Source organism: Parasteatoda tepidariorum, chromosome 5, assembly GCF_982258835.1.
Source record: "Parasteatoda tepidariorum strain Cologne lab strain chromosome 5, Ptep-v5.0, whole genome shotgun sequence".
NCBI lineage: Eukaryota > Metazoa > Arthropoda > Arachnida > Araneae > Theridiidae > Parasteatoda > Parasteatoda tepidariorum.
In genome coordinates this window covers 115,572,889-115,694,784 of record NC_141759.1, presented here as the reverse complement: position 1 = coordinate 115,694,784, position 121,896 = coordinate 115,572,889, and the positions used below count along the sequence as shown (strand labels likewise).

Genomic DNA, 121,896 nt, shown 5'->3' with positions numbered 1-121,896 from the left:
CAGTACAATATGTTATTTTTGAATTTTGGTAATATTTCAATTTTTTTTTATACATATTTTTATTCTTAAATTTTTTTTGAAGTGATGCTACACAATGGATTAAATTTCTATTAAGTCACAAACAGAGGAAGTATTAGCAATCTGGAAATGTATATAATTTGATTTATTGCATATTATTTGACTGATTTCATTGTATTTTATAATTTTTTTTTTGAACTTTTCCTTAGGTTAAATCAATTTTTCTTTCATTACACCATAATGTGCACTTTCAAGGACCGTTCGTAACTATCTCGCTTTTATAAAATATAAGGCACAGCAGTAAAATATTCTATACAATGCACTTCTATAAATCACAATTTTTCATCAACCCTTTAAATCTCTAAAGCACACCAAAATTGATAAATTTGTTATTATTGATTTTATTTCTATTGCTCAGAACAATTTGAATTTTTTTTCTCAATATTTGAGTGAATATATTTTGGGATTTTAAGTATTTGTATTCAATTATTTTAAAATCATAAATATTATTCTGATCCAGATATATATATTGCCATGTGAGTTGATATGTTAGAATCTACACTATCTTGCCAAAAGTATGGGGATACTGAGTGGTATGGATTCAGAGGCAAATATTAGTATGATGTTGTTCGCCGCTTTTATATCGATGACAGCATTCTGACTTTACACCTGTTTTTGAATAGGACTTCCATCACAGCTTGCAGTGAGCCCCGTGGCTGAATCCTAGCGGCATGACGACATTGACAAAGAACGTTACAGAGTTCTTGCAGGAAGACTTTTCTTTTGAAAAGTAAAAAAAAAAAAAAAAAAAAAAATTGAAAAGTTTCTTTTGCATAGAAATTAACACGTAATATTTTAATCATACATTTAGATGATCACTTTCGAACGCTCTCAATTGACGATAGTATCGTAAAGCGATGTAATGTTTCGATTGTATTTCCGGCAGTTATTGATATTGATTTTCACGGGATTTTTAAATATCTCAATATATTTTTAACACTATGGAAAATTCGAATCATGCATTTGAGTATTTACTTTTTATGGGAATGATTCTATCGAATTTTTTAGAAGTTATTGCTATTAATTTCTCTGTAGATTTTAAATCCGATATTATTTATTACAACTAAGCCTGTTTCGCGTGATTTCGTCATCAATCTTTTTTTTTTCGGCGACAGACTTCACGATTTAAATTTTTTTCTTCTGATTATTATTTGCAAAATGTGACGAAGGAAATAATTACTGCGTCCCCCCCCCCAAAAAAAATGCGAGAGAATGCACCCATAATATTAGAATAAAAAATTATTACACGTTCAATTAAAAAAAACTATAATTTTTTTTGGAAACATATAACTTTTGTTATTTTAAATGAGTAACATATATGTTTGTTATTATTAAAAGTATCTTGCAGAAAGATATATTAGTGCACAGGAGTTTAGTCGCTGGTAGCTTGAAAAATTTTTGCTACAGGGTCGTCTACTACTTAGGACATTTTTACTTAAACTATTAACACTCAACATACTGCAGTACTGGCAATAGTACTATCTGTTGAGGAATAAGAGAAGTATTTTTGCCATCAGCGGATATTTTATCACTAAAATTTTTTTAAATAAATTTCTTCAATAAATACGGAGATATTTCAGGATATATGGGTAAATAGGAGATAATTGTAAAATACAGGAGTCTTTGTTTAAAAAAAGGAGACTTGGCAGATATGCAAAGGTGGTTCTATGGGATTAAGATCGGAGAAAGCCAGTCCAGTATTTGAACACCCATTTCATTAAACCACATCTGTGCAAGCCTTGATGTGTGGATGGAAGAGGAATAGGCCCGAAATATTGTTGTATAGTAGGGGGTGCAGCATTGTTCAATTACATCTCAGAGTTTATGTTTCCAACCACAAAAACCAACATACCCAGACCAAATCACGAGAAACACCCCCATACCTTTATGCTTCCACCACCCTAACAACCAGGTGTCCGGATACTTTTGGCCATATAGTGTATAAAACACAAAATTCCATACGATGCAAAGTACAGGGTAAAATTATACGCTACAAGCCACAGGGCAACAAAATATAACAAGTGGCGATTAAAAAATTATACACCAGTCGCCATTCATTTTTTTCTTCGAAAATACAGACCGTGTGCATTTTATTATCATTATTAATATTCGTGGTATTATGAATATTTTATAATCTGAAATTTACTTTTTTCCACGCTTGTTTCTTAAGAATTTTTCATTATAGAAATTATCACTATAATGTTTAACAAATTTTTAGAAATGCTTCATAAGAAATGCCTTATATTATTTATAACAGTATTTTTTTTTAATCGTTTAAAAGTGGCCCCATGTTTTATTAAGTGACCACTTTATAAAACATAGGGCCACTTTTTCCACTGTCAAAAATACTACAACTGGGCAGTAGAGAAATTTCCTAATTTTGCCCTATAATGCAAAGCTATGAAGATCTTCTGCAGTCGTGAGAAAGAACACAGCATAAACAAAAAATTCTTTCAATAGGTTAACAAAACAGATAATATTTATAGTAACAAGGAACAAAAAACATTGCAATCCATTAAAAAACTTTAAGATAAGCAATGATCGGGACAAGGTGCTTGGAACAATCCCTTTTGATGACTTCCTGGAATAGAAAATCACAATTGTAATAAATGTATAAAAATATATGCTTACATTTTAAGCTAAAAAATACAAAATGACATGCATACATTATTTGAAAAAGAAAATTCTCAAAAGGTACATTTTATTTAAACTTTAAACATCAACACAATGAGGAAGGATTCAATGTGTCATATCTTGAGCATGTAATCACTAGTTGCATGGTGCATAGCGTTTTTGAAAAATGCTTAAAGGTGCTTATTTTCGATTTTTAAAAGCCCTTAAAGGTGCTTTTTTCATCAAGTGCTTTTAAAAAGTGCTAAATTTTTCCTTTTCAAAAATGAGATTACTTTGCCATGTCTATTTTCGACACGTATTATCCGAAAGCGTGCTTTTCCAATTGTTCTATTCAACGTTTCCAGAATTCATTCAGCCACTGGCTATTTTGGCGCACCGTAGGACCATAGCATATGAAAGCGCCAATTCGCTTAAGGTTCTACTGAGCTGGGATCAATGAGATTATTGCACTCTCATGTGCAACCCTGCTGCATTTTGCAAGATATTCCCAATTTCAGGCTTCATTTTCCACCCCCTTTTTATGGTGGCTAATATAATCAAGAAAAATAGTACGTTGTCAGAAGCTAGTTATTTTATCATGATCATGTCAAGTCTTTCAAAATTATTTTGCATTTTGTTAATGTATATAGTGCTTAAAAATACTTTTTGAGTGCTTAAAAAGTGCTTATTTTTTTTTGAAAGATTTCACTAAGTTATTGGTCCTCCCACACCAGCAACTAGTGATCATTATTTTATGAGGGATCAAGTCAAATTGAGTGGTAATGTACCAAGAGTCCATTGTGAGTACTGTACACACATGTATAATTTTAAAAGTAAAATTATTTAAATAAATTGCTTTAATCAAAAAATAAATATTGAGAAACTATTTACAAAAAGAAAATGCAATTTCAACTCATTACAAGAAAGGAGGAAAACAAATATAATTTTCAAGAATTACTTTGCAGAGTCACGTGTGGAGGAATGAAATTCTGCTCCCATTCGTCACTGCCATCACAACAATCACACACTCCATCGTTTACTTTGTAAGATACTACAGATGACAGACGATTGGATTGGTGATTGCAATAAAATCTAAAAAGAATATTCTCGTCAGTTTGGTATATATGAAATCAGTTCTTTTTATTGAAGGAACATGAAGAAATTTTTTTTTTTTTTTAAATAGGAATGTTTTTTTTTCAACTTAAGCATTTATTTTTAATCAAATTCTACATTGCATTTTAATAATTTAAAAAAAACGCATCCTCATTGACTACATCTAAAAAAATTATGTGCATAGCTGCCAACACGGATAGGAAATAATCCGGTAGATTTTAAAAAACAATATAAATTTCACGATAATTGTTACAAAATATACTCAATATTTTATACATTTTATTTTAGGGATTTTTGTAGTCATCAAAATAGGAAAACTGCAATGTTTTCCAGTAATGATTTCGCATGAAATGATCTTGAAATGTTATGTATTATGTTTATTCATAATTCTGAAATTTAATAGGCATTTAATTCATCAAAGATAGTAGTAGTTCATTTACGTGGCACTAGGGCTGCACAATGAGCTATTGGCGACGGTCTGGGAAGCATCCCTGAGGATGATCCAAAGGCATGCTATCACAATTTTGATCCTATGCAGAGGGGATGGCACCCCTGCTTTCAGTAGCCCGATGACCTGCACGCGAGGTCGAGCACTTTACGGTAGAACAGTTAAACGAGGACCAATGCCACACACACACCCTCGGCCCCTATGCAGAGTGATCCAAGTGGTCACCCACCCGCACACTGACCGCAGCCAGTGATGCTTGACTTCGGTGATCTGCTGGGATCTGTGTCACTGCGGGACTCATTGAAGATAGAGATAACTGAATTTTATAAATGAGGCTCGCTTCCTTATCTTTAGTGGCACTTACTTAAATATTTAAGCAAGCAATAATCTGCACAAAAATTCTATTTCAATAGGGATTTTTTTTTTTAAAAAAACTTACTCAATTTTAGGGAATTTTCTAAAATGTTCAAAAACCAGGAGAACTTTTATTAAACCAGTAAAGGAGAAACTGGTAAAATCTAGTAGTCTATTGGAAAATCCAGTGGAGTTTGCAGCTATGAATGTGCTTATTTGTTTATCTAACTGTCAATTAGTGTATAAATGGTGAAGTTTAACGATAGAAAATTTAAAATGCTGGTGGATATCAAACCTAAATTTCTGCAATTCAAAATCAGTTTTAGAGCTTCAAACATTTCCGTAGTATTAACATTAGCATAGATGTTAATGCTATAAGAATATCAACATTATTGTATTGGAACTTCAAATTTTTAAATTTTTTCAAAGGTTATGGAATTAAAGTACACAAATGTGCTTCACAAAATTTTTTTATCACATTTACTATTCAAATAAGAAACACATTATACTAATTATTCTAACATTATTTTACTCCATTTAAAATAGTTAAAGCGAGGTTTACAGTTGAAATGACAGTTTGCAATTCATAATTTTTCTAATAAAAATTAGAGAATGGGCATTATTTTACTATTTTTTTAGGGAGGAGGAATTTGAATTAAAATGCACAATGCCTAAATATGTATGTATTTTTTTTTTTTTGCAATAACATTTATTGGTTACATTAAATAATAAAAACAAAATGTAAAAATTCTTTTTACATTTTTATGCTAATATTCAGAGCAGTTGGCGTAAGATATTTTTTGATATTATAATAAATTACAATTAATTTACTCTTTGAAGACATTTGATAATGAATCTTCACATACATTCTTTCCTTCTTCAAAAACCATTTTGCTATACATTACATTTTATTAAGTTTTTAATCAGATAGGATAAAAAAAAAAACATCTATTTGAACCCTTGAGTATAAAAGGCATTAAAACATAAATTCAAGTTTGTAAAAAAATTTTTTTTACTATCCATACGCGGCATATGTTTTTTTTTCAATCAGCTTTTATTTTTAGGAAAAGATCCTGTATATATATGATGCCAAAATAATGTTCTTTAATTCTGATAGGAATATGGCTGCACATTGTAAGAAAATTTTTTAAATCGAAAAACTAAAAAAATTGACAGTGATGCAAACACACCAAATAAGAATGAAGAAATGAAACAATTAACACATTTGTTTACTATATTTAGCACAAATAAGTTTTACGATTAAAAAAAATCCCAAATAAGTTTAAAATGACGTTACAAGCTGTATTATACTTTTTATACTAAATTGAGAAATAAATAGACCAAAAATCATGAAGTGATACTATAAAATTTTAACTAATCGTTAAGTGATGCCATATGATTTAAATATTGATTTAATGTTGAAAAGATTTATGATTTTATTTCATTTCATTTTATAATCGTCGTTGAACAGCCGACCCAATTTTATGGGTTTACGACAACTAATGTTCAACTCCGTAGCCTTGTCATTTTGAACCCAATCCAGAAGACAAGGTAACTCCTGGATCGAGTATTGGGAGAAATTTGCCTTCGTGGAGAACTTTTTGATGGAACTAACCCGCATTTGCGTTACATGGAGAGGAAAACCTCCTACGGTTAACAAGGGGACTCTAACCCCTGATCCACCTACCACTGAGGATATTTCACGTCAGCACTGTGGTCGATGCAAGCCGGATGCGGAATTCGTATCGACTGGGATTCGAATCCGGTTCGCCGCATTGGAAGGCGAACGCTCTATCCCCTGAGCTATCGCAGCTGTTTATGATTATTAAGCTAAGAAATCTTTAAATGTATGAAATTTAAGATCATCTTGAGCGATACATACCTTCCATAGTTACATGCTGATGTACTAGGCTCATCACTAAAATCTGAGCAGTCACAAAAGTTATCGTTCACAAAAGAGAAACTGATTTCCTCTCTGCTATTTAAGCACACAAAAGTATTCTTATTGGAAGGCTGATAGAATTTCTGTTTTTCTGGCAAAACACCTCGCACAAATTTTACTCTTTTAGCTTGAATTGCAGCAGTCTGTTTTTCTTCAATGGGGATTATTTCTCTCTGGATGGGAGCTTCTGCTTTTTCATAACTTCTAAAATTTTTTTGAAGCCTGGGTTTTCTCTTAGAAAGTTCATAACTCAATTGCTTCACTGACATGAACTGATACAAAAGAAAAATCACAACTACAAATGCAGTTACAAATAGGTAGCGCCTGGATAGAAAGAAATACCGACATCGGAGCCGCCCAAACATCACTTCTTAGAATGTCCAAAGACCTGAAATGAAAGAAAAAATAATAACATTTTCAAGGATCAAGAAACATATCTCTCTTCGTTTGAAAAGCAATCTCTAGAGCAAACCTCATTCAAAAGTAGATTGAAAATAATGATTGGTAGTGACTTAAAAAACACACACATCCCAGATAGCAAAATAAAGCTTATTTTCAGTAAGCAAAAACCTTTTAATGTAAACCTAAAAAGGTTTGTAATGAGGTTTACGTGTAAACCTTCTAACCTTAAAACGAGATCTGTGAACATCTGCTCTATTCTACTCACAACACCCTAATAAAAAAACCTTGGAAAACAATCTTCTATATAAAAACCTTAAAGCGAGATTGACTTTGGATTTTCAAGCGTGAAAAAAAAAAACCTTTGCTAAAGCTAGTCTCAAGGTGAAAATAATATTAAATCTAGGTCATTACAAGGTTTCTTTTCGCAAAGTCTTGTATGCTCAGCAAATATCCACCTTGTCACGAGATTTTAATGAACAATGTAATTTGTTATCGCTACTGTGACGTCACCTGAAACGTCATGATGAACCTAAGTGACACTACTTTATAAAAAAAGCTTTAAAAAATAATTTTTAATCCTTTTAGTATGAAAGGTTTGAAACTGCACTATTTCTGCTTCATTGAAAAAAGGTTTTTAGTACAAACATTTTAGTGGCACTAAAAAAAAAAAAAATTCCGTCACAAGCTTTCTGGTATTAATTATTATTACTCATAAACTCTTATAAATAAATACGAATAATATTTCTTATAAAAACAACTGAAAATCTGACAAATATTACGGAGAGTGTCAGGTGTAGACTAAAAATCATTTAAATTATGACCTCAGACTAGCAAAACTGTGTTACACTATCATAAGTAGTTGCAAGACAAAGAGCCATATTTTTTAGTAGTGAATTAAAAATCGATGGAAAAGTAACTTTTTAATTTTTGCTTCAATTGTACCTATTTTTATTCATCATTTTTAACAATATGTTATGAATGAGGTACATATTTTAATCTGCCTTTCTTTAATCAATGAATGATGACACACCTGGCGACTAGTGTGGTCACGAAGTGGCTGTCAATATTATTAAAAATTCAAAAGAGAAAGTAAATTCAAGTTAGCAGAATTTTCTTTTTTGAATTATCATTTTGAAGTCTGGTTAAGGTAAAGTTTGCATACATCTTTTACTAAATAGTACAATAACAGAGGTAATAACAAATGATTGGTGTTGGTCACCCATTCGTTATTACCAACTGATAACATCCTGAGTAAGCTTACGATGATAAAGATGTGAGTTAATTCATTACTTGTAAAATATTCTTCACACTATTTTTCCAACGGTATAATTCTGAAACTCAATTATTTCTTGAGATTTTCAGAGTTTTTCTTAAGAAAGTTCAAAACATAGATTATACATATGGAATTTTTTAACGCTCTGTTGTTGTAGTTACGTCGCACTAGAGCAGCACAACGGGCTATTAGCGACGATCTGGGATACATCCCCGAGGATGATCCGAAGACATGCCATCACAATTTTTATCCTCTGCAGAGGGGATGGCACCCCGCTTCGGTAGCGCGATGACCAGCACGCGACGTCGAGCACTTTACGGCAAAACAGTTTAACAAGGACCCATACCGCACACCCTCAGTCCCTACGCAAACTAATTCAGGTGGTCACCCACCTGCACACTGACCGCAGCCAATTTTAATGCTCTATAGCTGTTGTGAAATGGAAACATCTGAAATTCTATGAATGGCTCTCAGCTGACTTTCAATATTCATTTGCCAAACTACTTTATAAAATAAACTAATTTCAATTTAATTACTCAATTTTAAGAAAATATTTTTTCGATTAAATAATTATGAAAAATTATACTTCTAAAAGTGACTTGTCAATAAAAGTTTTTTCTTTTTTGCAGAATTGGAATATATTTCAGTTATAAATTGATTTTTATAAACCCAAAGAATTACAGATTTTCAAAATATTTAAAGTGGTTATATAATAAAAATTAAGGTAAGCAAAGTTTGTGTAACTTTGTTAATGCTTAAAATTTTCACTACACTATTATCAGGTCTTATATATTTGTTTAAACTGCACTGGCAAAAACAATTAAAGGGGATTTTTTTGTAATAAAAAATCTGTTAAAGCAAATAAAACCAAAAACGTGGCCAAATCCTCTGATATAAGACCCAATATATCGAAAAACACAAATGGTCACAACCTGTATCCTAAGTAAGAAAACTGGTCATTTACCTAGCACAGCAGCTGACTGATATTCTGCCAGTCAGATAAAAACATGTCTAATAGGATGTATGATCACCTCTAACACTTACACAACTCTCACATTGGCATTTCATACTGTTTACCAGGTAGGTTCCTTATCAGTCCCCACTTTTGAGCTTATCAATGGTCGCTGAAGCTAGTCTTCGAGCTGCAATTGAACGTCTCATATGTGTTTCATGATATTAAGGTCAGGGGACATCACAGGCCACTCTAATCGCTGTATATCCTCCAATTGGAGGTATTTGTCCCCCAACCGAGCCATATGTGGGCAGTTATTAGTCCATATGCTCCGCGTAATAGTCCCACATAGGGTTCAAGGATCTCTTCATTGTACCACTGACCTGTCAGAATACCTCTATCGAACACAAGAAGCCTGTTTATCCCTCCCTCATGATGCCTCCGAAACCCCCTCGACCGTAGTGGACCTGCAATAATTCTTGAGGGCCGATATAGACGGCCAGATTCCAGATGAGAATATGCCTCGAGTTGCTATCCAAACGACATCAGCCCAAGACAGCTGCTCTCAGTACCATGCTAAGCGGTCCTTTTTGTGGTTCAAGGAGATTTTTCTCTTTCATTATACAAGTCTAGAGATAGCTGTGTCGCTGTTCCTGTCTCTGTGAATTGTTTCCACAGAGAGGACCCCACATTTCTCGAAACTCAAAGATCCTTATGACAGGTATCCTTTGATTGGCCCGCTTTGAGTCTCCCAACTATCTGCCATCTTGGGGCATCATCATCTGCAGTGTTTCCCAAATTAGTCCATATGGACCCCCAGGGGTCCGTGGTACCATTCCGGGGGTCCGTGAAAAATAAAAACTGATTTAGGGGTCTCTGAACAACGTCAGGGGGTCCGCGTGAGGTTTAATATAAAATAATAAAATTTTGATTGGTTTTTATTATTATGGAAATTAAGATAAATAAAATAGTAGACATTTTTACGCCCTAAGTAAACTATAAATAAAGGTGGGTGCTTATAATTATTAACAGTGGTTTGTTACAAATTAAACAGTTGATTTACAAATTTTCTTATATCTTTTGTTCCCTTTTTAAGACATATCAGTATGAATGAGTCGAAGAAAAAACGCCGAAAATACAGTGTTGAATATTTGAAGTATGTCTTTATTTCTTCACCAGGAAATAGTACTTAACCTATGTGTCTTCTATGTCAGTGGCGCGCAAACTAGGGGTCGCGACCCCTGTGGGGGTCGCCAGAAGTTTTTTGGGGGTCGCCAAATTTTTATGAAATGCATTATCCCTGCATGCTGCATACTATACAGTGTACATATAAAGAGTGAAGCGCCGCCACTAACTGTTTAATTGCAATTTCATGCTGTCCACTCTTTCTTTGACCGTAATGCGTAATGTATTCTCTATCTGGCTATCCGTGGAAAAACAATATCCCGTTTTATGCAAGAATGCCATCAGAGTGTTAATACAATTTGCATCAATGTATGTATGTGAAACTGGATTTAGCAAACTAGTTTCAATAAAAACTAAATACCGCTCGCGTTTAAACCCTGAAGATGGTATGCGAATTGCAATTAGTAACATATATCCAAACATCGATGAGATAATTAGAAACTTGCAGTCACATACATCTCATTAAAGGGCAATTACTGATTTTTGAGTTATACAAAAAGTATTTTCTTAAAATTATAAAAGAAATTAATATGAGTTAAATATGATGATGTTTTTATTCGATAAAACGAAAGAAATGCGCGAAATATACATCATATTTGTGAACATTTATCTCTAGGGGTCGCCGAAAATTTTCTCTCTACAAAAGGGGTCGCAGTCGAAAAAAGTTTGCGCACCACTGTTCTATGTAATAAAACTATAACAAGTGATTCAATGAAACATTCCAAGCTTAACGAACAATTGATAAAAATCCATAGTGACAAAAAAGATAAAGATTTAACTATTTTTGAAACAGTCAAAGAAAAATATCTGAAAACGCTGTCACTGCAACAACTTATAGGGACAACATCTAAGCGAGGTGACGATGGATTGCATGTTTCTCATAATTTCGCATGTTTCTATATATTACAGGATTGCAAGCCTCACACTATTGAAGGACTTATTTTACTAGCTGTAAGTGAGATAATACTCACCGGGTTGCATAAACCAGCTTTAAACATTGTAAAAAGAATTCCACGGAGTAATAATAATGTACAAAGAAGGATTGACAAAATATCTCAGTGCCTAGAAAATTCTTTATGTGAGTACTTAAAAATATCAGAATTTTCTTTACATCTTGACGAGTCCACTTATCCAGGAAACGAAGATTTTACTTTTAGCTTATGTAAGATTTGTAAAAGAATAAAAATTTTACCAAGAATTGTTATTTGCTAAATGTTTGGAAAGCAATACGAAAGGTGAAACGCTATTGACAGAATTAAAAGCTATTCCCTTGACTAATATAATTTCTGTAGCTACTGATGATGCTCCGGCAATGGTAGGAAGATACCGAGGTTTTCTGGCTAACTTAAAACAAGCTGCAGCGAATGTATTTTCAGTACATTTGCCAAACTTAACGAAACTAATTTGAAACTACAAGATGAACAATTAAATTTAATCAAAACTAAAACCGTAAAACTGCCTTTGTGGCAAAACTTTTTCTGTATAAACAAAACTTGGGAAGAGGTCATTGTTCTCTCAATTTCAGTGCCGTAATGAACCTCATCACAAAAAAAATAAAATAATAATAAATAAATTATTTGAAATTAGTGCTCACAAACATTGAGCCGGACATAAATACACTCTTAAAATCCCATCACGTTCATCCAAGTCATAAATTTTTTTATTTTATTTTAAACAAAAGATATAATTTCAATAAATTGTTCCTCAACAAAATTGTTTTTTTGTTTTTTATTTTAAAATTTGTAATTTTTATACCGTACAATATATGCAGTTTTTCACTTGGGGGTCCGTGGGCAAGTTTTGACTATAAAAAGGGGTCCAAGGGTCAAAAAAGTTTGGGAACCACAGATCTAAAGCAGTATTTCCCAAACTTATGACTTTTGTGTACCCTTTCTAAATTTTTCGTAATGCTGTGTACCACTAATAAAAAAAATTAATGTATTTTTAAAAAAATATCTTTTTTTTTTTAATACAAGTTTTGTTAATATGTTTATTTGCATCAGTGAGAAGGTTTGATGAAGGATGATATTGTTTTTGCTGTGATAAAAAAAATTGCATAAAAATCACAACTAGATGTTGACACCACTAACTATTAACTCTTCAAAAAATAGCCAATAGAACAATACGTAATCGTAGATTTTCATGGCTAGTTTTGCTTTTAAATAAAATGTTCTGAAATTTTCGTTTGTTGCAAGATATTTCACATAGAACACGTACCCCTGCTAAACTGTTCTCGTACCCCTGGCGGTATGCGTATCACACTTTGGGAAACACTGATCTACAGAATCACACCTTAACTGGTTCATTCTGACCATACTAGTGATGGGTAAACAAAGAAATTCAAAAAACAAGAATCGGTATCAGATACAATGTTTCAAGATGTCTTTGCACTATAAGCTTTGGCAAGCAAATGAGGCAACTATACACAAACACGATCACTGCACCACTGACGAACGAGGTCATTGCAAGATTTTTTTTTTTTTAATAAGCCCTTTCTCCCGCTAATTGTTTTAATCAGTGTACATACTGTGATGCTTAAACTCACTTATTTTAAATCAGCTACATTAAATAATAATAAAAAATGATAAAATACGATAATCCATATATTCCATTACTTTATTATTTAAGAAAAAAGCACCCATCAAGCAGAGCAAAGTTTAGTTCATATTTATCTTTTAAGCTTCATTATTAACTAAAATAAACCCTGTAAAGATTATTTACTCAAGACAACATTTTTAGATTAAAAATAGTCCCATTTTAATTTTACTTTCTTTTTGACATATAACAATTGATCAAATAATTGACTTTTTGACTTGTCCTCACTACATCCGTGATATTGGGGCTAGTTTGTATATAAAAAAAGACTATCATAAAAATATACATCCAAATTAACTTTTTTAACATTCAAAATGAAGAATTAATAAAAAATTCAAGATACGTAAATTAGTGAGCTTTTAGGGAAAATTCATAAAAGTTGTCTACCCTAGCCCCTTTTCTCCACTGTTTTCTTTTTTTTTCGTCTTCTCAACTTATAATCTTCCATTAAATTTTTCTTTTAAAATCTTAATAATGAAGTTAACTTCTTAAAGCATCATTATTTCAAATAAGAAACAAATATATTTTCAATAAAAAACCGCAAAATTTTAAAAACAGGCAGTTACACTAAAATAGTACTTTGAAAAGTTAACATTGAAGCATTAAATATTTGACTTATTGTAAGTCAAAATAAAGAATAGTGCACCATGAATAGTTTTCAATCAAATGATCGGATAACTGCAAGGGTAACATCCGATCATTTGGTGAAAAAGTTTTGGGTATCAAGTGGTATAATTTAAGGGTTTTTGTGAAAAGGCTCAATTTTTTGTTTAGTTGTAAAAAATTTATCCCTAACTTTTAAATTTCTGCAAAAAAAGATCTTGATTTTGTGAAAAATCACGAAAACTAGTGGTTGTATTGAAACTTTTCATGAAAGGTGCATTTGGGGGGGGGGGGGAATAATTGCAAAAATGAGAGGTGTAAAGAAACTTTTTGTGAGTGGTAAATTTTTGCAACTTTATGAAAAATCACAAAAATCAATGGCCTCTAACTTTTTTATTGCAAAAAATTTACTCATATGTTAATGATACTAAAATTTCGAGTAATTCAGTTTTTTCTTTTCTAATAGAGACAGAATGCAATAAAAGGTATTTTGAAAAGAAACAAAAATTTGTCTTTCAAAGAGTTGTAGTTTTAAAAACATGAATGAAAGAAGTCACTTGTTCCATTGAAGTTCGTTGTCTGAAGAATGGTGACCTGCGGACGTGATAAGAATTTGCTAACATTGATCGATAGTCCACATTAAACAGTTGATTTGCTTAAAAATATACTGCTCAGAGTAAAAAATATATATATCAGGTGAAGTAAATAAGTCTCTCAGCCAATAAACAATATTGAAGGGAGAAAAAAAATTAGGAAAATGCTATAAAAAAAAATGAAGAAAAAAAATCTGGTGAAGTAAATGAAATTCTCCTAGTCAATAAACAAAAATTGAAGAAAAAAAAAATGAGCGGAATGATATGAAAAAAATTAAGAAAAAAAATAAGGAGCAAATATGATATTAAAAAAAATCAGCATAAATCAACTAGTGGTACTCGTTCATCAAATTCTATCACAGATAAAATTCTGGGAATGTGGCATAACTACCACTACAAATATTAAATACTTAATCACTAGTATATAAGACATGTTACCTTGATTCCATTAAGAGGTACCTTTTGATAAATGAAGGTCGATATAGTCGATAAACATCACTCTTCAAATCCATTAAAACAATTCAATTTTTCTTAAATTGTGACGCAGACTTCAAGATTGAAAGGTATCACCGAAAATATGGCAATAAGATCCAAGATTTTTATTAACTAATAATTTTTGAAGATAGATAAAAGAGTAAACAAAATATATAACACATCACTATATTAGTGAAATAATAAACATCATTTTCAAACAAACAAGTTCTTAAGCAAATAAATAAAAATATTTGAATTTTTTAAGAGATTTTTTATTAATATAAGAGTTCTTATTTATAAAAAACAGATTTTAGAATGAAGTTCAATTACAAACATTAAATTAATGGGGAGGGGGGGGATGCATACGCTGTCTTTCTGAATGCTTCAAAAAGCTTCATTATGAAATGCTATTTTATCTTAAATTTTAGACTAACATGCTGATGTAAAAATTAGTTTGTAAAGATAGATTGCTTGTTTTAGTTCAAATATAGTCTATCCTGTCTATGAACTCCCGTTTGTTAGTGCAGTGACGGTGTCCATGGCTACAAGGGTTAACTACAGCAGAGTTGGGTTATTATTTAAAACAGATTTTAACTCTGGTTAGTGAGAGAAAGAGAATCAGGGGAGAGAGAAGCTCTCCTCTTTGAAACAAGGTTATATAATCTGATGTCATGGATTATAAATATCATGGACATTATTAAATATTTCAATGGATCGATGAGTTTAAAAAGAAATAGCACAATTCAGCAATTTTTTTTTTTGAAAAAGAATTAGCATTAGAATAGATTTACTTTGCAAGTTGTACAAAACAGGATCTTTGGTCGTATCATGAAAACAGCCGCAGAACATTAAAAGTCCCAAACGTAGGAAGATAACGATAAATGTTTACATAGGAAAAAATATAACAACTTTATCGAAAATATAAATATTTTTATAACAATAAATGTTTTAATATTGTTGGAGATCTAATGGATATATTCATTTTTCCATTGAAATAATCAAGTTTGTTTATTTACTTGATACACTCTCGGTTACTCGTTTCTGTGCTATGTTAACCCCAGAGAAACTGCTAAAAGCGTTGTCTGAATCTGTATTTATCTATGCAAGCTATAAGCAACATTTATTTTACAACATAAACGTATAACATTCTCCTTCAAAACAAAACACCCAAATTGCCTAAATTATTGCGCTAAAATTTTAAAAAGAAGTAATTTTCCTTCAAAATATTAAAATTCCTGACGGCTTGAGTTTTCATAATGCAAACACTATAATTTATACTAAAAAGTAAAGTCGAATGATGAACGTTATAACAATATCTAAGATTATGCATCATTTAAAAATTTTAAATCTGTATGCTGCGGTAAAAAGTTACAGACATAACAGTTATGACCATACACTACTATCGAATCAGAACTCAATTTTGTTATCAGAATCTCGGAATATTTATGAAAATTTGGCATTAGAGGACTGGTTGTATAAAAACTTAGATTTTAAATCTAAAGATGCGTTTATCCTTTTGTTGTGGTATAATGCACCTTCTGTCGTAATTGGCCGACATCAGAATCCCTGGGTGGAGTGTTCTCTCGATTTTTGTAAAGCAAGTGGTATAAGTATTGCCAGACGAAATAGTGGCGGTGGTACTGTCTACCATGATTATGGGAATGTTAACTTTTCTTTTTATGCATCTAGAAAATATTACAATCGTAAAAATAATCTAAATCTTATTGTAAATTCTATTTTAAGTAAGTGGCCTATAAAGCTGAGTGTTTCTGGCAGAGATGACATTCTCTGTGATGAAAAATACAAAGTATCCTTTTTCTTAAAAAAGAAATTCATTTTCATTAAAAATATATCTTACTGATGGAATTCATAATTTAGATACCAATATGATAAGTCACCCTCAATATTTATAAAACTGTAAAATTCTGTCTAATATTTCAGATAAATAAAGCTCACATGAATCATTATCAATTTAAATTTAGTTAAGTATAAAATAAATATGAAATTTAAAAACAATTCTAGCTGATATTAATATGAATCAGATATTTTTTTTATGCATGTGCAATTTAAAGAGCTGCGATAATTTTATCATCTACAAAAATTTCATGCTAAAGATACCCATGGATTTGATATTCAGGTAATTTCCTAATTTATAAGTAGGATTCACTGCATTATGGCATCAATTGTTGCCAAATGTTATACAAATGTCTCTGAAATCATATGCATAAGCATCAAATTTGTCGCCTAGAAATATGATTGAAATTTTCAAAATATTAACGAAAAAAGTTTTTTTTTAGTCCATTAAATTTGATGCATTAAAAATTTTTTTTGTTGCACTTATTTTATTATGGTATAAAATTCAAATGGAATAACTGGAAGTGTCTGGTATAAAAATTCATTAATTTAAATGTTGCAATTTCAAATTTAATCAGAGTTGGCAAAGTTTAGGACAGAATGGATTAGTCCACGGTTTCATCCGTATTGTCCAAAATCCCTTTTTCTTAAAACCTTTTTCTCAAATTATGTCATAATTTAAAAAAAAAAAAATATTAATTTTTAAACAAGAAACAAAATGAAGACAATTTTTTGTTTTATTAAAAAAGTTAATTATTATTTTTAATATTGCATTATTTATCCTTATGCGAAAACATAATTTATCAGTATTAAAAGCATATATATATTCATATTTAAAGGATTAGGTATTCACTTTTGTTGTTCAAATGTGGAGCTTCGAAAGTTTATAAATCTTTTTCTATTATATTATTTTCTTTTAATAAGTTTAAGCAAATTGTATATGAAGTATCAAATATATATTATTATATGTAATTATTATGTGTCACACATATGGAAATTTCACCTTTTACTAATGCTCAAGTTTTTGGACAGTTTTAGTCAGTTTAGGACAATTTAAGACAGTGAAACCCATGTGCTCTGTCCAAAACCAGTTTAGGACGTCCAAAACCCCAACCTTAATTATTGTGCTGTGCTTTGCATTCATGGGAAGATAAAAAAAATACTGTGACTAATCGGATAAATGAATAAAGCATGTTGAGATGGTCAACCAAAATTTAGATTACTGTAAATATATATTACAATGTTTCAATTTCATTATTAAAAACAATAAGTAACTTTATTGAAAAAAGTTTGTAAATTTCTTTTGTTTCTTGTTCTCTTGTAATTGTTTAAAATGTTCAGTTGTGTCTGAAATAATATGACCTTAAATAGTTTGATGACACAGAAACTATTTGAATTCTGTACAATAATGTAATTTATAACATTTAAATTCTGTCATTTAGAATTAAGTGCTTTTAAACAATTTGAAAATTTGTATACTTTTATTTTATCATTTTTTTTTGTATTTATCTTAGTATAAGATAACTTGATTTGTGATAATCCAATGATTAGTACAAAAGTGATATAATTTTTTTATTCTGCGAACTATATATGTTTAACCGTAAGGATATAAAATAATTATGTTTTTTATTCTAAAAAGAATTAATTGTATAGTTTCTATCTAGAAATAGTAACCAAACTATTATCTAATCCAATTGTCTAAAATTTGGTTGAGGAAGACTTTCTTCTTGTGTGAGTCTCATGAAAATCTCATCATTAGATCAAACGTGGAGTTCCATTTTATTATTTTGCGCACTCTGCATTATGTTAAATCTTGCATTTTACAAGAATCACTGTTAAAGAAAAGTAAAAAACATTGTTCGAATTCATGTGATGTGTATGTGCTTCCTTGACATTGTGCGTTATGTTTCAGGCACTGCTTCCAAGGTTGGCAAATTTGCTACTTATCATCATTGCACTGTACTGGTTGATGTGGATGTAATCAAATTGCATCAAGCGCTTCACAGAGATCTAGAAAGTTTTGCTCTTTCTTAATGGTTTTTAATAATTTTTAAACTTTTTTTAGGACTTATTTTATTTTATGTTTTTATTTTACAGAACTGCATTAAGAGTAAAGCCACAGCCAGTACTAAAGCTGAGGTAATTAATTTAAAAACAGTGTGCAGAGACATTAATGTTGGAGATGTCATTAAAACTGTTGCAGACAACTATAAATTAACTTATCATGTAAGTGTGATGCCTAGGTCAGACATAAGCTTTGTGCAATATTCTAAAATTAAAACAGTTCCAGTCAGAGTTGGCAATGTTTATTAATATCTGGTGCATGTCATTTTTTTAAGTCACAATAAAAGTTTTTGAATGTGTTGATTATCAGTCAAACAAATATTTGTATAATATAGATTAAAAATATATTTTGTATAGAAAATTAATTAAAATTTATGATGGTATTATAAATTTTATTTAGGATCAATGAATACAAGTCAATAAGATAGTTGTATAATTGTGAAATTCAAATCATTTGTAAATTTTTTGAACAAAATTTAAATCAGGAAATTTTTACATTTTTTTTGTTTTTGAAATTGAGTGGGAGCGATATATGTTTGTTTTTTCCCACAAATTTGTTACAGTTCTTTATTTTACAAATTCATACAAATGGAAAGGGAAGTTTCAGTAGTAGAATGAAACTGCTAAAGTCTGTTTAGTAGTTGAACTAAAAAAATAGTTACAAATGGTGTCTGAAGCTTCTAACAATGTCACATGATTTGGAAGAACCCATCAATCATCTTTGTAGCTATCATCATCAGCTATTTCATTAGCAATGTTTGCCTTTTGTCATCACTAAGATCGACATTTCAATCTTCTTCAACCTCGTTGATTTGATCACTACACTCGCAGGGTGCATAGCGTTTTAAAAAAGTGCTTATTTTTGATTTACATTTTTTAAAAGCTCTTAAATGCGCTTTTTTTATTTTGCTTTTGTAAAAAGTGCTTCATTTTCTATCTTTTAAAAAGAGAGTTTTTCTTTGCAGTGTCGATTGTCGTTCTAAATTACAAAAAATGCATAATTTTCCCAATTTTCTCTGCAATATTTATCAGAAACAAGTTATTTTATCATGAATATCATGAATTTATGTTCATAAATTAAAAACTTTAAACGATAGAAATTTCAAATCAACTTCATAAAGATAGATGTAATATGGACACTCTTACAATACTTATTGCTATATGATTTTTAGTTTCTTCCATTTTATCTAGTGTCCTAGAAGAAATCGGTTTCTTTTATGAGAAATACCATTCCTGATAAAAAAGTTAAAATATTATGAACCAAAAGAGATGCCAAATAGTGATTTGAATGATTGTTTGCAGGTGAAGGAGGTTCTAAGCGTGTATCCAACGGAAGAACGTTTTCCTGGTTTAAATAAAATACAAGAGAATCTGATGAGCTGGAGTTGGTGCTTTGGTCACACACCATCCTTTACCGTCACCAAATCTTTCCCCATATGTCCCTCCTTTTCCATGTGGAATAGTCAGAATTTACCCACATCTTTTGAAATAAATCTTGTGTGTAACAAAGGGACTATAGAATGTATTAATATTGTACCACAATTATTAGACATTCAAACATTTAATAGATTGAGCCAGTATATAATGGGTTTCAAATTTTCTGACAAAATAATTGATCCACTGGAAATGTGGGTTATGGATTCAAAAAGCAAAATACTATGTAATTATGTCAAATGCTGTATAACACAAATGATTTTTGATGTTCATAAATGATAATTTAATTAAAAACTATGTATTTACATCAATGTGGGCATTGATTCTTTTTTGAAGTTTGACATTGAAAACATAAATGTTCAAAAGGGCATGCTGCAAAAGGGAAAATGTTTTGTTGGTATCTTAAGTCAGTTAAGAGTTTTCAAAAAGTGGTGTTTTGAATATTTCTGATGTTTTCTTGTGAAAAAATAAATATTTAATTTATTTTGAGAGAACGTGCTTTTCTTTTTAATCGAGTATCATCCGAGTATAAATATACTATTTTCATTTGTCGACTTTTACAGGGAGATATACGATATCTAAAATTTTCAATGGAGTTAATGATTTCCTTAATAAAATACTTTAAAGTAGACACACACAGAGATTAGTACTTCGACTTATACTCAGAGGTATACGATATCTAAAATTTTCAATCGAGTCAATGATTTCCTTAATAAAATACTTCAAAGTATGGTTTCAATAATACTGAAACAAAAAATACAGTGAAGATAAGCTTGAAAGTAATTTTCTTGGTGATTTATGAAAACTAAGAGACAACAGCCAAATTTAAAACTAAAAGAAAGTTTTTGATAAAAAAGTATAGTTTTTTTTTATTTTTTAGTTGATTTGATTAGTCACCAAATCTAACTTGATACCTACACTAAATACTATACTATAAGATGTGGTAATTAAAAAGACATTATTACTTTCTGATAGCGAAATACATTGGTTACCACTTTTTATTTATATGAAAAACATGCATGGCAAGTCTCAACATCTAATGGGTTAAGAACTACATAGTTTTTATTAAAAAAATTGGATGTTCTGAACACGTATACAGGTCAGAAATATTAGGACAAAAGAAATTTTATGACAACTACAAACTCTGAAATTATTAAATTTAAAGCTCTATTATGTTAAAATAAATGAAAAAAGTAGTTTATACTGCATTTATTATTAAACTATTAGTACTAAAACTTACTTTTACTATTTTTTATAAATCCATGACATTTTTGTACATTTTCATTTCCTAATTTTCAAGTATCTTTTTAATTATTATTATACTTACATATATACAACATATTGCCTTAAAATTTGTATTGATTCAATAGATTAAAAGAACAAGAAATGTATGTTTCATAAAACTTAGTTAAAACTAATATTATAATTTGTACACAGCTAAATAATGATATTTATTAAATAATGCTGAAATATAGAATTATATTATATTACAGGAACAGATAAGAAAGGAGATGAGGAATCACTCTTAATTAATAACTAAAATAAATTATAAATGTTGAGTGATTATTTTGCATGTAAAAGTGGAGTAATATGAAAGCATTCGGCTCTCCTTATTTTATTATGTAAGAATATTTAATGTACAGAAGTTGATATTTTGAATTGTATATTGAATGCATTAATAGTTAAATACTCTGAAATACTTTAAAATGGTTTGGTTAATTTCAAATAAGAGCTTTAAGTATTAGTAGATACTCTTTTTTTTTTACATGGTCAAAACCAAAAAGCCTGGTTTAAACCAGAAAACTGTTGTTTTTTATCACGCCTGCACCTAGTACTTGAAATACAAATGTCATGTTTTTTTTTTATTTTTATACAAAAGTGATTCAAAGTTACATTTCTGCCTGGTAACAAAGAAAATAGTGAATTGAATAATTTCTTAAAACCTTTTTTTTAAATCTAAAATTCAGTCGCTGTATTGGAATGAATGGTTCAGTGCAAACATTTTAATCAACATTGCATCAATAAAATAGCAAATGGGACTTAATGCATCAGTTGTTATGATGGAAGAGAAAAATGTAATGGGATATCTTAACAATAAAAAAACCATTAAGCGATACATAAATAATCCATTATAACTTCTATTTCCAGTGTGCAAGTAATCTTTTCAAACACCCAATTATAAAAATCAGAGGGTCCACTCACACGTTATTTGTTGATCGTGAAATATCAATGTTTTTTAAAGAATCAGACAATTATGAAGAATCTCATATTTTCTTTTTAATATGCTACACATAATTAATTTTGCATTTTCTCTCATATTTTCTTTACTTATAAGTTTCTTTTTTAAGTAGAAATAATACTTTAAATTACATTCAGAAAAAAATAAGAAAAGATAAAAATACTGAAACTTTTGAATAAATTAACTTTTAAAAATTCTGTAGACTTAATAATTTCTTTATAAATATTTTAATTTTAGAAATTTTCATATTATATTTGTTTTTTTCAGCGGTGAACTTAATACAACAGACATAACAGAAATTTGCTATCTCGTATTAAAAAGCTTTAAAGGATCGACTTGTACACAGGAATATATGGTAGTTTTATGACAGCCAAAAATCTTTGTAAAATAAGGATCCTATCATGATTTTTCTGTCTAAAAAGAATGCTCTGACAGGTTTTAGACCACTAAACACTATCTGTTTTTAGAAACATTGAAATAACTATATATTTCACATTATCTTAGTTTAGGTGGTTAGATACATACGGAGATTTTTAAACTGGTAATTTACTGAGGAGGGAAAAGGGGATGAAACTTCCAGAAAATTTATACCAGCCATCTTTTACAATCCATAATTTCTAGAGGTAGCCAATTTTATCCTTTAATATATTACTCTGGATTCGAAAAGTTTGACTTAAAATTATTTTGAAAAACCATAACATAAAGAATTAAAAAAACATATTAAGGAACCCTGAAAATTAACTGAATAAATTAAATTAGGAAAAAAAAACTGACAAAATTTTAAAAAATTGCTATAACTGTATTTAAATGCTTATAGTTTTACACTGTAATCACACTTTTTTTATAATGCTTTTACACTGTAATCCAACTACAACTATGAAAAATCTGTGATGGAAATCGTCATTCTGTTCTATTATATTTGAATAAAAAATTCAAAATTGCTAATTTATTGCTAAAAAAAAGTCAACCTATAAAAAAAAAAACAACAGTAAAAACAAGGAAAAAAAGCAGAACATTTAGAAAAATAACTTTATTTATATTTAAATAAATTATGGATTAATATTTCATTTTTAACAGAAATGAAAATAATTGTGTCTTTGGATATTAAAACATGTCAAATCCATCAAAATGTATTTTCAGAATCTTCTGTACATCCCTGTTGCTGATGACTTTTATTTGAAGCTCCATCTTTTTTTAAAACTTATTCTAAAACTTTTCCAATATGGATTTACCAAGTTTTAATACACTCCAACCATTAAAGTTAAAAAAAAAAAAAAAAAAAAACTCCTCACATTTTATATTTTTTTAAAGCTTGTGTATGGAAATTTAAAATGATATATGTATTCTATCAACTTTGGAGCATCCATTGTTTATGAATGTGAGACAACGAATGAGCCGCTCGTTCACTGATGTTCAGCGCAGGATGAACTAAAGGTGGTAAGTTCTTGTTGAACAGTAATATTCCACTGATGCTTAGATAGGTATGAAGCATATCTGAAAACAAATTTTAAATCATTATTATTTATATTTCCACAACACTTTCATACAAAGTCAATTCTTATTTCTTAACTTAGAGACCACAAACACTCAGAAAAAAAATTTCCCTTTTAATTATTAATATATTTAGTTCTGCCTGATTAATTTATATGAAATATATAATAAAATACCTTTATAGTGTGGCTTAGAGGAGAACTCTTCCAGGCTAAATAAAAGTCTGGGGCTGTCTGCTACTATGGTAACAAGCGAGACCACGTTTCTATTGGGGGTGAAATGGAGGAAAGAAGGTCTCAATTGGTTTACTTACGACAACCTATGCCAAGATTAAGGCAAAATTATTCACCCCACACCCCTAATCAAAGTGCCTTTTCCTTCATGGTGGCTACTTAAATCAGGTTTTACATTTCCCTGATTTTTCCAGGTAAAAATCTTAAAATTTCCAGGTTAGCGTGTTTTTTTCTTCACAAAGTATGGGATGGATACAATAAAAGTACAAAAATTGTAGAGTATTTTATGTAAAATGATATTTTTTTAATATATAATATTGAAAAAACAATTAAAGTACATTTATTTTAACTTAGCAAGATATTTTTTATTATTATTTTTTTGAATTTTTAACATTTTGGTACAAGCTGGATGTGGAGAAAATAATATGTTTAGCATGTAAAATATATTGTTTTGATTGAATAAAAAAAGTTTAACGTGAATATATTTTTTGCACAAAGTGCACTGAATAGCAAATACAGAGAGACTAAAAAAAAAAAAAAACTTTGACAAGTATTGTTAGTATATTTTCATTAGGGCTGTAATTTGGCAGAATTGCTGAATACCGAATAGTCGGCCAAACAAATTGTCTGAATACCAAATATTTGGTAGCCGAATAGTAGCATTTTTCTTAAAAAAAAAAAATCATTAATGTATATTTTTTTATATATAAATAAGTTTATTCATTTTTTTAAAATTAATCAAAACTTAGCTATATTAGTGTGGGGTAAGAAGAAAAAATTATAAAAGCTATATTAGTGTGGGGTAAGGAGAAAAAATTATAAAAGCTATATTAGTGTGGGGTAAGGAGAAAAAATTATAAAAGTTATCTATTAGAAATATTTAAGATAAATAAAAACTAACTAATAGCTACAAAAAGGAAACTGAAGTTGTAAAGTTGAATAAAAAAGAAACAGAGAAATAACAAAAAATATTCTCTTAATTTTTAAGACAAAACTTTAATACTGAAAATAGTATTTTCTGAAAAAAAAGTAAACACAAAACTTTAAAAGAAAAAAAGTTATCAGAAGAGCTTTTAAAAATGCCCACAAAAAATTATACACAAAAGAGAAACATAAAAAATAAAAATCTATCATAATTAAACTAAACTGATGGAATATCATATTTTAAACTGAACATCTCTTTTCCAATTATACTGTATTTTTTTAACATTTTAAAATAAGGGTAGAAAAAAGAAATAATTCTGATAGAAACTCTCTAAATTGCTCCATAATAAAACTCTTGATAAAAACCGAAGTTTTTTTTTTTAAAAAAAAAGCTAAATAGAAACGAAAAAAAAAATTCTTAATTTTTAAAAGAAAATTTAAAGCTTTTTCAAGTTGTGGAGATCAAAAATAACGTTCTTCAGAAACACTCTTTAAAAAATGCTGTATCATAATAAAAACTTTGATAAAAAGTTAATAAAAAAAAGGCAAAAAAGAGACAAAAAAAAGCATTCTAATTTCTTAAAATATAACCTTAAGGTTTAAAATCACAGCATTTTTTTCTGTTACCAGCTATCTGTCTTACCGTACTAGAAAAAAGTAAAAATAAAATCTATCATAAAATGCTCAGTTAAAATGCTGTGATATAATTAAAACAGAAAAGAAAACAATCTAGATTCTTAAAACAGAAATTTTGCTCTTCCACAACATAATTTTGTAAGCACATGAATATTAAAACTTAACAAAGATGTGTAAAGACTATATCTGATAATGCATAACAAAAATACTATTTTAGTTAACTCTATTTAATCTATAAAAACTTTGTCAAAAAATACTTGGCCGAATAGTAATCGAATATTTGTTGCATCCCTAATTTTCATTAAACAAAAAAATAATTAATAAAAAACAATAATTTCAGGCGATTACGCATTAATAACTTTTTATATTTATTTATATTTTATTTAATCCAAACAGTACTCTTTGTGAAGTTCATTGATCATATTTTCTTTAAACCAATATCTGTCAATACCAATATCTAGTCAAATGTTTAAACAATGTTGTTTTCAAGAACGATAAGCAGTACTAAAAAATTAATGTCACAAAGGCAAAATTGTCAACTTTCTTATTACATATCTCATAGAAAAAAACTGGATAAATTTTTTATTTTTATTCTTTTCTAATTTGAAATTAAAATATTTAAAGAATTCCTATCTAACTAAATGATTTTTTAGCTTAGATTAGTTAATTTTTTTTGTTTGCTTTTACAACTAGAAACACGCACAGTGCAGAACAAAAAAACAGTTTCATTCTCCTTCCCAATAATCACATATGAATAAAAAAACTGATATCCTCTATTTATACAACATTTAACATGTTTCCCATACATTCCCTTATTTTTACGATTTTCTTAAGGTAAAAGGAGAAACAGTTTAGGAAATATCATCTCTGGAAAAAGAGTAACATTAAGAAACTTTCGACATTGTTATTACTACACAATGTCAAATTTTGAATTAAAAATCAAATATTTACCAACAAAATGTTAATATAACTATGTTAACATATGGTTGATCTTTAAAACAGTGGTTCTTAACCTTTTTAAGCCGCGACCCAAATTTGTGAAATATGTTCATGTCGCGACCCAAAAAAAAGTCACAATTTTTTCATTGCTTCATTTTAGATCATATTTTTAAAAAATCTTCAATCCTACGATGATAATTTTTCTTAACTTGCAATTTTTTTATTTATTTTTTTAAAAATAAAGATAAACAAAAGTACTTTTTGATCCAAGGAAAATTTAATTAATAATCAAGTGTTTTTAATAATTTTTATTGACCAAATTAAAATATATTTATAACTTTTTGAAAATAATTGACATTTTAACTTATTCCTTAAAAAAAAAAAAAAAAGAAATATCAATACATATTTTAAGTCTTTTAAATTTTAAATGCAAGTCATACAGTTTTAATGAGAACCTTGTGCTTGAATACATTTTGAAAGATCTTCAAACCTCGGTTGAATGCTTGTCAAGGAGCACCTTATATCTATTTCAGGATTTAACTTGTTCCGGTAATTGTTTTTGATTACACACAGAGCCGAAAAACCAGCCTCACACATATATGTTGTTGAAAAGGGCAATAATACTTTTAGGGCTTCTTTAACAATTATTGGCTTTTCGGTTTTTAATTTTAACCAGAAAGCACATAAAGATTCAGTGTTTTAGTAGAAATTGTATCGAAGTGCTTGGTCACTTTGTACAGTAGAGAACCATTTATCCGGTATCCAGATAACTGGGAAACCAGAAAACGGTGAAAATTTTTGATCGGTTTTCCCGCCATCGTTTTTTTCAGTTAATTCAATAATAGTACGATTACGTCCTTGCATAGACGTATTTAGATTATTTATTTCAAATAAAATATCTGACAAATAAGCAACTTGAGTAATCCACTTCAACTCGGAGAATTTAGATGCTAATAGGTGTTTCTTTTCTCTCAAAAATAATTCAACTTCTGTCCGTAATGATAATACTCTTTGAACAACTTTGCCCTGGGACAGCCATCTAACTTCTGAATAATATAATAAATGTTCGCATTCTGCACCAGATTCGAAACACAGTTCGCGGAAAATTCTACAGTTAAGAGCAAATTTGATTTGATTGACAGTTAAGAGCAGAGAAGATTTGATAAAATTGACTACCGCAACAATTTCATCCAAAACGATACATAATTCGGATGATAATTTTTTTGAAGCAAGATTTTGTCTATGTAACAAACAAAGAATCGATATAATTTGTGGATTCATTTGTTTTGCTCTTGTTGAAAATCCCTTTTGAGATGCTGTCATGGCAGCTGCACCGTCGATGCAAATACTGAAACACTGATTCCAATTTAATCCTTCTTCTTTAAAAAACGAATCGACCATAAGAAAAATATCTTCACGTCTAGTTGCTGTTGACATTGGTTTGCAAAATAAAATGTCCTCCTGTATATCTGTTAAACCTGGATACCACACGTAAACCATGAGTTGAGCATCTTTACTTACATCTGTCGTTTCATCCAGTTGAATACTAAATAAACCAGCAATTTTTATAGCAGAAATAAGTTGATTCTTAATATCAAATGACATATCATTAATTTGTAAATGAATTGTATCATTTGATAATGGTATCTTTTGTAATTTCTTTGAACTTTCATCTCCGCATATGATACGTGCCATGTCAATGGCAGCAGGTTTTATAAGTTTTTCAGCAATATTATGGGGTTTCTTTTGTCTTGCAATATGCCAAGCCACATGAGCTTGTTTGGCAGAATTTATAAAACCACTACTACTTGGTGCATCCAAACGCTGTTGGTATTACTTATTATTTGGTGTATTACTAACTTTTTTGGTTCGACTCAGTGCAAACCAAGAAATATGCTTCGCGACCCAATTTTGGGTCGCGACCCATAGGTTAAGAACCACTGCTTTAAAAGAATCTTTTTTTTTAAAAAATTAAAATATGTTGTTAAAGGTTAAAATGAAATCGAGAAAATTAGCATTAAAAATTGTATGATTTGTTGACAAACATTGCTGTTAGTGATTGTAAGAAAATATGTGATTTGATTGGCTTTGTTGAGAAAAAATAATTCACAGATGTGAATGGGTGTACAAAAGCTTTTAGAAAAAGAGTATAACATATAATCTATTAAATTATGACCAACCAATTTGTGGTGAATTTTATGAAATTAAAAATACTAAAACATTCTTAACCAATTAGTCAGAAGAAAGAAAAAAACTTAAAGCATCGAAACAAACGATAAATGGATTCAATCCACAGTTTAGAAGTGAAACAAATGCTACTTTTATAAACAGAAGCAAATATCTTAACTCCTTCTTCAACCTCCACCACAATCTTTGCCTTTCCTAAACTGTCTCCAAAAAGGTTTCTCCATTAATTTAGCAATTATGGGTTTTATGTGGCATTCTAGTTTTATAGGGATTAATGGAGTAAATTTTGACGCATGCAAAATATTGCTAAGTTGATATTTCAACTGCTTCGCGAAAAATTTCCATTTAAAAAAAGTCGGTATAACGGATCATAAAATAATTTAAATTAAGAAAATCTATAAAAAAAATCCAGCTTTTCTTTAAAATTCCCTGATTTTTTCAGGTTTTTATCTAAATTTTCCAGTTCCCTGATAATTCCAGGTTTTCAAGGTTTTCCAGGTGGGGGACCACCCTGTTTCTTGTAACCATAGTACCAGCCACGACGCGAGCCGGGTGTCTGAAGGAGTCTGAAAGCCGCACTATACTATATAAAGTTGAAAATAAACAATTATTTTTCAAAATTAACTACACAAACATATTAAGTAAAAAGACTCTGGCAGATAGTATTTCAGATATGATGCACACATTTTATTTTATGCTGCTGTTTATGATAGGTCAAACTTAATTGTAAGGATAACTTTTAGTATAAGGTTAACATTGGCCATCAATTAACACACCTTAATACAATTCACCAAATTTCAACAAAATCTGAGGTTATGGGTATAAAAATTTTTTCCCCTGGTGTTTTTGACATGGTATATTATAACCAGTGTTACCAGATTAGGGGTTTTCCCCATAAATTTAGGGGGATTTTTTATCTTCAGTGGGTATTTTAGGGGAATTTGTTTTTAGGGGTTTGTTTTAGGGTTATTTGTGAATTTTTCTAGTTTCATTTTGGATACGTTCTAATATCAAATTTTATAAATGAATGTGTGAGATGGTAATATGAAAATCAATATGTTAAACCAAGACAAAAAGATTTAGATTTAATTTTAGAATTTAACCCCTTTGTTGAATGTAGTAAGTTATTTCTTAGTTCGATTCTCGACTTAAATTTACTTAGTACTCGACTTAAGTTTACTTCGCTGGACTCTTGTTTTAGCTTTATTAAGTATTCCATTTTCAAACTCCATATTAAATATTAAAGACAAATTGAGAAAAAAATGTCTATAACTTCAGCTAATGCTATTTTGCGCGTTCCATATGAACTTTCTAATGGTTGTCAAAATTTTGTACCTACTTCTTCCATGTTAAAAATGTTTAACAGTGAAAAGATATACAAATCAGAAAGCATTTACGAAAATATGTTGGATATTTTATCAGAAATATAAGCAAAATGTTAGGATTAAAAAATTAAATCGTTGATAATAAAATATTTATGAAAAAATGTGCGTGTCAAAAAGCATTGAAAAAAATATCTTAAATATTTTAGTAGAAATTAAAGATAATGTAACGACTGAATTGTAAAAACGACTAATTTGCTGATAATAAAATATTAAAAAGTATTAAAGCAACGTTTTTTATACATTATTTAACTTTTGTACTATTTTTTAATATTTATACATTAAGTTAAAAATTTTGGGGTTTCTTCAAAAATTTTAGGGGATTTTACAACGCCATCTGGGGGTGAACGGTTATCGGCACCTGGCAACACTGATTATAACTAGGTTTATGCTAAAATACTGCCATAATTTTTGTATATACTCAAATGAAATCCACACATTTTTCTTACTTTGGTGTAAATGAAGTCATTACTAAACATTTTTTACTTCATTTTCTTGCATTATAGCCTATATTCTTAATAATTTTAGCAGATTGGTTTTAAACAAGAAACTTCTGACCCTGTGCTTGCCTTTACATCGTAACTAAGGTTTATGCTAAGATAATATGCAATTTAAAGAGAGAGAGAGTTACCGGGAGAGTCGTCAATCCATTTAGACATTCCACCCACAATGCTATCCTGAGTTGAAAGAACAAACTTTAAAACTTCAGGAACATTCACAAACTCATAAGAATCTAAAATCTATAAATAAAAAAGACACATTAGTAAATGAAAAAATATATAATACAAAATAATATACTGCACATTATACAGTCAAACCCCCGGATACAGTGAACAAAATGTTCGCCCCGTTGCCTTGCTACCCACGTATGTTATTTTTTATGGATATAGTGAACCAAAAAAAAAAGAAGTTGAATATTATGAACTTTTTTCTGTCTTCCACTGATTTATTTTCTTCATTTATAATATATATAAAATACAATACTTCAAAATAAATACTTATACCAATTTTTTAAACCACCAATAGCATGGAATGTAGCAATAAGCATTTTTTCTTCTTTGCTTCATTATTGAATTCAGGGTGCGTAGCCAAATCTTTGAATCAAAAATAAGCACTTTTTAAAAACTTTTCAAGCACTTTACAAAAATTTTCAAGCACTCAAAAAATTCATATTCAATCAATGATATTATTGAAAAATAAAGAGTTTTAGGGTTAAAAAAAACCCAAAAAGAAACGGACGTAAATCAAAACAATCAGTACTTTCCCACATCACCGAGTGAATTCAACTTGACCCTGAACTCAGAACAAAAGTACCCTTACCCCCTAAGTCTAAAAAGTGTTAGAAGTAAAATAAAATAAACAAGAATAAAATAAAATTAAATTAAAAAGAAAAACATTTCATAAGGATCTGATATTCTCTATCCGAATTGGAGCACTCGGGTTTCGGTTTTAAGTGTGCGCGCATACGCAAGTCATAACGTGTGGGTACGACATGAAGTCCGCGCGAATGATTACGTAGCAAACACCCCATTTTACGTGAAATGCATGGGATCCACCAGATATCACTGAAGAAACAAAAATTATTTGTGGAAAAAAAGCACTTTTTAAAAACACCAGCTGAAAAAAGCACATTTAAAAGCTTTTAAAAACGAAATCCCCAAAAAAGCACCTTTAAGTACTTTTCACAAACGCTACGCACCCTGGAATTGATTCAGCATTTTAAGAAGCCACAATGCTTCAAGTCAAAGCCGATGAATTTGCTAAACGATTTGTTAAGACTACTTTTGTGTGCTCGAATGGATGGGTTTAAAAAGCGGAATAACATGAATTCAGGAAAAATTATCCGAGAGTCGGGGAGTGTTTCCATATCTGACATTGAGGATTGCTCATCAGTTAAAGATTAAAAATTTTTTTTGTACACAAGACGAAAAGTAATAAAAGTTAACACATTTTGTTGCTATGTATTATTTTTCAGTCATTTATTTAAATAATGTGCTATAAAAGGGGGTGTTAGGAACCATTCATAAATATTGTTTGCTGAACGGATATAGAGAAGTGAACCGAAATTTCGGTCCCTTGAAGGTTCACTATAGCAAGGTTCGACTGTATAAAAAAAGAAACAACAACACCACTCAAGCACAGCAGTTTAAGACAATTCGAGACATGATTTGCTAATTTTTTCTGGAAGGATGAAGAAGGGTTCAATGCTTATGTAATATTTTAACTGCATTAAAAGCTGTTCAAATTCCATATTTTCCAAATTTCCTTTAAAATACAAAAATACATTTGAAAAATTTCAAATTTAGAAATAAACTCAGGGAAAAAATCCAAGAGTCAAAAGTTTTGACCACAAATGTAAAACACAAAAGATTCACAAAATTTATGGCAAAAATAATGATAAAAATACAGACACTATTATTATTTATCTCAGAAATATGCTATTAAAAAAATTTCTAACAATTTTGAACATTATTGTAATTTTGTGCTAAAAATATTAGTTTAATTATGATCAAGTTAATAATTTCCTTCTTATATTGGCATAGGCAGAATTGGCATTTGAATTAAAATGTATTTTTAATTTTAAAGTAAGTGCTATTTCAAAGTTTGATTACATAAAGTCTATGCTAAGTATTCTACAAAGGTAATAACTTATGCAACTCATGACTTTGAAGTTATCAATTCAGATTCCTGATCCACAAGGCATAGAAGGATTGGGCAACAATTTGAAAAATATAATCTAAAAAAAAAAAAGCCAGGAGAGAAGTCTTAAATTTAAGCTTAAAAATTTCACAAAATATAAACTTGCTTTTTCACACTAACAAATCAGAATATAAACAATACACACATTTCCCTTTAAAATATTTACATAATACAGTGAAAACTGTTAAGAACATTATTATATCCTTTTTATGATGGCCACCTCTTTTAGTTGATTTTAAATGATCAAACTGGCAAATTTCTGCCTTTTAGAATTGACCACCTGTCTCACAAGTGGTCAATTGCTCAGGTTTCACTGCATTACTAAATTAATTTTTTTACAGGGTTGCCACTCAAAACTGGAGGGAAATAAATTCCCTGTATATATTATACAACATATTAAGAGGAAACACTTCCATTACTGTGCTCTTGGGTGAGCTGTAACTATACAAGGTTTAATTCCTGAAAAAAACTTGTAGAGAAAAAAAAGGAACAGCTGAATAATGAAATAGTTTAGTATAGCTGAAATATCATCCTTAAATATTCCATAAATTACGCTTTGGGTGGTCACCATTTTTTAAAAGACGAAAATAAGAAACAAAATTCCCTGAATTTTCCCATTTTGTAAAGAACAGGGTGCATAGTCAAATTTTTCAACCAGACATAAGCACTTTTCAAGCACTCAAAAACTAGTTTAAGCACTTTAAAAAAGTATCATAATTAGACAGGGTTGGCAAGTTTTTGACAATTGCCAAAAACCCAAAATTTTGGCATAATGATAATTATTAGCAATAATAAATATGAAGTATTTATTAAATATGAAGTATTTATAATTAACATACATGTGAAATTACAAGTTTTCCATCAATATTATGTCCGTGAATTATCTTAAATTGCATTCTTTTTGTTTTGAAAATTACTGCCAAAACCCCAAGTTTGGTGCAGAAAAAAATTAAATAATTATAAATAAAAATGCATATTATAATATACATAAAAATATAAATGTGTATTACATTATAGTATTGTAAATATATAATTGCAAATAAAAATATCAAATTGCAATTTATCCAATCCCCTTATTTGTTTAACTATTAAAAAAACATTAAAAAGCAATTATCCTTAAAAAAAATTAACAATCATCTTATTCTTTGTATGTAAAATCAATTTTCATTTTATTCCATTTTCACCCCTCTTTTCCCCAAAGCAAGCGATAAAGAAAAAAAAGTTTTGAAGTCCTTATGACTCTAAGTTCCTTTTTCAGTTTTGTATGAATAAGAACGGAATTCGAAACCGTTCTTTCAATCGATGTTCAGCTGTATAGACTAGAATGTTGACCTACTTAACTATTATAACATATAATTAGGAAATTTATTCTAATAACTGTACCAAATATTGCTGGAAACTTAAAAAAAATCCTTGAATTGAAAAAATTATTAACTCATTTAAAAAAAACATTTATATTTTTTATAAATTATAATTAGTTTACTTATCAGGGAATATATTATATTTATCGTCAATATTTATGTATGCAGGAGAAATCTCAGTCCGTAATATTTCCTTAAAACAGTTTTTTTTAATCAAAATTTTCCCAAAAATTTTAACATTTTTCTTTCAGTAAAATAACTTTTTAAAACTATATTTGGAAAGTAAAGTTTAAATAGAAATTTGTTTGAAAGAATAGGAATTGTAGAATAGAAATTTGTTTTATTTTACATAATTCTTGAATAAGCTAGCCTTTGTTAAAAATCAAAATATGTTAAAATAGTAGTAATTTAAGGTCCCACTCATAAACTTAAGGAATTCAAACTAATAAATACACAAATTGACACTTTATGTTTTTTAACAAGGTAAAATTTTCAAAGCGAGATATTTTTTTAAGAATAAAATATTTTGCAGGAATATTTTTAGATAGAAAATTTTTCTTTGGCTGCCTGAATTTCCCACAGAACCTCGTTATCATGATTAGACATATACTGCTAACCTGGACATAAGTAATAATAACAAACATTAAGAATAAAAAAAAAAATTTTTTTTATAAGTTGAGATCAGACAGTTATTGGCAACCACTTAAGTTTCACTTAATCTAAAAAATCTGCCTAAATTTAGGCATAAAATAATTAAAATCAATATTTAGATTGATAATAATTAACAACTCAAAGATTTTACTTCTAATATATTAAAAGTACCATGTTTTCAGAAAAAAGTAATTAATAATTTATGGATTTTGGCCATATTTTATATAAATGATACATTAATATAATTTTCAATTATAGTTTATAATGCAAGTATTTTTCACGATTTAATGTCTAATAAAATGACCCAAATGAAACTTGTCACAAGTTTTTGAGTTATATCAAATTTCAAAAATTTTTGACGTTTCAAGTCTAAAACCAGTTTTTGACATCAAAATCCCAATCCTATAATAAAGATATATATGTGTACTAATAAGAAAATTTTCCTTCATCCTATTGTTGAAAGTTCTTCATAAATACATTAACAAAATGCAAAATAATATCCTAAGACTTTACATGATCATGATAAATTATCTAGTTTCTGAGAAAGAACTCTTTTCTTGATTATATTAGCCACCAGAAAAACAATTTATACACAATTTTAAAGATATTCAATATTAAGTAGCTCATTCTATTTTTAAATTAATAATTACATAATTATGTTATTTAATTACGTGAAACTTTTTTTATTCAAAATTATAATTAATTTAACTATTATTTAAAAAGGTTATTGAGAGTATTTTTTAGATTTAAATAAGAGTTATTTATAAAAGCATATTCAATAACACATTAAAAAGATAAACATTATTGATCATATCGAATTTATAAAGATATGTAAAGAATTAAGGGGTCACAGTAACCTTGCAAATTTTTTTTTAAATAAAGGTATAATCATTCATTTTGTGGATGCTTTACATGCTCATTTAATTTATAATCAATAATTTATCTTCAAAAAATAATTAAACTGCTTAATTTTTTTTTAAACTTTAAAAAATTCAAAATCCTTAAGGCTTTTTTATTTTGCACATATTTTCAAATTTTTTTTTTAATTTCCTAGTGCTTACAATATTTATCTTAACAATTTCATGCATTTATTTGTTGATATATCAATTAGAAAATTTTGTATTGATTATTTTGTAAAAAAGTGGAAAAAAAAGGTTAAAAATTCCTGTTAGGTATACATAACATGCTGTAAAAATTGTAATACCTCATAAAATGCTTGTTCCATGCACAGTTTAAATAAGTGTATTATACTTAAGATAAAAAAGTTTACTTCAAAGTTTCATCTTAAATCGAAAATTTTTTTTAAGGATTTAATTAAGATTAAAACACAAAATTATCATCTATGAGTAAAAGCACTTTAAAGTCTGTCTGCTGATCAAGTTTCTGCTTTAGGGCAATCTAAAACCATTTATAACTTTTTTAAAAATGTAGATAGAGATGATTTTTTTCCAGTGCATTTGAAATAGCTTGAAGTTTTATTATAAGCAATTAAAAAAATATTGATATTTTGGTCATTTTTTGGGGTACTGTTACCTCTTAAGCAGACTAAAAAAAAAACTCTAATAAATTCATATTAGGTAAATGTAAATTAATGAATGGCCCCTAAAGGAATGTTTTTTATTATTATTTGTTACTTGGTTCAGTATTTAAATTTCGTTAATGAAATGTTTAAATAATTTTGAGATGTAAATACAATGAGTATTGAAGCTAGACATTCTTACCCAACAATCTTAATATTTAATAAATCTGTGATAATAAAATTTTTTATTTCAATTGTTTTTAATCATTAAGAAATTAATTAAAGTTTTTTGGAATGACAAATCTTAATCTTTTCACTACTAACCATAAGATTTTTTGCTGCATTTAAAATTTTAAAAAAGCCCCTCACTTCATACTTTTTTAAAAGCTTGGCTCTAAAGATTATTGATCTCTCATAAACATGCCCCGACTTAGCTTAATTGAGGCCCGGGACAAAAACTTCTTTGGGGGCCCCTCCTCTGCTTCACTATTTTAGTAATGAAGAACCGAAATGTATGGAGGTATTTAAATTTTTCACCTCATTCTAGATATATAACAAGAAAAATGACTAGAACCTAAAATAGCTATAAATGCCCCCCCCCCCAAATGGGCAGACGAAATATTATTCCGTCCATTTCATTGATTTTCTGACATTTCTATGACCATCATGCCGAATGCAATTTTCTGATTGTTAACTTTGTTATCTAGCTGCAAAAAATTCATATCCTTGCTGACATGAGGGCGGAATTCAGCTAAATTTACGAAATTACGATGGCTCATTAAGTGAATCAGAAGCCTGTATTTTTGTAAACATATCACATTTTGTGATATAAAAAAAAAAAAAAATAAATAAAAAAAAAATAATAAAAAAAGCTTTTGATTGGTCGAATTTGTCCATCGTAATTGCAAAAATTTAGCTGAATTCGCACTAAAAAGCAATAGATTTATGAAACATAGATTTTTTGCATTCATGCAATAGATTAATGAAAAAGCTAACATAAAACTGATGGGTTTTACACTGTACTGATATTTTGTTCATTAAGGAAGGAAGCCTAAAATAAACCTTCTATTCGATTTAGGGGGCCTGGGGCAACTGCTCTGTATGCCCCTGCCTTAGTCAGGCTCTACTCATAAAACAAATTAATACTAAAAATTTTAAAAGTAAATTAATAAAAAGAAATAAGCAAAAAAAAAAAAAAAGCAATGAAGTACAACAAATGTTTACAAAATTTTTAGACAGTTGGTGGATGATCTCCTCAAGTAACAACATTAAGCTAAAAATTCTCAATTAATTCTTAAATTTAATGAATAAAAGGGGGATGGAAATTTTGAGGTGATGAAGCTTTCATATTTTTTACTGCTCTGGGGACCCACGTGAAAATACGTAATTAATGAATGATCCCAAAGTCAAGTTCAAATATTATGGAACTGTTCTATAAATAGAATATCCCGAAAATGCCATTAGCTTGCCAGTGACAAACACAAGGACGTGTCACTAGCGATAAAACTAAGAAGAGATATAAAATTTTCTATCGCTATTGGGGGGAAGGGGAGGAATTGACAATGTTTATTTGGTTCCCAAAATGAGCAAAAATTCGAGAGATTTTTCGATTCGATTTCAAAGGGCGGAAATTGAATTCTGAAATTGAGAATCTCTTGCAAAATGCAGCAGAGTTGCACATGAGTCGAGAAAAATCCTTCCCACTGAATCCAGCTTAGTATAAGCACATGCTGACCCGCAAGCATTTCATGAAATATATAAAACGATTAGCGTTTTCATACGCAACGGACTGACGGTACGCAGAATTAAATTGGGGTTGAATTAATTGTGAAAACATTGAATAGAACCTCTTTCTGGATAATTTGTGGCAAAAATTAACATGGTAAAGAAAAAAATATCTTATTTTGGAAAAGGGAAAATTAAGCACTTTTTAAAAACACCCAATGAAAAAAAGCACCTTTAAGGACTTTTAAAAACCGAAAATTGAAAATAAGCACCTTTTTAAAAACGCCAAGCACCCTGAAGAAAAACTCAAAATTTCCTGCATTTTCCCAGTTAATTTTAGATGATTTTTAGATTCCCTGTATTCCCATTCTCCCTATGGAGTAGCAACCCTGTCTTAAGGCAGAAAAAAAAGGGTAAAACAGAAATGAGACAGAATTATTTTACATAACAGTTACATTGTATAAACAAAATTTCAGGATTCATGTTAATATTTTTTTTAATTTAAAATAGAAATGAGGTTTGTTTACTTTGAGAATGGCTCCAATCCAGAAAGTGTAGCATGTATCTTCTGGTTTATTGGGTCGCCCTTGAAATCCTTGATTTTGACGGAAAACGAGCCACCGCCTCAGAGCATTCATTTCTGTGAGTGAAAACGCCTTCTCCAATTCTCCCATCAAATAAAGAGATGCAACAGCACAGAAGGTAGAACCTCCTATAAATGAAGCATTTCTATCACTCAAGGTAAATATAACACACAGTAAAGTGTCACCAGATGTTGCTATGCTTTGCCCAAAGCCAGATAAAGGGTGGGTAAATTTGAATTTAAAAAATAAATGCTTTGCCTGAAGCCATATTAAGGGTGGGTAAATTTGAATGAACATATAAACTTCCAGTATATTAAATCACACAGTTTTTTCAATAGTGGACGATAGAAAATTCTTTCCCAGAAAACTGTAATGTTTTAAACAATATGAATCAGAGAAGATGGATTCCTATAACGAAGAACACTTCTAAAGATTTAATATCAATAGCATAATAGGTTGAAGGTAATTGTGATACGCAATATAAAATTATTAATAAAAATATTTTTGCATTTTATAATAAAAATTACCAAATGCCATAAAAATGATAAAAAATGGGGAAGGGAAAATATCTAAAGAATTTAAACAATGCTCCAAAACTAAAAAAGAATTCCTGAAAAATCTGAAGAAAAAAAAAAACCCTCTAAAAGAGACAAAAATGCAAATGTCATTAAAATAGTCATAAGTTTCATGGTCATTCAAATGATGACTTTGGAAGCAAGAAAATCTGGATAAAAAGGAAAAGGTTGTGTCGAAATCAAAAATGAATTACTAAAAACTCATCTAAGGTTTTTTTTTAAATTTTCAAGTTGCAAAAGGCATAATCTTGAAGAGTGAATAGATTCATAGATAATTGATTAAGAAATTTTGCAAAATGAGGCGAATTTTATTTAACATTGATTGTTTAGTACTATTTTATTCAAGGGGCACATGAAACAATTATTAAAATATTGATTTGAATCGTATTAAGAGAGTTTATTTAAAAGATGCATAAAAAAAACTTTTTTTTTTTTAAATTCTATATTGGATTAAAGATTTTGCATTTTTATAACACCTTTGAAAGGTAATATTATTTTCACTGCAAATATTCTGAATATGAAGGTAATATTTCTATTACATAAAGTTCAACCAGATAAATTTTTTTTTTTTTTGATAACTCAAAGATAGACTCTGAACATAAAACTCACCAGTAGGTTTAATAATTTCTTGTATATAAAATGCTTCTCAGATTTAAAAAACTTCATTCAGTTCAGAACATTCTAAATACTATATCTATTTAATTTTAACAGTTTAGAAACTAACATGTAATACAGCACAGAATACTATACAATAACAGAATACTGCAGCATTATTAAATAATTTGCAGGAAAAAATCAACATTTGATGAATGAGTCCCTTAAAAAATTTTATTAGCAAAAAATATACACTATAATAAAATAATAAATTTTTTTTATTCTGGTTGCATTTTTTCTAAAATAGCTGTAGTGATATATCGTGAAGGAGTTTCATCAAAAACAGCTTTTATTAAAAAATCCAATGCAATCTGACTGAGGATTGCAAAACAGTATTTAATTGGAAAACTGAATGTTTTCATATTTTGATAATTTATTATTGAAAATAGAAATAATTATTTTATTATAGAAAATTATTTTTTGTACTGTTTGGTGCAATTGCAGTTCCTTCTTCAGGAACTGAATTTAAGATGAATCCTCAGTCAAACTGTTTTTCTAACAGGGTTGCCATTCAAATCTGGAAGGAAAAAAATTCCCTGTGTTTTCCCTGTACATATTTACTATACATAATATATCAAGAGGAAACACAACAATTACTTGCTCTTGTATGAGCTATATTACGCTAACCATACTATTTTTAATTGCTGGAAAAACTTAGAGAAAAAAAGGAACAGATGAACATTCTTAAATAATATTATAGTAAATGAAATAGTTTAGTATAGCTGAAATATCATCCTTAAATATCCCATAAATTACGCTTTGAGTGGACACCCTTTTTTAAAAGACAAAAGGGGGAAACAAAATTCTTGTTATTTTTAGCAGTTTGTGAAGAAAAAAAATCAAAATTCTCCGTTATTTTATGAACTTCTCCTTTATTTTAAATTCCCTGTATTTTCCAGGTTTTCCTTATTCTCCTTGTGGAGTGGCAACCCTATTGAATAAATCACAGCCTGAAAGCATTTTTAGTGGCTTAATTTATGATTCATTACTAAGCATAGTGTTCTAAGAACATTTTTAATGACAAAATATACATTAAGGAAGGTCATTACAGAATACTTTATATTCCACAGCAGAAATATCAAAAGTGACGGAATGACTGCTACCTTTTTTGTTTGGCAAACTCTTTAGAAACTATCTGAAGAAACATTAGGCTAAGCAAAGTCAAATTTCAAAAATATTGCAAAGGTGATGAATTTTGTGCAGGAATACGTCTTTCAATTATGCCAGCAATAACATTTCTTTTTATTCAAATTTTCAGTCTAAACATTGAATTTGAATGCATGTAATAAAATTTATTTCTTTTTTAGTTCTGAGAAATTTAAGTTTTCAAATTTAAGAATTATTGGCATAGTTTAGGATTATTTTCTATTGCTTTGTTTTTTCTTCAGTATAATTTGGCACAAATGGATTAGCTAAATCACCTTCAGCCACAAAGAAGTTTTTATTTAAAAAAGAGAGAGAGAGAGAGAGAGAGAGAGAGAAGGAAATATAGCTTATTTCTATTCAATTTATTTAAAAACAATTGCCTAATTAAGTTTCGATTTTTAATAATTAACAAAATTACTTTTATTCAAAACATTTATTATCCATTTACTATACAAGTAAAAGATTTTATCACGAAATCATACACATGGGTGCCATACTGAAAACATTGTAAGACTCCTGAACTTAGTTTTTGACCAATTAACACTGTCTAGTATTGTTTACAAGAATTTACAGAAATGTACTGCTCACTGACTTCAAAAAATACCTTCCCTTAATGCATATTATAATTATATCAGATTAGATTGTTTTTTTCTAAAAGAAAAAAATGAATACATATACAATTATTTACATTTTTCTTAATTTATTCCTTACAGCATACAAAACAAAGATAACAGCTAACCTTGTACATCTTTTAACACCAATCTTTGAATAATAAACCACTATTTTTTGGAGCCATTTATATCTATTTTTTTTCATTTTATCATCAATATTTTGCCCTAGCCCTATAAATATCATTTTTAAAAAATAATCTTAACATAACTTTGCCCAGCATTTCAAAGTACGAAGGGGTAAAAAATGCTACCTCAAGCAGAATCAGTTATAAATTCTATTTGCATAAACAGATGTCAGTCACTCTCACACTTTCAGTACATTTTCTGTGACATTATAATTTGATAATTTTGCAATAATTATGCAAAATAACAATGTTTTCATTAAAAACTAATTTTTATTGATATATTTTAATAGAAGATACATTATATTTTTTAAGAACAAAAATGAGGAAAATTTTACTTACTGAAAAATTAAAAAAACATTTAAAATAGAAATTATATATATAGAAATGCAATTTTGAAATAATTATGTAAAATAACAATCTTTTCATTAAAAACTTATTTTTATTGATATATTTTTATGAAGATACGTTATATTTTAAGAACAAAAATGTGAAAAATTTAATTTATTGAAAAATAGAAATTATATATGGCAAAACAGATGCAAATAAATAGAAGCAAAAATAGAAATTATATAGAAATAATATAATTTTGAAATAATTATGTAAAATAACAATATTTTCAATAAAAACTAATTTTTATTTATACATTTTAGTAGAAGATACGTAATATTTTTCAAGAACAAAAATTTGGAAAATTTTATGACCTTTCTTTAAAGACTGATTTCAGCCTCAGGACAGAAGAGTAGCACCCATGTAATACACTAACGATGAAAATTTCACTTACAAAGGTGTATGTGAAGTGAGAAAGACCTAGATTAAAGGCAGCTTATAAAGTCACAAAAAAGTAAACATTCACAATAACTAGGCTGAGACAGTAAAACTCATAAACTTTGTACCTTCTCAAAGTGTCGCATATAGTAATTGCCTAACGGCAGCAATCCCTTTGATATACTTACCATGTGATTCTAAACCAGGCCCTTGTCCTATTCCTCCATCGTAATTCTAGAAAAAAAGAAAGAAAAAGATTTGAAGTCACATGCATGAATTTTTAAAATATTAGTTCAAACTTAATGTTTTGCATAAAAAAAAAGTTTACTTATAAAATATTAGGTTAAATTATAACTGATTTCTGACATTTATTTAATTCACAGTTTACTACACAGATCTAAAATATGCGTTCAAAAAAACATGAAGCAAATTTATTTTCATCAAGCAGTAATTATAAATGAATTAAACTGAAGTTTTTTTCTCTCTCAAAAATTTATTTTAGAAACTTGTTTTTTTATAAATTAAGCTCAATGTAATTTTTATGTAAATAAATGAATTATTATATGATTGTCTCTGCCGGCTCATACAGTTAAATTGAAGGTGGTGCACTTAGCGGATCATTTGTAATAAGTTGACTACCTTTTTTTAAGTTTAAAATGGTGGATTTTGTGCACAGAGCGAAAAAGAAAAAAAAAAGGACCTTCTTGAGTAACTTTTGATCTGATGATAGGATCTTCACGATCTAGGACTCAATCTTAATGGAAGGACGTCAAATATGCTACAATATTTTAAGTTACAAAATCAGACACAAACACATACTTTTTCTGAATAAACATACCTTTTTTTATGATGGATTTGCGAACTTTGAGCGAAATTGGTCAAATAGTTCCTGAGAACTCAAATCTTTAATAAATGACTTATGGTCCTTTTTTTGTGTGCACCATACATTTAAGTTCACAAATTTTTTATAGTTATTATGTATTAGATATAGCATAATTTAGGAATGTTATGAACACAAGCTGTCATTTGCAGGGATTATTTAAAATTAATCATTTAGGATGGATTTTTAACTCAATGATTTCTTGAATCCTAAAATATGAGCCAAATGAATGAAACAAGCTTTATACATATTTTTTTTTTAAAAAAAACAGTCTTTTGACTGATGTGTAATAAAAATGAAACTTACCCTACTCTTTTTGATGTATTGTACTGTTTTTTGTACATCTATATGAGACCAATCTTGCAGGATGTAACAAATACATGAAGCACAATAGACATACCTCATATCATTTTCACATTCAAGATTCATGGGTCGGAAGCTATAATGAGAGGAAGTCATGTATATAGTACATCTTCCAAAAATTCAAATTACAGAAATTAGCGAAATATTTTATTGAGTAGTAAAATTGTATATTGAGTAGTAAAGTTGAATATTTTCAGAATTTTGATACCAACAATTTAAGTTCCACTCTGAGAGTCTGGAAAGCTTTAACAGAATTTTTAAATTATTCACATGCTCTGGTGGGAAAAATAAATTTAAATCACATGTACTAAATTATAAAATAACATTCGCTACCACTAAAAAAAATTCTCACAGAGCAGAGGAACGCTGGCATCTTTGCACACATGTAAGAAAATTGAAATTGTCAAATAACAGGGTTGCCACTGAAATTTGGAGGGAAAAAAATACTGTACATTAATATATTAAGAGGAAAATTGCAATCACTGTGCACTTGTATGAGATGTATTGGGTTAACTATACTAGTTGGAATTGCTGGAAAAACTTAAGGAATAGCTGAACATACTTAAAACAAATAATGCTATAGTAAATAAAATAGTTTAATACAGGTGAAATAACATCCTTAAATATAAATTGAATGGTTACTATTTTTTTTAAAAAAACACGAAAATAAGAAACGAAATTCCCTGCATTTTCTAGTTTCTAAAGAAAAACTCAAAATTCCCTGCATTTTCTCTGTTATCTTAAGTGATTTTTAAATTCCCTGTATATTCCAGGTTTCCCTGTGGAGTGGCAACGCTGTACTTCTAACATTTCTTTTACCAGATCAAGATTTTTAGACAGGGTTCCCACTCAATCTTTGAAAAAAAATTCAAGGATTTTTCAATGACTTCCAAGGACCTAAAATCAAATTTTTCAAGGACCGATTCGATATTATTGTTATACGCTAAAGCACATGTCAACCAGATTTTACAATTACGTAGAAGCAGAAATTGTATATTTTTAAATCATAATGCTTATTTGACAACAACAGAAAATTATTTATTAAATTTATCAGCTAATAATACGAATGGTTGATAGTTACATTGCTGTTTCAAATTACTTTAAAAAATTCCAATTGATCAAAAAAAAAAAAAAACTCCAATTGACACAGGATACTAGCCAACATTTAAAACTAGCATCAGTGAAACTTTTCATGACAAATGAATTAGAATTAATGAAACTGAATGAATGAGTAATGCATATTACATTACACAAGCATAGTAAATAATTGATAAAGTTTGTGTAATTGCACGGTTTTTAAAATATAAATACTTTTTTTAATATGTTAGATCAAATTTTAGGTTACAGGAAATGTATATACTTAGATAAATTATCAAAATATATCTATTTAACATATCTGTTTTAATTTCAATATCAAATTTTCTATGTTCTTACTTAAGTATATCAGTAATGTATTTTGAACATAATAAAATCTATTGTAGAACAGTATTTTAGAGATTACTAAGACTTACCAAGCTTTATTTTCAATAAAATATATCTATAAAATGTAAATTTTGTGAATAAGCCTAATTTTCACAAATTACAATTTGTGTTTCGAAAGGTGCTTAATATAGGACAGATATGTGTGATTCTAAAATCATTTTGATGAGAATTGTGGGTGGTAATTCTCAAATCTCTCTTTTGTGAATCGCAATGCGTGATTTGTAAACTACTAGAATAAGAATCGTGAGGCATGATTGATAAATAACTTTAATGTGAATCATGATGTGATTTATAAAATACCTTAATACAAATCCTGATGAGTAATTTGCAAATCACTTTAAAGTAATATTCGATATGTGATTCATTGATCACTTTCAGTTAAACCACAATTCGTAGAACATTTTATGTGAATTTCTGATCCATAAATCAAGAATCAGTTTAATGTGAATCACGATGTTTATTCATAATCAATGAAACCTGTAGGACTAAACTTTATTTATTAGCAGTAAAAACTGAATGTAAAAATTTGATTGTTAATGATACAAAATTAATTATCCTTCTTACATAAATTAAAAGAACAAATAGGACAACAATATTAACCTGTCGTAATAATGAAGTCAACACATTAAACATGTTTCTAAATCAATTAAACCCTATATATCATTCACAAAACTATGACTAAGAAACCTAAAATATGCTAGAAATTTCAGCTTTTAAAACATCAGAGATATGAACAACAATCTGGTCTGAAAAATCTAGGAGAGAAAAGTTTTGCATCTTCTTTAACCCCTTTTCACTTCAAGCATTAAAAATTGCATAATTAGAATTTCTATAATTTTCCTTTGAATTTATTTTTTTTTTCATTACTTTTTTGCAAGAAAAATTAGTAGTATTTTAATTTCTAAAAAATCAAGTACTTTTCAAGTATCCTATGGCAGAATTCAAGGACTTTCTGGGGCCCTGATTTTTTTCAACCAAATTCAAGGACTTTCAAGGTTTTTGAAGTACCATGGGAACCCTGTTAGAGTTTTTAATTATATTCATCAACTCACAAACAGTAACATTGCTCTTCACATAATTCCACTAAATCATTTTTTGTCTCTTTTTTTTCGAATTTAGAAAAAGAAGTGTCCGGATATAAGAGATAGAAAATAACCTTTCATGGCAAAAATAACTGCCCGGATTATGGAAGTGTCTGCTTTGTGGAGAATGTACATAATGGTTTATTCATAGAAGACTCCCGCGGAATTAAAAATATGTCCGTATTAAGAGGCATCTGTTTTGCAGGAGTGTCCATATGAGGAAGTTTCACTATATGTATGTTGTGTGTGTATATATAGATATATATATATATACAGGGATCTGTCAAGGCTGAATTTGCTACCGTTTAGCGGTACCTTCACAAATTCAATTTTAGGTAAAACGGTAGTTTCACAAATTAAACTTTAGAAAGAACGGTAGTTTCACTAAATACTTTTTCTTAAATTTTTTTTTTGTATCCCTTAAGAAAAGATAAATCTAAATTTTTCGCAAATTATATCTAAATTTTCACAAAATAGTCACCTTTCACAAAAACCTAGACAGGCCCCTGATATATATATATATATACACACAATATATACACACACACACACACATATATATATATATATATATATATATATATATATATATATATATATATATATATATATATATATATATATATATATATATATATATACATACAATATACATATATATATATATATATATATACATAAAATGTACACATATATATATTAAAGGCAGAAAGAGAAATAGGTAAAAAATTAAGAACTGTAATAAGTTACATTAGCATAAATCGGGTGACCGAATTATCTGAACCTTACAAAATTACAATCAAAAATTCGAATTTGCAACTTTAACTTCATAGATTAATTTGTTTTAAAATTAAAACTAAATTTTAAAAAATAAATTATTTGCCTGTACATTATTCCTCTCTCATTTAACAGTAATTTTTTTTTTTTGATTCTGCTTTACTGTTGTTTTTTTATTATTTAATTATTCTGTTCTCCTTGACATTTAAAACCAAGAATCTTCCCATTGGTCAGCAACAGGAACGTATATTTCCTCTATGGGAAGGGAGAGCACAATAAAATTATCTATTTTTTTAATTGTACATTTACTTACACACATATTGAGTGTAGTCTTCTAAAGGGCTGTGTCTCATAATCTACAGTGTTTTCACTACAGCGCGAGAATCTCGCATATTTTTTTCTTTTCTCACAATAAAAAATGATTAACGCGAGAAGTTCGAGCACTCTATTAATCAATTTCAAAATGCGCGAATTTTGGCAAAAATTTCGTCTTTTGCCATTTTGAATAAAATCTGTTTCACTTTTCTTCCTTGATTTTTCATTATTTTGAACATCGGTCCTTGTTATCTAGCTTCCCTACTTACCAGTATTGTTCAGAACCGGTGCGAACCTTAGAGGACTTGGAATTACTCCTCTAAGGTGCAAACAGCAGAACACCAACCCCCCAAACCACGGAATCCCTTTCAGAATACATTTCTCTGCAACCACTTGTTCACCGTCGGTAAGGTTTCTTTATGTAAGACGTTTACATTTTTTGTGCATGAATGTAAGATGGACAAATACCTTGTTAAGGCAACATCTTCTACTCTGTAACAGGGTATCTGCTACATTTTAGATTTTCAAATTCATGACTTAACGAAGTTACTATTTTCTTCAACAAAAACACAACTATAAATTTAAAAAAGCATTATAATAACATTCTTTGAAATGATAGGTATAACCAAAAATGTTATAATCTGCATCCTCAAATTTACAGATTTTAAAATTAAAAAACAGAGTAAAGAAAGAGTTGAAGCAATAAAATAGCTGGAGGAAAAAAAAAAGCAAATTATTCTTTTCTTTCTTTTGCAGAATTACATTCTAAAGATACTTTTCTTGTTCATCCGAAAGAAATACTCCTGATTTTTCTGTTCTTATTTCGGAATAAAAAAATTCGCCAATTACTGGCTTGCTTCAGCTAAAATTTTAAATTTATAAAATAAAAAAATAATAACAAAAATTCTGCAATCACAGAAGTTTAAAAGATAAATCGCTCTAGAAAGGATGCTTTTTCTTTCATTTTTTGAAAGAACACCATCATTTTTAAAAAACACGATAAAAACATTTTATATTTTAATCAAATATGACTGTGAGAGGGGATTTTGTTATAAATTCAGATATTCGGAACACCATGAAATTGGGGGGCGGGGGTAAATTCTATTTTAAAAATTAGATTTTTCGGCGACCTAAATCCATGACTTTTCATGATTTTTTTTTAAAAAAAAATAGTTAAAATCATGACATTTCATGACAAATTTAGTTCAATACTGAAATCCATGACTTTCCATGGTGTGCGGATAGCGTGGACAAATGAAAATGAAACAAATGGAACAGTCAAAACGAAACAAATACGGATATTTTTCAGACAAATAAATTAAATAGCTGATTAAAAAGTAGATATAGAACACCTTGCATATGTTGATGCAGCAAAAATATTCAGTTAGAAGATGTTTAAAATGTATTATAATTAAAGAAATAATTTTTTTCCAAGTCTATTCCTGTTTTTTGAATTTTTAGAAATCTCACTTAACTTTTTGAAATCTCACACTGTTTTTGAGAAAGGGTGAGAAATTCTCTCCCATTTTTTTTCTGTAATGAAAACACTGTTCTATAAAATGTGAGGGCCCCCTTTGCTGCCCCCTTTCGTAGTATCCTACCTCCACTCCAAGCTTTCATCTGCTGTGATCAGGGGTCCGTCCAGACATTTCGTGAAAGATCCTGCTTTTGTAAAATTGTGAAAAAACTATTCATAATTTGTGAATATAAAATAAGCGTTAAGTCACATTCTTTCAACCAGGGTCCTGCTTTTGTGAATTTGTGCAAATGGGGTCCCGCTATTGCAAAAATTGCTAAAAACATTTCCAAGAAGTTTTTAAATTGTAAATAGATACAAGATTAACATTATTTATTTACAAAAAAAACAAAATTATAATTTAATATCAATAAGAATGTGCACACGATGTTTGAAGAAGTAGAAATATTTTCTTAGAATACTACATTTGGAATTTAAACTTAGGGAAACTTAGTTTGTCTTGAACGGTCTTTCTTCCCCCCCTCCCCGAAAGAGTTTATTCTATTAACAAAACAATAATGAAGATAAACAAATTTGTGAAAGGTCCGATTAAAAAGATAAATTATACTGTGAAGGGTCAGATTAAAAGACAAATTATTTCGTGAAGGGTTTGATTAAAAGATAAACTGTTTTGTGAAGGGTCCGTTAACGGACCCAAATTTCTTCTAAACAGATCCCTGGTGATAAATCAACTTATAAATTAAAGAACTTACCTTCCATCTGAAAGTTGTAAATCATGCAAGCTGGACAAAATATCTTTCCTGCAAACTCTTGATAAATCATCTCCAAGTATTACTAATGTAGATAATGCTGTGTACGTCATTGCAAGGTTAGCTTTATCACAAAAGTCAGAATTCTGCAATATTATGATTACAATTAATTCTGCAATATTAGAATAATGCAAATTTCCCATAAACCATCTCCGAGAATCAGGGGTCTGTTGCGGGCGAAATTACTGCCGTTTAGTGGTACTTTCACAAATTCAATTTTAGGAAAAACGGTAGTTTCACAAAATACTTTCAACATGTTTTTGAAAAATATTTAAATTTTTTTGAAAATATTTTCTTATTTTACCATATTTTTATGTTGATTATTTAATATAATTTTTATATTTCACAAATCATGTTTAAATTTTCACAAAATAAGTACCTTTAAAAAAAACCTAGACACACCCTGCTAATGTAGATAATGCTGTGTATGTTATTGCAAGGATATGTTATTTACCTTTGGTGATTAGTGTTAAAATATTTATTGTGTAATGTTAATTATTTGTATAACACTTAGAAAATGAAAACCAATGAATAAATAAAAAAAATTCTAATCGATTGTAGAATTAATGATTTGTGAGTTAAAGGGACAAAAGTCACATTCCAGAAAAATCATTTTATTAAACAAACTTTTTTTTTCCTTCAGTTTTTTGCACATTGCTGGACCAATAACAAAAGTTTTTAGAAATATGAATAATTTTTAAAACTCTCTGTATTTCCAAAACTAATAATCATACAAAGAAATGCATCATTTTGTAGAAAACGTAGTTTATTTTGCATATTCAATAACTTTTGCTAGAGTTCAAAACCTTAGAAGTAATTTATTTTTCGTTTCTGCTCTTTTTTATGGTTAAACTATTCTAACCTTGCAGAAAAATGGTTGGAATTTTACTTTTGAACATTTTGTGCACAATAAACAAAATTGTGTTAGAAAAATAAAACAAAGTTGTAAAAAGAAATGGTAATTATTCACACATTAGTCAGAATAATTTTCATTCAGTTAACAATATTCAGGTGGGAGAAAAATTATTTTAGTATTTATTAAATTTATTCTACTTGAAAATAAATATTTCAACATTAACTATGAAAAGAATATTTTTTTTTACTTTGAGAATACCATCATTATCATATTTGAAAAAAAAATGTATACAAAGATTTATTTAGCAAACAAATTAAATACTAGTTTCATACGTTAGGATACTGGTTTCATATATTCATTTAGTGGACATTTAAAAACCAGTTAAAGTTTCTATAGTAATAAGCTACAAACATGTGGGGGGGGGGGGAAATTGAACATATGAAGATACAGTTGGTACAAATTAAAATTTATAATGCAGAGAAATAAAAAATTCTAGAATGTAAATTATGTAAGAGTACTCACAACATCATCTCCAGCTATGCAAGTAAATGAACCACGAAAACCAAAATCTATCTTTTTAGTTTCTGAAAAGGAAGTTTATAATTATTATTCAAATTCAATCTATTCATTCTTAATACAGTCTATACACAAAAACTTTCTTGGAAACACTTCACTGATAAATATTTCACACCAAAAGGTTTTTAAAACAAGCGACCTTTCTTTAATACATTCTACTAATATAAAATATTCTGCATCAAGTACAAAAATTAATAAAATATTAGACAAGCTTTTTAATTCTGAATAAAAGAGCATCAAACAAAAAGTGATCTGCTTAGTCTTTTTATTTTTTTCAAAAATACATTTCGTTAAAATTTTGAAATAGCTGCTATGTTTTATTGATTTATATCCTCTTGAGATTCAAAGAAAAGTTTTATTGTTTTGTTGTGATTTAACTTTATAGTCATTCCTAACCAACTTTACCTCGGACTCAAAGCAGTGGGCAAAAAAGAGCCTGAACAATCATATGATGATTTTGCCACAATAGAAACCAACCAGTAATTAAAGCATTTTCATCGACTTGTGGTATAATCTTAACTAAACTGATGAGTAAAAAAAAACTTGCCTATCTTCACTACAGGGTGGCTACTAAATACTGTAACACTTAAAAAAATTAATTTCAATCGTTAGGTAAAATAAATTCTAACTCGCTATTTCGATAGGCACTTTCTTTAAAAGTAGACGATTTTTGCTCAAAGCAAAACATTTAGAATAATTCTAAAGATGAAATCAAAAATGTTTATGGATAAATAGCTTTTTAATTGCAGATTTTCTGCAAGTAGAATCTTTACGTAATTAAAATCTCTTGGGTTTAATAGAACATTTATATAGAGAGCTATGAATTTATTATTGGATTCTAATAGCTGTAAAGATCGACCCAGGTCTGGTTGTCCATGCCTAGTTCATACAAAAAAGTACACTGAAAGAATTGGTGAAAAAATGCGAAGAAATCCACAGCGCTCTGCTAATAAAATGGTTACAGAAGAGAGAGGAAGAATTAGGCAAGTTATATTAAACAAGTTTTCATCCTTATTGCAAAACAAAAGTTCAAGATTTGACAACTCCACAAAAGATAAAAAGGTTACAAAGACGTAAGAAATTGCTAAAACGGCAAGGTAACAGAAGTGTTGACAGAATAATCTTTTCTGATGAGAAAATATACTGCGCAGAACAAAGTTATATTGCCAAAAATAATTTTTAGCAATTATTTTATATTAATATATATATTATAATTTTAATAAATTCAGCAACCTTCTATGATAAACCCGAAAATGTAAGAACTATGCATTGCATTCAGAATAAGAATTCCACAATGGTTTGAGTTGCAGTGTCAAATAACGGAAGATTTCCTCTGAAATTCATCGATAAAGGGGCAAAAATCAAAACAAAAAGGAAGTATTGGCAACACATTTATTGCCCCATGCTGCCAGATTGTATCCCAAAAAGGATTGGATATTTCAGCAAGATTCTGCAAAATCCCACTGAGTCAAAACAACAAAGGCTTGGTTCCACGTCAATTGTCCGAAATTCCATTAAGCAAGAAGATTGGCCCCCTTCTTCACCAGATATAAACCCTTTAGACAATTGTGCCTAGGGTATTCTAGAGTCTAAAGCTAATGCTAAGCAGCACAGAATTGTGGATTCCCTCAGAGCTTCTTTATTGCTTAAATGGGAGATATTACCTCTTAAAATGATTCATGTTGCCATCAGACAGCGGCGTAAGAAATTGTAATCGATAAAAATGGTGGTCGATTCGACTCAAATTTCCTTCAAGGTAAACTTCTATTTATAGTGTTCATCATATTTGTGTATTTATCATTTTCTATATAATATCTGTACAACAAAATTATTTGCTGTTTAACAGTATTTTGTAACCACCCTGTAGGAATAGTATAAAATAATGCAGAGAATAGAATTAAATAACCCTCTTAAGAAGAATTTGTAAAGGCAAATACTTAATTGGCAAAGTATGAAAACTCCAAAAAAATTATGATTAAAGAGCAGTACTTGCAGACGCTTAAAAAATGCTAACAACATGTTTGAATGTAGCAACACTTTACATTAATCAACATGTTTTATGCTAACCCTACCAGATTGTATACCATGTGTAGTGTGTGTCTACCACTACAGAAGTACAATTCCAATTCCCTTGCAAATAAGACATATTAACTCTATTCAATGCCGAGGTACCTTTTCATAGATAAAGGTTGTCGACAACTACTCTCCCCACATTGGTGACCTTCAGACGTGATGTGAGCATGCCTAACTTGACAGAAACTCCCACTTTGATCTGAACACGCCTACTTCGAGGGATGGTCCACATCGAACAGTTGACATGCTACTTGTGACATTATCGACCGCCTCGCCCTGTTGCTACTCAGTCTCGATTACAAACAACATACAATGTATTCAGTCGACTGCTAAAAGCAACACAGGAGCGACCACTAGCTTAAAACAGCTCTCACGATCAGCACTCAAAAGTATGGTGATCTTAATACAGCTCTCCCGGCTTCTCACAAAACCGCAATGAATCAACTAGTGGTATCCGTTCATCAAATTCTATCACAAATATAATTCTGGTAGGGGAGTACTGTAGTGTGTTTACCACTACAAAAATACAATTCCAATTCCCCAGTATATAAGACATGTTAACTCGATTCTGTGGTGGGGTACCTTCTCATAGATGAAGGTAGACATTGTTGACCACTACTCTCCGCACACCATGCTTATCAATACTATACCAACATAGTTTTCCTTAATTTTGAGAGGAAAAATATTGATTCACAATAATATTGATTTACAAATATTTCAGAAGAAGCTCAGTGATATGTTAAGTAATTGATTATTAATGGTAAGTAATTAGTTATAACCCAGGTAGTAGAATTTATGGAATCAATCTGCAACACAATCAATATAAATTATGAGTTTTCTTCGAATGAGTCAGACAAAGACAATTATTGTAAACATCAGGATCAATCTAACATATATGTTAAGCAAAATCTGCAAAGAAAAGCTAAAAATTATGCTCAAAAAGTTTATCTTGTTAGAAATTTATGATAATCTATTTTGAACTTCATTCAATAATACTTTCAGAGTAACAGGAATGAATTCATTTGCAGTGCCTAAAGTACCGACAAAATAACTGCTTGGTTATAGGCTGTATAGGGATTGTATAAGACTTCTAAGTCTTTAAGATAATTAAGTTTTTTTTTAATGTCAAGGGATTTTTTTTTGAAGTTTTAGATTTTAAAAGTTTTAAAACATTTCATAAATTCTTTGAACATATTAAAGACGTAATCTCAACATGCTTTTCATCTTAGATGACAAATTATGCGCATAAAATTTATTTATCGGCAGCACCTGCTATAGCGTTGCAGTGTTTCTGCCACAAGTCCAATATATATAATCACCAAAATAGAGAATACAGTGTTGTATACAAAGTGTAAAATTAATTAGAAAAGTATAGGAATTAATTAAACATTTCTCATATTACTTAAGCATTCTCCAGAGCTCATTCTAGGCAGGGTAAACAGGGCGCAGCACCCTGCTGCCCTTTTAGTCAAAAGAATCCACCCTGTTGCCCCTGAAGTAAATTAATGCCCTGATGTAATATACTCCATACACTTTCTTTCCTCAACCCTTCTTTATTTTTCCACCAAACTCTACAATGGATTTCTTAAACCTTTCAACGCTTTTAATTTAGTTTGTCGTTGTTGTCAATACATAGATTTATATGGGAAAGGAAAAATAGCCATCACACCCCCTTATTGCACTTATCTTTGAAAGTTTGCAGTTACTTCCACTATCATTAAATCATAATTATTAATCATTTTAATTATTAAATCATAACTACAGACACTTAAAATGCATGCATGCATTTTAAATAAATTACTAAGATAATTAGCTCATTAACTCGATATATATATTAATAAAAATTAGTAATTAATATGATTGCTTTGCTACTTTTAGTAAAATTAAAAAAAAAAAATTCTTTTACAAATTGACGTTTTTTAATAGAACGTGTAAGGCCATAGAAAGAAATTATTGACTTTTTGGAATAATAATGCCCATTTTTTAAACTTTTGCTCCCTTCCCTTTTTTCTGCCTAGAATGAGCTCTGCATTCTCAAATGACAAGCATGTTATAAACACACACTAAAACATCAGACATATTAAATACAATCTTATAAGTATTACATAAGTTTATTTAACACAAAATTACATTTTATAAGTGACAAATAATGCAGATTTATACCGAATCATAACTTTCAGGTGACAGCTTTGTTACAAGTATACAGCCTGTTAGTAGTGTACTGAACAAACATATCCTGGGCACTTAATCTTAAAAAACATCAGTGTAGGTTAAATTACAAATATTAATAAAGCAAAAATACTGCAGATATATTTAAAATAATTTCTCACAGGCAACATTTCTGTTACAGCTTGGGGTAACAAAATAAGAAAATCTCCCCTGAAAGCTATAATTTTAAATCTTCAAAAGACATCACATAATCATTTCACTATGAATTAATCCAAACTTCATCACTATTTGCTTAATTCTCATTACACACCAATAATTTATGCAGAGAATTAGGATGACCGGATTCTCCATAATTTCTGCCAAAACAATTTTTTTTCTTTAGAAAACTTAATTTGCAACTTAAAATTTTGCTCCCTAAATTACTCAAATCAATACAACAAAAAATACCAAATATCAAGAAGTTTAAATCCAAATGCATTTATAAATTGCAATAAAACCACTCACGAAAACATTGAGCCCACCACATGAAAACAAAATATTAACGTCACAGAAAATTTATCCCAAGAACAAAATGCAGCAAAAAATATTACGTACTTAACTCCTTCCCGTTTGTGCAATAACAAATCTGTCATTACATCATCACAACTTCAATTACATCATCATCCACTTCAATGATCGCCACCTGCGACTTATATTTATAATTTCTCTAAGCCTACTTTCAAACTGAAACAAGATTATCAACAACTATTGGCCAACTAGGCAATAAAAAAATATTTTAAAAACAAGTACAGTTATTGTGGCGAGAGTAGTTACCGGGAATGTCGACAATGTCAATCTTCTTCTATGAAAAGGTACACCAACATAGAATCAAGTTAAGATGTCTCATATACTAGTGAATAGGAATTACATTTTTGTAGTGGTAGATACACTACAGTTATTTCTTTCAAAGAAGAATTAGTTTAAAAGATTTGAGCAATTGATTCAAATTCTTAAGATTTTATGATCAAACACATTTCAAATGGGCCTAACTTAGTAATGAGAAAACCAAGCATAGTTTGCAAGGCAAAACATATAAGACTGGTCTTTGAGAGCTTCAGCAAACAGGAGCTCACAAGTTTCACATAAAACTGTCAAGAAATAAAAATATTTATAATTGAAAAATTAAAAATATAATTAAATAATATAATTAAAAACTATAGTTATTAAAAATACTTGTCTAAAATATAATTAATTCTGCCTATCCTGATTTCATACACTGTTGATATTTACCCTACATTGCCAGAAACAGATATATAATGTTTTTTTTTTTTTTTCTCATTAAACCTTCTTTATTCTTAATGTTTCAAAAATAAACTAATATAAAAAAAAATTTTAATGCATGAAACAAATAAAAAATTATATATATTACAGGGTGCGTAGCTAGATTTTTCAACAAAAAATAAGCACTTTTTAACCCCTTCCTTCTCGCTCCCTTGAAAATGACGAGGTGAGATTTCGCCCGCTATTTCTCGCTCCCGTGATATTGACGGGCAGCGCCAATAAGAATAAAACTAATTCATTTCTTTTGAATGGAAAACATTTTACTTCTCATTTTACACACCTAATGGCAGTGCCAGGACATTTTTAAGGTAATTGTAGATAGATAGTTTATTTTAAACTAGTTGCAGCACTAATCAAATTTGTAATACAAATACAAAAAATAGGCACTTTTATGACCGTTTTCTTGAAAATTAACCGATTGTTAAGGGGTTGAGCACTCAAACAATATTTTTAATCACTTAAAAAAAAAAAATATCAGAATTAGGCCATCTGCAGTAAAATTTTTTTTTTCTACTTTTAAAGTTCTTAATTTATAAACTAAAAATCAATAAAATGCAAAAACATTTTAAAAAAACTCTACATAATCGTGATCAAATAACAAGTTTTGGATAAATATGGCAGAGAAACTCATGCTTTTTTTTTGTAATTTATGGTCATAATCAACATGCCACAGAAAAAATCTCCTTTTAAAATATAGAAAATGAAGTTTTATTTCACAAACCCCAAATGAAAAAAGCAGCTTTAAGGGCTTCTAAAATATGTAAATCGAAACTAAGCACCTTTAAGCAATTTTTAAAAACGCTACGCACCCTGTATTACTAAATATTTCAAATTTACCATTCCCAGTTGGTACAACTTGTAAAGCATATATCCATTCAATTAATTTTTCTCTTTCACTTTCTATTTGATCTAAAGCATCTAAAAGATCGAGAGTAGATATTGCAAAAAAAGCCATCACCAATCTAAAAAGAAAATAAATTTAATTTCACTTCAACCATAAGAAGGGTTAAGCTGGTTTAAACCCAAAGGTTTTTTTTATATTAAAAACAAGCACAGTTTTAAGAGTAAAAATCTTTTAAATTACTTAAATTTCTAATATTTACAAAACTATTCTTAGTTTAATATAACCAAATGAAAAATATTAAATTTTTTCATTTTTTTTTCTTTCATCTTGAGTTTAATTTCTAATGTCTGTTACTTTAAATGAATACACATATGATATGTAATTTTTAAAATTTTATGCGTTGTTGCTTTTCTACTAAAATATAATTATAAAATAATTAACGTAAGTAAATTTGATGATGATCAAGCCATGATGTCTCTGAAAATTCTGGTACTAGGTATTATCCCGTCGACCTAAACATTCTTAACACATTCAATTTATCTAATAATAATAACAAAAAAATGTAATTGTAAAACTATGTGATAAAAAGAATCAAAAAAGTAAAAACCTCTATGTTGTTTTTTAGAATTACACATTGAATTATTCTTGAATCTAACCATATATATTATTATAAATAATTTCAGCGGGCAAAAATCCTCGATAGCTTTAAAAACGCAAACAATTGCCAAGTACTCTCGTCCGTGCTAGACAAATCATAAATTTGAATAACTTTGCAGCGGAGTAAAAACAGTATATTACAATTCTGCTAAAGATGTTGAGTAGTCAAGGGTCATAAAGTAAATAAGATAAAATTTGCAGTTATTAATGCAGAAGCTACATTATGGCGATAATATCGAGTTTGCCGAAAATGGTTGAATGGTTAATCCCAAAGTACGACAATGGTTGATAGGTTAACACCAAAGTACAAAAATGGTCAAAGGGATAATTTCAAAGTGTGAAAAGGGTCAACAGGTTAATCCAAAAGTACGAAAAGGGTCGAAGGTATAATCCCAAAGTACCAAAATTCTTTAATACTGATCATCTTCATTTCCATGATCAGATGGGTTTTACAAAATTATTTGAAAAATGCAATTACAGAACAAGTTAAGGTCAAATGCTTCCTTATTTTATAATCTTGTTAATTATGATTGTAGGAATAGGGTATCTGCGAAATTTTAGATTTTCAAATTCACGACTCATTCCTAGAATTTTTCATGACTTAACGAAGTTACTATTTCTCCGACAAAAACATAACAAGAAATTTAAAAAAGCATTATAATAACATAAATTGAAATGGTAGGTATAACCAAAACAGTTCTACTCTGCATCTTTATATTTATTGATTTTAAATTTAAAAAACAGAGTAAAGATAAAGTTGAAGCAATAAAATAGCTGAAAAAATAATAGCTGAGCAATTTTTTTCTTCTTCTCCACAGAATTATATTCTAAAGATACTTTTCTTGTTCATCAGAAAGGAAAGAAATACTCCTGATTTTTCTGTTCTCATTTCTGAATAAAAAAAATTTGCCAATGACTGGCTTGCTTCAGCTAGAATTTTAAACTGATAAAATAAAATAAAATAAAAAATAATAATAATTCGGAAATCACAGAAGTTTAAAAGATACTTCGCTTTAGAAATGATGTTTTTTCTTTTTTTTTGTTGAAAGAACACCAAATTTTTTAAAGAACATGATAAAAACAATTTACATTTTAATAAAATATGACTGTGAGTGGGGATTTTATTAAAAATTTAGATATTTGGAGCACCATGAAATGGGGAGGGGGTATTTTTAAATTCCATTTTAAAAATTAGATTTTTCAGCGACCTAAATCCATGACTTTCCATGATTTTTTTTTTAAAAAAAATTAGTTAAAATCATGTCATTTCATGACAAATTTTGTTCAATACCGAAATTCATGACTTTCCAGGTGCGCGGATACCCTGTAGGAAGCAAGAATAAATACACTATGCTTGCTACAATCAAAAGCATAACTGGGGAAGTGTTTTTCTGAAGTTTATTTTTAGATTTTTTTCACTTTTTTTTTGCCTAACAGCAGAAGCAAATTACTGTTGTATATATGCAGTTTGTTTTCATTAGTGTTAACATTTTCAAAACGCAATGCTTATATGAATGAAGATAATTCAAAAATATTGGAAAAGTTTTAAAATTAAATTATCTTATAATAATTTGTTCAATGCTGCCTTATATATGGATAAGCTAAAGGCCTCATTGCGTTAAGAAAAATGATTTAAAAAAAAAAAGCATTCTATTCTTCATTGATCATTAGTACTAAAACTCAGGGATGCAGAAAAATTATTAAAATCTAATATTTCCGCAGTTTTGTTTACAGTTGGAATTTCTTTCAAAATAATAGTGTATTACAAATTAAATTTTGTAGAAATTATAGAAGTTTCTCTCAAAATAAATCATTATTAGAAATTAAAGTACGTATATTGGAAATATTTTTTAATAATAATTTTTTTCTCAAAATTAATTGTAAAAATTTTGAATGTGGGAGATTTCTGTACAGTGATCATATACTCGCAAAATAATCGCCAAGTTTTGGCATCTTCCGGGTATGGGACTCCAGAAACTAAAAAAAATTCACAGAAATGAACCAACTAGAAAGGTATAACTAGTAACCGGATCCAAGCACTAGCACTTAAGTTTTTTTTTTTTTTTAAAATTGCAAGTTTAATATCTATTTGGCATGTAGGCGGTTATAGTTGGCGTGACAGATCACGATACGGAAATATCCCCTGTGAATGACTTAGCTTATGTGTTAAAAATAATTTAACTCAAAATATACTAACGACGTGCACTAAACGATTGCCCCTGAAATTCAGGGATCATTTTGGCACAGGTACTGATAAGGATATCTTCTCTAATCTCTTAAATTGGCTCATCCCATTTCAGAGGAAACACACAAAGAAGTAAATAAAAAAACATCTATGCTTTATAAATTTATCCGTAAGCAACTTGGAAATAAAAACTGCTAATAATTAAGTAAAATGAGCACATGCTAACTGAAAAATGTAGTAAGGCAAGTTTTTCAAACAATTAACAAAACTTAAAGTTAATAAAATAAGAGACACTGCATGAGACATTTACCTGGTAGAATCTAAAAACTTATATCTTATTGGTAAGACTCCAAGAACACGGAGACTAAACTTGATATGCTTTTCTCTTAAAAATTCTGTTTCAGAAACTTTTTCCAATAATTGCAACCTTTTCATTAAAGTGGTTGTATTATGTAAACAGTCCTCAGATGCGTTAATATCTACCATTTTCTAAGCGATATTACTTTTGGAAATTCTTCAAAATAATCGTAATTTAATTAACAATAGGTAAAAAAATATCAAAAATCGTTTATTTACAATAGTTAATGTAATTAATAATCAATATTTAAGGTTTTGATTTGATGTTAATGTCGTTGATGTTTACGTATTCGACTATCCATTTTTACCTCACTAATGTGTCAGTTTTTTTCCCTGGAATGAGAAACAATTATAAATTTCAGCTTTATTTACACCGTACAAAATCGCTTATGTGATTGTATCTGCGTAAAGAGAAATGGGTCTTATTAATGAAATTCAGAAGAAAAAAAAAATTACAGAGGAAAATTACAGAATAAATTTTTTAATTGAAAATCTTGTTATTTTAAGATCATGGACAGGGGAATATGTTTTTAAATCACCATATATTTCTCAAAACTATTTTATCTGAATCTAAAAGCCTTGCGATCCCTTTAGCAGAGGATCAAATTTGCGATGGCATGTCTTCGGATCAATCTCAGGGATGTTTCCTAGGCCATCGACAATAGCCCTTTGTGCAGCTTTAGTGCGACATAAATAAACATACTAACCCGAATCTAACTAAGTTGCCTTATCAGCCACCTCCTCCCACATCTTGAGCCGGGATTCGTTTCCCCACACTAAAGGCTGGTTGTTTGGTCAGACTGCAGTTGATGACCTGATCACTAAAAGTACCTTTTTATTCAATTCGATAGTTGTGATTCGAAAAGAAGACGATCACGGATGCCCACACATGTGACTTACCATATCAGCTTCAGCTTATCTTTTATAAGCAAAAAGCACGTTAAAGTTGAGCTAAGCTTTTCCACATATCTTAAAATGTTAATAAACGTAAGGTTAATTAAATACAACTTCTTATCACACAGCGAAATTAGTGAAATATAACACTTTCTTGTCTACATCTTTTAGTTAAATTAGACTTATTATTTGTTTATTTGTTTTATAATCACCGTGTTAGATTTTTGTTTTGCGTACATGGCTACTGTATGCACATATATAGTTTGTTCATGTCCTTCACTGTCTCTATGTTAAGTAAGAAGTATATAGAGAAAAGGATTAATGCAGAGGCGTATCTAAAGATAATGGTGACTAATTTAAATGATGAATTCAAAATAGAATGCAGAACTAATTTAATTTTTAAGAAAAGGGACAAATGTTTATTCTCGAAACAGATTCTAATTCGAATATTGAATTTAAATTATGAATGCAGTTTCAAATGGAGAAAGAGATTCCTTTATCAATTGTTCAATTTTTATAATCCACACTTTCGTTTAAAATTTGAACCCACTATTTTTACATCGGTACTCGAACCCACTCTCCTTTCATCGGTGCTTGAACCCACTATCATTTGAATAAGTTGTAGAATAAGCTCTTTTTTGTTTAAAACTTGAATCTACTATCTTTAAATCGGAACTTGAACCCAATCTCCTTTCATCGGCGCTTGAACCCACTATCATTCGATTAATTTTTATGATACTCTCTCTTTTGTTTAAAACTTAAATCCACTATCTTTACATCGGTACTCGATCCCACACTCCTATCATTGGTGCTTGAACCCACTAATAGTTGATTAATTTTTATAATAAACTCTCTTTTGCTTAAAACTTGAATCCGCTATCTTTAAATCGGTACTCAAACTCACACTCCTTTCATCGGTGCTAGAACATAATATCATTTTATTTATTTTTATAATCCACTCTCTGTTCCTTAAAACTTGAACCTACTGTCTTTACATTGGTACTCGAACCCACTCCTTTCATCGATGCTTGAACCCACCATCATTTGATTGATTTGTACAATCCAGTCTCTTTACATCGGTACTCGAACCTAAGTTATTTTAATCGGTACTTGAACCCAGGGCCGGATTTACGCATAAGCTAAATAAGCTGTAGCTTGGGGCCCCGAGATGACAAGGGCCCCCAGATCCTACTTCCCCCCTCTTTTTTTTAAAGTTTTATTCGGTGCTGGGGCCCTCAGAAGCCCAAAATGCATTTTTTTCTTTTTTGCATTGTCGGACATAATAAATATAAATAAATGACTAAATAAAACAAAAAATTTCGTTGGCATTAGTAGGGAACATATCACCTTTCAAGCAATTTGAGTATTAATAAATTATTTATAAATAAACAATTTTTTAGTTTAAAAGGTAAAAAAGTTTTTTTTTCCCATCATTCGATCATCAGACTATTTAATATCTGTTTCTAAAGATCAGAATTCCCTTTTATTTTACTTTAAAATTATACAAATGATATATTTAATGCTTTCATGTGATATGCAGCAGTTTTAAATAGCACTTTAAAATATCTAAAAAAAAGACAGAAATTGTCAGTTCAAAGAAAAATTAACCAATACTTTTGAATAAGAATTTAAATAACTACACACGTTTGTTTTACTATCTCATTCTATATAGCATTATTTAGAGTAGACAGTTGCGTGTGGGTGTGATGATGACGTAATAAAAGAGGCATACAAAAAAGTTAAAATCCTCAATATTATATTTTTGAACTCCTCGAAAATGTAGTAAAAGAGGTATAAAAATTAACTGTTGCAAACAAATTAATATTAATTAAGAACGAAACAAAAATGATATCGAAATATGCTGAATCACTAATGAGACCGGAATGAAAGACATCGGAGCCTATTTGATTGTAATAGTATAACTAGAAGGTATTTCTAAAATTCTGAAATCTATCAGGCTTTAATTTTTTTTTTCTGTCACAAACTTTATCAGTAATTAAAAATAATAAATTCGTTAGATTTCAATATTGGTTGGTTTTTTTTGTTGATTAAATGTTAAAAATTAACAGATACTTGTCTTTTAAAACATTTAATTCTATAATGAGATAATTATTCTACAATTGTAATTATCTGAAACTAATTGCTAATTGATATAAAGCTTTAGTGTGTTCCATTGATATGTTGAATGCTCGTTTTGGCTGGATGCCCGGGACTGTTGCTCTTTCACATCCTAGCCACTATACACCATCAAGAGCAGAGCTGATGCTTTAAACTCGTATGACATTTATTCTCTCTGATATTTAATAGACACTTTAATAAATGCTTAAAAATATAAGCCAAAAATTTACATAAATAATGACATTTTTTTTCTTGCACAAAAATTTAACAAATGTACTTAAAATAATTAAAAAGAAAGCAAAAATAATGAAGAAATATTTTCAATATGAACATCAATTAAATAATATCAGCTAAAAAAATGGTCTTTTTATTTTTACAAACAGTATTAATATAACGGCCCTCACCTGCTCCAGGGACTGCTGGGTTGGGTTCAAAATGACAAGGCTACGGAGTTGAATATTAGTAGTCGTAAACTCGAAATTGGGTCGACTGTTCAACGACGGTTATAAAATAAACTAATAAATTTGGCCGGGATAGCCTGGTTGATAGGGCGTTGGACTCGTGTTCGTGAGAAGGGGAGTTTGAATCCAGCCGGCAGAAGAATACCCGTGTATAAAATGATGACTGGTGCATGTTGAATCTGTCGGGGTCACAAAGTTCTCACAACAAATAAATACCTCTGGGTACTAATCTAGCATTTCACATGTCTTTTGGATTGAGTTCAAAATTACAAGGCAACGGAGTTGAATATTAGTAGTCGTAAACTCGAAATTGGGTCGACTGTTCAACGACGGTTATAAAATAAACTAATAAATTTGGCCGGGATAGCCTGGTTGATAGGGCGTTGGACTCGTGTTCGTGAGAAGGGGAGTTTGAATCCAGCCGGCAGAAGAATACCCGTGTATAAAATGATGACTGGTGCATGTTGAATCTGTCGGGGTCACAAAGTTCTCACAACAAATAAATACCTCTGGGTACTAATCTAGCATTTCACATGTCTTTTGGATTGAGTTCAAAATTACAAGGCAACGGAGTTGAATATTAGTAGTCGTAAACTCGAAATTGGGTCGACTGTTCAACGACGGTTATAAAATAAACTAATAAATTTGGCCGGGATAGCCTGGTTGATAGGGCGTTGGACTCGTGTTCGTGAGAAGGGGAGTTTGAATCCAGCCGGCAGAAGAATACCCGTGTATAAAATGATGACTGGTGCATGTTGAATCTGTCGGGGTCACAAAGTTCTCACAACAAATAAATACCTCTGGGTACTAATCTAGCATTTCACATGTCTTTTGGATTGAGTTCAAAATTACAAGGCAACGGAGTTGAATATTAGTAGTCGTAAACTCGAAATTGGGTCGACTGTTCAACGACGGTTATAAAATAAACTAATAAATTTGGCCGGGATAGCCTGGTTGATAGGGCGTTGGACTCGTGTTCGTGAGAAGGGGAGTTTGAATCCAGCCGGCAGAAGAATACCCGTGTATAAAATGATGACTGGTGCATGTTGAATCTGTCGGGGTCACAAAGTTCTCACAACAAATAAATACCTCTGGGTACTAATCTAGCATTTCACATGTCTTTTGGATTGAGTTCAAAATTACAAGGCAACGGAGTTGAATATTAGTAGTCGTAAACTCGAAATTGGGTCGACTGTTCAACGACGGTTATAAAATAAACTAATAAATTTGGCCGGGATAGCCTGGTTGATAGGGCGTTGGACTCGTGTTCGTGAGAAGGGGAGTTTGAATCCAGCCGGCAGAAGAATACCCGTGTATAAAATGATGACTGGTGCATGTTGAATCTGTCGGGGTCACAAAGTTCTCACAACAAATAAATACCTCTGGGTACTAATCTAGCATTTCACATGTCTTTTGGATTGAGTTCAAAATTACAAGGCAACGGAGTTGAATATTAGTAGTCGTAAACTCGAAATTGGGTCGACTGTTCAACGACGGTTATAAAATAAACTAATAAATTTGGCCGGGATAGCCTGGTTGATAGGGCGTTGGACTCGTGTTCGTGAGAAGGGGAGTTTGAATCCAGCCGGCAGAAGAATACCCGTGTATAAAATGGTGACTGGTGCATGTTGAATCTGTCGGGGTCACAAATTACTCCAAGTTCTCATGACAAAGAAATACCCCTGGGTACTAATCTGGCAGTTCCCTTGTCTTCTGGATTGGTTTCAAAATTACAAGGCCACGAAGTTGAATATTAGTAGTCGTAACTCGAAATTGGGTCAGTTGTTCAAAGGCAATAAAACTAGTAATCAAATTGTATTTTCTTGTTTTCTTTCTAATTTTCTTGTTTTCTTTCTAACTCTTAGCATATTTTCTACGCACTTTCAAAATTTCATGTTTCTAAGTCTTATAGATTTTGTAACGTAAAAAAAAAGCAATTAAGAAAAAAATTCGCGAAAAAATTATTAAAAATTGCAAATAGAATATATTCAAAACAAATCTAAAAAAAAAAAAAAAACTTTGTTAAATATATAGTGGTCCAGCACGCCAAATTTTTACTCTATGCTTAAAATGTGTTTCTTTTGTAACTTTTTTCCCTCGTGCTCCTGACGTGACTCTGTCCCTTTTTCAGTCATTATTCGCTCTTTAACAAAGAAAAATTATTCTTATCACAAATAGAACACTTTATTCGCTTTAAAATATTGAAAAGAAGTTAGAAAAAGTAATAAAAATTAAAATAAATAAATAAATAAAAATTATGCGAAATTTATCCGTTTATTAGCTATTATTCGCTATTTCCCAAAGAAAAAATGATTTTTTTTTTAATATACAGAAACATTGATTCACGTTAAAATATCAAAAATACATTAAAAAATATAATATAAAAAAAAAGAAAAAATTTGAATATCTACTCTCGCAAGGTTTCGAACCCATGGCTTCGGGACAACAATTCTAACTTACAACAGAGCTTTGCCAACTGCGCCATGCTTCACTTGCTTGCCCCCGCGAATATTTAGCTTAAAACACCTCCTCCCGGTTAGTAAACAGAACATATTTTTGCCCATTGTGTGCTAACTAATTGGCCTATAAATAAATCCTTCGGTACAATTGTTTAATACATTAATCTCTAATTTTGGGCGGAGTTTGAAATTTATAGGTTAATATAATAGGGAGTTACGGGGTGTGATGTGTGTGTGCCTCCTGGCATGACTTCTGTCCCTTTTTCAGCCATTATTCGCTCTTTAACAAAGAAAAATAATTCTTATCACATATAGAACACTTTATTCGCGTTAAAATATTGAAGAGAAGTTAAAAAAATAATAAAAATTTAAATAAATAAATAAATAAATAAAAATTATCCGAAATTTATCCGTTTATTAGCTATTATTCGTTATATCCCAAAGAAAAAATAGTTTTTTTTTATATACAAAACACTTGATTTACGTTAAAATATCAAAAAATATATTAAAAAAAATAATATAAAAAAAAGAAAAAATTTGAATATCTACTCTCGCAATGTTTCGAACCCATGACTTCGGAACAACAATTCTAACTTACCACACAGCTTTGCCAACTGCGCCATGCTTCACATGCTTGCCCCCGCGAATATTTAGCTTAAAACACCACCTCCCGGTTAGTAAACAGAACATATTCTTGCCCATTGTGTGCCCACTAATTGGACTATAAATAAATCCTTCGGTACAATTGTTTAATACATTAAACTCTAATTTTGGGCGGAGTTTGAAATTTATAGGTTAATATAATAGGAAGTTACGGGGTGTGATGTGTGTGTGCCTCCTGACATGACTTCTGTCCCTTTTTCAGCCATTATTCGCTCTTTAACAAAGAAAAATAATTCTTATCACATATAGAACACTTTATTCGCTTTAAAATATTGAAAAGAAGTTAGAAAAAGTAATAAAAATAAAAATAAATAAATAAATAAAAATTATGCGAAATTTATCCGTTTATTAACTATTATTCGCCATTTCCCAAAGAAAAAATAGTTTTTTTTTAATATACACAAACATTGATTCACGTTAAAATATCAAAAATACATTAAAAAAAATAATATAAAAAAAAAGAAAAAATTTGAATATCTACTCTCGCAAGGTTTCGAACCCATGGCTTCGGAACAACAATTCTAACTTACCACACAGCTTTGCCAGCTGCGCCATGCTTCACATGCTTGTACCCGCGAATATTTAGCTTAAAACACCTCCTCCCGGTTAGTAAACAGAACATATTTTTGCCCATTGTGCGCCCACTAATTGGACTATAAATAAATCCTTCAGTACAATTGTTTAATACATTAAACTCTAATTTTGGGCGGAGTTTGAAATTTATAGGTTAATATAATAGGGAGTTACTTCGTGTGATGTGTGTGTGCCTCCTGACATGACTTCTGTCCCTTTTTCAGCCATTTTTCGCTCTTTAACAAAGAAAAATAATTCTTATCACATATAGAACACTTTATTCGCTTTGAAATATTGAAAAGAAGTTAGAAAAAGTAATAAAAATTAAAATAAATAAATAAATAATAATTATGCGAAATTTATTCGTTTATTAGCTATTATTCGCTATTTCCCAAAGAAAAAATAGTTTTTTTTAATATACAGAAACATTGATTCACGTTAAAATATCAAAAATACACTAAAAAAAATAATATAAAAAAAAGAAAAAATTTGAATATCTACTCTCGCAAGGTTTCGAGCCCATGGCTTCGGGACAACAATTCTAACATACCACACAGCTTTGCCAACTGCGCCATGCTTCACATGCTTGCCCCCGCGAATATTTAGCTTAAAACACCTCCTCCCGGTTAGTAAACAGAACATATTTTTGCCCATTGTGTGCCCACTAATTGGACTATAAATAAATCCTTCGGTACAATTGTTTAATACATTAAATTCTAATTTTGGGCGGAGTTTGAAATTTATAGGTTAATATAATAGGGAGTTACGGGGTGTGATGTGTGTGTGCCTCCTGACATGACTTCTGTCCCTTTTTCAGCCACTATTCGCTCTTTAACAAAGAAAAATAATTCTTATCACATATAGAACACTTTATTCGCTTTAAAATATTGAAAAGAAGTTAGAAAAAGTAATAAAAATTAAAATAAATAAATAAATAAAAAATATGCGAAATTTATCCGTTTATTAGCTATTATTCGCTATTTCCCAAAGAAAAAATAGTTTTTTTTAATATACAGAAACATTGATTCACGTTAAAATATCAAAAATACATTAAAAATCTAATATAAAAAAAAGAAAAAATTTGAATATCTACTCTCGCAAGTTTTCGAACCCATGGCTTCGGGACAACAATTCTAACTTACCACACAACTTTGCCAACTGCGCCATGCTTCACATGCTTGCCCCCGCGAATATTTAGCTTAAAACACCTCCTCCCGGTTAGTAAACAGAACATATTTTTGCCCATTGTGTGCCCACTAATTGGACTATAAATAAATCCTTCGGTACAATTGTTTAATACATTAAACTCTAATTTTGAGCGGAGTTTGAAATTTATAGGTTAATATAATAGGGATTACGGGGTGTGATGTGTGTGTGCCTCCTGACATGACTTCTGTCTCTTTTTCAGCCATTTTTCGCTCTTTAACAAAGAAAAATAATTCTTATCACATATAGAACACTTTATTCGCTTTAAAATATTGAAAAGAAGTTAGAAAAAATAATAAAAATTAAAATAAATAAATAAAAAAAAATTATGCGAAATTTATCCTTTTATTAGCTATTATTTGCTATTTCCCAAAGAAAAAATAGTCTTTTTTGAAATATACAGAAAGAAACATTGATTCACGTTAAAATATTAAAAATACATTAAAAAAAATAATATAAAAAAAAAGAAAAAATTTGAATATCTACTCTCGCAAGGTTTCGAACCCATGGCCCCGGGAAAACAATTCTAACTTACAACACAGCTTTGCCAACTGAGCCATGCTTCACATGCTTGCCCCCGCGAATATTTAGCTTAAAACACCTCCTCCCGGTTAGTAAACAGAACATATTTTTGCCCATTGTGTGCCAACTAATTGAACTATAAATAAATCCTTCGGTACAATTGTTTAATACATTAAACTCTAATTTTGGGCGGAGTTTGAAATTTATAGGTTAATATAATAGGGAGTTACTTCGTGTGATGTGTGTGTGCCTCCTGACATGACTTCTGTCCCTTTTTCAGCCATTTTTCGCTCTTTAACAAAGAAAAATAATTCTTATCACATATAGAACACTTTATTCGCTTTAAAATATTGAAAAGAAGTTAGAAAAAGTAATAAAAATTAAAATAAATATATAAATAAAAATTATGCGAAATTTATTCGTTTATTAGCTATTATTCGCTATTTCCCAAAGAAAAAATAGTTTTTTTTAATATACAGAAACATTGATTCACGTTAAAATATCAAAAATACATTAAAAAAAATAATATAAAAAAAAGAAAAAATTTGAATATCTACTCTCGCAAGGTTTCGAACCCATGGCTTCGGGACAACAATTCTAACATACCACACAGCTTTGCCAACTGCGCCATGCTTCACATGCTTGCCCCCGCGAATATTTAGCTTAAAACACCTCCTCCCGGTTAGTAAACAGAACATATTTTTGCCCATTGTGTGCCCACTAATTGGACTATAAATAAATCCTTCGGTACAATTGTTTAATACATTAAATTCTAATTTTGGGCGGAGTTTGAAATTTATAGGTTAATATAATAGGGAGTTACGGGGTGTGATGTGTGTGTGCCTCCTGACATGACTTCTGTCCCTTTTTCAGCCACTATTCGCTCTTTAACAAAGAAAAATAATTCTTATCACATATAGAACACTTTATTCGCTTTAAAATATTGAAAAGAAGTTAGAAAAAGTAATAAAAATTAAAATAAATAAATAAATAAAAAATATGCGAAATTTATCCGTTTATTAGCTATTATTCGCTATTTCCCAAAGAAAAAATAGTTTTTTTTAATATACAGAAACATTGATTCACGTTAAAATATCAAAAATACATTAAAAATCTAATATAAAAAAAAGAAAAAATTTGAATATCTACTCTCGCAAGTTTTCGAACCCATGGCTTCGGGACAACAATTCTAACTTACCACACAACTTTGCCAACTGCGCCATGCTTCACATGCTTGCCCCCGCGAATATTTAGCTTAAAACACCTCCTCCCGGTTAGTAAACAGAACATATTTTTGCCCATTGTGTGCCCACTAATTGGACTATAAATAAATCCTTCGGTACAATTGTTTAATACATTAAACTCTAATTTTGAGCGGAGTTTGAAATTTATAGGTTAATATAATAGGGATTACGGGGTGTGATGTGTGTGTGCCTCCTGACATGACTTCTGTCTCTTTTTCAGCCATTTTTCGCTCTTTAACAAAGAAAAATAATTCTTATCACATATAGAACACTTTATTCGCTTTAAAATATTGAAAAGAAGTTAGAAAAAATAATAAAAATTAAAATAAATAAATAAAAAAAAATTATGCGAAATTTATCCTTTTATTAGCTATTATTTGCTATTTCCCAAAGAAAAAATAGTCTTTTTTGAAATATACAGAAAGAAACATTGATTCACGTTAAAATATTAAAAATACATTAAAAAAAATAATATAAAAAAAAAGAAAAAATTTGAATATCTACTCTCGCAAGGTTTCGAACCCATGGCCCCGGGAAAACAATTCTAACTTACAACACAGCTTTGCCAACTGAGCCATGCTTCACATGCTTGCCCCCGCGAATATTTAGCTTAAAACACCTCCTCCCGGTTAGTAAACAGAACATATTTTTGCCCATTGTGTGCCCACTAATTGAACTATAAATAAATCCTTCGGTACAATTGTTTAATACATTAAACTCTAATTTTGGGCGGAGTTTGAAATTTATAGGTTAATATAATAGGGAGTTACTTCGTGTGATGTGTGTGTGCCTCCTGACATGACTTCTGTCCCTTTTTCAGCCATTTTTCGCTCTTTAACAAAGAAAAATAATTCTTATCACATATAGAACACTTTATTCGCTTTAAAATATTGAAAAGAAGTTAGAAAAAGTAATAAAAATTAAAATAAATATATAAATAAAAATTATGCGAAATTTATTCGTTTATTAGCTATTATTCGCTATTTCCCAAAGAAAAAATAGTTTTTTTTAATATACAGAAACATTGATTCACGTTAAAATATCAAAAATACATTAAAAAAAATAATATAAAAAAAAGAAAAAATTTGAATATCTACTCTCGCAAGGTTTCGAACCCATGGCTTCGGGACAACAATTCTAACATACCACACAGCTTTGCCAACTGCGCCATGCTTCACATGCTTGCCCCCGCGAATATTTAGCTTAAAACACCTCCTCCCGGTTAGTAAACAGAACATATTTTTGCCCATTGTGTGCCCACTAATTGGACTATAAATAAATCCTTCGGTACAATTGTTTAATACATTAAACTATAATTTTGGGCGGAGTTTGAAATTTATAGGTTAATATAATAGGGAGTTACGGGGTGTGATGTGTGTGTGCCTCCTGACATGACTTCTGTCCCTTTTTCAGCCATTATTCGCTCTTTAACAAAGAAAAATAATTCTTATCACATATAGAACACTTTATTCGCGTTAAAATATTGAAGAGAAGTTAAAAAAATAATAAAAATTTAAATAAATAAATAAATAAATAAAAATTATCCGAAATTTATCCGTTTATTAGCTATTATTCGTTATATCCCAAAGAAAAAATAGTTTTTTTTTATATACAAAACACTTGATTTACGTTAAAATATCAAAAAATATATTAAAAAAAATAATATAAAAAAAAGAAAAAATTTGAATACCTACTCTCGCAATGTTTCGAACCCATGACTTCGGAACAACAATTCTAACTTACCACACAGCTTTGCCAACTGCGCCATGCTTCACATACTTGCCCCCGCGAATATTTAGCTTAAAACACCACCTCCCGGTTAGTAAACAGAACATATTCTTGCCCATTGTGTGCCCACTAATTGGACTATAAATAAATCCTTCGGTACAATTGTTTAATACATTAAACTCTAATTTTGGGCAGAGTTTGAAATTTATAGGTTAATATAATAGGAAGTTACGGGGTGTGATGTGTGTGTGCCTCCTGACATGACTTCTGTCCCTTTTTCAGCCATTATTCGCTCTTTAACAAAGAAAAATAATTCTTATCACATATAGAACACTTTATTCGCTTTAAAATATTGAAAAGAAGTTAGAAAAAGTAATAAAAATAAAAATAAATAAATAAATAAAAATTATGCGAAATTTATCCGTTTATTAACTATTATTCGCCATTTCCCAAAGAAAAAATAGTTTTTTTTTAATATACAGAAACATTGATTCACGTTAAAATATCAAAAATACATTAAAAAAAATAATATAAAAAAAAAGAAAAAATTTGAATATCTACTCTCGCAAGGTTTCGAACCCATGGCTTCGGAACAACAATTCTAACTTACCACACAGCTTTGCCAGCTGCGCCATGCTTCACATGCTTGTACCCGCGAATATTTAGCTTAAAACACCTCCTCCCGGTTAGTAAACATAACATATTTTTGCCCATTGTGCGCCCACTAATTGGACTATAAATAAATCCTTCAGTACAATTGTTTAATACATTAAACTCTAATTTTGGGCGGAGTTTGAAATTTATAGGTTAATATAATAGGGAGTTACTTCGTGTGATGTGTGTGTGCCTCCTGACATGACTTCTGTCCCTTTTTCAGCCATTTTTCGCTCTTTAACAAAGAAAAATAATCCTTATCACATATAGAACACTTTATTCGCTTTGAAATATTGAAAAGAAGTTAGAAAAAGTAATAAAAATTAAAATAAATAAATAAATAATAATTATGCGAAATTTATTCGTTTATTAGCTATTATTCGCTATTTCCCAAAGAAAAAATAGTTTTTTTTAATATACAGAAACATTGATTCACGTTAAAATATCAAAAATACACTAAAAAAAATAATATAAAAAAAAGAAAAAATTTGAATATCTACTCTCGCAAGGTTTCGAGCCCATGGCTTCGGGACAACAATTCTAACATACCACACAGCTTTGCCAACTGCGCCATGCTTCACATGCTTGCCCCCGCGAATATTTAGCTTAAAACACCTCCTCCCGGTTAGTAAACAGAACATATTTTTGCCCATTGTGTGCCCACTAATTGGACTATAAATAAATCCTTCGGTACAATTGTTTAATACATTAAATTCTAATTTTGGGCGGAGTTTGAAATTTATAGGTTAATATAATAGGGAGTTACGGGGTGTGATGTGTGTGTGCCTCCTGACATGACTTCTGTCCCTTTTTCAGCCACTATTCGCTCTTTAACAAAGAAAAATAATTCTTATCACATATAGAACACTTTATTCGCTTTAAAATATTGAAAAGAAGTTAGAAAAAGTAATAAAAATTAAAATAAATAAATAAATAAAAAATATGCGAAATTTATCCGTTTATTAGCTATTATTCGCTATTTCCCAAAGAAAAAATAGTTTTTTTTAATATACAGAAACATTGATTCACGTTAAAATTTCAAAAATACATTAAAAATCTAATATAAAAAAAAGAAAAAATTTGAATATCTACTCTCGCAAGTTTTCGAACCCATGGCTTCGGGACAACAATTCTAACTTACCACACAACTTTGCCAACTGCGCCATGCTTCACATGCTTGCCCCCGCGAATATTTAGCTTAAAACACCTCCTCCCGGTTAGTAAACAGAACATATTTTTGCCCATTGTGTGCCCACTAATTGGACTATAAATAAATCCTTCGGTACAATTGTTTAATACATTAAACTCTAATTTTGAGCGGAGTTTGAAATTTATAGGTTAATATAATAGGGATTACGGGGTGTGATGTGTGTGTGCCTCCTGACATGACTTCTGTCTCTTTTTCAGCCATTTTTCGCTCTTTAACAAAGAAAAATAATTCTTATCACATATAGAACACTTTATTCGCTTTAAAATATTGAAAAGAAGTTAGAAAAAATAATAAAAATTAAAATAAATAAATAAAAAAAAATTATGCGAAATTTATCCTTTTATTAGCTATTATTTGCTATTTCCCAAAGAAAAAATAGTCTTTTTTGAAATATACAGAAAGAAACATTGATTCACGTTAAAATATTAAAAATACATTAAAAAAAATAATATAAAAAAAAAGAAAAAATTTGAATATCTACTCTCGCAAGGTTTCGAACCCATGGCCCCGGGAAAACAATTCTAACTTACAACACAGCTTTGCCAACTGAGCCATGCTTCACATGCTTGCCCCCGCGAATATTTAGCTTAAAACACCTCCTCCCGGTTAGTAAACAGAACATATTTTTGCCCATTGTGTGCCCACTAATTGAACTATAAATAAATCCTTCGGTACAATTGTTTAATACATTAAACTCTAATTTTGGGCGGAGTTTGAAATTTATAGGTTAATATAATAGGGAGTTACTTCGTGTGATGTGTGTGTGCCTCCTGACATGACTTCTGTCCCTTTTTCAGCCATTTTTCGCTCTTTAACAAAGAAAAATAATTCTTATCACATATAGAACACTTTATTCGCTTTAAAATATTGAAAAGAAGTTAGAAAAAGTAATAAAAATTAAAATAAATATATAAATAAAAATTATGCGAAATTTATTCGTTTATTAGCTATTATTCGCTATTTCCCAAAGAAAAAATAGTTTTTTTTAATATACAGAAACATTGATTCACGTTAAAATATCAAAAATACATTAAAAAAAATAATATAAAAAAAAGAAAAAATTTGAATATCTACTCTCGCAAGGTTTCGAACCCATGGCTTCGGGACAACAATTCTAACATACCACACAGCTTTGCCAACTGCGCCATGCTTCACATGCTTGCCCCCGCGAATATTTAGCTTAAAACACCTCCTCCCGGTTAGTAAACAGAACATATTTTTGCCCATTGTGTGCCCACTAATTGGACTATAAATAAATCCTTCGGTACAATTGTTTAATACATTAAACTATAATTTTGGGCGGAGTTTGAAATTTATAGGTTAATATAATAGGGAGTTACGGGGTGTGATGTGTGTGTGCCTCCTGACATGACTTCTGTCCCTTTTTCAGCCATTATTCGCTCTTTAACAAAGAAAAATAATTCTTATCACATATAGAACACTTTATTCGCTTTAAAATATTGAAAAGAAGTTAGAAAAAGTAATAAAAATTAAAATAAATAAATAAATAAAAAATATGCGAAATTTATCCGTTTATTAGCTATTATTCGCTATCTCCCAAAGAAAAAATAGTTTTTTTTAATATACAGAAACATTGATTCACGTTAAAATATCAAAAATACATTAAAAAAATAATATAAAAAAAAAGAAAAAAATTGAATATCTACTCTCGCAAGGTTTCGAACCCATGGCTTCGGGACAACAATTCTAACTTACCACACAGCTTTGCCAACTGCGCCATGCTTTACATGCTTGCCCCCGCGAATATTTAGCTTAAAACACCTCCTCCCGGTTAGTAAACAGAACATATTTTTGCCCATTGTGTGCCTACTAATTGGACTATAAATAAATCCTTCGGTACAATTGTTTAATACATTAAACTCTAATTTTGAGCGGAGTTTGAAATTTATAGGTTAATATAATAGGGAGTTACGGGGTGTGATGTGTGTGTGCCTCCTGACATGACTTCTATCCCTTTTTCAGCCATTTTTCGCTCTTTAATAAAGAAAAATAATTCTTATCACATATAGAACACTTTATTCGCTTTAAAATATTGAAAAGAAGTTAGAAAAAGTAATAAAAATTAAAATAAATAAATAAAAAAAAATTATGCGAAATTTATCCTTTTATTAGCTATTATTTGCTATTTCCCAAAGAAAAAATAGTCTTTTTTGAAATATACAGAAAGAAACATTGATTCACGTTAAAATATAAAAAATACATTAAAAAAATAATATAAAAAAAAAGAAAAAATTTGAATATCTACTCTCGCAAGGTTTCGAGCCCATGGCCCCGGGAAAACAATTCTAACTTACAACACAGCTTTGCCAACTGCGCCATGCTTCACATGCTTGCCCCCGCGAATATTTAGCTTAAAACACCTCCACCCGGTTAGTAAACAGAACATATTTTTGCCCATTGAGTGCCCACTAAATGGACTATAAATAAATCCTTCGGTACAATTGTTTAATACATTAATCTCTAATTTTGGGCGGAGTTTGAAATTTATAGGTTAATATAATAGGGAGTTACGGGGTGTGATGTGTGTGTGCCTCCTGACATGACTTCTGTCCCTTTTTCAGCCATTATTCGCTCTTTAACAAAGAAAAATAATTCTTATCACAAATAGAACACTTTATTCGCTTTAAAATATTGAAAAGAAGTTAGAAAAAGTAATAAAAATTAAAATAAATAAATAAAAAAAAAATATGCGAAATTTATCCGTTTATTAGCTATTATTCGCTATTTCCCAAAGAAAAAATAGTTTTTTTTAATATACAGAAACATTGATTCACGTTAAAATATCAAAAATACATTAAAAAAAATAATATAAAAAAAAAAAAAATTTGAATATCTTCTCTCGCAAAGTTTCGAACCCATGGCTTCGGGACAACAATTCTAACATACCACACAGCTTTGCCAACTGCGCCATGCTTCACATGCTTGCCCCCGCGAATATTTAGCTTAAAACACCTCCTCCCGGTTAGTAAACAGAACATATTTTTGCCCATTGTGTGCCCACTAATTGGACTATAAATAAATCCTTCTGTACAATTGTTTAATACATTAAACTCTAATTTTGGGCGGAGTTTGAAATTTATAGGTTAATATAATAGGGAGTTACGGGGTGTGATGTGTGTGTGCCTCCTGACATGACTTCTGCCCCTTTTTCAGCCATTATTCGCTCTTTAACAAAGAAAAATAATTCTTATCACATATAGAACACTTTATTCGCTTTAAAATATTGAAAAGAAGTTAGAAAAAGTAATAAAAATTAAAATAAATAAATAAATAAAAAATATGCGAAATTTATCCGTTTATTAGCTATTATTCGCTATTTCCCAAAGAAAAAATAGTTTTTTTTAATATACAGAAACATTGATTCACGTTAAAATATCAAAAATACATTAAAAAAATAATATAAAAAAAAAGAAAAAATTTGAATATCTACTCTCGCAAGGTTTCGAACCCATGGCTTCGGGACAACAATTCTAACTTACCACACAGCTTTGCCAACTGCGCCATGCTTCACATGCTTGCCCCCGCGAATATTTAGCTTAAAACACCACCTCCCGGTTAGTAAACAGAACATATTCTTGCCCATTGTGTGCCCACTAATTGGACTATAAATAAATCCTTCGGTACAATTGTTTAATACATTAAACTCTAATTTTGGGCGGAGTTTGAAATTTATAGGTTAATATAATAGGAAGTTACGGGGTGTGATGTGTGTGTGCCTCCTGACATGACTTCTGTCCCTTTTTCAGCCATTATTCGCTCTTTAACAAAGAAAAATAATTCTTATCACATATAGAACACTTTATTCGCTTTAAAATATTGAAAAGAAGTTAGAAAAAGTAATAAAAATAAAAATAAATAAATAAATAAAAATTATGCGAAATTTATCCGTTTATTAACTATTATTCGCCATTTCCCAAAGAAAAAATAGTTTTTTTTTAATATACAGAAACATTGATTCACGTTAAAATATCAAAAATACATTAAAAAAAATAATATAAAAAAAAAAGAAAAAATTTGAATATCTACTCTCGCAAGGTTTCGAACCCATGGCTTCGGGACAACAATTCTAACTTACCACACAGCTTTGCCAACTGCGCCATGCTTCACATGCTTGCCCCCGCGAATATTTAGCTTAAAACACCACCTCCCGGTTAGTAAACAGAACATATTTTTGCCCATTGTGTGCCCACTAATTGGACTATAAATAAATCCTTCGGTACAATTGTTTAATACATTAAACTCTAAATTTGGGCGGAGTTTGAAATTTATAGGTTAATATAATAGGGAGTTACGGGGTGTGATGTGTGTGTGCCTCCTGACATGACTTCTGTCCCTTTTTCAGCCATTATTCGCTCTTTAACAAAGAAAAATAATTCTTATCACAAATAGAACACTTTATTCGCTTTAAAATATTGAAAAGAAGTTAGAAAAAGTAATAAAAATTAAAATAAATAAATAAATAAAAAATATGCGAAATTTATCCGTTTATTAGCTATTATTCGCTATTTCCCAAAGAAAAAATAGTTTTTTTTAATATACAGAAACATTGATTCACGTTAAAATATCAAAAATACATTATAAAAAATAATATAAAAAAAAAAAAAAATTTGAATATCTTCTCTCGCAAAGTTTCGAACCCATGGCTTCGGGACAACAATTCTAACATACCACACAGCTTTGCCAACTGCGCCATGCTTCACATGCTTGCCCCCGCGAATATTTAGCTTAAAACACCTCCTCCCGGTTAGTAAACAGAACATATTTTTGCCCATTGTGTGCCCACTAATTGGACTATAAATAAATCCTTCTGTACAATTGTTTAATACATTAAACTCTAATTTTGGGCGGAGTTTGAAATTTATAGGTTAATATAATAGGGAGCTACGGGGTGTGATGTGTGTGTGCCTCCTGACATGACTTCTGCCCCTTTTTCAGCCATTATTCGTTCTTTAACAAAGAAAAATAATTCTTATCACATATAGAACACTTTATTCGCTTTAAAATATTGAAAAGAAGTTAGAAAAAGTAATAAAAATTAAAATAAATAAAAAATATGCGAAATTTATCCGTTTATTAGCTATTATTCGCTATTTCCCAAAGAAAAAATAGTTTTTTTTAATATACAGAAACATTGATTCACGTTAAAATATCAAAAATACATTAAAAAAATAATATAAAAAAAAAGAAAAAATTTGAATATCTACTCTCGCAAGGTTTCGAACCCATGGCTTCGGGACAACAATTCTAACTTACCACACAGCTTTGCCAACTGCGCCATGCTTCACATGCTTGCCCCCGCGAATATTTAGCTTAAAACACCACCTCCCGGTTAGTAAACAGAACATATTCTTGCCCATTGTGTGCCCACTAATTGGACTATAAATAAATCCTTCGGTACAATTGTTTAATACATTAAACTCTAATTTTGGGCGGAGTTTGAAATTTATAGGTTAATATAATAGGAAGTTACGGGGTGTGATGTGTGTGTGCCTCCTGACATGACTTCTGTCCCTTTTTCAGCCATTATTCGCTCTTTAACAAAGAAAAATAATTCTTATCACATATAGAACACTTTATTCGCTTTAAAATATTGAAAAGAAGTTAGAAAAAGTAATAAAAATAAAAATAAATAAATAAATAAAAATTATGCGAAATTTATCCGTTTATTAACTATTATTCGCCATTTCCCAAAGAAAAAATAGTTTTTTTTTAATATACAGAAACATTGATTCACGTTAAAATATCAAAAATACATTAAAAAAAATAATATAAAAAAAAAGAAAAAATTTGAATATCTACTCTCGCAAGGTTTCGAACCCATGGCTTCGGAACAACAATTCTAACTTACCACACAGCTTTGCCAGCTGCGCCATGCTTCACATGCTTGTACCCGCGAATATTTAGCTTAAAACACCTCCTCCCGGTTAGTAAACAGAACATATTTTTGCCCATTGTGCGCCCACTAATTGGACTATAAATAAATCCTTCAGTACAATTGTTTAATACATTAAACTCTAATTTTGGGCGGAGTTTGAAATTTATAGGTTAATATAATAGGGAGTTACTTCGTGTGATGTGTGTGTGCCTCCTGACATGACTTCTGTCCCTTTTTCAGCCATTTTTCGCTCTTTAACAAAGAAAAATAATTCTTATCACATATAGAACACTTTATTCGCTTTAAAATTTTGAAAAGAAGTTAGAAAAAGTAATAAAAATTAAAATAAATAAATAAAAAAAAAATTATGCGAAATTTATCCTTTTATTAGCTATTATTTGCTATTTCCCAAAGAAAAAATAGTCTTTTTTGAAATATACAGAAAGAAACATTGATTCACGTTAAAATATTAAAAATACATTAAAAAAAATAATATAAAAAAAAAGAAAAAATTTGAATATCTACTCTCGCAAGGTTTCGAACCCATGGCCCCGGGAAAACAAATCTAACTTACAACACAGCTTTGCCAACTGCGCCATGCTCCACATGCTTGCCCCTGCGAATATTTAGCTTAAAACACCTCCTCCCGGTTAGTAAACAGAACATATTTTTGCCCATTGTGTGCCCACTAATTGAACTATAAATAAATCCTTCGGTACAATTGTTTAATACATTAAACTCTAATTTTGGGCGGAGTTTGAAATTTATAGGTTAATATAATAGGGAGTTACTTCGTGTGATGTGTGTGTGCCTCCTGACATGACTTCTGTCCCTTTTTCAGCCATTTTTCGCTCTTTAACAAAGAAAAATAATTCTTATCACATATAGAACACTTTATTCGCTTTGAAATATTGAAAAGAAGTTAGAAAAAGTAATAAAAATTAAAATAAATAAATAAATAATAATTATGCGAAATTTATTCGTTTATTAGCTATTATTCGCTATTTCCCAAAGAAAAAATAGTTTTTTTTAATATACAGAAACATTGATTCACGTTAAAATATCAAAAATACATTAAAAAAAATAATATAAAAAAAAGAAAAAATTTGAATATCTACTCTCGCAAGGTTTCGAACCCATGGCTTCGGGACAACAATTCTAACATACCACACAGCTTTGCCAACTGCGCCATGCTTCACATGCTTGCCCCCGCGAATATTTAGCTTAAAACACCTCCTCCCGGTTAGTAAACAGAACATATTTTTGCCCATTGTGTGCCCACTAATTGGACTATAAATAAATCCTTCGGTACAATTGTTTAATACATTAAATTCTAATTTTGGGCGGAGTTTGAAATTTATAGGTTAATATAATAGGGAGTTACGGGGTGTGATGTGTGTGTGCCTCCTGACATGACTTCTGTCCCTTTTTCAGCCATTATTCGCTCTTTAACAAAGAAAAATAATTCTTATCACATATAGAACACTTTATTCGCTTTAAAATATTGAAAAGAAGTTAGAAAAAGTAATAAAAATTAAAATAAATAAATAAATAAAAAATATGCGAAATTTATCCGTTTATTAGCTATTATTCGCTATCTCCCAAAGAAAAAATAGTTTTTTTTAATATACAGAAACATTGATTCACGTTAAAATATCAAAAATACATTAAAAAAATAATATAAAAAAAAAGAAAAAAATTGAATATCTACTCTCGCAAGGTTTCGAACCCATGGCTTCGGGACAACAATTCTAACTTACCACACAGCTTTGCCAACTGCGCCATGCTTTACATGCTTGCCCCCGCGAATATTTAGCTTAAAACACCTCCTCCCGGTTAGTAAACAGAACATATTTTTGCCCATTGTGTGCCTACTAATTGGACTATAAATAAATCCTTCGGTACAATTGTTTAATACATTAAACTCTAATTTTGAGCGGAGTTTGAAATTTATAGGTTAATATAATAGGGAGTTACGGGGTGTGATGTGTGTGTGCCTCCTGACATGACTTCTATCCCTTTTTCAGCCATTTTTCGCTCTTTAACAAAGAAAAATAATTCTTATCACATATAGAACACTTTATTCGCTTTAAAATATTGAAAAGAAGTTAGAAAAAGTAATAAAAATTAAAATAAATAAATAAAAAAAAATTATGCGAAATTTATCCTTTTATTAGCTATTATTTGCTATTTCCCAAAGAAAAAATAGTCTTTTTTGAAATATACAGAAAGAAACATTGATTCACGTTAAAATATAAAAAATACATTAAAAAAATAATATAAAAAAAAAGAAAAAATTTGAATATCTACTCTCGCAAGGTTTCGAGCCCATGGCCCCGGGAAAACAATTCTAACTTACAACACAGCTTTGCCAACTGCGCCATGCTTCACATGCTTGCCCCCGCGAATATTTAGCTTAAAACACCTCCTCCCGGTTAGTAAACAGAACATATTTTTGCCCATTGAGTGCCCACTAAATGGACTATAAATAAATCCTTCGGTACAATTGTTTAATACATTAATCTCTAATTTTGGGCGGAGTTTGAAATTTATAGGTTAATATAATAGGGAGTTACGGGGTGTGATGTGTGTGTGCCTCCTGACATGACTTCTGTCCCTTTTTCAGCCATTATTCGCTCTTTAGCAAAGAAAAAAATTCTTATCACATATAGAACACTTTATTCGCTTTAAAATATTGAAAAGAATTTAGAAAAAGTAATAAAAATTAAAATAAATAAATAAATAAAAATTATGCGAAATTTATCCTTTTATTAGCTATTATTCGCTATTTCCCAAAGAATAAATAGTCTTTTTTGAAATATACAGAAAGAAACATTGATTCACGTTATAATATTAAAAATACATTAAAAAAAATAATATAAAAAAAAAGAAAAAATTTGAATATCTACTCTCGCAAGGTTTCGAACCCATGGCTTCGGGACAACAATTCTAACATACCACACAGCTTTGCCAACTGAACCATGCTTCACATGCTTGCCCCCGCGAATATTTAGCTTAAAACACCACCTCCCGGTTAGTAAACAGAACATATTTTTGCCCATTGTGTGCCCACTAATTGGACTATAAATAAATCCTTCGGTACAATTGTTTAATACATTAAACTCTAAATTTGGGCGGAGTTTGAAATTTATAGGTTAATATAATAGGGAGTTACGGGGTGTGATGTGTGTGTGCCTCCTGACATGACTTCTGTCCCTTTTTCAGCCATTATTCGCTCTTTAACAAAGAAAAATAATTCTTATCACAAATAGAACACTTTATTCGCTTTAAAATATTGAAAAGAAGTTAGAAAAAGTAATAAAAATTAAAATAAATAAATAAATAAAAAATATGCGAAATTTATCCGTTTATTAGCTATTATTCGCTATTTCCCAAAGAAAAAATAGTTTTTTTTAATATACAGAAACATTGATTCACGTTAAAATATCAAAAATACATTAAAAAAATAATATAAAAAAAAAGAAAAAATTTGAATATCTACTCTCGCAAGGTTTCGAACCCATGGCTTCGGGACAACAATTCTAACTTACCACACAGCTTTGCCAACTGCGCCATGCTTCACATGCTTGCCCCCGCGAATATTTAGCTTAAAACACCTCCTCCCGGTTAGTAAACAGAACATATTTTTGCCCATTGTGTGCCCACTAATTGGACTATAAATAAATCCTTCGGTACAATTGTTTAATACATTAAACTCTAATTTTGAGCGGAGTTTGAAATTTATACGTTAATATAATAGGGAGTTACGGGGTGTGATGTGTGTGTGCCTCCTGACATGACTTCTATCCCTTTTTCAGCAATTTTTCGCTCTTTAACAAAGAAAAATAATTCTTATCACATATAGAACACTTTATTCGCTTTAAAATATTGAAAAGAAGTTAGAAAAAGTAATAAAAATTAAAATAAATAAATAAATAAAAATTATGCGAAATTTATCCTTTTATTAGCTATTATTCGCTATTTCCCAAAGAAAAAATAGTCTTTTTTGAAATATACAGAAAGAAACATTGATTCACGTTAAAATATTAAAAATACATTAAAAAAAATAATATAAAAAAAAAAAGAAAAAATTTGAATATCTACTCTCGCAAAGTTTCGAACCCTGGCCCCGGGACAACAATTGTAACTTGCAACACAGCTTTGCCAACTGCGCCATGCTTCACATGCTTGCTCCCGCGAATATTTAGCTTAAAACATCTCCTCCCGGTTAGTAAACAGAACATATTTTTGCCCATTGTGTGCCCACTAATTGGACTATAAATAAATCCTTCGGTACAATTGTTTAATACATTAATCTCTAATTTTGGGCGGAGTTTGAAATTTATAGGTTAATATAATAGGGAGTTACGGGGTGTGATGTGTGTGTGCCTCCTGACATGACTTCTGTCCCTTTTTCAGCCATTATTCGCTCTTTAACAAAGAAAAATAATTCTTATCACAAATAGAACACTTTATTCGCTTTAAAATATTGAAAAGAAGTTAGAAAAAGTAATAAAAATTAAAATAAATAAATAAATAAAAAATATGCGAAATTTATCCGTTTATTAGCTATTATTCGCTATTTCCCAAAGAAAAAATAGTTTTTTTTAATATACAGAAACATTGATTCACGTTAAAATATCAAAAATACATTAAAAAAAATAATATAAAAAAAAAAAAAATTTGAATATCTTCTCTCGCAAAGTTTCGAACCCATGGCTTCGGGACAACAATTCTAACATACCACACAGCTTTGCCAACTGCGCCATGCTTCACATGCTTGCCCCCGCGAATATTTAGCTTAAAACACCTCCTCCCGGTTAGTAAACAGAACATATTTTTGCCCATTGTGTGCCCACTAATTGGACTATAAATAAATCCTTCTGTACAATTGTTTAATACATTAAACTCTAATTTTGGGCGGAGTTTGAAATTTATAGGTTAATATAATAGGGAGTTACGGGGTGTGATGTGTGTGTGCCTCCTGACATGACTTCTGTCCCTTTTTCAGCCATTATTCGCTCTTTAACAAAGAAAAATTATTCTTATCACATATAGAACACTTTATTCGCTTTAAAATATTGAAAAGAAGTTAGAAAAAGTAATAAAAATTAAAATAAATAAATAAATAAAAAATATGCGAAATTTATCCGTTTATTAGCTATAATATAAAAATTCGCTATTTCCCAAAGAAAAAATAGTTTTTTTTAATATACAGAAACATTGATTCACGTTAAAATATCAAAAATACATTATAAAAAATAATATAAAAAAAAAAAAAAATTTGAATATCTTCTCTCGCAAAGTTTCGAACCCATGGCTTCGGGACAACAATTCTAACATACCACACAGCTTTGCCAACTGCGCCATGCTTCACATGCTTGCCCCCGCGAATATTTAGCTTAAAACACCTCCTCCCGGTTAGTAAACAGAACATATTTTTGCCCATTGTGTGCCCACTAATTGGACTATAAATAAATCCTTCTGTACAATTGTTTAATACATTAAACTCTAATTTTGGGCGGAGTTTGAAATTTATAGGTTAATATAATAGGGAGTTACGGGGTGTGATGTGTGTGTGCCTCCTGACATGACTTCTGCCCCTTTTTCAGCCATTATTCGTTCTTTAACAAAGAAAAATAATTCTTATCACATATAGAACACTTTATTCGCTTTAAAATATTGAAAAGAAGTTAGAAAAAGTAATAAAAATTAAAATAAATAAAAAATATGCGAAATTTATCCGTTTATTAGCTATTATTCGCTATTTCCCAAAGAAAAAATAGTTTTTTTTAATATACAGAAACATTGATTCACGTTAAAATATCAAAAATACATTAAAAAAATAATATAAAAAAAAAGAAAAAATTTGAATATCTACTCTCGCAAGGTTTCGAACCCATGGCTTCGGGACAACAATTCTAACTTACCACACAGCTTTGCCAACTGCGCCATGCTTCACATGCTTGCCCCCGCGAATATTTAGCTTAAAACACCACCTCCCGGTTAGTAAACAGAACATATTCTTGCCCATTGTGTGCCCACTAATTGGACTATAAATAAATCCTTCGGTACAATTGTTTAATACATTAAACTCTAATTTTGGGCGGAGTTTGAAATTTATAGGTTAATATAATAGGAAGTTACGGGGTGTGATGTGTGTGTGCCTCCTGACATGACTTCTGTCCCTTTTTCAGCCATTATTCGCTCTTTAACAAAGAAAAATAATTCTTATCACATATAGAACACTTTATTCGCTTTAAAATATTGAAAAGAAGTTAGAAAAAGTAATAAAAATAAAAATAAATAAATAAATAAAAATTATGCGAAATTTATCCGTTTATTAACTATTATTCGCCATTCCCCAAAGAAAAAATAGTTTTTTTTTAATATACAGAAACATTGATTCACGTTAAAATATCAAAAATACATTAAAAAAAATAATATAAAAAAAAAGAAAAAATTTGAATATCTACTCTCGCAAGGTTTCGAACCCATGGCTTCGGAACAACAATTCTAACTTACCACACAGCTTTGCCAGCTGCGCCATGCTTCACATGCTTGTACCCGCGAATATTTAGCTTAAAACACCTCCTCCCGGTTAGTAAACAGAACATATTTTTGCCCATTGTGCGCCCACTAATTGGACTATAAATAAATCCTTCAGTACAATTGTTTAATACATTAAACTCTAATTTTGGGCGGAGTTTGAAATTTATAGGTTAATATAATAGGGAGTTACTTCGTGTGATGTGTGTGTGCCTCCTGACATGACTTCTGTCCCTTTTTCAGCCATTTTTCGCTCTTTAACAAAGAAAAATAATTCTTATCACATATAGAACACTTTATTCGCTTTAAAATTTTGAAAAGAAGTTAGAAAAAGTAATAAAAATTAAAATAAATAAATAAAAAAAAAATTATGCGAAATTTATCCTTTTATTAGCTATTATTTGCTATTTCCCAAAGAAAAAATAGTCTTTTTTGAAATATACAGAAAGAAACATTGATTCACGTTAAAATATTAAAAATACATTAAAAAAAATAATATAAAAAAAAAGAAAAAATTTGAATATCTACTCTCGCAAGGTTTCGAACCCATGGCCCCGGGAAAACAAATCTAACTTACAACACAGCTTTGCCAACTGCGCCATGCTCCACATGCTTGCCCCTGCGAATATTTAGCTTAAAACACCTCCTCCCGGTTAGTAAACAGAACATATTTTTGCCCATTGTGTGCCCACTAATTGAACTATAAATAAATCCTTCGGTACAATTGTTTAATACATTAAACTCTAATTTTGGGCGGAGTTTGAAATTTATAGGTTAATATAATAGGGAGTTACTTCGTGTGATGTGTGTGTGCCTCCTGACATGACTTCTGTCCCTTTTTCAGCCATTTTTCGCTCTTTAACAAAGAAAAATAATTCTTATCACATATAGAACACTTTATTCGCTTTGAAATATTGAAAAGAAGTTAGAAAAAGTAATAAAAATTAAAATAAATAAATAAATAATAATTATGCGAAATTTATTCGTTTATTAGCTATTATTCGCTATTTCCCAAAGAAAAAATAGTTTTTTTTAATATACAGAAACATTGATTCACGTTAAAATATCAAAAATACATTAAAAAAAATAATATAAAAAAAAGAAAAAATTTGAATATCTACTCTCGCAAGGTTTCGAACCCATGGCTTCGGGACAACAATTCTAACATACCACACAGCTTTGCCAACTGCGCCATGCTTCACATGCTTGCCCCCGCGAATATTTAGCTTAAAACACCTCCTCCCGGTTAGTAAACAGAACATATTTTTGCCCATTGTGTGCCCACTAATTGGACTATAAATAAATCCTTCGGTACAATTGTTTAATACATTAAATTCTAATTTTGGGCGGAGTTTGAAATTTATAGGTTAATATAATAGGGAGTTACGGGGTGTGATGTGTGTGTGCCTCCTGACATGACTTCTGTCCCTTTTTCAGCCATTATTCGCTCTTTAACAAAGAAAAATAATTCTTATCACATATAGAACACTTTATTCGCTTTAAAATATTGAAAAGAAGTTAGAAAAAGTAATAAAAATTAAAATAAATAAATAAATAAAAAATATGCGAAATTTATCCGTTTATTAGCTATTATTCGCTATCTCCCAAAGAAAAAATAGTTTTTTTTAATATACAGAAACATTGATTCACGTTAAAATATCAAAAATACATTAAAAAAATAATATAAAAAAAAAGAAAAAAATTGAATATCTACTCTCGCAAGGTTTCGAACCCATGGCTTCGGGACAACAATTCTAACTTACCACACAGCTTTGCCAACTGCGCCATGCTTTACATGCTTGCCCCCGCGAATATTTAGCTTAAAACACCTCCTCCCGGTTAGTAAACAGAACATATTTTTGCCCATTGTGTGCCTACTAATTGGACTATAAATAAATCCTTCGGTACAATTGTTTAATACATTAAACTCTAATTTTGAGCGGAGTTTGAAATTTATAGGTTAATATAATAGGGAGTTACGGGGTGTGATGTGTGTGTGCCTCCTGACATGACTTCTATCCCTTTTTCAGCCATTTTTCGCTCTTTAACAAAGAAAAATAATTCTTATCACATATAGAACACTTTATTCGCTTTAAAATATTGAAAAGAAGTTAGAAAAAGTAATAAAAATTAAAATAAATAAATAAAAAAAAATTATGCGAAATTTATCCTTTTATTAGCTATTATTTGCTATTTCCCAAAGAAAAAATAGTCTTTTTTGAAATATACAGAAAGAAACATTGATTCACGTTAAAATATAAAAAATACATTAAAAAAATAATATAAAAAAAAAGAAAAAATTTGAATATCTACTCTCGCAAGGTTTCGAGCCCATGGCCCCGGGAAAACAATTCTAACTTACAACACAGCTTTGCCAACTGCGCCATGCTTCACATGCTTGCCCCCGCGAATATTTAGCTTAAAACACCTCCTCCCGGTTAGTAAACAGAACATATTTTTGCCCATTGAGTGCCCACTAAATGGACTATAAATAAATCCTTCGGTACAATTGTTTAATACATTAATCTCTAATTTTGGGCGGAGTTTGAAATTTATAGGTTAATATAATAGGGAGTTACGGGGTGTGATGTGTGTGTGCCTCCTGACATGACTTCTGTCCCTTTTTCAGCCATTATTCGCTCTTTAGCAAAGAAAAAAATTCTTATCACATATAGAACACTTTATTCGCTTTAAAATATTGAAAAGAATTTAGAAAAAGTAATAAAAATTAAAATAAATAAATAAATAAAAATTATGCGAAATTTATCCTTTTATTAGCTATTATTCGCTATTTCCCAAAGAATAAATAGTCTTTTTTGAAATATACAGAAAGAAACATTGATTCACGTTATAATATTAAAAATACATTAAAAAAAATAATATAAAAAAAAAGAAAAAATTTGAATATCTACTCTCGCAAGGTTTCGAACCCATGGCTTCGGGACAACAATTCTAACATACCACACAGCTTTGCCAACTGAACCATGCTTCACATGCTTGCCCCCGCGAATATTTAGCTTAAAACACCACCTCCCGGTTAGTAAACAGAACATATTTTTGCCCATTGTGTGCCCACTAATTGGACTATAAATAAATCCTTCGGTACAATTGTTTAATACATTAAACTCTAAATTTGGGCGGAGTTTGAAATTTATAGGTTAATATAATAGGGAGTTACGGGGTGTGATGTGTGTGTGCCTCCTGACATGACTTCTGTCCCTTTTTCAGCCATTATTCGCTCTTTAACAAAGAAAAATAATTCTTATCACAAATAGAACACTTTATTCGCTTTAAAATATTGAAAAGAAGTTAGAAAAAGTAATAAAAATTAAAATAAATAAATAAATAAAAAATATGCGAAATTTATCCGTTTATTAGCTATTATTCGCTATTTCCCAAAGAAAAAATAGTTTTTTTTAATATACAGAAACATTGATTCACGTTAAAATATCAAAAATACATTAAAAAAATAATATAAAAAAAAAGAAAAAATTTGAATATCTACTCTCGCAAGGTTTCGAACCCATGGCTTCGGGACAACAATTCTAACTTACCACACAGCTTTGCCAACTGCGCCATGCTTCACATGCTTGCCCCCGCGAATATTTAGCTTAAAACACCTCCTCCCGGTTAGTAAACAGAACATATTTTTGCCCATTGTGTGCCCACTAATTGGACTATAAATAAATCCTTCGGTACAATTGTTTAATACATTAAACTCTAATTTTGAGCGGAGTTTGAAATTTATACGTTAATATAATAGGGAGTTACGGGGTGTGATGTGTGTGTGCCTCCTGACATGACTTCTATCCCTTTTTCAGCAATTTTTCGCTCTTTAACAAAGAAAAATAATTCTTATCACATATAGAACACTTTATTCGCTTTAAAATATTGAAAAGAAGTTAGAAAAAGTAATAAAAATTAAAATAAATAAATAAATAAAAATTATGCGAAATTTATCCTTTTATTAGCTATTATTCGCTATTTCCCAAAGAAAAAATAGTCTTTTTTGAAATATACAGAAAGAAACATTGATTCACGTTAAAATATTAAAAATACATTAAAAAAAATAATATAAAAAAAAAAAGAAAAAATTTGAATATCTACTCTCGCAAAGTTTCGAACCCTGGCCCCGGGACAACAATTGTAACTTGCAACACAGCTTTGCCAACTGCGCCATGCTTCACATGCTTGCTCCCGCGAATATTTAGCTTAAAACATCTCCTCCCGGTTAGTAAACAGAACATATTTTTGCCCATTGTGTGCCCACTAATTGGACTATAAATAAATCCTTCGGTACAATTGTTTAATACATTAATCTCTAATTTTGGGCGGAGTTTGAAATTTATAGGTTAATATAATAGGGAGTTACGGGGTGTGATGTGTGTGTGCCTCCTGACATGACTTCTGTCCCTTTTTCAGCCATTATTCGCTCTTTAACAAAGAAAAATAATTCTTATCACAAATAGAACACTTTATTCGCTTTAAAATATTGAAAAGAAGTTAGAAAAAGTAATAAAAATTAAAATAAATAAATAAATAAAAAATATGCGAAATTTATCCGTTTATTAGCTATTATTCGCTATTTCCCAAAGAAAAAATAGTTTTTTTTAATATACAGAAACATTGATTCACGTTAAAATATCAAAAATACATTAAAAAAAATAATATAAAAAAAAAAAAAATTTGAATATCTTCTCTCGCAAAGTTTCGAACCCATGGCTTCGGGACAACAATTCTAACATACCACACAGCTTTGCCAACTGCGCCATGCTTCACATGCTTGCCCCCGCGAATATTTAGCTTAAAACACCTCCTCCCGGTTAGTAAACAGAACATATTTTTGCCCATTGTGTGCCCACTAATTGGACTATAAATAAATCCTTCTGTACAATTGTTTAATACATTAAACTCTAATTTTGGGCGGAGTTTGAAATTTATAGGTTAATATAATAGGGAGTTACGGGGTGTGATGTGTGTGTGCCTCCTGACATGACTTCTGTCCCTTTTTCAGCCATTATTCGCTCTTTAACAAAGAAAAATTATTCTTATCACATATAGAACACTTTATTCGCTTTAAAATATTGAAAAGAAGTTAGAAAAAGTAATAAAAATTAAAATAAATAAATAAATAAAAAATATGCGAAATTTATCCGTTTATTAGCTATAATATAAAAATTCGCTATTTCCCAAAGAAAAAATAGTTTTTTTTAATATACAGAAACATTGATTCACGTTAAAATATCAAAAATACATTAAAAAAATAATATAAAAAAAAAGAAAAAATTTGAATATCTACTCTCGCAAGGTTTCGAACCCATGGCTTCGGGACAACAATTCTAACTTACCACACAGCTTTGCCAACTGCGCCATGCTTCACATGCTTGCCCCCGCGAATATTTAGCTTAAAACACCTCCTCCCGGTTAGTAAACAGAACATATTTTTGCCCATTGTGTGCCCACTAATTGGACTATAAATAAATCCTTCGGTACAATTGTTTAATACATTAAACTCTAATTTTGAGCGGAGTTTGAAATTTATACGTTAATATAATAGGGAGTTACGGGGTGTGATGTGTGTGTGCCTCCTGACATGACTTCTATCCCTTTTTCAGCAATTTTTCGCTCTTTAACAAAGAAAAATAATTCTTATCACATATAGAACACTTTATTCGCTTTAAAATATTGAAAAGAAGTTAGAAAAAGTAATAAAAATTAAAATAAATAAATAAATAAAAATTATGCGAAATTTATCCTTTTATTAGCTATTATTCGCTATTTCCCAAAGAAAAAATAGTCTTTTTTGAAATATACAGAAAGAAACATTGATTCACGTTAAAATATTAAAAATACATTAAAAAAAATAATATAAAAAAAAAAAGAAAAAATTTGAATATCTACTCTCGCAAAGTTTCGAACCCTGGCCCCGGGACAACAATTGTAACTTGCAACACAGCTTTGCCAACTGCGCCATGCTTCACATGCTTGCTCCCGCGAATATTTAGCTTAAAACATCTCCTCCCGGTTAGTAAACAGAACATATTTTTGCCCATTGTGTGCCCACTAATTGGACTATAAATAAATCCTTCGGTACAATTGTTTAATACATTAATCTCTAATTTTGGGCGGAGTTTGAAATTTATAGGTTAATATAATAGGGAGTTACGGGGTGTGATGTGTGTGTGCCTCCTGACATGACTTCTGTCCCTTTTTCAGCCATTATTCGCTCTTTAGCAAAGAAAAAAAATTCTTATCACATATAGAACACTTTATTCGCTTTAAAATATTGAAAAGAATTTAGAAAAAGTAATAAAAATTAAAATAAATAAATAAATAAAAATTATGCGAAATTTATCCTTTTATTAGCTATTATTCGCTATTTCCCAAAGAATAAATAGTCTTTTTTGAAATATACAGAAAGAAACATTGATTCACGTTAAAATATTAAAAATACATTAAAAAAAATAATATAAAAAAAAAGAAAAAATTTGAATATCTACTCTCGCAAGGTTTCGAACCCATGGCTTCGGGACAACAATTCTAACATACCACACAGCTTTGCCAACTGCGCCATGCTTCACATGCTTGCCCCCGCGAATATTTTGCTTAAAACACCTCCTCCCGGTTAGTAAACAGAACATATTTTTGCCCATTGTGTGCCCACTAATTGGACTATAAATAAATCCTTCGGTACAATTGTTTAATACATTAAACTCTAAATTTGGGCGGAGTCTGAAATTTATAGGTTAATATAATAGGGAGTTACGGGGTGTGATGTGTGTGTGCCTCCTGACATGACTTCTGTCCCTTTTTCAGCCATTATTCGCTCTTTAACAAAGAAAAATAATTCTTATCACAAATAGAATACTTTATTCGCTTTAAAATATTGAAAAGAAGTTAGAAAAAGTAATAAAAATTAAAATAAATAAATAAATAAAAAATATGCGAAATTTATCCGTTTATTAGCTATTATTCGCTATTTCCCAAAGAAAAAATAGTTTTTTTTAATATACAGAAACATTGATTCACGTTAAAATATCAAAAATACATTAAAAAAAATAATATAAAAAAAAGAAAAAATTTGAATATCTTCTCTCGCAAAGTTTCGAACCCATGGCTTCGGGACAACAATTCTAACATACCACACAGCTTTGCCAACTGCGCCATGCTTCACATGCTTGCCCCCGCGAATATTTAGCTTAAAACACCTCCTCCCGGTCAGTAAACAGAACATATTTTTGCCCATTGTGTGCCCACTAATTGGACTATAAATAAATCCTTCTGTACAATTGTTTAATACATTAAACTCTAATTTTGGGCGGAGTTTGAAATTTATAGGTTAATATAATAGGGAGTTACGGGGTGTGATGTGTGTGTGCCTCCTGACATGACTTCTGTCCCTTTTTCAGCCATTATTCGCTCTTTAACAAAGAAAAATAATTCTTATCACATATAGAACACTTTATTCGCTTTAAAATATTGAAAAGAAGTTAGAAAAAGTAATAAAAATTAAAATAAATAAATAAATAAAAAATATGCGAAATTTATCCGTTTATTAGCTATTATTCGCTATTTCCCAAAGAAAAAATAGTTTTTTTTAATATACAGAAACATTGATTCACGTTAAAATATCAAAAATACATTAAAAAAATAATATAAAAAAAAAGAAAAAATTTGAATATCTACTCTCGCAAGGTTTCGAACCCATGGCTTCGGGACAACAATTCTAACTTACCACACAGCTTTGCCAACTGCGCCATGCTTCACATGCTTGCCCCCGCGAATATTTAGCTTAAAACACCTCCTCCCGGTTAGTAAACAGAACATATTTTTGCCCATTGTGTGCCCACTAATTGGACTATAAATAAATCCTTCGGTACAATTGTTTAATACATTAAACTCTAATTTTGAGCGGAGTTTGAAATTTATAGGTTAATATAATAGGGAGTTACGGGGTGTGATGTGTGTGTGCCTCCTGACATGACTTCTATCCCTTTTTCAGCAATTTTTCGCTCTTTAACAAAGAAAAATAATTCTTATCACATATAGAACACTTTATTCGCTTTAAAATATTGAAAAGAAGTTAGAAAAAGTAATAAAAATTAAAATAAATAAATAAATAAAAATTATGCGAAATTTATCCTTTTATTAGCTATTATTCGCTATTTCCCAAAGAAAAAATAGTCTTTTTTGAAATATACAGAAAGAAACATTGATTCACGTTAAAATATTAAAAATACATTAAAAAAAATAATATAAAAAAAAAAAGAAAAAATTTGAATATCTACTCTCGCAAAGTTTCGAACCCTGGCCCCGGGACAACAATTGTAACTTGCAACACAGCTTTGCCAACTGCGCCATGCTTCACATGCTTGCTCCCGCGAATATTTAGCTTAAAACATCTCCTCCCGGTTAGTAAACAGAACATATTTTTGCCCATTGTGTGCCCACTAATTGGACTATAAATAAATCCTTCGGTACAATTGTTTAATACATTAATCTCTAATTTTGGGCGGAGTTTGAAATTTATAGGTTAATATAATAGGGAGTTACGGGGTGTGATGTGTGTGTGCCTCCTGACATGACTTCTGTCCCTTTTTCAGCCATTATTCGCTCTTTAGCAAAGAAAAAAAATTCTTATCACATATAGAACACTTTATTCGCTTTAAAATATTGAAAAGAATTTAGAAAAAGTAATAAAAATTAAAATAAATAAATAAATAAAAATTATGCGAAATTTATCCTTTTATTAGCTATTATTCGCTATTTCCCAAAGAATAAATAGTCTTTTTTGAAATATACAGAAAGAAACATTGATTCACGTTAAAATATTAAAAATACATTAAAAAAAATAATATAAAAAAAAAGAAAAAATTTGAATATCTACTCTCGCAAGGTTTCGAACCCATGGCTTCGGGACAACAATTCTAACATACCACACAGCTTTGCCAACTGCGCCATGCTTCACATGCTTGCCCCCGCGAATATTTAGCTTAAAACACCTCCTCCCGGTTAGTAAACAGAACATATTTTTGCCCATTGTGTGCCCACTAATTGGACTATAAATAAATCCTTCGGTACAATTGTTTAATACATTAAACTCTAAATTTGGGCGGAGTTTGAAATTTATAGGTTAATATAATAGGGAGTTACGGGGTGTGATGTGTGTGTGCCTCCTGACATGACTTCTGTCCCTTTTTCAGCCATTATTCGCTCTTTAACAAAGAAAAATAATTCTTATCACAAATAGAATACTTTATTCGCTTTAAAATATTGAAAAGAAGTTAGAAAAAGTAATAAAAATTAAAATAAATAAATAAATAAAAAATATGCGAAATTTATCCGTTTATTAGCTATTATTCGCTATTTCCCAAAGAAAAAATAGTTTTTTTTAATATACAGAAACATTGATTCACGTTAAAATATCAAAAATACATTAAAAAAAATAATATAAAAAAAAGAAAAAATTTGAACATCTTCTCTCGCAAAGTTTCGAACCCATGGCTTCGGGACAACAATTCTAACATACCACACAGCTTTGCCAACTGCGCCATGCTTCACATGCTTGCCCCCACGAATATTTAGCTTAAAACACCTCCTCCCGGTCAGTAAACAGAACATATTTTTGCCCATTGTGTGCCCACTAATTGGACTATAAATAAATCCTTCTGTACAATTGTTTAATACATTAAACTCTAATTTTGGGCGGAGTTTGAAATTTATAGGTTAATATAATAGGGAGTTACGGGGTGTGATGTGTGTGTGCCTCCTGACATGACTTCTGTCCCTTTTTCAGCCATTATTCGCTCTTTAACAAAGAAAAATAATTCTTATCACATATAGAACACTTTATTCGCTTTAAAATATTGAAAAGAAGTTAGAAAAAGTAATAAAAATTAAAATAAATAAATAAATAAAAAATATGCGAAATTTATCCGTTTATTAGCTATTATTCGCTATTTCCCAAAGAAAAAATAGTTTTTTTTAATATACAGAAACATTGATTCACGTTAAAATATCAAAAATACATTAAAAAAATAATATAAAAAAAAAGAAAAAATTTGAATATCTACTCTCGCAAGGTTTCGAACCCATGGCTTCGGGACAACAATTCTAACTTACCACACAGCTTTGCCAACTGCGCCATGCTTCACATGCTTGCCCCCGCGAATATTTAGCCTAAAACACCTCCTCCCGGTTAGTAAACAGAACATATTTTTGCCCATTGTGTGCCCACTAATTGGACTATAAATAAATCCTTCGGTACAATTGTTTAATACATTAAACTCTAATTTTGAGCGGAGTTTGAAATTTATAGGTTAATATAATAGGGAGTTACGGGGTGTGATGTGTGTGTGCCTCCTGACATGACTTCTATCCCTTTTTCAGCAATTTTTCGCTCTTTAACAAAGAAAAATAATTCTTATCACATATAGAACACTTTATTCGCTTTAAAATATTGAAAAGAAGTTAGAAAAAGTAATAAAAATTAAAATAAATAAATAAATAAAAATTATGCGAAATTTATCCTTTTATTAGCTATTATTCGCTATTTCCCAAAGAAAAAATAGTCTTTTTTGAAATATACAGAAAGAAACATTGATTCACGTTAAAATATTAAAAATACATTAAAAAAAATAATGTAAAAAAAAAAAGAAAAAATTTGAATATCTACTCTCGCAAGGTTTCGAACCCTGGCCCCGGGACAACAATTGTAACTTGCAACACAGCTTTGCCAACTGCGCCATGCTTCACATGCTTGCTCCCGCGAATATTTAGCTTAAAACATCTCCTCCCGGTTAGTAAACAGAACATATTTTTGCCCATTGTGTGCCCACTAATTGGACTATAAATAAATCCTTCGGTACAATTGTTTAATACATTAATCTCTAATTTTGGGCGGAGTTTGAAATTTATAGGTTAATATAATAGGGAGTTACGGGGTGTGATGTGTGTGTGCCTCCTGACATGACTTCTGTCCCTTTTTCAGCCATTATTCGCTCTTTAGCAAAGAAAAAAAATTCTTATCACATATAGAACACTTTATTCGCTTTAAAATATTGAAAAGAATTTAGAAAAAGTAATAAAAATTAAAATAAATAAATAAATAAAAATTATGCGAAATTTATCCTTTTATTAGCTATTATTCGCTATTTCCCAAAGAATAAATAGTCTTTTTTTAAATATACAGAAAGAAACATTGATTCACGTTAAAATATTAAAAATACATTAAAAAAAATAATATAAAAAAAAAGAAAAAATTTGAATATCTACTCTAGCAAGGTTTCGAACCCATGGCTTCGGGACAACAATTCTAACATACCACACAGCTTTGCCAACTGCGCCATGCTTCACATGCTTGCCCCCGCGAATATTTAGCTTAAAACACCTCCTCCCGGTTAGTAAACAGAACATATTTTTGCCCATTGTGTGCCCACTAATTGGACTATAAATAAATCCTTCGGTACAATTGTTTAATACATTAAACTCTAAATTTGGGCGGAGTTTGAAATTTATAGGTTAATATAATAGGGAGTTACGGGGTGTGATGTGTGTGTGCCTCCTGACATGACTTCTGTCCCTTTTTCAGCCATTATTCGCTCTTTAACAAAGAAAAATAATTCTTATCACAAATAGAACACTTTATTCGCTTTAAAATATTGAAAAGAAGTTAGAAAAAGTAATAAAAATTAAAATAAATAAATAAATAAAAAATATGCGAAATTTATCCGTTTATTAGCTATTATTCGCTATTTCCCAAAGAAAAAATAGTTTTTTTTAATATACAGAAACATTGATTCACGTTAAAATATCAAAAATACATTAAAAAAAATAATATAAAAAAAAGAAAAAATTTGAATATCTTCTCTCGCAAAGTTTCGAACCCATGGCTTCGGGACAACAATTCTAACATACCACACAGCTTTGCCAACTGCGCCATGCTTCACATGCTTGCCCCCGCGAATATTTAGCTTAAAACACCTCCTCCCGGTTAGTAAACAGAACATATTTTTGCCCATTGTGTGCCCACTAATTGGACTATAAATAAATCCTTCTGTACAATTGTTTAATACATTAAACTCTAATTTTGGGCGGAGTTTGAAATTTATAGGTTAATATAATAGGGAGTTACGGGGTGTGATGTGTGTGTGCCTCCTGACATGACTTCTGTCCCTTTTTCAGCCATTATTCGCTCTTTAACAAAGAAAAATAATTCTTATCACATATAGAACACTTTATTCGCTTTAAAATATTGAAAAGAAGTTAGAAAAAGTAATAAAAATTAAAATAAATAAATAAATAAAAAATATGCGAAATTTATCCGTTTATTAGCTATTATTCGCTATTTCCCAAAGAAAAAATAGTTTTTTTTAATATACAGAAACATTGATTCACGTTAAAATATCAAAAATACATTAAAAAAATAATATAAAAAAAAAGAAAAAATTTGAATATCTACTCTCGCAAGGTTTCGAACCCATTTCTTCGGGACAACAATTCTAACTTACCACACAGCTTTGCCAACTGCGCCATGCTCCACATGCTTGCCCCCGCGAATATTTAGCTTAAAACACCTCCTCCCGGTTAGTAAACAGAACATATTTTTGCCCATTGTGTGCCCACTAATTGGACTATAAATAAATCCTTCGGTACAATTGTTTAATACATTAAACTCTAATTTTGAGCGGAGTTTGAAATTTATAGGTTAATATAATAGGGAGTTACGGGGTGTGATGTGTGTGTGCCTCCTGACATGACTTCTATCCCTTTTTCAGCAATTTTTCGCTCTTTAACAAAGAAAAATAATTCTTATCACATATAGAACACTTTATTCGCTTTAAAATATTGAAAAGAAGTTAGAAAAAGTAATAAAAATTAAAATAAATAAATAAATAAAAAATATGCGAAATTTATCCGTTTATTAGCTATTATTCGCTATTTCCCAAAGAAAAAATAGTTTTTTTTAATATACAGAAACATTGATTCACGTTAAAATATCAAAAATACATTAAAAAAATAATATAAAAAAAAAGAAAAAATTTGAATATCTACTCTCGCAAGGTTTCGAACCCATGGCTTCGGGACAACAATTCTAACTTACCACACAGCTTTGCCAACTGCGCCATGCTTCACATGCTTGCCCCCGCGAATATTTAGCCTAAAACACCTCCTCCCGGTTAGTAAACAGAACATATTTTTGCCCATTGTGTGCCCACTAATTGGACTATAAATAAATCCTTCGGTACAATTGTTTAATACATTAAACTCTAATTTTGAGCGGAGTTTGAAATTTATAGGTTAATATAATAGGGAGTTACGGGGTGTGATGTGTGTGTGCCTCCTGACATGACTTCTATCCCTTTTTCAGCAATTTTTCGCTCTTTAACAAAGAAAAATAATTCTTATCACATATAGAACACTTTATTCGCTTTAAAATATTGAAAAGAAGTTAGAAAAAGTAATAAAAATTAAAATAAATAAATAAATAAAAATTATGCGAAATTTATCCTTTTATTAGCTATTATTCGCTATTTCCCAAAGAAAAAATAGTCTTTTTTGAAATATACAGAAAGAAACATTGATTCACGTTAAAATATTAAAAATACATTAAAAAAAATAATATAAAAAAAAAAAGAAAAAATTTGAATATCTACTCTCGCAAGGTTTCGAACCCTGGCCCCGGGACAACAATTGTAACTTGCAACACAGCTTTGCCAACTGCGCCATGCTTCACATGCTTGCTCCCGCGAATATTTAGCTTAAAACATCTCCTCCCGGTTAGTAAACAGAACATATTTTTGCCCATTGTGTGCCCACTAATTGGACTATAAATAAATCCTTCGGTACAATTGTTTAATACATTAATCTCTAATTTTGGGCGGAGTTTGAAATTTATAGGTTAATATAATAGGGAGTTACGGGGTGTGATGTGTGTGTGCCTCCTGGTATGACTTCAGTCCCTTTTTCAGCCATTATTCGCTCTTTAACAAAGAAAAATAATTCTTATCACATATAGAACACTTTATTCGCTTTAAAATATTGAAAAGAAGTTAGAAAAAGTAATAAAAATTAAAATAAATAAATAAATAAAAAATATGCGAAATTTATCCGTTTATTAGCTATTATTCGCTATTTCCCAAAGAAAAAATGGTTTTTTTTAATATACAGAAACATTGATTCACGTTAAAATATCAAAAATACATTAAAAAAATAATATAAAAAAAAAGAAAAAATTTGAATATCTACTCTCGCAAGGTTTCGAACCCATGGCTTCGGGACAACAATTCTAACTTACCACACAGCTTTGCCAACTGCGCCATGCTTCACATGCTTGCCCCCGCGAATATTTAGCTTAAAACACCTCCTCCCGGTTAGTAAACAGAACATATTTTTGCCCATTGTGTGCCCACTAATTGGACTATAAATAAATCCTTCGGTACAATTGTTTAATACATTAAACTCTAATTTTGAGCGGAGTTTGAAATTTATAGGTTAATATAATAGGGAGTTACGGGGTGTGATGTGTGTGTGCCTCCTGACATGACTTCTATCCCTTTTTCAGCAATTTTTCGCTCTTTAACAAAGAAAAATAATTCTTATCACATATAGAACACTTTATTCGCTTTAAAATATTGAAAAGAAGTTAGAAAAAGTAATAAAAATTAAAATAAATAAATAAATAAAAATTATGCGAAATTTATCCTTTTATTAGCTATTATTCGCTATTTCCCAAAGAAAAAATAGTCTTTTTTGAAATATACAGAAAGAAACATTGATTCACGTTAAAATATTAAAAATACATTAAAAAAAATAATATAAAAAAAAAAGAAAAAATTTGAATATCTACTCTCGCAAGGTTTCGAACCCTGGCCCCGGGACAACAATTGTAACTTGCAACACAGCTTTGCCAACTGCGCCATGCTTCACATGCTTGCTCCCGCGAATATTTAGCTTAAAACATCTCCTCCCGGTTAGTAAACAGAACATATTTTTGCCCATTGTGTGCCCACTAATTGGACTATAAATAAATCCTTCGGTACAATTGTTTAATACATTAATCTCTAATTTTGGGCGGAGTTTGAAATTTATAGGTTAATATAATAGGGAGTTACGGGGTGTGATGTGTGTGTGCCTCCTGACATGACTTCTGTCCCTTTTTCAGCCATTATTCGCTCTTTAGCAAAGAAAAAAAATTCTTATCACATATAGAACACTTTATTCGCTTTAAAATATTGAAAAGAATTTAGAAAAAGTAATAAAAATTAAAATAAATAAATAAATAAAAATTATGCGAAATTTATCCTTTTATTAGCTATTATTCGCTATTTCCCAAAGAATAAATAGTCTTTTTTGAAATATACAGAAAGAAACATTGATTCACGTTAAAATATTAAAAATACATTAAAAAAAATAATATAAAAAAAAAGAAAAAATTTGAATATCTACTCTCGCAAGGTTTCGAACCCATGGCTTCGGGACAACAATTCTAACATACCACACAGCTTTGCCAACTGCGCCATGCTTCACATGCTTGCCCCCGCGAATATTTAGCTTAAAACACCTCCTCCCGGTTAGTAAACAGAACATATTTTTGCCCATTGTGTGCCCACTAATTGGACTATAAATAAATCCTTCGGTACAATTGTTTAATACATTAAACTCTAAATTTGGGCGGAGTTTGAAATTTATAGGTTAATATAATAGGGAGTTACGGGGTGTGATGTGTGTGTGCCTCCTGACATGACTTCTGTCCCTTTTTCAGCCATTATTCGCTCTTTAACAAAGAAAAATAATTCTTATCACAAATAGAATACTTTATTCGCTTTAAAATATTGAAAAGAAGTTAGAAAAAGTAATAAAAATTAAAATAAATAAATAAATAAAAAATATGCGAAATTTATCCGTTTATTAGCTATTATTCGCTATTTCCCAAAGAAAAAATAGTTTTTTTTAATATACAGAAACATTGATTCACGTTAAAATATCAAAAATACATTAAAAAAAATAATATAAAAAAAAGAAAAAATTTGAACATCTTCTCTCGCAAAGTTTCGAACCCATGGCTTCGGGACAACAATTCTAACATACCACACAGCTTTGCCAACTGCGCCATGCTTCACATGCTTGCCCCCACGAATATTTAGCTTAAAACACCTCCTCCCGGTCAGTAAACAGAACATATTTTTGCCCATTGTGTGCCCACTAATTGGACTATAAATAAATCCTTCTGTACAATTGTTTAATACATTAAACTCTAATTTTGGGCGGAGTTTGAAATTTATAGGTTAATATAATAGGGAGTTACGGGGTGTGATGTGTGTGTGCCTCCTGACATGACTTCTGTCCCTTTTTCAGCCATTATTCGCTCTTTAACAAAGAAAAATAATTCTTATCACATATAGAACACTTTATTCGCTTTAAAATATTGAAAAGAAGTTAGAAAAAGTAATAAAAATTAAAATAAATAAATAAATAAAAAATATGCGAAATTTATCCGTTTATTAGCTATTATTCGCTATTTCCCAAAGAAAAAATAGTTTTTTTTAATATACAGAAACATTGATTCACGTTAAAATATCAAAAATACATTAAAAAAATAATATAAAAAAAAAGAAAAAATTTGAATATCTACTCTCGCAAGGTTTCGAACCCATGGCTTCGGGACAACAATTCTAACTTACCACACAGCTTTGCCAACTGCGCCATGCTTCACATGCTTGCCCCCGCGAATATTTAGCCTAAAACACCTCCTCCCGGTTAGTAAACAGAACATATTTTTGCCCATTGTGTGCCCACTAATTGGACTATAAATAAATCCTTCGGTACAATTGTTTAATACATTAAACTCTAATTTTGAGCGGAGTTTGAAATTTATAGGTTAATATAATAGGGAGTTACGGGGTGTGATGTGTGTGTGCCTCCTGACATGACTTCTATCCCTTTTTCAGCAATTTTTCGCTCTTTAACAAAGAAAAATAATTCTTATCACATATAGAACACTTTATTCGCTTTAAAATATTGAAAAGAAGTTAGAAAAAGTAATAAAAATTAAAATAAATAAATAAATAAAAATTATGCGAAATTTATCCTTTTATTAGCTATTATTCGCTATTTCCCAAAGAAAAAATAGTCTTTTTTGAAATATACAGAAAGAAACATTGATTCACGTTAAAATATTAAAAATACATTAAAAAAAATAATGTAAAAAAAAAAAGAAAAAATTTGAATATCTACTCTCGCAAGGTTTCGAACCCTGGCCCCGGGACAACAATTGTAACTTGCAACACAGCTTTGCCAACTGCGCCATGCTTCACATGCTTGCTCCCGCGAATATTTAGCTTAAAACATCTCCTCCCGGTTAGTAAACAGAACATATTTTTGCCCATTGTGTGCCCACTAATTGGACTATAAATAAATCCTTCGGTACAATTGTTTAATACATTAATCTCTAATTTTGGGCGGAGTTTGAAATTTATAGGTTAATATAATAGGGAGTTACGGGGTGTGATGTGTGTGTGCCTCCTGACATGACTTCTGTCCCTTTTTCAGCCATTATTCGCTCTTTAGCAAAGAAAAAAAATTCTTATCACATATAGAACACTTTATTCGCTTTAAAATATTGAAAAGAATTTAGAAAAAGTAATAAAAATTAAAATAAATAAATAAATAAAAATTATGCGAAATTTATCCTTTTATTAGCTATTATTCGCTATTTCCCAAAGAATAAATAGTCTTTTTTTAAATATACAGAAAGAAACATTGATTCACGTTAAAATATTAAAAATACATTAAAAAAAATAATATAAAAAAAAAGAAAAAATTTGAATATCTACTCTAGCAAGGTTTCGAACCCATGGCTTCGGGACAACAATTCTAACATACCACACAGCTTTGCCAACTGCGCCATGCTTCACATGCTTGCCCCCGCGAATATTTAGCTTAAAACACCTCCTCCCGGTTAGTAAACAGAACATATTTTTGCCCATTGTGTGCCCACTAATTGGACTATAAATAAATCCTTCGGTACAATTGTTTAATACATTAAACTCTAAATTTGGGCGGAGTTTGAAATTTATAGGTTAATATAATAGGGAGTTACGGGGTGTGATGTGTGTGTGCCTCCTGACATGACTTCTGTCCCTTTTTCAGCCATTATTCGCTCTTTAACAAAGAAAAATAATTCTTATCACAAATAGAACACTTTATTCGCTTTAAAATATTGAAAAGAAGTTAGAAAAAGTAATAAAAATTAAAATAAATAAATAAATAAAAAATATGCGAAATTTATCCGTTTATTAGCTATTATTCGCTATTTCCCAAAGAAAAAATAGTTTTTTTTAATATACAGAAACATTGATTCACGTTAAAATATCAAAAATACATTAAAAAAAATAATATAAAAAAAAGAAAAAATTTGAATATCTTCTCTCGCAAAGTTTCGAACCCATGGCTTCGGGACAACAATTCTAACATACCACACAGCTTTGCCAACTGCGCCATGCTTCACATGCTTGCCCCCGCGAATATTTAGCTTAAAACACCTCCTCCCGGTTAGTAAACAGAACATATTTTTGCCCATTGTGTGCCCACTAATTGGACTATAAATAAATCCTTCTGTACAATTGTTTAATACATTAAACTCTAATTTTGGGCGGAGTTTGAAATTTATAGGTTAATATAATAGGGAGTTACGGGGTGTGATGTGTGTGTGCCTCCTGACATGACTTCTGTCCCTTTTTCAGCCATTATTCGCTCTTTAACAAAGAAAAATAATTCTTATCACATATAGAACACTTTATTCGCTTTAAAATATTGAAAAGAAGTTAGAAAAAGTAATAAAAATTAAAATAAATAAATAAATAAAAAATATGCGAAATTTATCCGTTTATTAGCTATTATTCGCTATTTCCCAAAGAAAAAATAGTTTTTTTTAATATACAGAAACATTGATTCACGTTAAAATATCAAAAATACATTAAAAAAATAATATAAAAAAAAAGAAAAAATTTGAATATCTACTCTCGCAAGGTTTCGAACCCATGGCTTCGGGACAACAATTCTAACTTACCACACAGCTTTGCCAACTGCGCCATGCTCCACATGCTTGCCCCCGCGAATATTTAGCTTAAAACACCTCCTCCCGGTTAGTAAACAGAACATATTTTTGCCCATTGTGTGCCCACTAATTGGACTATAAATAAATCCTTCGGTACAATTGTTTAATACATTAAACTCTAATTTTGAGCGGAGTTTGAAATTTATAGGTTAATATAATAGGGAGTTACGGGGTGTGATGTGTGTGTGCCTCCTGACATGACTTCTATCCCTTTTTCAGCAATTTTTCGCTCTTTAAGAAAGAAAAATAATTCTTATCACATATAGAACACTTTATTCGCTTTAAAATATTGAAAAGAAGTTAGAAAAAGTAATAAAAATTAAAATAAATAAATAAATAAAAAATATGCGAAATTTATCCGTTTATTAGCTATTATTCGCTATTTCCCAAAGAAAAAATAGTTTTTTTTAATATACAGAAACATTGATTCACGTTAAAATATCAAAAATACATTAAAAAAATAATATAAAAAAAAAGAAAAAATTTGAATATCTACTCTCGCAAGGTTTCGAACCCATGGCTTCGGGACAACAATTCTAACTTACCACACAGCTTTGCCAACTGCGCCATGCTTCACATGCTTGCCCCCGCGAATATTTAGCCTAAAACACCTCCTCCCGGTTAGTAAACAGAACATATTTTTGCCCATTGTGTGCCCACTAATTGGACTATAAATAAATCCTTCGGTACAATTGTTTAATACATTAAACTCTAATTTTGAGCGGAGTTTGAAATTTATAGGTTAATATAATAGGGAGTTACGGGGTGTGATGTGTGTGTGCCTCCTGACATGACTTCTATCCCTTTTTCAGCAATTTTTCGCTCTTTAACAAAGAAAAATAATTCTTATCACATATAGAACACTTTATTCGCTTTAAAATATTGAAAAGAAGTTAGAAAAAGTAATAAAAATTAAAATAAATAAATAAATAAAAATTATGCGAAATTTATCCTTTTATTAGCTATTATTCGCTATTTCCCAAAGAAAAAATAGTCTTTTTTGAAATATACAGAAAGAAACATTGATTCACGTTAAAATATTAAAAATACATTAAAAAAAATAATATAAAAAAAAAAAGAAAAAATTTGAATATCTACTCTCGCAAGGTTTCGAACCCTGGCCCCGGGACAACAATTGTAACTTGCAACACAGCTTTGCCAACTGCGCCATGCTTCACATGCTTGCTCCCGCGAATATTTAGCTTAAAACATCTCCTCCCGGTTAGTAAACAGAACATATTTTTGCCCATTGTGTGCCCACTAATTGGACTATAAATAAATCCTTCGGTACAATTGTTTAATACATTAATCTCTAATTTTGGGCGGAGTTTGAAATTTATAGGTTAATATAATAGGGAGTTACGGGGTGTGATGTGTGTGTGCCTCCTGGTATGACTTCAGTCCCTTTTTCAGCCATTATTCGCTCTTTAACAAAGAAAAATAATTCTTATCACATATAGAACACTTTATTCGCTTTAAAATATTGAAAAGAAGTTAGAAAAAGTAATAAAAATTAAAATAAATAAATAAATAAAAAATATGCGAAATTTATCCGTTTATTAGCTATTATTCGCTATTTCCCAAAGAAAAAATGGTTTTTTTTAATATACAGAAACATTGATTCACGTTAAAATATCAAAAATACATTAAAAAAATAATATAAAAAAAAAGAAAAAATTTGAATATCTACTCTCGCAAGGTTTCGAACCCATGGCTTCGGGACAACAATTCTAACTTACCACACAGCTTTGCCAACTGCGCCATGCTTCACATGCTTGCCCCCGCGAATATTTAGCTTAAAACACCTCCTCCCGGTTAGTAAACAGAACATATTTTTGCCCATTGTGTGCCCACTAATTGGACTATAAATAAATCCTTCGGTACAATTGTTTAATACATTAAACTCTAATTTTGAGCGGAGTTTGAAATTTATAGGTTAATATAATAGGGAGTTACGGGGTGTGATGTGTGTGTGCCTCCTGACATGACTTCTATCCCTTTTTCAGCAATTTTTCGCTCTTTAACAAAGAAAAATAATTCTTATCACATATAGAACACTTTATTCGCTTTAAAATATTGAAAAGAAGTTAGAAAAAGTAATAAAAATTAAAATAAATAAATAAATAAAAATTATGCGAAATTTATCCTTTTATTAGCTATTATTCGCTATTTCCCAAAGAAAAAATAGTCTTTTTTGAAATATACAGAAAGAAACATTGATTCACGTTAAAATATTAAAAATACATTAAAAAAAATAATATAAAAAAAAAAGAAAAAATTTGAATATCTACTCTCGCAAGGTTTCGAACCCTGGCCCCGGGACAACAATTGTAACTTGCAACACAGCTTTGCCAACTGCGCCATGCTTCACATGCTTGCTCCCGCGAATATTTAGCTTAAAACATCTCCTCCCGGTTAGTAAACAGAACATATTTTTGCCCATTGTGTGCCCACTAATTGGACTATAAATAAATCCTTCGGTACAATTGTTTAATACATTAATCTCTAATTTTGGGCGGAGTTTGAAATTTATAGGTTAATATAATAGGGAGTTACGGGGTGTGATGTGTGTGTGCCTCCTGACATGACTTCTGTCCCTTTTTCAGCCATTATTCGCTCTTTAGCAAAGAAAAAAAATTCTTATCACATATAGAACACTTTATTCGCTTTAAAATATTGAAAAGAATTTAGAAAAAGTAATAAAAATTAAAATAAATAAATAAATAAAAATTATGCGAAATTTATCCTTTTATTAGCTATTATTCGCTATTTCCCAAAGAATAAATAGTCTTTTTTGAAATATACAGAAAGAAACATTGATTCACGTTAAAATATTAAAAATACATTAAAAAAAATAATATAAAAAAAAAGAAAAAATTTGAATATCTACTCTCGCAAGGTTTCGAACCCATGGCTTCGGGACAACAATTCTAACATACCACACAGCTTTGCCAACTGCGCCATGCTTCACATGCTTGCCCCCGCGAATATTTAGCTTAAAACACCTCCTCCCGGTTAGTAAACAGAACATATTTTTGCCCATTGTGTGCCCACTAATTGGACTATAAATAAATCCTTCGGTACAATTGTTTAATACATTAAACTCTAAATTTGGGCGGAGTTTGAAATTTATAGGTTAATATAATAGGGAGTTACGGGGTGTGATGTGTGTGTGCCTCCTGACATGACTTCTGTCCCTTTTTCAGCCATTATTCGCTCTTTAACAAAGAAAAATAATTCTTATCACAAATAGAACACTTTATTCGCTTTAAAATATTGAAAAGAAGTTAGAAAAAGTAATAAAAATTAAAATAAATAAATAAATAAAAAATATGCGAAATTTATCCGTTTATTAGCTATTATTCGCTATTTCCCAAAGAAAAAATAGTTTTTTTTAATATACAGAAACATTGATTCACGTTAAAATATCAAAAATACATTAAAAAAAATAATATAAAAAAAAGAAAAAATTTGAATATCTTCTCTCGCAAAGTTTCGAACCCATGGCTTCGGGACAACAATTCTAACATACCACACAGCTTTGCCAACTGCGCCATGCTTCACATGCTTGCCCCCGCGAATATTTAGCTTAAAACACCTCCTCCCGGTTAGTAAACAGAACATATTTTTGCCCATTGTGTGCCCACTAATTGGACTATAAATAAATCCTTCTGTACAATTGTTTAATACATTAAACTCTAATTTTGGGCGGAGTTTGAAATTTATAGGTTAATATAATAGGGAGTTACGGGGTGTGATGTGTGTGTGCCTCCTGACATGACTTCTGTCCCTTTTTCAGCCATTATTCGCTCTTTAACAAAGAAAAATAATTCTTATCACATATAGAACACTTTATTCGCTTTAAAATATTGAAAAGAAGTTAGAAAAAGTAATAAAAATTAAAATAAATAAATAAATAAAAAATATGCGAAATTTATCCGTTTATTAGCTATTAATCGCTATTTCCCAAAGAAAAAATAGTTTTTTTTAATATACAGAAACATTGATTCACGTTAAAATATCAAAAATACATTAAAAAAATAATATAAAAAAAAAGAAAAAATTTGAATATCTACTCTCGCAAGGTTTCGAACCCATGGCTTCGGGACAACAATTCTAACTTACCACACAGCTTTGCCAACTGCGCCATGCTTCACATGCTTGCCCCCGCGAATATTTAGCTTAAAACACCTCCTCCCGGTTAGTAAACAGAACATATTTTTGCCCATTGTGTGCCCACTAATTGGACTATAAATAAATCCTTCGGTACAATTGTTTAATACATTAAACTCTAATTTTGAGCGGAGTTTGAAATTTATAGGTTAATATAATAGGGAGTTACGGGGTGTGATGTGTGTGTGCCTCCTGACATGACTTCTATCCCTTTTTCAGCAATTTTTCGCTCTTTAACAAAGAAAAATAATTCTTATCACATATAGAACACTTTATTCGCTTTAAAATATTGAAAAGAAGTTAGAAAAAGTAATAAAAATTAAAATAAATAAATAAATAAAAAATATGCGAAATTTATCCGTTTATTAGCTATTATTCGCTATTTCCCAAAGAAAAAATAGTTTTTTTTAATATACAGAAACATTGATTCACGTTAAAATATCAAAAATACATTAAAAAAATAATATAAAAAAAAAGAAAAAATTTGAATATCTACTCTCGCAAGGTTTCGAACCCATGGCTTCGGGACAACAATTCTAACTTACCACACAGCTTTGCCAACTGCGCCATGCTTCACATGTTTGCCCCCGCGAATATTTAGCTTAAAACACCTCCTCCCGGTTAGTAAACAGAACATATTTTTGCCCATTGTGTGCCCACTAATTGGACTATAAATAAATCCTTCGGTACAATTGTTTAATACATTAAACTCTAATTTTGAGCGGAGTTTGAAATTTATAGGTTAATATAATAGGGAGTTACGGGGTGTGATGTGTGTGTGCCTCCTGACATGACTTCTATCCCTTTTTCAGCAATTTTTCGCTCTTTAACAAAGAAAAATAATTCTTATCACATATAGAACACTTTATTCGCTTTAAAATATTGAAAAGAAGTTAGAAAAAGTAATAAAAATTAAAATAAATAAATAAATAAAAATTATGCGAAATTTATCCTTTTATTAGCTATTATTCGCTATTTCCCAAAGAAAAAATAGTCTTTTTTGAAATATACAGAAAGAAACATTGATTCACGTTAAAATATTAAAAATACATTAAAAAAAATAATATAAAAAAAAAAGAAAAAATTTGAATATCTACTCTCGCAAGGTTTCGAACCCTGGCCCCGGGACAACAATTGTAACTTGCAACACAGCTTTGCCAACTGCGCCATGCTTCACATGCTTGCTCCCGCGAATATTTAGCTTAAAACATCTCCTCCCGGTTAGTAAACAGAACATATTTTTGCCCATTGTGTGCCCACTAATTGGACTATAAATAAATCCTTCGGTACAATTGTTTAATACATTAATCTCTAATTTTGGGCGGAGTTTGAAATTTATAGGTTAATATAATAGGGAGTTACGGGGTGTGATGTGTGTGTGCCTCCTGACATGACTTCTGTCCCTTTTTCAGCCATTATTCGCTCTTTAGCAAAGAAAAAAAATTCTTATCACATATAGAACACTTTATTCGCTTTAAAATATTGAAAAGAATTTAGAAAAAGTAATAAAAATTAAAATAAATAAATAAATAAAAATTATGCGAAATTTATCCTTTTATTAGCTATTATTCGCTATTTCCCAAAGAATAAATAGTCTTTTTTGAAATATACAGAAAGAAACATTGATTCACGTTAAAATATTAAAAATACATTAAAAAAAATAATATAAAAAAAAAGAAAAAATTTGAATATCTACTCTCGCAAGGTTTCGAACCCATGGCTTCGGGACAACAATTCTAACATACCACACAGCTTTGCCAACTGCGCCATGCTTCACATGCTTGCCCCCGCGAATATTTAGCTTAAAACACCTCCTCCCGGTTAGTAAACAGAACATATTTTTGCCCATTGTGTGCCCACTAATTGGACTATAAATAAATCCTTCGGTACAATTGTTTAATACATTAAACTCTAAATTTGGGCGGAGTTTGAAATTTATAGGTTAATATAATAGGGAGTTACGGGGTGTGATGTGTGTGTGCCTCCTGACATGACTTCTGTCCCTTTTTCAGCCATTATTCGCTCTTTAACAAAGAAAAATAATTCTTATCACAAATAGAACACTTTATTCGCTTTAAAATATTGAAAAGAAGTTAGAAAAAGTAATAAAAATTAAAATAAATAAATAAATAAAAAATATGCGAAATTTATCCGTTTATTAGCTATTATTCGCTATTTCCCAAAGAAAAAATAGTTTTTTTTAATATACAGAAACATTGATTCACGTTAAAATATCAAAAATACATTAAAAAAAATAATATAAAAAAAAGAAAAAATTTGAATATCTTCTCTCGCAAAGTTTCGAACCCATGGCTTCGGGACAACAATTCTAACATACCACACAGCTTTGCCAACTGCGCCATGCTTCACATGCTTGCCCCCGCGAATATTTAGCTTAAAACACCTCCTCCCGGTTAGTAAACAGAACATATTTTTGCCCATTGTGTGCCCACTAATTGGACTATAAATAAATCCTTCTGTACAATTGTTTAATACATTAAACTCTAATTTTGGGCGGAGTTTGAAATTTATAGGTTAATATAATAGGGAGTTACGGGGTGTGATGTGTGTGTGCCTCCTGACATGACTTCTGTCCCTTTTTCAGCCATTATTCGCTCTTTAACAAAGAAAAATAATTCTTATCACATATAGAACACTTTATTCGCTTTAAAATATTGAAAAGAAGTTAGAAAAAGTAATAAAAATTAAAATAAATAAATAAATAAAAAATATGCGAAATTTATCCGTTTATTAGCTATTAATCGCTATTTCCCAAAGAAAAAATAGTTTTTTTTAATATACAGAAACATTGATTCACGTTAAAATATCAAAAATACATTAAAAAAATAATATAAAAAAAAAGAAAAAATTTGAATATCTACTCTCGCAAGGTTTCGAACCCATGGCTTCGGGACAACAATTCTAACTTACCACACAGCTTTGCCAACTGCGTCATGCTTCACATGCTTGCCCCCGCGAATATTTAGCTTAAAACACCTCCTCCCGGTTAGTAAACAGAACATATTTTTGCCCATTGTGTGCCCACTAATTGGACTATAAATAAATCCTTCGGTACAATTGTTTAATACATTAAACTCTAATTTTGAGCGGAGTTTGAAATTTATAGGTTAATATAATAGGGAGTTACGGGGTGTGATGTGTGTGTGCCTCCTGACATGACTTCTATCCCTTTTTCAGCAATTTTTCGCTCTTTAACAAAGAAAAATAATTCTTATCACATATAGAACACTTTATTCGCTTTAAAATATTGAAAAGAAGTTAGAAAAAGTAATAAAAATTAAAATAAATAAATAAATAAAAATTATGCGAAATTTATCCTTTTATTAGCTATTATTCGCTATTTCCCAAAGAAAAAATAGTCTTTTTTGAAATATACAGAAAGAAACATTGATTCACGTTAAAATATTAAAAATACATTAAAAAAAATAATATAAAAAAAAAAGAAAATATTTGAATATCTACTCTCGCAAGGTTTCGAACCCTGGCCCCGGGACAACAATTGTAACTTGCAACACAGCTTTGCCAACTGCGCCATGCTTCACATGCTTGCTCCCGCGAATATTTAGCTTAAAACATCTCCTCCCGGTTAGTAAACAGAACATATTTTTGCCCATTGTGTGCCCACTAATTGGACTATAAATAAATCCTTCGGTACAATTGTTTAATACATTAATCTCTAATTTTGGGCGGAGTTTGAAATTTATAGGTTAATATAATAGGGAGTTACGGGGTGTGATGTGTGTGTGCCTCCTGGTATGACTTCAGTCCCTTTTTCAGCCATTATTCGCTCTTTAACAAAGAAAAATAATTCTTATCACATATAGAACACTTTATTCGCTTTAAAATATTGAAAAGAAGTTAGAAAAAGTAATAAAAATTAAAATAAATAAATAAATAAAAATTATGCGAAATTTATCCGTTTATTAGCTATTATTCGCTATTTCCCAAAGAAAAAATAGTTTTTTTTTAATATACAGAAAACTTGATTCACATTAAAATATCAAAAATACATTTAAAAAAAATAATATTAAAAAAAAGAAAAAATTTGACTATCTACTCTCGCAAGGTTTCGATCCCATGGCTTCGGAACAACAATTCTAACTTACCACACAGCTTTGCCAACTGCGCTATGCTTCACATGCTTGCCCCCGCGAATATTTAGCTTAAAACACCTCCTCCCGGTTAGTAAACAGAACATATTTTTGCTCATTGTGTGCCCACTAATAGGACTATAAATAAATCCTTCGGCACAATTGTTTATTACATTAAACTCTAATTTTGGGCGGAGTTTGAAATTTATAATTTAATATAATAGGGAGTTACGGGGTGTGATGTGTGTGTGCCTCCTGGTATGACTTCAGTCCCTTTTTCAGCCATAATTCGCTCTTTAACAAAGAAAAATAATTCTTATCACATATAGAACACTTTATTCGCTTTAAAATATTGAAAAGAAATTAGAAAAAGTAATAAAAATTAAAATAAATAAATAAATAAAAATTATGCGAAATTTATCCGTTTATTAGCTATTATTCGCTATTTCCCAAAGAAAAAATAGTTTTTTTTAATATACAGAGAACTTGATTCACATTAAAATATCAAAAATACATTTAAAAAAAATAATATTAAAAAAAAGAAAAAATTTGACTATCTACTCTCGCAAGGTTTCGAACCCATGGCTTCGGAACAACAATTCTAACTTACCACACAGCTTTGCCAACTGCGCCATGCTTCACATGCTTGCCCCCGCGAATATTTAGCTTAAAATACCTCCGCCCGGTTAGTAAACAGAACATATTTTTGCCCATTGTGTGTCCACTAATTGGACTATAAATAAATCCTTCGGTACAATTGTTTATTACATTAAACTCTAATTTTGGGCGGAGTTTGAAATTTATAATTTAATATAATAGGGAGTTACGGGGTGTGATGTGTGTGTGCCTCCTGACATGACTTCTGTCCCTTTTTCAGCCATTATTCGCTTTTTAGCAAAGAAAAAAAATTCTTATCACATATAGAACACTTTATTCGCTTTAAAATATTGAAAAGAAGTTAGAAAAAGTAATAAAAATTAAAATGAATAAATAAATAAAAATTATGCGAAATTTATCCTTTTATTAGCTATTATTCGCTATTTCCCAAAGAAAAAATAGTCTTTTTTGAAATATACAGAAAGAAACATTGATTCACGTTAAAATATTAAAAATACATTAAAAAAAATAATATATAAAAAAAAGAAAAAATTTGAATATCTACTCTCGCAAGGTTTCGAACCCTGGCCCCTTGACAACAATTCTAACTTACAACACAGCTTTGCCAACTGCGCCATGCTTCACATGCTTGCCCCCGCGAATATTTTGCTTAAAACATCTCCTCCCGGTTAGTAAACAGAACATATTTTTGCCCATTGTGTGCCCACTAATTGGACTATAAATAAATCCTTCGGTACAATTGTTTAATACATTAATCTCTAATTTTGGGCGGAGTTTGAAATTTATAGGTTAATATAATAGGGAGTTACGGGGTGTGATGTGTGTGTGCCTCCTGGCTTTAAAATATTGAAAAGAAGTTAGAAAAAGTAATAAAAATTAAAATAAATAAATAAATAAAAATTATGCGAAATTTATCCGTTTATTAGCTATTATTCGCTATTTCCCAAAGAAAAAATAGTTTTTTTTTAATATACAGAAACATTGATTCACGTTAAAATATCAAAAATACATTAAAAAAATAATATAAAAAAAAAGAAAAAATTTGATTATCTACCCTCGCAAGGTTTCGAACCCATGGCCCCGGGACAACAATTCTAACTTACCACACAGCTTTGCCAACTGCGCCATGCTTCACATGCTTGCCCCCGCGAATATTTAGCTTAAAACACCTCCTCCCGGTTAGTAAACAGAACATATTTTTGCCCATTTTGTACCCACTAATTGGATTATAAATAAATCCTTCGGTACAATTGTTTAATACATTAAACTCTAATTTCGGGTGGAGTTTGAAATTTATAGGTTAATATAATAGGCTTTACGTTAACATTGAAAAGTGACTTCGCGCTTCCTATCTTTAAAGGGCTTTAGAAGGTGAATTTCATCGTTTTGAGCAATAGTGAATTTAGTCAATTTTAAGGTCAGATATCATGCCGTTTGTTAGCATTGAAAAGTGTCTTCGACTTTCCTTGTTTTAATGCACTATATAAAATATACATAGTGTACCCCCTAATTCACCTATAATTATTTCCTGTGGTAGGTTACACCATTACCCTGTAAGACAATACCTGGTCCAATTAAAATATTATAGGTCACTATTAAGGTCCGATACAGTGCCGTTAGTAAACATTGAAAAATGTCTTCGAATTTCATTGTTTTAATGCACTATTTAAAATATACATAGTGTACCACCTAATTGACCTATAATTATTTCCTGAGCTAGGGCACACTATTACCCTGTAATATAATACCTGGTCCAACTAAAATATTATAGGCCAATATTAAGGTCTGATATCGCGCCTTGCGTTAGTTAACCATTGAAAGATGTCTTTGAATTTTTAAAGCATTTTAGAAGGCTTATTTCTTCATTTTAAGCTTCTCAGAACACTTTATTTCACATAGGCATACATAGTAAACTTTAGGGTCACGCTGTGTACCCCCTAATTGACCTATAATTATTTCCCGTGGCAGGGTACACTATTACCCTGTAATATAATATGTGGTCCAACTTAAATATCATAATTCAATATTAAGGTCCGAAATCGGGCTAACAGTGAAGAGGGACTTCGCGCTTCCAATCTTTAAAGGGTTTTAGAAGGCGAATTTCCTCATTTTAAGCTCTTCCGAACACTTATTTTAGATACGCACACATAGTAAAATACAGGAACTCATTGTGTACCCCCTAATTGACCTATAATTATTTCCCGTGGAAGGGTACAATATTACCCTGTAATATAAAACCTGGTCCAACTAAAATATTATAGGTCAATATTAAGGTCTGATATCTCGCCTTGCGTTAGTTAATCATTGAAAGATGTCTTTGAATTTTTAAAGCATTTTAGAAGGCTTATTTCTTCATTTTAAGCATCTCAGAACACTTTATTTCGCATAGGCATACATAGTAAACTATAGGGTCACGTTGTGTACCCCCTAATTGACCTATAATTATTTCCTGGGGTAGGGTACACTATTACCCTGTAATATAATACGTGGTCCAATTTAAAAATTATAAGTCAATATTAAAAATTCTGTTCGGTAGCCTTGTTTGGACCATAGACCTCTACTTAGGGTCCGAGTTTGAAAATTATAGGATGATATTAAAGGGCGCTAGGGGGTCTTGAAATTTGAACCTTTCTCGAGCCATTTTATTTCTTTATTCTTTTTTTTATTATTCCATTACGCTTTCTTTTCTGGATTTCACACGCAGAAAACACCCCATTCATGAATATCCAAAATGTTACAAAAGACGTCGAAAAAGAACAAATAAACTGATTTTCCTGGATTTTTCCAGTTTTTTCCCATTTTTCCAATAAAAAAAAATTATTTCCTACATGCAGGACCATCCAGAATATTAAAAAACACATAGAAAAATAGTATAATTTAAAATAAACAAACAAAAAAAAATTTTTTTTTGAAACTTTTTTGGTCCCTGGGATTTGAACCCAGGACCTCTCCCGCCAGCAGCCAACCTACTTGTCTGGTGGCCTACCTTCCAGTCCACGGTGATATGTGAAGCCTACCACAGTTTCTCTTCATAAGCTCTCTCCTCTCATCGTCGCAATATACCTTTAGGGACCCACTGTGATCCCCCTAATTGACCAATAAAAATTATCTTCAGCATTATTTGGACCATAGACCCCTACTTAGGGTCCGAGTTAGAAAATTATACCTTGACATTAAAGGGAGCTAGGGGGTCTAGAAATTTGAACCTTTCTTGAGCCATTTTATTTTTTAAATTTTTTTTTTATTGTTCCATTACGGTTTCTTTGCTGGATTTCACACACAGAAAACACCCCATGCATGCTAGAATATCCATTTTTCGCATCTTCATCAAAGAAAGATACTTGTTTTTATATGTAGAACACATTTTATTCTCGCTCCAATATCGAAAGTACTGAAAAAGAAGTTAAAGGATAAATTAAAAAAAAATTATCCCGTTTTTAAATTTTTTTACGCATTATTCGCCATTTCCCGGAGGAAAACAATATTTTTTATGTATGAATCTCTTTGAAATATCGAAAAACACATTAAAAAATAATATCAAATAAAATCAACAAAAAAATAATAAATAAATAAAAAATTTAAAATTGACCACCACCGTTATTCGAATACGCTCCACCCCGCACTGCGAACGTTACTGGCGCAGTTGCCTGCCCACTTGGCCACTCATTACACGGTGCACCCGCGGATATTTAGCTTAAAGAACCCTCTCCCTGTCAGTCCTATATGTACGTGTTTTTTACGCATTGAAAAAGAAGTTAAAATAAAATAAAATAAATAAATTATCCCGTTTTTTCCTTTTTTTATTCATTATTCACTATTTCCCGATGCAAATGGTGAATCCCGGTACCGGTTCATTTGGGAACCGTTTTCTTCCATTATATTCTTTATTCGCATCTTTAACAAAGAAAGATACCTGTTTTTATATGTAGAATGCTAAAATATCGAATATATTGAAAAAATAATATAAAATACTATAAGTAAATAATCTATCCAGGATTTTTCTATCTTTTTACACACTATTCGCTATTTCCCAAAGGAAATTTTTTTTTTATTATCTATGGAGCCCTTTAAAATATCGAAAAACTCATTAAAAAATATTATAAAATAAAATTGAGATGTTCGTAGTATCTCCGTGTACGGCGTGGCCTAGTTGTTAGGGCTGTGCGCGAGTAAGATTAGTTGAGCGGGATGACGTGGGTTCGAATCCAGGAGGTGGGTAATTTTTCAATATTTTTCTTTTGTTTTGTCAATTTTATATTATTTTTTAAATGTGTTTTTCGTTATTTTAAAATGTTCTATATATAAAAAATATTTTTTTTCCTTCGGGAAATTGCGAATAACGGGGAAAAAAGGAAAAATTCCGTATCATTTATTTATTTATTTTATTTTATATTATTTTTTTAACTTCTTTTTCAGTATTTTTGATATTTTAGCGGGAATAAGGTGTTCTATACATAAAAATAAGTATTATTCTTTGTCAAAGAGGGAATAATGGCCAAAAAAGGGACAGAAATGGACCGGGTCGCCACGCCACTGTGAAAGATTTCGAGTTATGTTGCGCCAAACTTTGGTATTCCTTTACTGGCTACATAAAATGGTGCTCAGTTTTACTAGATACTGGTGGTTATACTAGTTCCAAATATCGAGAGAAGGTTGCACCAAAAATAGGTATTTTGACAAGACCTAAAAGCAGGGAGAGGTTGCACCAAAAATTAGTGTTTTGAAGGGAACTGAAAGCGAGGAAGGTTGCACCATTATTAAGCATTATTAAAGCGCTAAAAAGCAGAGAATGTTAGCAACATTATTAAATATTTATAAAAAAAAGAGAGGATAATAAATCAAATCATAATTTAATTATTTAAATTAATAAAAACTATTTTTATAAAACTATTCTTATTATAGATAATTTATGATATATAAATATAATATAAAACGCTAATACGTATGTATCAATAAAACCGATGATATTTCTTTTCTCGCGTTGGCAAGAGTTTTCATTTTTAATTGATAGGCTTCGGCGCGCAAGAGCACGTAGTGAGTATCATATGGCTAATCTATCTATATATATATTTCTCTTACACGGCGATAAAAAAAAGCCTCATTACAGCTCTCCGAATGGCAACGCTAGAAAATCAACCAATAATTGCTGCTAAAAATGTCACATGCAAAATCTAGATTGGGAGGCTCAACATATAGCGCTTCTAAAAACGGAAACTGAAATAACCAGAGTGTAAAATATTATGTGCTTATGCGCATCGTATTTTTTGTTAAATAATTTATTTGTTATATATCAGTTTATAGATGGTAACGAGAAGAGTTTTGTGGTTGCTATGGTGACTAATTAGAAGGTAAATTGTTTTTTTGAGTGAGTATGAGATTTGTATTTTGGAACTGCGATGCTGTAATTTTATACAAGCGACTAGGGGAAGGACAATTCCATAATGTTAAAAACTTAGAGTTTCGTCGGAAGACTAAAAATAGGGAAAGAGAGTAATTACACTGAGAATATTGGGGATTTTTTTGTTCCCGTCTACCGACCTTGGCGTATTGGCTAAATTTCAAAGGTTTACCGTCACCGTTCGCATTTGTTTTTATGTTTATTTTTTGCGACGTTTGCTGTCATTTTCGAACTCGCATAAAATATGTTATTTGTTGAATTTTTTCGTTATTAGAATTATTTAGAATTATACCGGGCAATGCCACTTGACCTTAAAAAAACATCAGTGTAGCGTATACCGGCCAATGGCACTTGACCCTAAAAAAACATCAGTGTAGCGTATACCGGGCAAATATATACCGGGCAATTGCACTCGACCTTAAAAAAACATCAGTGTAGGGTATACCGGGCAAATATATACCGGGCACTGGCACTTGAACTTAAAAAAACATCAGTGTAGGGTATACCGGGCAATGGTTTGACCTTAAAAAAACATCAGCGTAGGGTATACCGGGCAATGGCACTGAACCTTAAAAAAACATCAGTGTAGGGTATACCGGGAAAATATATACCGGGCAGTGGCACTTGACCTTAAAAAAAACATCAGTGCAGGGTGTACTGGGTTATAACATATTACAAAAACGTTTTTTGAAGATAAAAAAAAAATCAAATCTGACTGTCTTCTCTGTAAAGCCTAATAATCAATTCTTTTTTTTTTTGATGACCCTAGTCAAGTTTTTTTTCTTCAGAAAATCCCGCCAAAATTTGACTTCTAATGTTGGTTCTAAAATAAGGCGATATTTTGCTCACCAGCAACGTTTTCCCGATATCGAGCTCATTTTCCCCTTTCTAAATTTTCTAAGTCCGTTTGAAAATTATGGAATCGTCCTGTCCCTAGTCGCTTGTAAAAAAATGGCTTCCCATACAAAATTAATATTCGCCAGCAATATCCACCACTGAATGCAATTACAATAAAATTCCAGAAGGAAAATCAAGGTTGTCCATAATTATTTTCATTGCAATCAATTTTGGGGTTAATTAGAACCGAAGGAAGGATATTTGCTTATTCAACCATAATTACTAGTTTGAAGCGTCTAGTTCTATTATAATGCAACTGTAAATTTGTTAAATTTTTCTATGGGAATTAAAAATAAAAATCTTTTTCACCAATATAATTATTCCTAGCATTTATTATGAAGAAATCTGCCAAATCATTTCCTAACGTCCGCAAAAGACTATGTACCCTGCTAATGAATTGACCTAAATGCTCTTCATTTTGTTTTGTTTTAACAAGGAAGAAAGATAAAATAACTCATAATTTAAGTAAATATTTAAACATTGCTGCCTTTATGTTTTTTTAAAATTTTTATTTTATTATTTTTTTTAAAAGAAAACAATCATATTTTGCGTTACACGTAAAGGGAAACCACGAAAATATCTTTCAGATTGCTTGACGCTTCAAGAGTTCCAGCTTAATGTCCAGGAATCGTAATGAATTTTTTTATATAATGAATCATTTTTTAGCATCTTTGACATACAGCCAATTATATTTATGA

The 121,896-nt window shown here is 30.0% G+C and overlaps 3 protein-coding genes across 5 annotated transcripts; 1 reads left to right on the top strand and 2 right to left on the bottom strand.

Moving 5' to 3' along the window:
• Positions 1 to 2,539: 2,539 nt before the first annotated feature.
• On the bottom strand, positions 2,540 to 15,680 carry LOC107437125 (uncharacterized). Of its 2 annotated transcripts, none has more exons than XM_016049024.4 (4): positions 15,417 to 15,680; positions 6,489 to 6,936; positions 3,650 to 3,783; positions 2,540 to 2,659 (listed from the first exon to the last, which is right to left on the bottom strand). In XM_016049024.4, the coding sequence occupies exons 2-4, from the start codon at positions 6,911 to 6,913 to the stop codon at positions 2,604 to 2,606; spliced, it is 615 nt and encodes a 204-aa protein (XP_015904510.1). In that variant the 5' UTR covers positions 6,914 to 6,936; positions 15,417 to 15,680; the 3' UTR covers positions 2,540 to 2,603. The 2 variants fall into 2 exon arrangements, with proteins under 2 accessions (XP_015904510.1, XP_071041717.1); XM_071185616.2 differs by lacking the exon at positions 15,417 to 15,680 and adding an exon at positions 14,590 to 14,608.
• An 83-nt stretch (positions 15,681 to 15,763) lies between these two features.
• On the top strand, positions 15,764 to 20,471 carry Lipt1 (Lipoyltransferase 1). Its single transcript, XM_087164872.1, has 4 exons — positions 15,764 to 16,434; positions 18,387 to 18,492; positions 18,577 to 18,705; positions 19,846 to 20,471. The coding sequence occupies exons 1-4, from the start codon at positions 15,920 to 15,922 to the stop codon at positions 20,254 to 20,256; spliced, it is 1,161 nt and encodes a 386-aa protein (XP_087020998.1). The 5' UTR covers positions 15,764 to 15,919; the 3' UTR covers positions 20,257 to 20,471.
• A 2,760-nt stretch (positions 20,472 to 23,231) lies between these two features.
• betaggt-I (geranylgeranyl transferase type-1 subunit beta) lies at positions 23,232 to 61,632 on the bottom strand. 2 transcript variants are annotated; one of them, XM_043052273.3, is made up of 9 exons: positions 61,414 to 61,632; positions 57,501 to 57,625; positions 51,048 to 51,109; positions 49,613 to 49,755; positions 43,671 to 43,803; positions 42,673 to 42,718; positions 38,492 to 38,676; positions 30,640 to 30,748; positions 23,232 to 23,710 (listed from the first exon to the last, which is right to left on the bottom strand). In XM_043052273.3, exons 2-9 carry the CDS (start codon positions 57,616 to 57,618, stop codon positions 23,565 to 23,567), a joined length of 942 nt encoding a protein of 313 aa, XP_042908207.2. In that variant the 5' UTR covers positions 57,619 to 57,625; positions 61,414 to 61,632; the 3' UTR covers positions 23,232 to 23,564. The 2 variants fall into 2 exon arrangements, with proteins under 2 accessions (XP_042908207.2, XP_042908206.2); XM_043052272.3 differs by lacking the exon at positions 61,414 to 61,632 and adding an exon at positions 60,660 to 61,049.
• Positions 61,633 to 121,896: the final 60,264 nt, after the last annotated feature.

Excerpts from the sequence above, each read along its gene's own strand:
- LOC107437125 (XM_016049024.4), bottom strand. The coding sequence starts at position 6,913 with ATGTTTGGGCGGCTCCGATGTCGGTATTTCTTTCTATCCAGGCGCTAC. Across the intron at positions 3,784-6,488 it reads TCAGCATGTAACTATGGAAG|ATTTTATTGCAATCACCAAT; the intron begins GTATGTATCGCT and ends TATTCTTTTTAG. Across the intron at positions 2,660-3,649 it reads TCCACACGTGACTCTGCAAA|GAAGTCATCAAAAGGGATTG; the intron begins GTAATTCTTGAA and ends TTTCTATTCCAG.
- Lipt1 (XM_087164872.1), top strand. The coding sequence starts at position 15,920 with ATGATGAACGTTATAACAATATCTAAGATTATGCATCATTTAAAAATT. Across the intron at positions 18,493-18,576 it reads AAGCGCTTCACAGAGATCTA|AACTGCATTAAGAGTAAAGC; the intron begins GAAAGTTTTGCT and ends TTTATTTTACAG. Across the intron at positions 18,706-19,845 it reads ACTATAAATTAACTTATCAT|GTGAAGGAGGTTCTAAGCGT; the intron begins GTAAGTGTGATG and ends GATTGTTTGCAG.
- betaggt-I (XM_043052272.3), bottom strand. The coding sequence starts at position 60,835 with ATGGTAGATATTAACGCATCTGAGGACTGTTTACATAATACAACCACT. Across the intron at positions 51,110-57,500 it reads AGTTGTACCAACTGGGAATG|AAACTAAAAAGATAGATTTT; the intron begins GTAAATTTGAAA and ends CTTCCTTTTCAG. Across the intron at positions 30,749-38,491 it reads GGATTGGAGCCATTCTCAAA|ATTTTAGATTCTTATGAGTT; the intron begins GTAAACAAACCT and ends TTTTATTTATAG.